Below are 121,453 nucleotides of genomic sequence, written 5' to 3' on the forward strand. Positions count from 1 at the left end.
CAAAGGTTTCACCGGTCTGCCCTATAACAGGGTTGAAATGTAGGGACAAGGACGGCGTTTGTTCTTTAATCTGCTCTCTCACACTGGGTTACTGCAGCTCTCCTGGGAATCACTTTCAGCCCAACACAGACTGACGGTGGGATCTAAAACACCACTCAGTCACAAAGCTGCAGACACAGGACAGGATACCAGCTTCCCATTTCAACAAGAAATGACAAGACTGTTTTGTTATGAATGGTTTTATTGAAAAAAAAAAACAAAAAAAACCCCACCTCCACATACAGAGTTAAAAAAGAATATGCTGGATTTTCAGGTTACAAACATACTTCCTGTAGTGACATACGACAATAGTTACTGACAGATTCTGGCAGTAGTACAAATGGAGTGGTCTGCCTTTGATGGTAGTTTATCCCTGCCACAGTTTCAAATGAAATTAACGCCACACAACGTTTAAAAAAAAAAGCAAAATTGGTAAAAAGCAAAAAAGCAAAACCCAAAACTTATAATAAAATGCTGCGAAAATATTGTGCAAGAGCCATGATTAAATGACACTGACGGAGATAATATGAAGTGCCCTGGGTTGTCATCGTTTTGTTAAATTGTGCGTTTCTCTGATGATTCTCTTCCGCCCTCTAGTGGTAGTAAATCTCTACTGAAGGAGCAGCAGTGAGCATGTCTGCAGACCCCGTTTACTTTACAAGTGCTCGGGGTGGTTCTGCAGACAGGTGATGAACTCTTTCACCTGTCTGCCCTCAAAGCAGATCTGGTAGACGGCTGCGAACAAAGGAAACCTGCAGAAGGAAGGAGACTCAAAGTTTATTGCATGTTGATGTGAGGACACTGCAAATGAACTGTTTGTAGGTCAAGGAACAGGAACAAAACAAGCTGCTGGCTATAAAAAAATAAATGATTTTAATATCCTTTATTGTCCGAGACAGGTTCAAGATAAAAATGAGCCCACAGCTGCTGGTCTAATCAGAGGTGTAATCAGGCGATATAAGTGAAAACACTTGTGTGTGTGTGTGTGTGTGTGTGTGTGTGTGTGCGCTTGTGTGGACTATGGCTGTTTATACTGCAGTTTGCAGGTAATTACAGATAGCAGGAATGCTGATAATTCTTATTAGTTTCATTTAGATTTCATGCTGCCGGTAATACCAAAACTTCAAGAACATAATTGTGATTTATAACTTCGATCCCAATCTTCGAAGAGCACAGCCAGAGTAAATATTCAGCCCGACTTGAACCATTAATGTAATGAAGGCGTACCCAGCAGACTGGAAACTGGTTCTGCTAATATAAAACAATAAAACAAAGACGTAACTGTACGTAAAAGGATTAGTGGACTTACTTGTTGACCATGTCCCTCTTTTTTAAGATCTTGTAGACCTCCGCGGAGGTCTGCGGACCCTGGAGCTTCTGGCCATTGAGCATTTCTGCCTCCAGCTCAGCGATAGACTGCATGAGCAAACATAAAAGCGTAGGCTGAGCAACCAAGTATGTTGACAAAAAGGACACACAGATAGAGATCTATTGTGTTGATGGCAGTAAGCTTTTCAGGGCTGTCCCGGATACCATTCTTTGGTCTCCAGAGAGTGAGCACTGCAAGCAGCAGACAAGCAAAACTGCTTCTAAGGGGCTTTGAAAGGGAGCTAAATCTAGCAGAAAAGTCACTAAGAAGGCGACAGTGAGATGAACTGAGCCGCGATGATCACTGCTGTGAGCGAGGGGGATATAAAGACTGCCCAGCAAATATTTGGTTAGAGCCCTTAAACTTCTTCCTTCACTGCGTCCATGACCCAAATCAAAGATAGCGTGTGCACGCTACCTCTGTGTACACTTCAATTATTCATAGAGTAAACCCAACGGGGGCCACTTTTCCTCAAGATAAAAATGCTGCAGCCCCATTTAAAGTCTGAAGGAAAACATGACTGACTGAAAGAGTTAAATGAAGTGCAGCTGGGTCCATAGACCTTTTGGACAATGATGCAATTTTTGTAGTCTTGCCTCTGTGCACCTCAACAGTGGATTTTGAATGAATCAGTCCAGACTTCCAGCTTTAATTCAAGAGGTTTAAGTTTTTTTTGCATTAAATGTTCAGAAAAAACAGCCATTAAAAGAAAACAAAACTTTGTTTTCCTTTTTAATACAGTCCCCGATTTTCACAGGCTCAGTCTCAATTGTAGAAACCAACATGGACCAACAAGGATTGTTTTTAATACTTGGAAATTCCTCTCGAGACGCTCTGCCAGAACTTTACTTCACCCACCTTCAGCTGCTGTTGTTTGTGGGTCTCTCTGCCCTCAGTTTTGTATTTAATAACTGAAAGGCTGCTTGGTTCAGTTGAGATTAGGTGACTGACTTGGTTATTGAAGATCTATTTATTTGCCTGTGAGACTCTTGGGTTTTAACTTGGGGTTGAACAGTTTTGCAGCATTTGGTTGTATCCTCGCAGGGAGTAGAGCCTCGTACACTTCACAATTAATCCTGCCGCTTCTATCAGTAGGCACATCATCAATAAACACCAGTGAACCAGTTCATGCCCTTACCACACCATGAGCACCACAATGTTTGATAGATGATGTAGTATTCTTCAGATCATGAGCTGCTTCTCTAATCATACACACCTTTCTCTTTTTATTGTTCTACTACAAGTTCATCATAGTTTCCAGAACTGCGCGGGCTATTCAAGATGTTTTCTGGCAAAGTCTAATCTGGGTTTATTGTTCTTTGTGCAAACCACCTGTAAATTCTCTGTATCTCGATTCATAAAGGCACGTTTTGCTTGTAAACTTTGACAATGATATAAGTACCTCCTCTATAGTGTTCTTGACTTAGTTAGATGCCATTAAGATGTTTTTCTCAACGATGGAAATAATTCTGTCATCATCCACTTCAGTTATCTTCTGTGAGCTTTGAGGGTTTTTGGTGTTGCTGAACCAGATTGTTGATTTGGACACTACGACAGTTTTTGCTGTCTCTCTGATTTTTTTTCCCAGGTTAGTGATGACCTCCCTCATTTACATTAGTATCTGTTTTAACATTATATCGAGAGTTTGAGTGAAATGCAAATGTGAACAACACTCACATGTCTCTGAAACTGCTCAACAGTCAACTGTTTAATTACTTTTGAGTCTCAGAAAATGCGGCACTATGTGTAAAAAGAAAAAAGCTGTAATTCCTGAACAGTTAAAGCTAAATGTTTATATAAAAAAAGACCTTTGAAACTGCACAGTAGTGCACTTCAATAACTTTGATTTTTTCCTCTTAATACTAATAGTAGATATTTGATTTACATTGTAATAATTAACATTTAGTTACCCTTTGGATTTGGATTTTTGTAACTTATATTCCTCTTATTTGAAAAACAATAATTGCGATGGACTGTCCTCTCTGACTCACCTTGGACGTTCTGACGAAGGCCTCTGCGACCTTCCGGTTTCGTCCTCCGTAGCAAGTGGTGATAAGGTCGGCCACGCCGCAGCTTTCCAGGAAGGTTGTAGAGCTCACTGAGCCTTTGCAGAAAATTTTGGCAAAGGCAACCATTTCCATCAGGCCAAGCCTGATTACCGCCGCTTTGGTGTTGTCGCCACAGTCGAGGCCATCACAGAATCCAGCGCCGACCGCCACAATATTCTAGTAATGCATGAGGGGAAGGGTGCAAACATTTTAAGGTTTTCCATTATACAAGGAGAATTTGACTATGGAAACATCTGTTTACCTTTAAGGCTCCACAGAGCTCCACTGTGTCACTCTCCCGCACGACAGCGATGCGAAAGTTGGGAGTCTGCATCAGTTCTTTGAAGATGTGGCCGTTTGCCTCATTTCTTGCTCCTGTAGTGAATGAAGTTTATTAAACATAGAGTGCTAAATTGCTCCAGCAACACTTAAAACAGGAAGTAACTGTGCACTAGCTTGTCTGACCACCACAAAACCTCCTCTGCAACTTATCTACACATGTGCTGTACAAAGTATCTAACCGATGGTGGTTTCACAGAACTTCTCATCCGCCACCTCGCTGGCGATGTTGGCTCCCATCAGGACGCTGACGTCAATCTGTAGTTTCTCTCGGATGATGTCTGAGATTAGCGTCAGTCCTTCCGGTCCCTCATCAATGCCCTGGATGACAATAATCAACAATTTAAAACATAACCTCTACCCTGAATGGGCTTTTGGCCTTGAGATGATGGTGACACATACAGGATGTGATTGTCTCTGTATTATATACAAAAAACTCATGATGCCATGACCGCAGAAAAATAAGAAGCTGTGGTTAGGATACTGTTTCCCCTTTTATGCTGGCAGAAAATGTGACATGAACAGTCACAGGGTCTTACTTTGATGAGTGATATCCCGATAGCTCCCTCTGCGATGTGAGGTTTCATCTGATCACAGAGTTTCCCAATGAATTGGTGCGGGATTACAAAGACGAGGATCTTTGCTCCTTTAACAGCTTCTGTGATGTCTGGAACAGCCACCTAGTGAGCCGACAACAGCATGTTAGTCCTCATACAGAACCAAATCATACAGTGCCAGTATGCAAGACACTTCATTTTGGATTTCCTCTAACCCACACAGGATCAAAAGTATACATACAGACTTAAATATATACATGTATTCACTTAAATCTTTTAATATGTGTTGCTGAGGGTTGTACAAATTCTTAACAAAGCCAAGGCCCAGTCATGATCACCAATGATCAATCATGACTAACAGACCCTGTATAAAATCCAAATAAATTCAAACTTTTCACCCAATTCTTTTTTTTAAGTGATTAAAGATGTATGCTGTACACTCAATCCACTCTGGAAAAACGGCAGGTCAGAGAAATCATTAAAAGCCCCAAATGACCATGATATTCATGCCCATGACGAGTGGATGTAAACTTCTGACCACAACCGTATATATCACTGTACACTGATATATATACTAGTTTAATGCTAATTTACGGCAGTATGTATCTGCGGTATATCGTTTTTCATTAACGTTGGTAAATATTTAATAAGCATGTAAGGAATAATGCAAAGATAATTATGACTAATGCAGCGTTCCACTTGGAACTTGATGTTGGAACTTGGGAATTATGTCTCTCCTGAGTTAGCACGTTCCAGAAAAACCAAAAAAAACAGGAAGAACAGGTTTGAAAAAAATTCTTATCAAGGTGGAGCTATTCAGACATCACTAGCAATTCAGCATAATTCTTATGTTTTTGCACTTAAAACACACAGCCATAAACAGAGCCTGAGAAGTGCTCTGAGTGAGTCAAAAAACACACAACAGTGACAGCACAGATTAAAAGTTTACAGTTTTACTACAGTTTAGGTTCAGTGCCAACATCTTGGATTAGTAACTTTGGGTATGTTGGTCTGCGCTGACTTCCCGAGTGGGAAGTTCGAGTAAGGTGGGTGTTCCATAGAATACATTTCTGACCTCCAACTTATTAAGGAGCGCACCGTAATCTGAACTATTTAAAGATGACACTGCATACCCACTGCAGCAGCTTAGTTATTTATAGATTCCATGATATTTTCTAATTTTTCATATTCTATGACAGTTTGAACTCAAGTTTAATGATCTATAATTAAGCATGTGGTAACTTTATACAACCAAAGACTGCAAATAATGTCTCAAAAGCCAGTTTGGTGGCATTATTCTCACATTTTAATGAAATATAATGCACTCATTTGTATTTTCTTAAATTAGTTTTCGAGTGTATAAATAGTCTGGCCCCAGGATGTCTTTCTAGTTGCATTCAATAACAAAACAGTAAGAGGAGGATTGTGAATCATAACTGTAAAATACCACACCACAGATCTAAATATGGACGGTCAGCAGCTATGAAACACACTCCTAATTGAAATCAATTTGATTACAGATATCAAATCTTTTAGAGTAAAGGTCAAAGGTTGGTTAATTGTATTAATTTATTAATGTATCTTTCTTACGCTATATTTTTTCAGTATGTGTATGTATTGTATCGCTGTGTATTACAGTGCATTGCAGTTTTATGCTGTTTGAGCATTGTGAATGTAAAAGACCAACAAGGGACAAGGGCAGGAAATTAGCAATGGTATTGGAACCATGTCAAACTGCATTGTTCCTTTTAAAAAAGTTAAATAATCTTATCGGTGCAATGTCGTGTGCTTCAAGATTGCGGTAATTAGCAAACCGGACTGCATAATCTACAGATGATGCTTCTGTAACTGTTGCACTTACCACATTCTTGGGCAGCTTGTGGCCTGGTAGATACTTGACATTTTCATGCTCGGTGTTGATGATCTCTGTCAATTTCTTCCCGTCAATCATTTCTTCATAGACCCACATGTTCACCATTGGGTCAAAGCGGTTGGAAGCTTTGACATTGTGCCCGATAATTTTGGCAATGGCAGAACCCCTGAGGGAGGGACAAAGATCAGGTTAGAGAGCCAGGACTGAGCCTAACCCAAAACCACAGGTTGAAGCTCTGGGAATTAAGTGAGTACACAAAGTACGGCATGTTCCTGAAAAGGCTAAAAAAGCATGCTTAGGCTTGGAATTGGACTTCTTCCAGGAACATGCCCTTAAGGGAGAACTCTTTGTAGTCCCAAGAGTTAGAACCACAAAAGGTACTCACAGGTACTCCGTACAGGTACTCTACAGGAGTGTATGGATTTTATTTTGCAAGACCCTTATTTTAGAAAGCAGGATGCTACTACACGAACAGCTCTTTAGAAGCAATCGAGGAAGGCTGTAAATAACAGCTCCAGATCTTCCTTTCTGATGTGCAGGACAGAGGTAAAGATAAGCCTATTAGATTATGAATACAGCGGGTTTGCAACCAGTAAACGACAAAATCAGCGATCAGTTTTCAGTTGGCTGAAAAAAGGGAACTCCTACTTCTAAAAGAGGCAAAAAGATACAGAAAAACGTTACCAGTTTCCAGATCCAACGATGCAAACTTTCTTTCCGGGCATTTTTAAAAGTAGAAACTCCGACAGTGAGCGCTTTGCAAATACAGCCTGTTGTCCTTTACTCCCCAGTCTTTAACTTCCTTATACGCCCTGAAAATGCTGCTACTCTCTTACCACGCCCTTACTGTCACGGCTACACCTCTTATTATGTGCAGTTCATAAGCAGCAAAGCCTTCTCCACGCATCTCCACCGTTTAGACATCTCCACTGTTTTTGAAAGCTTCATAGCCCATATTCAGGTTCGAGTTTAAAGGTGACTGCATGCAACAGCAACAAGTCCGCTATATTAAAGCGAACGTTTTAAAGGCCAGTTATTATTTAATATTATCGGGAAATATGGGATACCGCCAGTCACATTACTACCTCATGATAACAAAAGCGTATTTTAAAGGCGCTTCCGGTCATTGGGCTTTTCAAAATAAAGCTCTTGCTAACAAAGGATGCCGCTTAAAAAACAAAACCACTACACCCCTAATTAATTTAACACGTAAATTAGCTTATACATTATATTTAAAAACGAGGTATGAAAAACATTAAAAACAAAGCAGATTAATAACGCGTTTCTTTTTAAATAAATATGATTCAGCCCATCATTGAACACTCCTGGCTATCAAACATTTTTACATATTTGTAGTGATGGCCCGCTTGAAGCTGGCGCTCCGGAGCGTGTGTCGAAAAAAACAACACACTGGTTCAGAAGCACTGTGTCGAGGCTTGCTTCGTTTGGCAAAAGTCACGTGACCAGTGACGTCCGAAGCTTCATTACGTACGTAACTGCTTCGGTACCTGATTCAAACGGATATAAGGAAGTGAATCATCCACGGGATTCGTGGAGTGTGTTGAGGGTGACAGAGAGCGAAGAGGTGATCATTCCACTGACAGATATGGAGCCAGCGAGGAAGAGAGGACGTTCTGGCGTGTGGGAATATTTTGAGTTGATTTTGCTCAATTCATTTTATCTGCCGAAGTGAAAAACCTGAAATGTCCAAAATCATGTTTTCATAATGTAAATATCATGACAGCATATGACTTTAGGAACACTTCCATGTGAATTAAAGCTAATGAAGACTACAAAAATGTATTTGACACTATACGTACATTACATTGCTACAGTTTAGAAAATCATTTTGTTTATTGTTTTTAGGTGATAATCTGCAGGACCCAGGAATACCTGCATATCTACCAACTTGCAGTGTAGTTCCTGCACTCCACAGCCTCTTCTGTTCCATGCAAGTGGATTTTCTCCAGGGCAGGAGAAACTATTTCTAAGAAAAGAAACAGACTCAGCCAGCGCACAGTAACACTAATCCTCTTTTTAACTGTAAATAACAAAAGGGCTACCTGACATAGAGCATGTTTTTACTTTGCAAGTTCTTGATTAGGGGTGGGTTTTGATTATCGCCTTTCTGATTAAAATCCATGCTAAATGGAATAAAGTGATATTGATTCATTAAAATCCCGTGTCGATTTGTAAATTAACGTTATTATGCCTGAAACGCCAGCATCTCAGGTTAAACCTCACAACATGTCGTCAAACACCAAACAGCTAAAACAGTAACTGGGTTTACGGATTCTGCATACAAACGTGAACACAGAGCGCGGACCCGATGCGCCAGAATCCGATTTTGGTGCGTCGTCGGGTCCGCGCTGTGTTTGCCTCTTTTTTTTCGCTGGCTTCTGCAGCTGCAGGTTTCATAACTCTCTGTTTACATCTCTAATTAAGTCTCATATGTGTCAGCTTTCTTTTAATAGATACGAAATTATGGATATATACTGTTAAATGATCAGAATTGTAATATTTCTGACTGAGGCAAAACTTTCCAGATTCCAATCAAATTGAATCGGATCCTGTATCGAATCAAAATGATTCTACAAATCAGTGACGATGCAGCCGTACTCAGCTCCCTAAGCATTTTCCCTTTCCAGTTCACAATCAATCCCACCCCTAGGTCAAAAATATGTATAGGACAATTGGCCTCATCTAATATTTTGTATGAACCTGTCCAGCTGTGATTAAATGACAAGTAGATGGAGGCAGGACTTCACAGCAGGGGCATACTCCATAATGTGCTGTGCATTCTCATATGTATATTATATATATTGCTCACTTATTGTATTTACCAACATCAAGGAGTTATGAGCAAAGAAAGGCCACACCATAGTGCATGTTTAAATAGGGAAAGTTTATTGATCAAAATGTATTACGCAAATACGCATTACATTTTTTTCAGCCCCCCAATCGAGAAAACAAAACCAATTACATGTTCAAAGCAACGGAACGGTGGCCCAATATCGGAGAGAACGCCACTCTTGAGTGAGCAGTGATAATTGAGCAGTCCGTTTTATTTTGCAGATTCAAGCTGCTCTTCAAAATTTTCACCACCAGATGTCACCGGAGAGGACTGTGTTGAAAAGCTTCGAGTAATGAACCGTTTTTCAATACAAGCTTCAGTGCTTCGGAAAGCTTCATTTGGCCATCACTACATATTTGTCAAAATATTTATACACACAAAACGCATCTGTTTAATATCTTTAAAGTTGTACTTGTCTGCACATGTTCAGCGTATACAAAAAATATCAAATAATAAATTAGTGGGAACAAATATGGATAATATGTGGCCTATTTGTGTAATTATTTATTCACTTTATTTTTCACCTACAACAATGCAAAAATATATTATAAATGTTTTTAAGGTTATAATTCCTTCTTTCAGATAATACTTACCAGTCAGTATAAAAATAACAAAAAACTAATTTATTTGTTGTTCTTTCTTGTTACTTAATACACAAAATCTGATAATATTTTATAAAATTATTATGTAAAACATTTATTTCCGTTTTAGATTGCGGCTTTTTAATCCCCTCAATTTTTTTTTTACCATTTACGCCTCTTTTACGTTTTTTTGTTGTTATTGTTTGTTTTCTTTTTTGGTTGGATGGATTTTTTGTTTATCATAAATGATTATATTTTTATATATCTTATATATCTCAATGCGGAAACGCTCCTGTAAGGTGAGTCACATGACCGTGTCCCCAACCGAAGCCAGTAAATATCAGGCTAGCTAGCAGTCTGTTAGCTACTCCCAGTTCCAGTAGATCAGACCATGTTTTTTCAGCTGTCATCGGCCAGTTGTCAGTCCAGCGTGTGTAGCCTGTTCGGTGGTGCTTTTCGTTAAGCGATGACCTCCCAGTAAGAGAGACTCCGTCCTTTAAAAAAAATCAGCTCTGTAGACTTGGCTGGCTTTACAGGTTAGCTTAGCGCTAGCAAGCTGCGTCCAGAGGAGGTGTCGTTGCTAGTGACTATGCAAGGGGAAACCACGACGATCCGAATCACGGAAAACGAAGGCAAGCTGGATGTATATCCCCAGAACAGGACCCCGAGCTCGGGGAGAGCGAGTGCCAAAAGCTGGCAGTACAGGTTAGTTTGTTCCGCTAGCAGCTAATTTAGTGTTGTCAGGAGCACTTCGTTGACCCGGACAGCACAACAACCTACTCTTTTTCAGTAGTGTTTAAGTGTGTATTTGGTTCTCAGGTATACAAGCTGAGTCAGAGGAATGCTCTGTGATTGAATTGTGTATTTACCTTGCTGTGTTTATGGGCGTGTGCTCACTGCCTGTATCATTTTATGAGTGTCTCCTTTTGCCCCATAATACCAGCGATCACATGGAGAATATTGATGGCTACCTGATGAAATATACCAACCTGGTGACAGGCTGGCAGTACAGGTGAGTTCTGACCCAACTTCATGTGACATAAGTCATCTCAATGAGCATTAAAGACCTTACAGTTTTATAGGGACAAAGTACCTTTGTGTGTGTGTTTATGTGTTTCTAACTTACCAAACAAAAATGTAAGGTGTGACTGTGATAAAAAGTCATATCATGGACAGCAGACTAAGCCAGTGTTGTTTGATTTCAGGTTCTTTGTCTTGAACAACGAGGCGGGCCTGCTTGAGTATTTTGTCAATGAGCAGTCACGGCCACAGAAGCCCCGTGGCATGCTCCCTTTGGCGGGGGCCGTCATTTCCCCGAGTGATGAGGACTCGCATACCTTCACTGTCAATGCCATCAGTGGGGAGCAGTACAAGCTCAGGGGTGAGGATCTGGCAGCCATGAGTGCTCTAAGTTAATTTGGCTTTAGCTGGTGCTTCTGTGCTCCTTCCTGAGCTCTCCACCTTTTATTGATGCCTCCATTCTACTTTTTCTTTTCTTTGTTTTAAAGCTCAGCCTTGCTCTCATTAACTTCCATCTTGTTCCTGCTGTATTGATCTGGATGTTTTTCCATTATCTGCTGCCGGTGATGCAGAAGCACACAGGAATCAATGCTGAGTATGATTACTGTAGAGTTACTGTAACAAGGTTGTGTTCTTCTTCTCCTGTGTGTGTGTGTCTGTGTGTGTCTGTGTGTGTCTGTGTGTGTGTGTGTCAGCCTCTGATGCCAAAGAGAGGCAGCACTGGGTCAGCAGGCTACAGATCTGCACGCAGCACCACACAGAGGCCATGGGGAAGGTAAGACTGACAGTGCCGAGTGTGTTTATACCTGAAAAGAGGCACATGACCATAATTTGTACCATGGTTGGTTTACACTGGATCATTCTTCTGTCAAGAATATATAGTTTTAAAAATTTATCTTTAAAAGAAGAAGCATAATTAAGATAAAAACAAAAAAGTCAAAAATAAAAATCAGTTGAGGCAGGCTGCCTGTTACACTTTTGTTGGATATAATGACACAGTAGTTCAGTTCAATTCAATTTTGTTTGTGTAGCACCAAATAACCACAACAGTCACCTCAAGGCACTTTATATTGTAAGGTGAAGACTCCACGCTTTTCTTTCCAAGCTCCTTGGACTACGATGACCTGGAAGACTGAGAACCTTCACAGACGTAAAGACTCCACAATAATACAGAGAAAACCCCATATATCAGATGACTGCTTGTTAATAGAGGTATCCTATTAGCCAATCACATGACAGCTGCTCAATGCATTTAGACACATAGAGTATGGTCAGGATGGCCTGCTGAGGTTCAAACTGAGCATCAGCAAGAAGGTGATTTAAGTGATTTTGAATGTTGCTTGGTTTGTTGGTCTACTGATCTGCTGGGATTTTCCCATACAGCCAATTCCTGGGTTTACAGAGAATGATCAGAGAGGGAAAATATCCCGACTGCTTCAGGCTCATAGGAATACAATAGTAACTCAAAACAATCACTTGTTACAAGCAAGGTATGCAGAAGAGCATCTCACCAGCAGCAGAAGACCACATCTGGTTCTTGTCCTGTTGGCAACTGAGGTTGCGGTTCACGCATGTTTGCCAAAATTGAACAATAGAAGACTGGAAAAACATTGCCTGATCTGATGAGTCTCAATTTTTGCTGCAACATTTGGTTGCAGCAAAAATTATAACCACAGTGTACTCATCAACTCATGGCTGCTTTGAGAAGATTAACACACGATGTCACAAACTGATTTCTTGAACATAACAATGAGTTCATTGCACTCATTATGTCTGTGGAAATATTCTTATCCTTGAAAGGATGAGTTAAAATCTCCATCAGATTTATGGCTCAGGTAATGGCCGATCTGTGTGTTTCTTACTAAATCTAACCGATTCTAAATTAGAAGGGTCGTGATCGCTGCATGCAGTTTGTAGACGGGCACACCACCATTTTTCTGTAAGGAAACACGTGAAAGCAGAGAGAGAAGTGACAATGTTGTAAGCCCACAGAAGCACCACTAAAGCAACAAGGAAAGAGAAGGAAGTCTGACTGGCATGAAATCGTGCTAAAGTTTGCTTTGTAAGCTCTTATCAGATAATGCGTCTGCAGCTGTGTGAGCAGTTTGTGCAGATATTTGTGTCTGCGAGCAGTGATGACTGTGCAGAAAACACATTTTCATAAGCTCAAAACTCGGTGTGCTTACAAAATAAAAGCTAAAGGCGTATGGCTGCCTTGATGCATGAAGCTTTGTACTTTACCTTCATGTCCAGGATCTTTATCTAGATTTGCATATTAGCATATTTGCAGATTTTTTAAAAAAAAAAAGAAGTTTATAGTAAAAACCTGAAAAACTCATCCGATGTGAAATGTGCACTCCAGAGACAGCAGCTCAGTCAGTCCTGTCTGTCTTTAAAGGCTTGTAAACCATGAACAGCTATGTTTTACTTCAAAGTCCATCTTTGACATCATTGTCAAAGTCAAAATCATCATTTTTTTTCTGTGCTGATGAGCAGTGACACAATGCTCTTTCATTAGTCTTTTTTGGTTTTTGGAGCAGAAAACCCATGCTGCTGCACACCTTTAGGCTCTAAAGGCCCTTAAATGGCTGCTGATCTGTCAATAAATGTGCAGCAGTGAAACAGCCGGACAGTACTTTGGTATTAAAACTGTTAGGGTGTTGTAAAAACTTCCTCAGCAAAATCTATGACTCATGAGCGGATGTGACAGTTTCCTGTTTTCCTTTCACATGTGCCAAAGGAGGCAATCCAACAGAGTTAGAACAGTATCGGTGTTTATGTAAAGAAATATCAGCTTCCAGCCTGTTTGTAAGTGCAGCAAGCAGCAGTATTGATCTGGATATTGATCTCCAGATTGCTGTGCAGCCCGTGGCCCATTTTAATGGTCTGGAGGTGGCCAAGTTTAGGAAAAATGAGCAAAGATGTGCAAAAATATAAGAAAAATGTTTTTAAGTGCTATAAACCACAGAGCCTGGGAGCCGGAGCTGGCCTGGTAAAGACGGTGATCCAGGCCCAATGACAGCTTTGAAAAATTAGAAGTTTGGACTTTTAAGTTTTTAAGTTGGTCATAGGGGTCATATGATTGTCTGTTTTCTGTTTTCTTTGTATTATTTCTTTGTGTCTTTACCTTACAGTATGACGCACCTTTAGGCAATTGTTGATTTGACTATATAAATAAAACTGAACCAAAGGTTCGGGCCAGTTTTGGAGATTCAAAAAAAAAATGAAAAAAAAAACAAACCCAAAAACATAACAGGATTTTTTCCCTTTTACTAAAATAAAATAAAAAGTGTTTTATAAAATAATATACTTTCAGCATGTTTTGTGCTGTTAGTCCGGCATTTAAAAAAAACAACTTTTTGTTTGTTTACGTACGCTTACAAATTGAGGAAACAGTATGGAGTTCAGGGGCCATGAAAAAGCCTGATAAATATCAGTAGTTTACACTGCTTATAAAATGTTTTTGAAAGCTTTTATTTTGAAAAAACAATATGGTAGTGCAATACACCCCGTCTCATTTATAGCTAGAAACACTGCGCTGACCCATAAATGTAATGACTGTGCTGGTCTCCGTTCCTCAGAGTCAGCCTCCGTCAAAGTCCCGGAGTTACTCCACGGCGTCTCAGGGCAGCGGCAGCTCCCCGATGTCCATGCGCCGGCACAGCCAAAACCCCGCCTCTTTGTTTGGCTGGTCGCAGGTCAGAGGCTCGTCGGCCTACTCCAGTAAGAGGTCCCTGCTGCCCGACCACCTGATGGACGCAAGAGAGGTACACTTTGATCTGAAGAAGTCATAACTCACCGATTGGGGGGAACTTTTAGCCAAGACACAAACAGTGGGGGCTAAATCCCAAGGGACGCTAGTTGCGTGCTACATTTTATGATGATTAAAAAGACTGGATGAAGGCGCCGTGTTTGGACAAGATGAGCAGACAGAAAGCAGTGCTGGCACTCACTACAATGTTTCATTAAAGTTTAAACTCGAGGCCAAGTACAAGCAAAAAGTACAAGAAACATTTAGTTCCTACAAGGCACGCAGCGGTGAATGTGAAATATTTAAGAGGCGCTTTAGAGCAGGACTTTAGCTCACTGAGATTTGTTTAGTCATGAGCTTTAGTAGTCTCTCTCTGAGCCAGTTTAATGCTGCAGATTGTCCACAAGGGGGCACTCTCATGTTTATTTAACTTGAGTGGGATACAGCAGGTTTTTGTTCTAATCAGCAAGGTGTAAATATGTTTTTCCCTTGAATTAATCAGAATGTGATAGTTAAACAAAGGCACTGAGTCAAAATCAGCAGAGCTGCCTGCACAGGTAGTTAATCACGGTCCTGTGAGGCTTTGCCCTTATTAAAAATAACCACGACATCCTTGTATTTCCAGATGATGAGCCAAGCCCAGGGTCAGCACAAAGACCTGATGCAGGGCATTGAGGGCCTGCCTGTGACTCCTGGCCTTTCCCCCCTGGACCAGGACCTGCTGATGCTCAAGGCCACTTCCATGGCCACCATGAACTGCCTCAATGAGTGCCTGCACATCCTCCACCTGCAGCAGGTGGCCCGACAGAGAAGCTCCCTAGGAGGTACGTGGAGGGATGTGGTGGGTTGTTGTTGTTACCTTTTGTGTTTGTCACAAAAGGTAACAACACGTAAGTTGAACTGTATATGTTAAAGTACCTGGATTACGTTAAGGGTGTGCTAATTAATGATGGTACACTAAAAGCTCAAACTCAGTTTAGTTCATCTGGACCCAGGCTGGCAGTCAGAGAGCTTTTGGCCAGCACGAGTTTCTACAAACAGAATACTTACAAAGGTGGGACGGCTTGTAAAATGATCTGCAAACCTCATAAACCTGCATTTTATTCATAGAACATAGAAACATTTTCTTTCTCAGTTTGCACATTTGACATGGTTTCTATTGCTGTATTGTGTTCAGGCAGCATGGACACGCAACTTTATTTAGTTGAACTCATATAGCACTAAATTCCAACTTTGTCTCAAGGGGTTTTATTTTGTAGTGTAAAGACTCTACAATAGTACACAAACCCCCAACAATCATATGACCCCCTATAAGCAAGCCCTTGGTGACAATGGGAAGGAAACACACCTGTTCAACTTGAAGGAACCTCTGGCCACCTGTCAATTGTAGTTTTGACGTAATTTTGAGTCCCTCGTGGTGCTTTATGGTCAAAATCACCTGCTACTGTGGTACTGAGTCGTCCCAAACACTGTCCCTCTGCACCACCTCCATCTTATCCCTTTATTGACCAACCCTTTATATTTACCAGTAAAATTGACCATGGGTTCAATAAAGGGTTAAATAAATTCTATATAAACTCAAGTTAAATTTTAAGTTCAGTAAATACATGATGTTTGGGAAGTGGGTGTTAAATATTTATGTCTCTACTGGGCACGCAATCCTAAGAACAAATCATAGTCTTGCTCATGCAGTGTCTGCACCCAATCTAGGCGGTTAGTTTGGCCGGACACTGGAATTATTCTGCATTATTGATGGGGTCACCTGTCCCCGTTTGTACCACCTGTCTCGCTGGTAATTGGATCTCAGATGGTTAAATATCCATCCGCAGCACCTCGAGGACAGCTCTGTTTTTAAGCTTCACATTAAAAATCATACAGTAAGGTGAAGGAGAGGAGACTCGCTGATCTTTTGTTAAAATGCCGGAAAACTCGTCCCACTTTTTCCACAGCAGATCTCGTTACTCGATGTATATTTCATCAGGCCGGACTCGCCACAGCAGCCAATCAGATTAAGTCTTCTGACGCACAAGGTGAATTTGAATTAGATCTGTCCTCTGCTATACGTACTTTTAAAGGGGGCGGAGGGGGGGGATGCCATACTGAGAGGGTTTAGCCAATCGGGGTGGGGGATGCTTCCAGAGTATCCTGATACCTGTCTTCACGGAGGAGTTGGGTTACACTCTTTTGGTCGACGGCAGCTCTCTGAGGAGCAGAAGCTCTGCCCGGTCAGCTGCAAGGCGATTGCGGGGCGCCGTGCGGTAAATGGTGGGCCGAGCTTAGCGCTACCTGTGCATGTAGGGGGGCCTCGGTCGGGTGGGAGGGAGGGGTAGGACCATGAGTACCTCTGAACCTGCACCTGTGCACTCCCCGTCCACTGCAGGACCCACCATTGAGTGGCTGGAGCCCAAACTGCCCGACATCCTGAAGAATGGCAGCAGCTCTCTGGGCAGCTTCGCAACAGGTGAGGGCCCGCTGGAGGGGAACCGCTTGGAGCTCAGCAGCCCCGAGTCCTGCAATTTCTCCGGGGTAAGACTGGGAGAGGGGAGAGGTTATCTGTGTCATGCTTGTTGCAGTTTTCTGTTAATGCTCTGTGAGACTGCCTCGTTTTAAAATCAGTCATACAAAAAAACTTTAATTTCTTCCCTCCTCTCTCCTCACAGGAACAGGAAGACATAGATGCAGAGGATGAATTGGAGGACTCCTTTACGGACAAGGAGGAGGACCTGGGTGCCGTGGAGGAGGAACGGAGCGTCATCCTACACCTGCTGTCGCAGCTGAAGCTGGGGATGGACCTCACGCGGGTAGGTCAAGTTCCCATATCAGCAAAAACAATCCCTCTGAGACGCCAGCACGAACGGGTCTTTGATAAGGCTCGCTTGGCTGTAACAGAGGAGGATTTTCCCGGAGCGAGAGGAGTTTCTTGTATCAATAAACACAGAGTTCAAAGCACATTGCGTCACAGTGAGGCGTGAAATGCTGCCAAGATTCCCTTCTGATTGGTTTTGAATGCAATTTCACAGAATTCTGGTAAAGAATAAACCAAAATGAGGAGTTCACACCATGTTCATCTGCAGCTAAATAAACCATTTTTTAACAGTGTACTGATACACAGTTAAAAGTATGTGGTAAGATTGTTCCACACGTATTTCAGCCTTGACTCAGCAACTGTTACACAGAAACACTGCCTTTCACTTCTTAGGTTGTTTTTTTTTTTTTTTTCAAATAAATCCTCCTGTGCTTTTCATGCATCATTATAAAAAAAACAAACCCTGCAAACTTTTCTAATGTAACACAAAAAGATCAACATCATTTACTGCAGTCATTGTGTCCTGATCAGTCCTTATGGTCCAGTAACGGTCAAAGACGCTGATACTGGTGTACTGGTGCTTTGTAACTTAGCTGTTTAACAGAAAATAGAAAGAACTATGGCTTAACACTGACATGTTGGTTATTGCCTGCATCTGTTGTGAAAAAGTATCTGCCACCTTCCTGATTTTTCTTTTTTTGCATATTTGACAGACTTGCATGTTTTAAATCAGACAAATTTTAATATTAGACAAAGATAATCTGAGTAAATACAAAATGTAGCTTTTAAATTCTTTAAATCATTTATTAAGGAACAAAAAAGTAACACAGACCTACCTGGTCCTATGTGGAAAAAGTTATATCCCTATAGTTTGGTCATTTTGCAGATCTAGTGACAAAACATTTGTCCCAGTGAAAAAGCAACATCCAGATGAACAATATTCCTTCCTGGGATGAGAACTGACTTTGACTGACTTTGTTTCTCAGCTGTTTCTTTAGATCGTGGCCTGATGTGTTGCTTTTTGAGATCTTTTCGCAATATTTTTGTGATTTTTGTGATATTGTATCGATACAGGGACAACAAATATTTATCTTGTTAAATAAATTAAAATACTCTTGGAATACTAGGAACAAAAGGGATCATCTCATGCACCATCATCCAGACATAATGTTAGCTAAGCAAACTAACACATTATCCAACATTGGGCGCACTTAGCTTGACAATTCAGATCAAGCTAATGGCTGAAAAGGACAAACTCCTTACATCCACCAAAGAGAGAAAATAATAATCAGCGGCTGCCTGGTGATTAAGTTGAATTTTTCACATTGTGCAATTGACTGTAGCTTGTGGTGATAATCAGTTGCCCAGAGCTTGAGGGTGTTGCACAGTCATGACCACGTTTGATCACAAAGTGATTGCGCAGGTCGCCTGCACCTTTGCAGTGTGACTTGGACCGACTGCAATCCCTCTGAGAGATTTCAAAGGTCTTTAAATAACTGCTGTCTGATTTATAAATGCAGACAGATTGCCAACATTTCGCCATCAGTCTGAATGAGTCTCTGTCATTGAGCACAACTCGAAGGGACTCGACTCAGCTGGCCTGTAGAACAGGAAGGCTGATCAATGAAAATGTAATTGTTAAATGTGAATTTCTGTCTATGCAGACAGCAACAGATATTTGTCACAGTTAAATGCTTATTAAATATCAGCCTGTGATGAGGCTGATATCTAGTAGCACAGTGCTGTATTCGAATTAAAGCTGCCCATGAAAGTAATTGAAGCTGTTTAAAAACCACATTTTGAGGCAGGATAAGGAGTCATGGTTGAAGTAAGCTCCTCATTCTTGGTAATTAGTTGTCAAGGACACGTGCTTAAACACCCTGACCCGAGGCTTACGCTGACACTCTTATCTTTCAGTGTCAGTTTGTTCCCGTAGTTCGATATCCTGCTCTTGAGTTTCTGATTTATCTCATGGGTCCGCTGGCTTACCTCAGCTGGAACTCTAGTAAACACCCCATGATCCGCAGGGTCACGTCCTGTCTACGTCTTTTCACTTCCTCATTGCACTATATTTTTCTGCCTAACCTGAGCTAATTTAGAAGCATCCTCAGACTCAGTTTGTTAATGCAGTATGTTCCAGAAGATGTGATTTAAAATCTCTTCTCTTGTCCATTTTACTTGTAGGTGGTCCTCCCCACCTTCATTCTCGAGAAGCGCTCTCTGCTGGAGATGTACGCAGACTTCATGTCCCATCCGGATCTCTTTGTGACCATCACAGACGGCAGCAGTCCGGAGGACCGCATGGTCCGGTTTGTGGAGTACTACCTCACCTCCTTCCACGAGGGCCGCAAAGGCGCCATTGCCAAAAAACCCTACAACCCCATCATTGGCGAGACCTTCCACTGCTCCTGGAAGGTGCCCAAGAGACCAGACGCCTCCAAGGAGCCTTCACAGGGAAGCCCCGACCCCACTGCTTCCAGCCAGGACTCCTACCAAGTGCGCTTTGTGGCGGAGCAGGTTTCCCATCATCCCCCTGTGTCTGGTTTCTACGCCGAATGCCAGGAGAGGCGGATGTGTGTGAACACACATGTGTGGACCAAGAGCAAGTTCATGGGCATGTCCATTGGGGTATCGATGGTGGGGGAAGGTAAGGCAGCACAATTTTTAAAAAAAACTGTGTTCTGCGAGGTTGGCAGCAGGAGTGGAAACACGAGCTGTTTTTACACATAGAGCACATGTAGGAGGCCCGCTCACCAGCAGCGAGTGCAGCGGGGGGTTAGCTCCTCTACACTCTCATTCACACAGGCTTTGCTGAATAAAGAGAGAGTGTAGAGCATTTATTGTCTGATCTGACTTCTCCCCATTTTAATTCTCACCTGCACCTCGATTGGATGTCTAAAAAAGTTCAGGGGCGCGCTGCATTGGAAACATTAGATGTTTTCACACATGAACTCGAGATGGCGTCAGCAGAATCAGGTTGGCTTCTTATCTAAAGTTCTCACTTCTCACGTGTAGCAGAAAGCAAGAGATGGCCCGCCTCAGATGTGTTTTCACTGCTGGAAGTAATCTGTTTGGCTCAGGTGGAGCATGCTGAGTTCTGGCAAGTTACCTGCTCTCTTCTCACGTGCACAATATCATGATGTGTGCTGTGGAGCTGGCAAGTCGCTATCTCACCTCCTCCTCAGACCTCGAGGCCGCAGTGCCAAAAAAGCCTTTCCATACACAGCTGTAACTGACAATAGAAGTGAGGTGCCCCCAACTCCCTTACTCCTCAGTTTGGTTTTAGTTTTATCTTAAAGCCCTCTTATTACCAAAAGCAGCAGTGTAATTAATTTAGGACTAAATTCTGGTGTATCAGGTGTCATAGTTGGTGTACATTCTCATTTGACTATTAATGCATTTCTTAATAAAAGTATTTCTCTCTTGTCCTTGTTAATAAAAATGTAGGACAGGACATGTTTGTACTTTACTGTGTAGGGCCTCAACCACAGAAGCATCTCTGTCATTTCCTCTGTCACCCAGTACAGACAAATAAGGGAAGTGTCGTGGTTGTGCGTCGGTATTGTGCAGAGGCTGTGCACAGCTTTGCAGACTGTCGTCTACATGCCATTGCTGTTTACCGTCACCAGGTGGCAGCATCAAAATTAGGTGGTACAGCCGAGCTGTGAGATCCAGCTGCTCTTGATGTTGTTTATCAGTCAACCATCACCATTTGACCTAAACCTGCCGTCATCCTTGTTGGGCTGCAGGCTCCTTTTGACCATTTCTGCGGTAGGGCTGTTGCAATACTAACATTTCAGACTTGGTTGAGTATTTTCCTGGATATTTCTATCATTATTAATACCACAGGGTGGAAAAAGACAAAAGAAAGATTCGACTGTATTCTTATTTATTGTTGCTGGGTAATACATTACATAGTACACCCCTCATATCTCTTTGTTACAACTGGCAGAAACCTTGTAACTCTTGTTTCTGTATTTATTCTTCCAGGTTGTCTGTATTTGCTGGAGCACGATGAGGAGTACACCTTCACGCTGCCCTGCGCCTATGCTCGCTCCATCCTCACCGTTCCCTGGGTGGAACTTGGCGGCAAAGTCACCATCAACTGCGCCAAGTCGGGTTACTCGGCAGTCATTACTTTCCAGACTAAACCCTTTTATGGAGGCAAATTACACAAGTAAGTCTTAGTTTTTATATCCACAACAAGAAGTAAAAGAAATGTATTTAATGTGGTTGCAATGATTGTCATTATATCAATATATGTGGTTTGAATCGTATCAGATTATGAGCTTGTGTTCCTTTTTGCCCATTGGGATCCATTTTCAGAAAGTTATGTTGTTATGCTGATGATGCTCAATTTTATTTACCACCAAAGTGCAACAACTTCCAAGCAGTTACTGCTTCGTTTCTTGGAAAACAAAAAAGTTTAACTTCAAACTGAAAAGCAGAAAAACCCCCAGAGGTGACCTTATTTGGTCATTGAGACGATGCTTTCATTCATTCAATGAAATGTGCTCTCTAAATGAACCGAACTTGACTATGTGACCAGGTGAACTACTAGCAATACTATGACAGTATTCAATTTAATTCAGTTTTATTTATATAGCACCAAATCACAACAACAGTTACCTCAAGGAGCTTTATGTTGTAAGGTAAGGATCCTACGGTAATACAAAGAAAACAGATAATCCTATAACCCCATGACCAAGCGTTTTGGCAACAGTGGGAAGGAAAAACTCCCTTTTAACATTCAGAAACCTCCAGCAGAACCAGACTCTGGGAGGGTCGGCCATCTGATGCGACTAGTTGGGGATGTTGGCAGTAAGACGAGTTTTTGATTGCCAGTTCTGCAGCTCTTTAAAATAAGTGTCCAAGATGGGCGTTTATATCTAAACAAATCCTCAAAATTGCATGTTTGTATTAATTCGGTCCTCCTACCACACGTTTAGGGTAACAGCAGAGGTGAAGCACAACTCCACCAATGCAGTGGTGTGCCGCGTACAGGGCGAGTGGAACGGCGTCTTGGAGTTCAGCTTCACTAACGGAGAGACGAGGGTGGTCGACGTCACCAGGCTGCCTGTGACGAAGAAGCACGTGCGGCCAGTAGAGAAGCAAGGACCGACTGAATCCAGGTCAGATGAAATTGAAGTTGAAGGAGCGAACTTGCAGTGTATTTAATAGCGTTTGCTGAAACATTTCGATCCTTTGCAGGCGCCTGTGGCAGCACGTGACCGAGGCTTTACGGCAGAAAGACGTCGAGAAAGCCACTGAGCATAAGACGGTCCTCGAGGAGAGGCAGCGGACAGAAGAGAGGCACCGTGTCGAGACAGAAACCCCCTGGAGGACCCGATACTTTGACAGAGAGGTGAGCAGTGGTGATTTATTAGGTTTCTGCTGATACAGCAGCTGGTATTTACTGCATAGGAAGTCATATTGAATCATATAACTGCCACATTGAAGATCTTACAACTTATATACACAAAATATTTGAATTGCATGAGTTAAAAAAAAAAAAAAAAAAAAAAACTTCTCAGAGGAGTTTCCACACATTAGTTTGATGCCCATTGTTTGGCAAAAATGTTGAAATCAAATACTTTGCAGCCTCAACTTAACAGTCTGGTGTTTTGTCTAACTTTATCAGGGTAAACAATTATGCTATCTCACTGCAGACGCTTCATTATCACTGATACGTGATGCCACACTGACTCTCGTCTCTCCTCCTGCAGGGTGAAGGTTGGGTTTATCACAAGCCACTTTGGAAAAACTCTACATTCAAATCCTAGTTTCTTCAGCCCTCTCCTATCTTGGATGTTGATATTGTAGATTCAGGAGTGTGTGTGTGTGTGTGTGTGTGTGTGTGTGTGTGTGTGTGTGTGTGTGTGTGTGTGTGAGTGTGTGAGTGTGCCGGAGTGTGTCTGCGTGCACACACGCATGTGGCCGTTGGTTATGAAATGACAAGCATGACCTGCACTGACGTACAGACGAATGCGACGCTGAGGGGGGAGAAGGACCGAGACGGCATGACCGAAGGTGTTCTCGAATCTCTCACATGATGTTCAGGAAGAGTACAAGTTTTTGTACTGCAGATTAGGGTTTTTTTTTTTTAAATAATCTAATGTCAATGAAAACATATTCTTGTACAGGTAATGGTACTCTATTTACACAGCCTTAAGATGATCTGATGAATGATACTCTGTTTGGACTCGGATGATCCGCCTGGATATGGTTTCTTCTTCTTCTCCTCTTTTTAAACTGTGGTCTCACCTGAGGATAAAGGGACTTTTGGTGAATATCTTCTTTAAATAGGAAAGAAAATCCCCAAGTAACTGGAGAATACATCTCATAAAGCTGAATCTGTGTATTTGAGCTGATAAAACAGAAGTCATTCCCTCTGTCACTGGATGTATTTACTTACTCGTGGTGTTTTGATCTGAGCAGTACAGAAACATTTAGTGGATGCCTCCCAGAGTAATTATTAAACGGGGCAATTTCCCAGAGTATATACATAAAATAGCACATTGAGCAGTGCTTACAGAAATTTACGTACTTTAAAATGACAGATTTAAAGAAAAGTACTAAAAATTAAAAAATAACGGCATCTGAATACTGAACACTGAATTCACTCACTGTTTACTGTAGACTGCACTGCGTTTAATGTGTTTACTCTCATTTTATACATTTATTTATCTTGTCACTCTGAAGGAAAGGCCCCAGTCATATAGGCCTAGAGACAGGTTGGCAACCTGATGGCAACCACCAGTTGGTAGGTGGTGCTGGCAGTTGCAAAGAAGGTACACTAGAACTGCTTTAGTTTCTAACATGTTGCTTATAGTTTGCTTGGAAGACACCAACTTGTCTGCAAACACTTTGCAATGGCTCTCTGAGCAGTAGTGAAACTATGAAGAGTGCAAAACAAGCCTGTAATAGAGACCGCTCACCCTCAAGGTGGAAGTTGAGTCCTTTAAAACATGTTTTCAGTAATAAGGCGTACTTTTACTTTGAATTTGAACGGTGTCTATTTCCGGTTTGCATCACATTCTCAATTCGTAGTTTCACTCCTGCTCAGAGAGTAGTTGGGAGACTGTTTGGATAACACCCAACGTTTCTTTGCACCAACTACTCACGACCTTTCACCGAAGCAATAACAAAGAGGTTATTGGTGCAGCACCCTATATCGCTTTGCGATCAGTTTTACCTTGCAACTGCTGGGAACCACTCCCCAAGCAGTTTGGAAATATGCCCCCCTCCCCCAGTGACGAGAGGTTGCCTGGGGTTTCCAGGTGTGCGTAAGAAGCCTAAGATGTCCTTGGTGGCATCACTATGACTCTATTAGGGGTTTTTTTGGGGGGGGGGGTTTAAATCATAAAATTTAGTTCAAGCTCCCCTTTAAGCTGTAAGCAGATCTATCTTAGGGTTTGGTGATGGGTAAAATTCTCCAACAGTTCCAAATAGTTACCGTGTCCAGTAGTGGGTGCTGTGTTTGTGCAACATTTCCTCAGTAATGCATTGTGCCACGAGGTTTCCTTAACATCAACCGTACATTTCCAGAGGGGTGTACAACAAAGCAAGTTCAACAACCTAAAAACACGTTCACAGATCATCTGTTGTACTAATCAACTTTGTTAACCTTCGAACGTTATTGGATTTCATGACTTAAATAATCTGATATATTGGTTAGTTTTTCTTGAGATTTCCCTAATGTTTATGTATGATTGTTTATTAGCCGTTACTAAGGGCATTGCAGTTCAAAAATAATCTTGTTTTATTGTCACAAGTAATGGATTACTCTGTTACAGTCTGCTTGGATCAGTTGGTTATTGTTTGTGGCTTCCAATACGTTGCCAGCGGGAAGTTGCAGAGTGCCCTCTGGTGGACACACAACATCAACCCCTGGCAAGGCTGAAGGGTGTTTCTCTCATTTCTTTCTTCCCTACTTTATCACGTTTTCATTTTAACAGTTATTAATGGCAACAGATTAGCACATCGCTGACATTAGCTAATAGCTGAGATGAGCCAATAGCTAAGATTAGCGCTGCTCTGAAAATAACCTGCTCCACACCAGGTTGTTTGGCATAAGTTGCCATGGTGATTTATCCAGTTTGAACCCCCCCGCACACACACACCTTTGTGATGCTGAAGACTTTGACTTTAGGCTAAACTTAGCTTGTTATCCTTTCATCTTGCTTCATAGTACACCCCTCAGGTCTGTACAGCAGAAGGAGGCACCACCTTGTGGCACTATTCAGCAATTGCACTTTACAAGCTAAATAATTCTCAAGAAGACAGACCACTAAAAGAACAAAACTTGCACATTGACACTCCCCATTGTAAGTGCTTAGTAGTGCATTCGTGAGCAACTATGATGCAGAGTTTTAGGTAAGTAGGTCAGACCAAAAAACAGTGTTTTAAAAGAGCTAAATGAGCACGTAACCAGCCAACATGTACACTGAATTTAACGCCAAGTTTAGTCAGTGTACGCCCTTGTTGATGATCACTATAAATTCCTTTAGAAACACAAAAAGTTTCCTTTCAAAGCTTCAGCTCTCAATTTAATGCTGAATGCTAATATTGATGTGGGTTTTGTTTTTGTTTGTTTTTTTTGACAAGTTCACGTTGCTGGAACAGCATGTTGTAGACTGAAAATTAGCAAATTTTATTAAATAATTAAATGATTCAGTTGCAGGTGAATGCTTCTTAAAAGGACAAAAAAAATGCTATGCCACTCTTCATGTCTTTTGCCTTTTTTCTTTGTGGTTTTGCAGTGTTTGGAAAAGTCCTGCAGCATGATTGCAAACTCACTTAAATTTCCTAATGTCTGTTGTGAAAGCTTTTAACCAAATTTGCTTCCTTTTGTAATGTAAATAAATATTTTCTTTAAATGTGTGTCCATCCCCGAGCTTGCCCTTCTTATTTCTGGAGTCACTTTGAGTACTTCATGTTCAATCAGTGTTTGTTTTCCTCTTTGATTCCACTCTACCGTGCTGTGATGTATACATGATATCCTGTATGTATCGCCTCCCTGCTAAAGCAACACGTTCTGAGAGCAGAAAGCCACCCTGCCATTGATAAGCTACCCCCTTCAAATCTCGGTGCCTTATGTAAACTCTTCATGTGCGTGTGCCGTCCAGCAAGGAGCACGGCACTCATCACCTACTTATCTGACCAATGCAATGATGTATGTATTGTTAACGTGTGTTTGATTTCTTTTTCTTTTTTCTTTTTTTTTTTAAAATCAATGCTTGACGTCGAGACTTCGACTGAGCACTTTTACTAACGGTTTTGACATCCTCCTAGTTTTTGGATTCTGCTGGTTGTCTTGCAGGTCTCTGAAATGCACTGAAGGAAACCTGGTATGGGGAAAAATGGATGTGTGAGATAATCTAATAAATGGTGTATCACTTGTATGCTGTGTCTGGTTCCTCTACTCATCAGCATTATTATTTATGTGAAAAAGGCTGATTTTAAGACATATTGGAAGCTACACCTGCACAACTCCAGAGTAGTTTCCCTTTTAACAAATGACCAGTACTATGCTGTGAAATCAAGTCTAGGAACTCATCAGCTTAGCCTTTGGCTTGGAGTTTCAACTCTACTCAGGACATCAACTTAAAGGGAGCTCTATTACACTCATATCCAGCTCCATTGTTGGACTCTACTAGAGTGGCTTTGCATGATTAACTGTTCAAAATAATCCATATTTATCACATTCATGGCCTTTATGCAGCCCGTCAGTTGATCCTGCCTGAAACGAGCTGTTCTTTCTCCCTTTAAGCCAACTGTTTTGTGATTGGCTGCCCCTCATAAGCAGAAGGTTTGATAGCACATGGGTGGAGCTTCTGTACCCACAGCCAGAGCTGTGAGCCTGGTATGACCATATCTTCTGTCATTAATCATATATTTTCTAAATCTGTGCCATCACAGTAGTTAAAAAATCTGAGGTTTTGATTACACTGACACTGACCTCATTATTTGAAACTCTCGCTATGTTAAATATAACATCCACCATTATAACTGTACATATATGCACTCCTGTGAAAAGCTAACTCCACCCTCTCTGCTTCCATAGATGGTGAGTAGCTGAACAAACGCACTTGATTAACTGATTGTCAGCCAGCATGAGCACCTCTGTAAAAGCAGTCTTTCCAGTAGTGAACGTCCCAGTAAATTCACCCCAAAGTAAGACCATGTTCAGAGAAACTACAAAACTTCCAAGAGCTACAGCTGAGACTCTACAGGCCTCAGTTAGCGTGTTAAAGTTCAATGCAGCGCAATTAAAAAACGATTGATTAATTGAACAAGTATGGCTTATTTGGAAGAGTTGTCAGAAGACAGACTCTAAAAAGATAAATGTTATATTTTAGTTTGCTGATATTGCCCTGCTGCCCACGGGGTTCTAGGTCTTAACACTCGCTTGCTCAGACTTTGACTAAAGCCCATTTTGGCAGGATATTGTGTAGAATCTATGACGACGCTAGCCCTGAGTGAAAGAGAGACAGCTGACCTTGAACTCAGGCACAAGAAGTCAGGTATTTCAATAAAATACACAGTCCCCCACAAGGAAACCCACTGTGATGGAGCTCTGTGAAGAGCCGACACAGCTTCTTTACCCTGTGAGATTCAGCAAGGTGCAGCAGGATTTGCAGGTCTGTTTATTCAGATTATTCCATCATAATCATACCATTAATGCGCATTATTTGCAAATCAGTTTATTTTTTCTGTTTATTAATCATTAAAAACACGTTAATTTTAGCACATGTATGATCTGCATGACCTGCAGTGTCTTTGCTTCTTGCTGACGCAGTGTGTATCAAGTCATCAGGGTTCTTATCGAAGCATAAAGTTTTTTGTTTCTCAAATAGCAACTGTGTTGCACAAACGAGAGCCAGAGGATGGTGAAACACGCGAGTCATACATGAGGACGAGGCAACTATCTCAGCAGAAGAATGCCAAGGACACTTGAGAGATATGCCGGTAATAAAAGACTTTTACAAAAAGTTCACAGTGTGAAGTGTGTGGCAGACTAACAAAACAACTTCAGAGTTTAGTTGCACATTTTTTCCCACAGTTTGCAGTAAACAAATATTATTTAAGGGGATTCTGTTATTCTTCTTTTTAATCTCTGTTGTTTTGGTCTTGAATTAACTCGAGCCGCTTTGTGTGAAAACTTGGATTTTTGACTCACTCAGAAGTAACTCGAAGTTTTGAGTTGTGTAACTAAATTGATGATAACTCAAATTGTCAACTGTCAACCCTCTGAAAGTTTTTCGTATTTATTTATTTACTGTAAGTGCTGGAAACAAGCATTCATAGCTTTAGGTATGGTTCACAGTTTAAAATAATCCTCATTTATCTTATTCTGGGCCTTCATTCTCTATAACAAGCAGTTTAATCCTCTCCCTTCAAGCTCATCTTCTTCTGATTGGCTGCCCTTCCCAAGCTTTGTTGTTCCTGCTGGCATCTTTGGCACTGGTGCTCCCCGTCAGCAGACAACAGCAAAATCTTCATGATTCCTTCCACCTTGATGAGAATCCCAGTCCCAGACACACTGAAGCATCCCCACAGCATAATACTCCCACCACCATGCTTCACTCTGGGGACAATGTTCTTTGGGTTGTACACCTCTGCCTTCATTCTCCAAACACAAGCAGTGTCTCTGTGGCCTAACAGCTCTAGCTTTGTCTCATGTGCCGATGTGCTTCCAGTATGCATCATAATCGGGTTGTCCTTAGCATATTTCAGTCTGGCCTGAATGTGTTTCTTCTGCAGAAGTGGTGTTTTTCTCAGTCTGTGCAGGGTTCTAGTGATTTTCCTACAATTCCTGACTTGGACAAGTCATTCACAAGTGTCTTGGTAATTGTTCTGAGATCTTTAGACACATCTCTCACTAGTTTTCTTTCCAGTCTTTGAAATCTTTTGCTTCTTACCTCTGTTTGTTCTCAGTGGTTCTCAACGAGTTTCTTTATAACTATGTATATCCATCTCCTGCTTTGTGAAGATCAACAATTCCTGTTCTCAAGTCTAAACTGATTTCTTTTGTTTTTAACATGATGCTTTGAGCAGTCATAGCTTAAACCCTTGCTGAAGTTTTCATACTGTGAAGATAATCTTTACAAGCTTAGAGCATTACAAAGCACATCCTTGGACAGCAGTGGTGCAGATGTGTGTACGCGGGGGGTGGGTGGGTGTGTGTGTGTGTGTGGGTGGTTGGGATGGGGGGGTCTGATACAGTCTGATACAGCTACACAGTGTGAAGAAGGTCATCAGTCTGACCCTCCCTGTGGTGAGCAGCGAGCTTCCTTTACTCTCCTCTCCCTGCGTCTCACTCAGGGCCTCCGTCACGGCTGAAGAGCAGCTTCTATTGCTTCTATAACCACCAGGAAAAGTCTCAGCAGCTCCAACTTATCATTATTATCATTTTAATTCACGATGGCTCTCCATATATCTGGTCTAATAACGATGGTCATCTTTTATTTGTTGGTGCTGGGGATTGGGATCTGGGCTTTTTTGAAATCTAAGAAGATGGAGAAAAATTCAGCTGGTGGACAGGTGGAAGTTTCTTTTTTGGCTAATCGGAGGGTCACCTTGGCAGTGGGCGTCTTCACCATGACAGGTGAGTTCACGTAGAAGTGTGTGATCAGTAATTTGGTGCTAACTTCAAACACATTTTGCTTTGTTTTTTTTTAATGAAACAATATCTGTTTGCTTTTATAAAAGTAGTAACTTGTACCATGAATGTGAGACTTGTGTGTGCTCTGTCTTGTATGATCGGCTGCAGCTACTTGGGTTGGAGGTGCCTTTATCATTGGAGTTGCAGAGACTGTTTATGACCCCACAAAGGGGTTAATCTGGGCTCTCATTCCTCTACAAATATCAGTTTCATTCATCATCGGTAAGAACCTCTTACAGAGGAGTATTTACCTCCAAAAATATGCCTAAAATGGGCTATTTTCTTCAAAATAAGATCCACTCATACAGGATATGTCCTTATCTTCTATCATTACTTAAGATTTTTTTCTTAACTGTCCCCTTCTCTTAAAGGCAAATTTTGAATACCTTGACATTCCTCAGCGATCACTAAACTCTTAACCACAAGAATCGAACATAACCTGAAATCTAATTTCGGCACTGCTTTGATTGTTGTCTCTTTTGCTAAAGGTGGTCTGTTCTTCGCAAAGCCGATGCGGGATAAAAATTACATCACCATGATGGATCCCTTTCAGAGGAAGTATGGGACAACACTGACCGGGCTTCTCGCCATCATCCCTTTCATAAGTGAAGTCATGTGGGTTCCTGTCACGCTGATTTCCTTGGGTAATATAAACACACAAACACTTCCTTTCAGAAGTGTTGCCTAAAGGTGCTTTTTGTAGTTACCCTGCAGAATTTAGCCAAACATTTTCACAACCGGGGGCAGCATTTTACCAGTTACCTCTAAACTTCATATTTTAAATACGGTTATATCCTCATAAGGATTTGCCCACTTAAAGAGCGTATTCACCAGTAACACTGGCTCGCCTGCAACATCTAGTGGTCCAAACTGGTATTACACAAACTACAGCATTCAACTTTAGTTGCCGTCTCTTCAATACAACACACAGGTGTTCTGTTTTTTTTTTAACTCTTATTTTGTTATTTTTTGGAAGGTTTTAAAACTTCTAATTGCCTGTATTTGCCATGAGTATCTTTAAATATTTATAATGGTCAACATGATTTTCAGAGGTATCGATTATGTGTGTTTTTCTCCCAACAGGAGTCACACTTTCCGTCTTTTCCGATCTGCCCTTAAGTCTCTGCATCTGGATCTCTGCTGCGGTGGCCATCGTCTACACAGTTCTTGGAGGTCTCTATTCAGTTGCTTTTACTGATGTCATCCAGTTATCACTGGTGTTTTGTAGCTTGGTGAGTTTAATGTGACAACACATAAACAAGACTGCTTTTCCAACACGCCAGAGGTAAAAGTTATCTCTCGCAAGAAAGAGTGCACGTTACAGTTGAAGCAGATTCGTTTCTCAAAAGCTTTACTCTGTTTTTTTTTCCAGTGGTTGTGTGCTCCCTTCGTTCTGGCGAGTGATGTCTACACCGACCTCCGTCAAACGGCTTTCAACCACACATTTCAGGCGCCCTGGCTCGGCCGCCTTGAGCCTGATGACGTGTGGATATGGATCGATAATTTTCTCGCAATGGTGAGATGACATAACAGTAAAATGTTTCTAATGATTTAATAAGATCTGAAGTCCTTGAAACCTTATATTAAAACAAAAACATTGTATATAAAAGATTATATCAAATAAAGTGTAAAGTTGATATGTCGCTAATAAACAAATTGAACAAAAAGGCTGAAAAAATAAGAGGTACAATAAAAAAGAAACAGCGGGAGGAACATTAGGTTAACTGGCAAGAAGTAAGTAATGTGATTGGGTATAAAAAAGTCTCGTTAGGCAGAGTTTCTCAGAAGTAAAGATGGGCAGAGGTTCACCAATTTCCAAAAACCTGTCTACAGATTTCAGAACAATTTCAGAAAAATTTTACTCACGTAAAATTATGAAAACTTTAAATCTCTCCTCATTTACAGTGCATAATATCATCAAAGGAATCAGAAAATTTGGAGGAATCTCTGTGCGCAAGGACAAAGCTGAAAATCAATACTTGCCCTCAGGCATTTTGAGACATCTACATCATGAGTGTGATTTGCTTTTAAACTCTTGGCCCTGTATATGTTTTTATTTGTTAAAAACAAACTGTGAGCAATAAGTTCTTATGCTGGTAATTACTAAAACACAAGAAAATCTCTCGGTTTTAAAAAAAGTAGCTTAAAAAAATGAACATAGTAGATTGTGGGCTTGCTCTTTGTTTTCAGAGTGTTGGAAATTTGGCGTTTCAGGACTTCTATCAGAGGACACTCTCCTCCAGCTCCACGGCCACGGCCAGAATGATTTGTTTCATAGCGGCAGGTGTGGTCATTGTTCTGGGAATTCCACCTGTGCTGATCGGAGCTGTTGCAGCATCAACAGGTACACCTGACGTCTTCTTTCTTCCGGCTAAACCCTTTAGTTGTCCCCACAGCGGATCATCTGCCTCCATTTCACCCTTTTCCCTCTGCACATCATTTACTAAAAAAAATTCAAACACTACACATAAAACTTAACTAATATTCTTTTTACTCATCCAAATAGTTTTCATAGATTTTATTTTGAATTTATATTTTATCTGGCAAAAAGGGGCTTCCATACACGATGAGCCTTCAGCAGAATGATTCAGATGATCCAGAGATCAGAAAGGAGCAGGAGGACTCATATTTCAGTAACTTTAAACATTATAATGTTTCCTCTTATGCTTCAGACTGGAACCTGACCTCTTATGGCTCACCTTCACCCTATGAGCGAGGAGAGGCTGCCATGGCGTTGCCCATTATCCTTTTGCATCTTACCCCCACCGCTGTTTTTGTTGTCGCCATGGGAGCCATCGCCGGCGCTGCCATGTCATCCACTGACTCGTGCCTGCTGGCAGCAACCTCCATCTTCACCACCAACATCTACACCCTCGTTAGGCATCAGGTAGGAACAAAGTCGGTCAGAATGCGGAGTTCTTAAAAGTTTGTGTTGATATTTTGGGAAAAATGAGCTTTGGTGTTCTGTTTAGGTATCAGAGAAAGAGCTGCAGTGGGTGATCCGCCTCTCCATAGTGGTCGTAGGGACTGTAGGAACCTCACTCACCTACCTGGACAGCAGAACGTTGGCCTTCTGGATCCTCAGCTCTGACTTGACCTACACCGTCATGCTCCCCCAGCTGATCTGCATCCTCTTCGTCGGATCATCCAATGCCTACGGGGCTGTGGCAGGTTACGTTGTTGCCTTTGTGATGAGAGTGCTGTGTGGCGAGCCGGTGTTCAACCTTCCCGCCATCCTGCGTTTCCCTGGCTGCTCTCTGGAGGATGGTGTTTATGTGCAGCGCTGGCCTTTCAAGACCACTTGCATGCTGTCCTCTCTGGTCACCATCCTGGTATTTTCTTATGCGACATCGCTCTTGTTCAACAAGGGGATCCTCCCAGAGAGGTGGGACCTGTTCAGGGTGAAGACTCAAGAAGAAACAGCACCAGCAGATGGCGCCAGACTCGGTGAAAATGATAAACATGCATCTGAACCGATGTTGGACACAAGATGCTAAGTTTATCTTTTTTTCCTACATTTTCAAGTCTTCAGCACTTCTGCTATATTAAATGATGCACATTGGTAATGGCAATGTTGCCTGATTTCTGGATTACTTTTGTTGTTATGCAAAATAAAATGAACAAATGCCTTTTACTTCACAGCTAGTTAAACATTATGTTTACAATTACCTTGAGTCAGAAAACAATTAATCCCCACCAAGCTGCTTAGAGCACATTTTACATGTTTTTTTTTTAATCATTATTTAAGAGAAATATCTGCTCTGCTGTAACAGCAGCATATTTGTGTATATCACTATTTGTGTGGGTAACTCCGTATAACAACCACTGCTAATAATGAACTGATTGTTAGTTAAACTTGAGTAAATAGCTATTTTACTGTTGACATTTCAATAATAAATATGTCGTACTAATCAGTGGGCATGTTATACTTTAAATCTGTTTATGTCATTAAGTTGTGCAATATAAAATTCCATACTGTGAAAAAGTTTGCCCCCTCTCTGATTCCTCATTTTTTGCACATTTCTCACGCTTATGCTATAAATTTTAATATCAGAGAGGTTAACCAAGTAAATTCAAAGTGCACTTTTTAAATGATTGCATTTGTTAAGGGAAAAATACAATGACCCTGAGAGGTTAAACACACTGGAACTTAAAAAAAATGACAACAGTAAACCACAATAGAAGTAGAAAAAAACTCAGCAAAAGTCGAATAAAACACGAAGGAAGTAGAAAAATAGAAGAAAATATCACAAAACGTAATGGATGTGTTTTTGGGGACACAATAATGTGACGGACCAGCTACGGAAGTGACAGAAACCAAAAACAAGTGTAGGCTTACAGTGACACAGGCTTAGAAGAAGCAGAGGATTCATTGATGTTGTGAGGAATAAAAAGATGAACATAAAGTGTTTTAAACATATGATTAATATAATAGTGTCAGTACGTTTTCCATTAGCTGTTCATTGTTAGCTCGTCTGTCACGTTATTGTCTCCCCAAAAACACACCCATTGTGTTCTTGATTTTTTTAAAGTTTTTGCAGCATTTTTATATTATATATGCTTTTATTTTCTTATGTCGCAGTGTGTTTGACCTCTCAGAGCTACTGTAAAAAAAAAAAGAAAGAAACCTGACCCTATTTAAAAAAGTTGTCAGTCATCTTGCTGAGCTATTTTCAAAGCAAGAACTGAAAATGACAGAAACCTCCATTTAAAAAACCCCCAGACAAAGCTGAAAAACAGTGTAAACAATATCCATTTATTTAGATATTTAGGAAATATTCTGATATAGTGAAGCTTTATTATTTAATCTTTGCACAAAGAAGACATCATTCGACACAGACATGTTACATTTAAAGGGAGTGACAAACCCAGCGACCCTCAACAATAAATATGCCGATGCGTCTTTACACTCTAGGCTTGGCGTGATATGCATTTAGAAACATCAAATGAAGAATTTGCAGAGCTGCGTGGATTTAGACGACACAACGACAACCCCCTTTAAGAAATGCATCATTCCCTCTGCGTAACTTGAGTCTCTGCGTAACCAAAATGATTACATAATTTTTCACAAATCATGACACAGAAAAAAGAAAGACAAGCAGCCAACAATAAAACACTCACAGTGCACTGGTGTGAGTTATGGCACAAAGTTTTGTCTTCTGTGACCTGACAGCACACAGAGAGGTTTGAGTGTGGAGGCCACAGCAAGCAGCTGAGTGTCACGAACACGGCAGACAGAAAACAACCTGACGTTACTGCGGGACTGTTTCAGTGGATACTCCTGGAGGTATGAGGTTCTCAGTGGACTAAATAAACCGATGTATGCAGACGTCTCTGTTAAGGCATGAAATGAGAAACGAGGTAACGTCTATCTACTGCATCGTCACAGTTGCAATAAAGATAAGAGACATCCCGTCCCCACTGCTCTGAATAGAAGACATCACAGACACAAACAGAACAGCATGACGAACACCAGGACAAGTGTCTCTGTAAATATTATATGCCTTTTTCTTACATATATAACTGCTATGTAAAGATACAGTCTTTGGTCCCAAATAAAATATTGTGCACAACATACACTTTAGAGTTAGAGCTGAACTCAATGAGACAATGGTAGGACATTATGACTGCATGATGATGGCGATAGCACAACCGGTGTTGGTTTATTTATCTACCGGTGAAGCCGCAATCTACTGCCTTCTTCCTAAAACTAACAAACAGATAAAACACATTCAAATGTAGTGTCTCTACATTTAAAAGGGGAATTGGTTGGTTTTTTGCTGTGTTTCCACAGCCAGGCCCCAAAGATGAAGCCTGGGATGACAGAGGCTGTGGGAGGGAATTGGTTGGTTTTTTGCTGTGTTTCCACAGCCAGGCCCCAAAGATGAAGCCTGGGATGACAGAGGCTGTGGGAGGGTCTACCATACAAAGTTCCTGATTGGTCACCATGATTTTCTCTCCAGTTATGGTGCACACTGTGGTCCGTGCCATAGTCTCTCCTATTCCTGCAGCCGTTACAACCCTTGCAATCCCTCCCATCTCTGCAACCCTCACAATTCCTACAACCCCTAATATCCCTGCTACCAATTTCTGCAATCTGTTCCATTCCTCCAACTACTGCAACCCCAGTAATCTCTCACATCCATGTAACTCTGTCAATCTGTGCAACTGTGGATTTTTTCTCTCCTTTTAAACGTGAAAATACGAGGTGCATATACATGAACACAAAGGTCGCAACTACTTCATAAGCTGCTGTGAGACTGTGCTGTAATACAGGGAGCACGATTAGACGGCGCAACATCTTCTCACATGAAAAAGTCATGTGACCATGTTTACAGTTTAGCGTTAGCCTTTCAGATTGCATCCACGCTAAAACCACAAAAAGTCAAAATTGTGTTGAATTTGTTTCGGTTATCCTGTTGAGCGTCTCTGATTTATCCTAAACTTTTATTTTTTAGCAGAGTTGATGGAAAAGTTTTTATCCACATCAAGATGTTTACTTTACAAACATCATCACTTAACAAAGCACTGGACATGATGGAGTTTTAGCTGGAAACACGTGTATTCGACTTTATGAACATTTTGAAGTGCAAATGACAGAAAAAAACATCTCTTTCTAAAATATAAAATCTCATAGACTTCTGGATTACAACATGTCATACTCCACTTCTATGTGATTAAAATACATATGCTGTGTTATATATTTATTCCCTTTACTCCATTTCAAATAAAGGTGCTAAGATAAGTCACTCACTTTATCTTTAGAATGGCTCTTTATAACGTTTATACAAATCTGCACCACATCACATGTTATATCATCTCCTTTTTCAATATAGACATATTTTCTATTTTAAATAGTCATTACTGAGTTAAATAATCCTTTCTCTTATCTTAAATAGGTATTTGATATCGTTGCTGAAAAAACATTTCTGCTCTTGGTGAGGACCAGAGATGAGACCTTATGTCGATTGCTGCTGTAACATACATTCAGCCCTCAGTCTGAGGACAGAGAAGATAAGAGAGTGACTCTGATTTGTCATATTTCAGACAGAGGAAGGAGTTTTCTTCATTTAGGAGACGTAAAGTCAAAACAGTCCTGTCCTTTCAAACTGTTTAAGACTTTCAGTAAAACCAAAAACTTTACTTTTTGTGTTTTATAGAGCATCTGGATAGAAAAAACATCCATCCGTCACCTCTCTCACACGTGGGACTCATCCAGGTCCAGGTCGACGGGTGAGAGGGGGAGGGGAGAGCGGCGGGGCGACCGGCGGGGGGGAGGAGGGGACAGCAGCGGGGTGAGAAGCGGGTTCTCGGTGCCGTCGTCCTCGCTGAGGTGCAGCAGGGTGTCGCTGCGCGGCAGCAGGGCGGTTGTGTCCTCGTCCCCGGGGCTCTCTCTGATCCTAGAAGGCCCCGGGGGTGGTGGAGGAGGAGGAGCAGCAGCAAGATGAGTTGGTGGTAATGGAGGTGGCGGCGGTGGACCCGGAGCGGGTGCTGTGCTCAGCACTGGGAGTGGCGGTGGAAGAGGAGAGGAGGTGCGGGACAAAGGGAGAGGGGAGCAGGTTCTGGAGAGGGGGAGAGGGGAGCAGGTTCGGGATGGGGGTGTTGGAGTGGAAGGCCGGGAGATGGATGGGGGAGGGGAGAGGCTGCTGCGTAGCCCCCACTGCTCTCTCTTCTCCTTGCTGCTTAATGCTTGAGGGACCTGTGTGGGAATACACCTGTTCCTGTAGTTTAGCTTTTAAAGGGCTACTTCACACATAAATGACATAAAATTATATTTTTATCTCCTTAAAATTAGAGGAATAGCTGCAGATGGTCATCATTCTGGTTTGAAGGCCGTAAAGGCGTGCCACAGGGCTCAATACTAGGTCCACTCACTGGCCACTTTGTTAGGTACAGTTGTTCAACTACTTGCTAGCACAAATATCTAATCGATCAACCCTTTATATTTAGGCATGTACACATCGTGAAGACGACTTGCTGAAGTTGAAACTGAGCATCAGAATGAGGAAGAAAGGTGATTTAAATGACTTTGAATGTGGCATGTTGTTGCTGGTCTGAGCGTTTCAGAAACTGCTAAGATTTTTCGTAAACAACCATCTCTGGAGTTTTACAGGGGATGAGCTGAAAAACAGAAAATCATCTCAAACTGAGTTCTCTGTACTCAAACGGCCCCCATAGTCATCAGATCTCAATCCAGAGCACCACTGGGTTGAATCTATACCACAAAGAATTAAGTGGTTCTGAAGACAAAAGGCAGTCCGACCCAGTACTAGCAAAGTGTACCTAATCAAAAAGCTGGTGAATATAAATCAGTAGATACTGCTACAAAAAAAAATAGGATTTTTTTAGTGAACCAACTATGTAAGTACTTCAATTGTATTGTTTATACCACAACATGACATGGTATAAAACATGGCGATGGTAAGAAGAAGATGAAATAAATGTAGGTAACACTTAGTACTATAGTTTTATTTATTTTATTTAATGTCCACAGCATTCTGCATTTCCTCCTTCAGCTGGTCCTACCTGTGCATTTGTAGGTCTGTGCAGGTCAGCCAAGATCATGGCTGAAGAGGTGGGGGGTACTTCCAGGGTTGGGGACTTTGATGGGGCAGGACTCGTCCCTCTGCCTTCGCCCGGTGGGTCCACAGTGCTGGGAGTTGGAGGCTTGCTTGCCCCCGTGGATGCCTGCTGGCCTTGATTCTCTGTAAAGGTGACTGACCTCTTTTGGTCTCCATGCGCTGTGGGCAGACATGCATGCGCACGTGGTCAAAACAGAGACGATAGCGCCAGCTAGCGACTCGCTAACACATTAGCACCACCAAAGAGAGTGGAGGCAGGGAGGGGATGGGAGAGGGGGAGGCAGGGGATTGGGGGGGTAATGCAAGACAGACATGCAGAGCGTCCTATTGGGTGAGGTTGCAGATAAAAGGGACGAGCCGTTGCAGGGTGGAGAGGAAGGGTTACGAGTTGTGTCTCACCTTCACAGTCCAATAAAGTTTCTTTATTTCGAAACAAAAGCATGAGACAGAACAGAGTGAGAAGAGTCAGTCTGGTGGCAGGTGGTACAGCAAACAGCATTGGAACAAACACAGAGGTCGTGAATGGGGAGGACGGGTCAGTTCAAGTCAGCACACTGACAATAAATAAAGTACTGTTACAGGTATAAGTGTTTGTAAGTCTGGATTTGGATTGTGTGCTTGATCTGAAGTGCAGGGTGAGTTTTGCTGTTACTTTTAAAGATAGTCACGCATCCTGTTTCAGAGTTTTAAAACACATGATGCGCTTTCATCATCCCTCATCTAAGAAAAGACAGATGAAAGCATGTGTGCTGTTACCCAGTGGTTTGTTCTTGGGCTGGATGCTCCTGCGCGTTGTAGAAAGCCTCGCTCCAGATCGACCGCGTGGTTCGGTTTTTGGAATGGACAGCAGGGGGCGTCGCATCTACGGGAAATTTAAGAAAATCCACAAGATGGTTAGCCTGCCCACTGTATTGTAGCGCCTATGTGTGATGTCTTCCTCGTCTTTTTAGTAAATAAAATGCTTTTTAAAAACAGGTTTATGTAACACCTGTAACGGGACACAACCCAAGAATGACTGAATTATTTAAAATAAATACATTTCCACATCTATTTAAAAAATAATAATAATGATTTATAATAATAAACATGAACATAATACAGAAGAAAGTTCTATATATTATTAAAATGACCACAACAGTGATTGTAACAATATAACAAACTTATTAGACGTCTGAAAAATATAAATATATAAAATGAAAAATATATTAAAATAATATAAATCTATATTGCTTCAAAGACTTTGTCTTTTTTATCCCCACATTGTTTAAGCATTTTTAGGGTGGCTTATTTTGATAACTTGATTGATAATCAACCCCGACTGTTTGCGCAGACGCCACTCCTCCCTGAGCCTGGTTCTGCTAGAAGTTTCTTCTTGTTAAAACAGAGTTTTTCCTTCCCACAGTTGAGCTCTTGCTCACAGGGGCTCGTATGATTGTTGGAGTTTTGTGTGTTTATTTGTATTATTGTATTGGTCCTTACCTTACAATATAAAGCACCTTGAGGCAACTGTTTTTGGGATTTGGCGCTATATAAATAAAACTGAACTGAAGTGAATTTCTTTTATTTTATGTGTGTGTCTAAAAATACTTTTAAATTCTATTTTCTTGTAATGTATTTGCTTAAATGTGAATTAAGATAGCACATACTCAATGCCATCAAGTTACATGGACACATGGGACACATGAAAAAAGGTGATGTCCACACCTGTCTGAGTCCTCGCTTTCTTCCTAACGGGGGCTGGATCAGGAGGTTCTGACCTGGTTCGCTCTGCACACTGGCCACCCTGATGCAGTCAGTCATAAAGAGACACACACACACACACATTCACGTGCGCACATTCACGCAAAACACACAGAAATACGTCACCATAAAGGGACTGAAAAGCAAAGATTACCCAACCGTCGATAAACGCAACTTTGATCACAATAAGATGTCGCTGCTACTCTACCCATTCACTCACTACACAATACACACAGTGTGCTACAAGACACCCAATCACAGTACGGAAAAGAATAACAGTGCTGCCATGATTCAAACACTGAAAACACAACAGGGGAGTAGTAGGGCCTGGAGTGGCAATCCTGACAAAGCAACTTGTCTTGTTTTTTGTGCTACAAATGCCCCTGAAACACCTGAAATGTCCCCATCTAACCATGAAACAGTCATACGGCATATTTAAAGTTAGCTTCTAAACAAAAAACAACAACTAAAGTGTCCATTGTTTGTATTTTTTTGTGTTGCCACCCCAGTTCCCTCGTGCCCCTCCAGATTGGTATCCACAATAGGACGCCCAATTTGATCAGCGAAAAGCCTGATAGACACGTAAACAGTATGAAACACCATGGCACCGATGAGAGGCTGACTTTAGTGATGGCACATTAACTGTAAAGAACCACAGCTAACAGAGAAAGAACAGAGGCAGAGCTCCCTGGCCCCAGGGGCTCTGAGACCCTTTTTAACATTTTTTTTTTTGTAAAAGGGGGAGGGGGCCTGGTTAGGATAGCACAGCGGATGAGCTGAGAAGATGAGGGTCAGTGTGGAGCTCAAGGGGAAGTGAGGGGGGTTAAGGGGATAGAGACAAGGCACATTAGACCCACACAGAAAGAGATAGAGACGGGTAAGTGGGAGGTGGGGGGGCGGAGGTGTGACTGGCCGAGGCGATTTGATTCGATGCGGATGAGTGATCAACAGTGAGGCGGCCGATAGAGGTGGCCGTCCTGAGGTGATGCCCCTCCCAGTGGCAGACAGATGCAAGAATGCACCAACGGGACACAGACAGAGAGAGGGCCACTGTACCTAGAGAGGTTACCCTCCTGCAGAAGACCCTGGGACTCATCTAGCACATTGGGTTCACTGTAAAAAGGGGGGCGAAGCGGGAAAATGGGAGTTTAGGGAGTGTAGTGAGATCCATCACCACCCTGAGCCCCTTCCTTAGCAGGGTTTATATAAGCCAGGGTGTTTCCTCTAACCAAAAGTAACCAAAGGCAGAGCAGACTTTTGATTTTTAACATTCTTACCATGAAACAGAGTCTTAACACTGCTTAATAAAAAACATGATAAATCAACAGAGATATACATAGATAAATATGACTGTGGTTGTGGAATATGACTGGTTGATTTCTCGTCCATCGGTCGGCTCTACATGTTACATAATAAACAGGAAAGAGTTGAACATTTCATGAAAGCTGCTCTGAAAACAGAAATAATCTCATTAGTTTAACCAGCAGGATAGAAGCACAGTGGTTCTCAAATATAGCTGTGAAGTTTAGACACTTTAGCTTTTTGTAGTCAAGAGTCAACGTATTTGAGAGTGAAGCTATCAGCTGATTTTTTTTATTGGTTAGCAACCTGCATTCATAGATCGCAAGTGTAGAAACATATTAATAAAATCCTGGAACATGACATTACAAAGGAGATGTACGTCAGGCACTCAGGAGCCTTGATTGTGAAGCATAAACTCGCTGTAAGCCTCTGACGTCTATAACTGACGACATATGTTTCAGTTAGAAATTTGCACTGTAGCTACACTATGTGGTAAGCACAAGCCCCTCTAAAACTGCACCAAAACCTATGCAGGATTAGGACTTTTTCAGGGCCCCTGAAAAAAATTACTGGGGGGACAAATGTCAGAATTAATCTCCTGATTGACTGTTTTTGTAGAATTCTTTGATTGATCTAAGAAATCAAACTTCTGAGATTAATGTCAAAATTAATCTCATGACAAAGAGTTATATAAAAATGATTACTATCTTCTCAGAATACTGAAATTATTGTCAGGATTCAGACTTTTTCCACTCAGAGTTTTGAGATAAATGTCAGAATTAATCTCGTGACTAAGATTAATGTTCAAATTCTGACTTTTTTCTCTGAATTCTGAGAACAAAGTCAGAATTAATTTTTTTCTTCTCAGAATTCTGAGGGATAAAAAATCCAAAAGACACTCCCCATTTCTTATTAGTGGCCCTAATCCTCTTCTGCATTAACCTGATGTGTACCTCCCTAATGTAACTGCATGTGGCACCGATGTGGCCTGTAACTATTGTGATCAGCACAGCTGAATCCAGCTAATGTTTTGCCAAAGCTTTGTAATTAATAAATGAAAAAGGAACAATTCTTTTCTGAATATAAGGAATACTAATCATAGCATTAATATAAGGACTCACGAATGTCAGTTAACCCCTGGAGAGAGACTGGTGAAAACACTGGATGGTACAGGGGGGAATTTTGTGACCTAGTGACAGCCTGTAACCATTTGCTGGTCAAGGAAAACAGATAGTTCAGAACAACTGGTTTCCAGGTGACTGGTGCCTTAATGCAGGTTAAACAGAGCTGGTCACTGTAGGCCTTTTTACTCCTTTGTTTCCTGTTATAAAGCTGGCTGTTTGATCATGCAGGATCTGCAGTTAGCTCTATTTTTCAGCCCTTTTGTTTTCTCCCTTTCACTCGGTCTGACATCGCCTTTTAATGGCTAGTGAGATTATTTCTGCCTTCACACCATTTCATCTTTACTTTTCAAGTACAGGAAGAACAACTTGCATATTGCAGCTAACAACTAACTACTAAACCACCATTTTTTGTTTGTTTTTTAACCGATAAAGACTAAACAGATTGAATTAAAAAAAGATTTTCACTGAACTAGGTGTGACTGTTTTACATAAGTGCTTATCTGTGGCTCCCAGGTTCAGTGGGAAATGTTACCTGTGGCTGGGCAACATGGTGGTGCGGGGGGCCTCGGGCTGAGAGGCCGCCGAGCCAGTGGCGTGGCTGGAGAAACGGCGCTGTGACATCACCCTGGGCATGAAGGCTTCGTGCTCGCTCACCACGCTGGGAATGCTCATGGAGTCAACTGCAGCGAGAGGAACGTAGAGTGGTGAGTTCACTTTAAAGGAAGTGAACAGGAATGAGTGAGAATAGCTGGTGAAAACAAGGGAACAGTGTTTCTGACTCTCTTCATCGTCCTCGTCGGTACGGCTGAGCGTGTCCTGTGAGGGCTGCCGTGACGGTTGGCTGTCCTGCTCCCAAACTGTTCCAGTGCCTGTGTTGGATCGCGACATTGTGGCCAAACTGAGGCGGTAGGCTGACGTGGAGGTGCCCACCGTGCTGATGGATGTCTTGCCCTGATATGCTGTGGGGTGGGAAACGCCATACGTGACTGCAGAGTTGATAGCTTCTATTTGAAAACACTTACAGGACAAGTTCACCCTGTTTATCCGTCTATATTACTGATTCCTTTTACGTGGACATTTTTTTAAAAACATACTCATGTTCCATTAAGAAATTAAACATACAGACATACACAGCAATCATCTCCTGTCAGATTATATCAGGGTATTTGGACTGCAGTATGTTGTACGTCAGTATGTGTGTGACGAGAAGCCAAAAAACACTAGATGGATAAAATGGGATTTTTAGATGAACTGTTCCTTTAATTTTTTAGTATGTAGCTCCTGACCCGAGCCGCTGTGCACAGCCTCTTTGAGGATCTTGAGCTCATTGTTGAACTCTGCAAACAGTGAGCTCTTGCAGAGAGGTCGTGGGATGAAGCGCCGCTCCAGCTGATCAGCGATGTGGTGGCGCGCTGTGATCTCTTCCTGGGAATCGGCCGGCTGGGTCAGCAACTGGAAAAGTAAGATGGAGGAAAAGTGAGGAAGATGACAGCAAACTTTTCAGGAGTGCTGAAGGAGCAGGAGGCTCCTGAAGTCCCCTACCTTGCACTGTATAAAGGGTCTGAGCAGGACAAAAATAGGGATCCGGGTTCGGACGATAAAGTCGATGAAGTCCCAGAAGGCCAAGCCGCCCACCTTCCTCAGAGCCATCTCCTTCACCTGCAGGCTCAGCCGATACCACTGGTTCCCCAGCGAGCGCTCGAAGCAAACCAGCACCACCTTCAGAGCTGTGGAGGAAGGAGGATGAGAAGAGGAAGACAAAGCAAAGCTATAAAATGTTCTCCCCTCTTCTATTGTACCTAAATAAGCAGCCTGGCTCGTGGACTCTGCTAATCCCTCCCTACGCAGATCTTTCCCAGGGTCACCCGGCGTGGAGCAGTGAGCCGGAGAGGCGTCAAGCATAAAGTTCTTGGTGCGGGATGTGGAGATGATACGAGGGGGAAGCAGGATGTTGATGACTGTCTGTAGGAGCAGGAAGACCTCCGGCTGCTCCAGGTGGGGGCTGTCTGCATCGAGAAAACAAAACAAAAGCAGGAAATACAAAAAACCCTGAGCAAGATGCTGATTGGCGTTTTAAGTCTCCTCCTCCAATCGCACCAATAAATCACCTTTGCTCCCGGAGCCTACAGTTAACACGAAGGGAATGAGCAGGTTGAGCAGCATCCCCTCCCGCCTTTCCTGATTGGTGAAAGGTGAGATCACGTGACTGAGGGGGAAGTCTTCCTTCAAGGCCTGTGGAGAAGCGCGAGGGAATTAGCATTAGCACGCGGAGCAGCTGCTTTATGAGTGGGTGTTTGATAGGGTCATCTCGCCATACCTGAATCTGCAGAGCAACCAATCGGACCACGGCGGTGCTAAAGGGCAGAGGCGGAGACAGGTAAGGGCTGAGGTGGAGGAGTGGCAGCCCGTCCGCCACACTGGAGGGGCCGACCACACCCATCACCTGACAACAGACCAGACAAACCACCCCACCAAAAAACTTAAGAAAATGCTAAAAAAAAAAAGAAAAACAACTTTGCTTTTCAACATCTTTGCAGTCCCATACCAGGTTGACGCAGACGTTGATAAGCGAGCGCAGGTGAGGCAGGAACGAGATGATCGGCTGTCGCTGCAAGGTCAGGCAGATCCCCTCGATCAGGCTACTGGCCGCCTCCCACTCCACCTGTCTCCTGGAGAACAAACAAGTACACACCACCACCCCCCGAAACCACATACAAGCACATTGTCATGAGTTTAAAAAAAAAAAGAGCTCACAGGGAAAAACAATTCTGCCCCTGAAGGGAGTTTGTTTGTTTGTAACCAATCTAGTGTCGACAGTTTTCAAGATATCACCTTCAAAGTTGGTAAAATGGTAGATATGGTACAACCTATATTAACCCTCTCAGGCTCAAATTAAGTTTCTGTTGCTAATGCACAAAAGAATACCTGCAGTGGTACTTCTGAGTAAAAAAACTCATAAAATATGTATGTGGGGTAATCTGCAACGCCTGCCTTGAGAGGGTTAACAACTATTTTTTATGGCCCGTCTTCAAACTTCACATCAACATACTAAGCCTTGGGGGACATTAGCACCCAAGGTCAAAGTTGACCTTGAAAAGAAACTTCAAGAAACCACATCAAGGAACATTTCAGATGAAAGTGCATGGAGAGAGCTGCACAACACACTCAATATTTTTTCATTATGATGCCCTACGATGGATGAATACATGAATACATATTCAAATCTCAAACTTTTAGAGCTCATAGAAGTCAAAGATTGCATCAAAGACAACAAATGTCGCAAAGCTCACAAACATAGCCAACTAAACACTGCAGCAACAGATCCGCCTCAGAGCAGTGTTACCTCTCAGCTAGCTGCCTCCAGTCTACAGTCAGGGAAGCTTTTCTGTACTCTTTATTACCAACATTTATGCATTTATGTATATATGCAAATGGCCCTCTGTGATAGTTTTACTCCAACTTTCTACAGTTTTTTGCAGGATTGGACCACTGGAAAGGCGAGGATAATGAAAAGTTATGTGAAACGTGTGTTTGGTTTTTTTACTTTAGAGCAGTATTACCGCAATACTCAACATACTGCAAAACTTTAAAAACTACAATAGTATTGTATTGTGGGCTGTCTGGAGATTCCCACCTCTAGTAAATACCTGACCATATGAATAAGGACTTTCAGGAGACAAGTTCACTGAAGTCCCTGAAATATTTGGATGTGTGCGATCTGACGGCAGCAGATGTGAAGGCCTGATGTTTTGTCTATAGCTTCTCAAGTATGTATGAAATTTATTTTATGAAATTTCTTGAAAATAGAGATTATAACTGTGATTATTTGTATCATTACACTGGTAATTCTAATACCAGCAGGTTTCTTGGTCATTACTGCATCAGAATTGTGGAAAAATCTTAGCAAACAAAAGTTTAAATTAAAGCATTAAAAACTTTTTAAGATGCATCAAAATTTTAAAATATGCATATAAAGAAAAAAGATTTTTGCATTGCATCACATCTATAAGGGTGATGAAGAATTCGTTCTTCATTGTGAGCTAAATAAAGACTAAAAAGACAACATAACACCTATATGTTGCTTTCCATGGCCAAAGACTGGACACTCCAGGCATAGAGGAACGCTGCCACTGATCCAATGTTAGAACAAACATCGTCACACACTTTTATGCCATTACGCATTTAAACTCACAGACAGGAAAACACAGTCCACAGAAGCACTTACGGTACAGCACCCACGAAGGCAGCGCTACAGAGGACAGTGCCAAGAAGCCGTCTATTCACTGTACACACCACGGCAGCGGCACAGCACGATACACTCACAGGGAGACGGAGAAAGAAGAGGGATTGTGTTCAACAGACCTGCTGCATAAAGCCTGAGGGCGAGCGCACCTGAGCGTGGGCATCTTGTGGATCTTGTTGAACATGCGGTCCAGCCTCTTGAGGATGAGGATGAGGGCAGGCCGGACGGCCTCGGACGACCAGTCGGTGATGGGCAGCATCTCCATGATGTAACGCCGCAGCCCTCGGCTCTCCATGGTCAGGGTGTCGTAGGGCGCCAGCTTCAGCAGGGCGTGGGCGATCTCTGCCAGCCTGGGGGCAGTAACATTCATTCAGTTCAACTTACAAGTGCTTTTTAGGATACAGCTTTAATTAACTAAGGAATGTGAAGAAACAACTTTACTGACTTTATTCCCAAAATGTGTGTATTGTGTCAACGAGATATCAACCGAAGTTGAATTAGGGCCGATCTGCAATAGTGTATAACACTATGCATAAATGCATAGTACGTGTAAATATTAATTAATATCTTAAGAACAAACAATTGCCACAACAGCAAGAAGGAAAACAAGTTTGAAGTGCCTTAAGTTTCAAAATAAGAGCAAGTTAATTGTCCACTAGTCAATCGACTATAGATACCTACAGAAGAGGATTAGGGCCACTGGAAAAAACAGAAGTGGGCATATCTTTTTTTCTTCTTTTCAGGAATTCTGAGAAAAAACTCTGAGTTCTGAGATTAAAGTTAGAATTCTGAGAAAAAAAATCAGACTTTTTTCTCAGAATGCTGTATTTTTTTTTCCTCAGGATTCTGACTTTAACCTCAGAAATCTGACTTTTTTCTCAGAATTCTGACTTTAATCTCACTTTAATTCTGACTTTAACCTCGGAATTCTGACTTTAACCTCAGAATTCTGACTTTAACCTCAGAATTCTGATGTTAACGTCAGAATTCTGACTTTAATCTCACTTTAATTCTGACTTTAACCTCAGAATTCTGACTTTAATCTCACTTTAATTCTGACTTTAATCTCACTTTAATTCTGACTTTAACCTCGGAATTCTGACTTTAACCTCAGAATTCTGACTTTAATCTCACTTTAATTCTCACTTTAACCTCGGAATTCTGACTTTAACCTCTGAATTCTGACTTTTTTTCTCAGAATTCTGACTTTAATCTCACTTTAATTCTGACTTTAACCTCAGAATTCTGACTTTAATCTCACTTTAATTCTGACTTTTCTCAGAATTCTGACTTTTCTCAGAATTCTGACTTTTCTCAGAATTCTGACTTTAATCTCACTTTATTTCTGACTTTAACCTCAGAATTCTGACTTTAATCTCACTTTAATTCTGACTTTAACCTCAAAATTCTGACTTTAACCTCAGAATTCTGACTTTAACCTCAGAATTCTGACTTTTCTCAGAATTCTGACTTTTCTCAGAATTCTGACTTTTCTCAGAATTCTGACTTTAATCTCACTTTATTTCTGACTTTAACCTCAGAATTCTGACTTTAATCTCACTTTAATTCTGAAATTAACCTAAAAATTCTGACTTTAACCTCAGAATTGTGACTTTAATCTCACTTTAATTCTCACTTTAACCTCAGAAATCTGACTTTAACCTCACTTTAATTCTGACTTTAACCTCAGAAATCTGACTTTAATCTCACTTTAACTCTGACTTTAACCTCGGAATTCTGACTTTAACCTCTGAATTCTGACTTTTTTTCTCAGAATTCTGACTTTAACCTCGGAATTCTGACTTTAATCTCACTTTAATTCTGACTTTAACCTCAGAATTCTGACTTTAATCTCACTTTAATTCTGACTTTAACCTCAGAATTCTGACTTTAATCTCACTTTAATTCTGACTTTAACCTCAGAATTCTGACTTTAACCTCGGAATTCTGACTTTAACCTCGGAATTCTGACTTTAACCTCGGAATTCTGACTTTAACCTCACTTTAATTCTGACTTTAACCTCAGAAATCTGACTTTTTTCTCAGAATTCTGACTTTTCTCAGAATTCTGACTTTAACCTCGGAATTCTGACTTTAACCTCACTTTAATTCTGACTTTAACCTCAGAAATCTGACTTTTTTCTCAGAATTCTGACTTTTCTCAGAATTCTGACTTTAACCTCGGAATTCTGACTTTAACCTCACTTTAATTCTGACTTTTTTTCTCAGAATTCTGACTTTAACCTCGGAATTCTGACTTTAATCTCACTTTAATTCTGACCGTAACCTCGGAATTCTGATTTTAACCTCAGATTTCTGACTTTTCTCAGAATTGTGACTTTAATCTCACCTTAATTCTGACTTTAACCTCAGAAGTCTGACTTTAACCTAGGAATTCTGACTTTAACCTCAGAATTCTGACTTTAACCTCGGAATTCTGACTTTAACCTCGGAATTCTGACTTTAACCTCACTTTAATTCTGACTTTAACCTCAGAAATCTGACTTTTTTCTCAGAATTCTGACTTTAACCTCGGAAATCTGACTTTAATCTCACTTTAATTCTGACTTTAACCTCAGAAATCTGACTTTAACATCACTTTAATTCTGACTTTAACCTCAGAAATCTGACTTTAACCTCACTTTAATTCTGACTTTAACCTCAGAAATCTGACTTTAATATCACTTTAATTCTGACTTTAACCTCGGAATTCTGACTTTAACCTCTGAATTCTGAGGTTAAAGTCAGAATTCTGAGGTTAAAGTCAGAATTAAAGTGATATTAAAGTCAGAATTCTGAGGTTAAAGTCAGAATTCTGACTTTAATATCACTTTAATTCTGACATTAACCTCGGAATTCTGACTTTAACCTCAGAATTCTGACTTTTCTCAGAATTCTGACTTTTCTCAGAATTCTGACTTTTCTCAGAATTCTGACTTTAATCTCACTTTATTTCTGACTTTAACCTCAGAATTCTGACTTTAATCTCACTTTAATTCTGACTTTAACCTAAAAATTCTGACTTTAACCTCAGAATTGTGACTTTAATCTCACTTTAATTCTCACTTTAACCTCAGAAATCTGACTTTAACCTCACTTTAATTCTGACTTTAACCTCAGAAATCTGACTTTTTTCTCAGAATTCTGACTTTTCTCAGAATTCTGACTTTAACCTCGGAATTCTGACTTTAACCTCACTTTAATTCTGACTTTAACCTCGGAATTCTGACTTTAACCTCAGAATTCTGACTTTAACCTCGGAATTCTGACTTTAACCTCACTTTAATTCTGACTTTAACCTCGGAATTCTGACTTTAATCTCACTTTAATTCTGACTTTAACCTCGGAATTCTGACTTTAACCTCGGAATTCTGACTTTAACCTCAGAATTCTGACTTTTCTCAGAATTCTGACTTTTCTCAGAATTCTGACTTTTCTCAGAATTCTGACTTTAACCTCGGAATTCTGACTTTAACCTCACTTTAATTCTGACTTTAACCTCAGAAATCTGACTTTTTTCTCAGAATTCTGACTTTTCTCAGAATTCTGACTTTAACCTCGGAATTCTGACTTTAACCTCACTTTAATTCTGACTTTTTTTCTCAGAATTCTGACTTTAACCTCGGAATTCTGACTTTAATCTCACTTTAATTCTGACCGTAACCTCGGAATTCTGATTTTAACCTCAGATTTCTGACTTTTCTCAGAATTGTGACTTTAATCTCACTTTAATTCTGACTTTAACCTCAGAAGTCTGACTTTAACCTAGGAATTCTGACTTTAACCTCAGAATTCTGACTTTAACCTCGGAATTCTGACTTTAACCTCGGAATTCTGACTTTAACCTCACTTTAATTCTGACTTTAACCTCAGAAATCTGACTTTTTTTCTCAGAATTCTGACTTTAACCTCGGAAATCTGACTTTAATCTCACTTTAATTCTGACTTTAACCTCAGAAATCTGACTTTAACATCACTTTAATTCTGACTTTAACCTCAGAAATCTGACTTTAACCTCACTTTAATTCTGACTTTAACCTCAGAAATCTGACTTTAATATCACTTTAATTCTGACTTTAACCTCAGAAATCTGACTTTAATATCACTTTAATTCTGACTTTAACCTCGGAATTCTGACTTTAACCTCTGAATTCTGACTTTAACCTCTGAATTCTGAGGTTAAAGTCAGAATTCTGAGGTTAAAGTCAGAATTCTGAGGTTAAAGTCAGAATTAAAGTGATATTAAAGTCAGAATTCTGAGGTTAAAGTCAGAATTCTGACTTTAATATCACTTTAATTCTGACATTAACCTCGGAATTCTGACTTTAACCTCAGAAATCTGACTTTAACCTCACTTTAATTCTGACTTTAACCTCAGAAATCTGACTTTTTTCTCAGAATTCTGACTTTTCTCAGAATTCTGACTTTAATCTCACTTTAATTCTGACTTTAACCTCGGAATTCTGACTTTTTTTCTCAGAATTCTGACTTTAACCTCGGAATTCTGAGGTTAAAGTCAGAATTCTGAGGTTAAAGTCAGAATTAAAGTGATATTAAAGTCAGAATTCTGAGGTTAAAGTCAGAATTCTGACTTTAATATCACTTTAATTCTGACATTAACCTCGGAATTCTGACTTTAACCTCACTTTAATTCTGACTTTAACCTCAGAATTCTGACTTTAACCTCGGAATTCTGACTTTAACCTCGGAATTCTGACTTTAACCTCGGAATTCTGACTTTAACCTCGGAATTCTGACTTTAACCTCACTTTAATTCTGACTTTAACCTCAGAAATCTGACTTTTTTCTCAGAATTCTGACTTTTCTCAGAATTCTGACTTTAACCTCGGAATTCTGACTTTAACCTCACTTTAATTCTGACTTTAACCTCGGAATTCTGACTCTAACCTCAGAATTCTGACTTTAACCTCGGAATTCTGACTTTAACCTCACTTTAATTCTGACTTTAACCTCAGAAATCTGACTTTTTTCTCAGAATTCTGACTTTTCTCAGAATTCTGACTTTAACCTCGGAATTCTGACTTTAACCTCACTTTAATTCTGACTTTAACCTCGGAATTCTGACTTTAACCTCTGAATTCTGACTTTAACCTCTGAATTCTGAGGTTAAAGTCAGAATTCTGAGGTTAAAGTCAGAATTCTGAGGTTAAAGTCAGAATTAAAGTGATATTAAAGTCAGAATTCTGAGGTTAAAGTCAGAATTCTGACTTTTCTCAGAATTCTGACTTTTCTCAGAATTCTGACTTTAATCTCACTTTAATTCTGACTTTAACCTCGGAATTCTGACTTTTTTTCTCAGAATTCTGACTTTAACCTCGGAATTCTGAGGTTAAAGTCAGAATTCTGAGGTTAAAGTCAGAATTAAAGTGATATTAAAGTCAGAATTCTGAGGTTAAAGTCAGAATTCTGACTTTAGTATCACTTTAATTCTGACATTAACCTCGGAATTCTGACTTTAACCTCACTTTAATTCTGACTTTAACCTCAGAAATCTGACTTTAACCTCACTTTAATTCTGACTTTAACCTCAGAATTCTGACTTTAATCTCACTTTAATTCTGACTTTAACCTCGGAATTCTGACTTTAACCTCAGAATTCTGACTTTAACCTCAGAATTCTGACTTTAATCTCACTTTAATTCTGACTTTAACCTCAGAATTCTGACTTTAATCTCACTTTAATTCTGACTTTAACCTCAGAAATCTGACTTTAATCTCACTTTAATTCTGACTTGAACCTCAGAATTCTGACTTTAATCTCACTTTAATTCTGACTTTAACCTCAGAATTCTGACTTTAATCTCACTTTGGCAAGATGGCGCTGGAGTTACGGCAGCCTTTCCAAGTAGCTCTGCAACACCGCACCTTTTTTCTTAACTTTAACTTTTTTAGATTAGGTTTTTCAAAGTTTTTTTCACCTTCCTCTACTTATACCTCTTAGATATAGCGATACAAGATGGATAATGCACTTTTCAAAACTTCTGGAACCAGCTCCTTCATTTATTCGAGAGCGGAGCTGCTGGCACTAAAAACAAAGGGACAGACCGGCATGCGACACAACATCCCGGCCGAGCTAAAGAGGAGCTACAGAGGCTGCAAAGCTGGAGCGAGGAGAGCGGATCACCGGAGGCGATTCAAACCATCAATCCCGACAGTGATCATGGGCAACGTGAACTCGTTACAGAATAAGATTGACGAACTGTGCGCTCTGAACAACCACAGACTATACCGTGAGTGCAGCTTGTTTATCTTCACGGAGACGTGGCTAACCGAGCTAACGCCGCAGGCTAACGTAGACCTATGCGGTTTCACATCTGTGAGAGCCGATAGGGACACGCAGGCCAGCGGAAAAAGCAGAGGTGGGGGACTCATTGTCTACGTTAACAACAGATACTGTAACCCTGGACACGTCTCCGTTAAAGTTTCGGTATGCCGTCCGGACCTGGAGCTGCTAGCTGTTAGCTTGCGGCCATATTATCTACCTCGGGAGTTCAGTCATGTGATCTGTGTGTGTGTTTACATCCCTCCGAGGGCCGACGCAACAGCTGCCTGTGAGAAAATACACACAGTCACAGCAAGACTTCAGACACAAAACCCCGAGGCTTTCATTATTATATCTGGAGACTTTAACCATGCCACACTGGATTCTACTCTGGCTGCTTTTCACCAGTTTGTGAATTGTCCCACAAGGAGCAACAGGACAATTGACCTACTGTATGCTAATGTGAGAGATGCATACAGAGCCACCCCCCTCCCCCCACTAGGGAAGTCAGACCACAACCTGGTTTACCTACAGCCACAATACACACCCCTCGTCCAAAGGCAGCCTGTCACAACGCGCTCCATCCGGAGATGGACCCCAGAAAAGGAGGATGCTCTGAGAGACTGCTATGACACCACAGACTGGGATGTGCTCCTGAGCCCACATGGTGAGGACATAGAGGGGGCGACACACTGTCTTACAGACTACCTCAACTTTTGTGTGGACACAGTCACCCCTGCTAAGACGGTACGGTGTTATCCTAATAACAAACCGTGGGTAACACAGGAAGTCAAAGCTGTCCTCAACATGAAGAAGAAGGCTTTCAGGAGCAAAGTGAAGGAGGAGATGAAAGCAGCACAGCGGGAGGTGAAACGCTGCCTGAGGGAAGCAAAGGACACCTACAGGAGGAAGGTGGAGCAATATGAGGGAGGTCTGGAATGGTGTGAAAACCATCACAGGCCACAACACCAAGAAAAGCACAGTGGGGGGGACTGTGGAGAAGGCAAACGAACTCAACAACTTCTTCAACAGGTTTGACCAGCCCACAACCCCCCCACCCTCACCCTCACCTTCACTACAGAGTCCTCTCCCCACTCTCCTGCCTCCCTCGCTTCCCCCCCTTCCTGACACCATGACACCCCCCTCCTCCAATCCCTCTCTCAGCAGCAAGACATCTCCCCCCCTCCCCTCCTCCCAAACATCTCCCAGTGTCACAGTGGATCAGGTCAGGAGGCAACTGAGGAAGCTTCGCCCCAGAAAGGCAGCAGGCCCAGACAAGGTGTGTCCTAGGATGCTTAAGGCGTGTGCTGCTGAACTTGGGGAGCCGCTACAACGAGTCTTCAACCTCAGTCTGCGACTGGGGAGAGTGCCCGCCCTATGGAAGACATCCTGCATCGTCCCGGTCCCCAAAAAGAACCGGCCCAATGAGCTGAATGACTTCCGACCGGTGGCACTGACGTCACATCTTATGAAGACTCTAGAGCGGCTCTTCCTCAACCTCCTCCGACCACAGGTACAACATGCCCAGGACCCACTACAGTTTGCATACAAGGTGGGTGTCGGAGTGGAGGATGCCATCCTGTACCTCCTACACAGAGCCCACTCACACCTGGATGGGGGAAAAGGCACGGTCAGGATCCTGTTTCTTGACTTTTCCAGTGCCTTTAATACCATCCGGCCCTGTATGCTTCAGGAAAAACTGAACAGGATGGAGGTGGACCCCTGCCTGGTGGCTTGGATCTCCGACTACCTCACCGACAGACCACAGTACGTCAGGCTGAAGGACATCACGTCTGACACAGTGGTCAGCAGCACAGGAGCACCACAGGGAACTGTGCTGTCCCCTCTTCTCTTCACCCTGTACACCTCTGACTTCTGCTACAACTCTGAATTATGCCATATTCAGAAGTTTGCAGATGACACGGCCATCATGGGGTGTATCTGGGATGATCAAGAGTCACACAAACCACCTGCAACTCAACACCTCAAAGACTAAGGAACTGGTTGTGGACTTCGGGAGGTCCAGAGAAGGTCCACTGCCAGTTCAGATAGAGGGGGAGGAGGTGGAGGTGGTCAACAAGTACAAGTACCTCGGGCTGTGGGTGGACAATAAACTGGACTGGTCATGCAACACAGAGCACCTGTATAAAAAAGCCCAAAGCCGACTGTACTTCCTCAGGAGGATGAGGTCTTTTAACATCTGCAGGAAGCTCCTGAGGATGTTTTACCAGTCAGTGGTTGCTGGAGTACTTTTCTATGCTGTGGTGTGCTGGGGGAGCAGCACAGCAAAGAGGGACTCATCCAGGCTGGAGAAACTGATCAGGAGGGCTAGCTCTGTGGTCGGCATGAAGCTGGACACTCTGGTGACAGTGGCAGAGAAAAGGACATTAAAGAAACTGATGGACATTATGGACAATGCTGGGCATCCTCTGCACACGGCCATAAACAATCAGAAGAGTCTGTTCAGTGACAGGTTGCTTCTCCCCAAGACAAGAACTAACAGACTTAAAAACTCCTTTGTCCCACACGCCATCAAACTGTTTAACTCCTCTCTGGAGGGGAGAGGGAGGGGAAACAGGAGGACAAAGGAGGGGGGAACAACTAAGCTGTAGTGCCTCTGCACCTCACTGTACAATACCTTGTGCAATACTTTTTGTAAATAGTCAACAGTGCAATAGACTCAATACTTGAAATGTGCAATTCACTTGTATTTTTATTTTTTATTCCTATTTATTCTATTTATCCCCTTTGTATATTTTATTTATATTTGTCTCTGTATTTATATATATATGTGTGTGTGTGTGTGTGTGTGTATATATATATATATATATATATAACAGTTCTGTAACTGTAACTTTGGTCGTTGCTGTGCTTTTTTTGGAAGTCGAATTTCCCAGAGGAACCCACCCGAGGGATTAATAAAGTTCTATCTTATCTTATCTTATCTCTCTCTCTCTCTTTAACTCTGACTTTAACCTCGGAATTCTGACTTTAACCTCGGAATTCTGACTTTAACCTCACTTTAATTCTGACTTTAACCTCAGAAATCTGACTTTAACCTCACTTTAATTCTGACTTTAACCTCAGAAATCTGACTTTAATATCACTTTAATTCTGACTTTAACCTCGGAATTCTGACTTTAACCTCTGAATTCTGAGGTTAAAGTCAGAATTAAAGTGATATTAAAGTCAGAATTCTGAGGTTAAAGTCAGAATTCTGACTTTAATATCACTTTAATTCTCACATTAACCTCGGAATTCTGACTTTAACCTCACTTTAATTCTGACTTTAACCTCAGAAATCTGACTTTTCTCAGAATTCTGACTTTTCTCAGAATTCTGACTTTTCTCAGAATTCTGACTTTAATCTCACTTTAATTCTGACTTTAACCTCGGAATTCTGACTTTTTTTCTCAGAATTCTGACTTTAACCTCGGAATTCTGACTTTAACCTCACTTTAATTCTGACTTTAACCTCGGAATTCTGACTTTTTTTCTCAGAATTCTGACTTTAACCTCGGAATTCTGACTTTAACCTCAGAATTCTGACTTTAACCTCGGAATTCTGACTTTAACCTCGGAATTCTGACTTTAACCTCGGAATTCTGACTTTAACCTCACTTTAATTCTGACTTTAACCTCAGAAATCTGACTTTTTTCTCAGAATTCTGACTTTTCTCAGAATTCTGACTTTAATCTCACTATAATTCTGACTTTAACCTCGGAATTCTGACTTTTTTTCTCAGAATTCTGACTTTAACCTCGGAATTCTGACTTTAACCTCACTTTAATTCTGACTTTAACCTCGGAATTCTGACTTTAACCTCGGAATTCTGACTTTAACCTCACTTTAATTCTGACTTTAACCTCGGAATTCTGACTTTAACCTCGGAATTCTGACTTTAACCTCGGAATTCTGACTTTAACCTCGGAATTCTGACTTTAATCTCACTATAATTCTGACTTTAACCTCGGAATTCTGACTTTTTTTCTCAGAATTCTGACTTTAACCTCGGAATTCTGACTTTAACCTCACTTTAATTCTGACTTTAACCTCGGAATTCTGACTTTTTTTCTCGGAATTCTGACTTTAACCTCGGAATTCTGACTTTAACCTCGGAATTCTGACTTTAACCTCACTTTAATTCTGACTTTAACCTCGGAATTCTGACTTTAACCTCGGAATTCTGACTTTAACCTCAGAATTCTGACTTTAACCTCACTTTAATTCTGACTTTAACCTCAGAAATCTGACTTTAATCTCACTTTAATTCTGACTTTAACCTCGGAATTCTGACTTTAACCTCGGAATTCTGACTTTAACCTCGGAATTCTGACTTTAACCTCGGAATTCTGACTTTAACCTCACTTTAATTCTGACTTTAACCTCGGAATTCTGACTTTAACCTCAGAATTCTGACTTTAACCTCGGAATTCTGACTTTAACCTCACTTTAATTCTGACTTTAACCTCAGAAATCTGACTTTAACCTCAGAATTCTGACTTTAACCTCACTTTAATTCTGACTTTAACCTCGGAATTCTGACTTTAACCTCAGATTTCTGACTTTTCTCAGAATTGTGACTTTAATCTCACTTTAATTCTGACTTTAACCTCGGAATTCTGACTTTAACCTCGGAATTCTGACTTTAATCTCACTTTAATTCTGACTTTAACCTCGGAATTCTGACTTTAACCTCAGATTTCTGACTTTTCTCAGAATTCTGACTTTAATCTCACTTTAATTCTGACTTTAACCTCGGAATTCTGACTTTTTTTCTCAGAATTCTGACTTTAACCTCGGAATTCTGACTTTAACCTCACTTTAATTCTGACTTTAACCTCGGAATTCTGACTTTAACCTCAGAATTCTGACTTTAACCTCGGAATTCTGACTTTAACCTCACTTTAATTCTCACTTTAACCTCAGAAATCTGACTTTAACCTCAGAATTCTGACTTTAACCTCACTTTAATTCTGACTTTAACCTCACTTTAATTCTGACTTTAACCTCGGAATTCTGACTTTTTTTCTCAGAATTCTGACTTTAACCTCGGAATTCTGACTTTAACCTCACTTTAATTCTGACTTTAACCTCGGAATTCTGACTTTTTTTCTCAGAATTCTGACTTTAACCTCGGAATTCTGACTTTAACCTCGGAATTCTGACTTTAATATCACTTTAATTCTGACTTTAACCTCGGAATTCTGACTTTAACCTCAGATTTCTGACTTTTCTCAGAATTGTGACTTTAATCTCACTTTAATTCTGACTTTAACCTCGGAATTCTGACTTTTTTTCTCAGAATTCTGACTTTAACCTCGGAATTCTGACTTTAACCTCGGAATTCTGACTTTAATATCACTTTAATTCTGACTTTAACCTCGGAATTCTGACTTTAACCTCACTTTAATTCTGACTTTAACCTCAGAATTCTGACTTTAACCTCGGAATTGTGACTTTAATCTCACTTTAATTCTGACTTTAACCTCGGAATTCTGACTTTAACCTCGGAATTCTGACTTTAATCTCACTTTAATTCTGACTTTAACCTCGGAATTCTGACTTTAACCTCAGATTTCTGACTTTTCTCAGAATTCTGACTTTAATCTCACTTTAATTCTGACTTTAACCTCGGAATTCTGACTTTAACCTCGGAATTCTGACTTTAATCTCACTTTAATTCTGACTTTAACCTCGGAATTCTGACTTTAACCTCAGATTTCTGACTTTTCTCAGAATTCTGACTTTAATCTCACTTTAATTCTGACTTTAACCTCGGAATTCTGACTTTTTTTCTCAGAATTCTGACTTTAACCTCGGAATTCTGACTTTAACCTCACTTTAATTCTGACTTTAACCTCGGAATTCTGACTTTTTTTCTCGGAATTCTGACTTTAACCTCGGAATTCTGACTTTAACCTCGGAATTCTGACTTTAATCTCACTTTAATTCTGACTTTAACCTCAGAAGTCTGACTTTAACCTAGGAATTCTGACTTTAACCTCAGAATTCTGACTTTAACCTCGGAATTCTGACTTTAACCTCAGATTTCTGACTTTTCTCAGAATTCTGACTTTAATCTCACTTTAATTCTGACTTTAACTTCGGAATTCTGACTTTTTTTCTCAGAATTCTGACTTTAACCTCGGAATTCTGACTTTAACCTCACTTTAATTCTGACTTTAACCTAGGAATTCTGACTTTAACCTCAGAATTCTGACTTTAACCTCAGAATTGTGACTTTTTTCTCAGAATTCTGACTTTAACCTCGGAATTCTGACTTTAACCTCGGAATTCTGACTTTAATATCACTTTAATTCTGACTTTAACCTCGGAATTCTGACTTTAACCTCAGATTTCTGACTTTTCTCAGAATTCTGACTTTAATCTCACTTTAATTCTGACTTTAACCTCGGAATTCTGACTTTTTTTCTCAGAATTCTGACTTTAACCTCGGAATTCTGACTTTAACCTCACTTTAATTCTGACTTTAACCTCGGAATTCTGACTTTTTTTCTCAGAATTCTGACTTTAACCTCGGAATTCTGACTTTAATCTCACTTTAATTCTGACTTTAACCTCGGAATTCTGACTTTAACCTCAGATTTCTGACTTTTCTCAGAATTCTGACTTTAATCTCACTTTAATTCTGACTTTAACCCCGGAATTCTGACTTTAACCTCGGAATTGTGACTTTAATCTCACTTTAATTCTGACTTTAACCTCGGAATTCTGACTTTAACCTCAGATTTCTGACTTTTCTCAGAATTGTGACTTTAATCTCACTTTAATTCTGACTTTAACCTCGGAATTCTGACTTTTTTTCTCAGAATTCTGACTTTAACCTCGGAATTCTGACTTTAACCTCACTTTAATTCTGACTTTAACCTCGGAATTCTGACTTTAACCTCAGAATTCTGACTTTAACCTCGGAATTCTGACTTTAACCTCACTTTAATTCTGACTTTAACCTCGGAATTCTGACTTTTTTTCTCAGAATTCTGACTTTAACCTCGGAATTCTGACTTTAACCTCACTTTAATTCTGACTTTAACCTCGGAATTCTGACTTTAACCTCAGATTTCTGACTTTTCTCAGAATTGTGACTTTAATCTCACTTTAATTCTGACTTTAACCTCGGAATTCTGACTTTTTTTCTCAGAATTCTGACTTTAACCTCACTTTAATTCTGACTTTAACCTCGGAATTCTGACTTTAACCTCAGATTTCTGACTTTTCTCAGAATTCTGACTTTAATCTCACTTTAATTCTGACTTTAACCCCGGAATTCTGACTTTAACCTCGGAATTGTGACTTTAATCTCACTTTAATTCTGACTTTAACCTCGGAATTCTGACTTTAACCTCAGATTTCTGACTTTTCTCAGAATTGTGACTTTAATCTCACTTTAATTCTGACTTTAACCTCGGAATTCTGACTTTAACCTCGGAATTCTGACTTTAATCTCACTTTAATTCTGACTTTAACCTCGGAATTCTGACTTTAACCTCAGATTTCTGACTTTTCTCAGAATTCTGACTTTAATCTCACTTTAATTCTGACTTTAACCTCGGAATTCTGACTTTTTTTCTCAGAATTCTGACTTTAACCTCGGAATTCTGACTTTAACCTCACTTTAATTCTGACTTTAACCTCGGAATTCTGACTTTTTTTCTCGGAATTCTGACTTTAACCTCGGAATTCTGACTTTAACCTCGGAATTCTGACTTTAATCTCACTTTAATTCTGACTTTAACCTCAGAAGTCTGACTTTAACCTAGGAATTCTGACTTTAACCTCAGAATTCTGACTTTAACCTCGGAATTCTGACTTTAACCTCAGATTTCTGACTTTTCTCAGAATTCTGACTTTAATCTCACTTTAATTCTGACTTTAACTTCGGAATTCTGACTTTTTTTCTCAGAATTCTGACTTTAACCTCGGAATTCTGACTTTAACCTCACTTTAATTCTGACTTTAACCTCGGAATTCTGACTTTGACCTCGGAATTCTGACTTTAACCTCGGAATTCTGACTTTAACCTCGGAATTCTGACTTTTTTTCTCGGAATTCTGACTTTAACCTCGGAATTCTGACTTTAACCTCGGAATTCTGACTTTAATCTCACTTTAATTCTGACTTTAACCTCAGAAGTCTGACTTTAACCTAGGAATTCTGACTTTAACCTCAGAATTCTGACTTTAACCTCGGAATTCTGACTTTAACCTCAGATTTCTGACTTTTCTCAGAATTGTGACTTTAATCTCACTTTAATTCTGACTTTAACCTCGGAATTCTGACTTTAACCTCGGAATTCTGACTTTTCTCAGAATTGTGACTTTTTTCTCAGAATTGTGACTTTTTTCTCAGAATTCTGACTTTTCTCAGAATTCTGACTTTTCTCAGAATTCTGACTTTAATCTCACTTTAATTCTGACTTTAACCTCGGAATTCTGACTTTAACCTCAGATTTCTGACTTTTCTCAGAATTCTGACTTTAATCTCACTTTAATTCTGACTTTAACCCCGGAATTCTGACTTTAACCTCGGAATTGTGACTTTAATCTCACTTTAATTCTGACTTTAACCTCGGAATTCTGACTTTAACCTCAGATTTCTGACTTTTCTCAGAATTGTGACTTTAATCTCACTTTAATTCTGACTTTAACCTCGGAATTCTGACTTTAACCTCGGAATTCTGACTTTAATCTCACTTTAATTCTGACTTTAACCTCGGAATTCTGACTTTAACCTCAGATTTCTGACTTTTCTCAGAATTCTGACTTTAATCTCACTTTAATTCTGACTTTAACCTCGGAATTCTGACTTTTTTTCTCAGAATTCTGACTTTAACCTCGGAATTCTGACTTTAACCTCACTTTAATTCTGACTTTAACCTCGGAATTCTGACTTTTTTTCTCGGAATTCTGACTTTAACCTCGGAATTCTGACTTTAACCTCGGAATTCTGACTTTAATCTCACTTTAATTCTGACTTTAACCTCAGAAGTCTGACTTTAACCTAGGAATTCTGACTTTAACCTCAGAATTCTGACTTTAACCTCGGAATTCTGACTTTAACCTCAGATTTCTGACTTTTCTCAGAATTCTGACTTTAATCTCACTTTAATTCTGACTTTAACTTCGGAATTCTGACTTTTTTTCTCAGAATTCTGACTTTAACCTCGGAATTCTGACTTTAACCTCACTTTAATTCTGACTTTAACCTCGGAATTCTGACTTTGACCTCGGAATTCTGACTTTAACCTCGGAATTCTGACTTTAACCTCGGAATTCTGACTTTTTTTCTCGGAATTCTGACTTTAACCTCGGAATTCTGACTTTAACCTCGGAATTCTGACTTTAATCTCACTTTAATTCTGACTTTAACCTCAGAAGTCTGACTTTAACCTAGGAATTCTGACTTTAACCTCAGAATTCTGACTTTAACCTCGGAATTCTGACTTTAACCTCGGAATTCTGACTTTTCTCAGAATTCTGACTTTTCTCAGAATTCTGACTTTAATCTCACTTTAATTCTGACTTTAACCTCAGAATTCTGACTTTAATCTCACTTTAATTCTCACTTTAACCTCAGAAATCTGACTTTAATCTCACTTTAATTCTGACTTGAACCTCAGAATTCTGACTTTAATCTCACTTTAATTCTGACTTTAACCTCAGAATTCTGACTTTAATCTCACTTTAACTCTGACTTTAACCTCGGAATTCTGACTTTAACCTCACTTTAATTCTGACTTTAACATCACTTTAATTCTGACTTTAACCTCGGAATTCTGACTTTAACCTCTGAATTCTGAGGTTAAAGTCAGAATTCTGAGGTTAAAGTCAGAATTAAAGTGATATTAAAGTCAGAATTCTGAGGTTAAAGTCAGAATTCTGACTTTAATATCACTTTAATTCTGACTTTAACCTCGGAATTCTGACTTTAACCTCACTTTAATTCTGACTTTAACCTCAGAAATCTGACTTTAATCTCACTTTAATTCTGACTTTAACCTCAGATTTCTGACTTTTCTCAGAATTGTGACTTTAATCTCACTTTAATTCTGACTTTAACCTAGGAATTCTGACTTTAACCTCAGAATTCTGACTTTAACCTCAGAATTCTGACTTTTTTCTCAGAATTCTGACTTTTTTCTCAGAATTCTGACTTTTTTCTCAGAATTCTGACTTTTCTCAGAATTCTGACTTTAATCTCACTTTAATTCTGACTTTAACCTCGGAATTCTGACTTTAACCTCAGAATTCTGACTTTAACCTCAGAATTCTGACTTTAATCTCACTTTAATTCTGACTTTAACCTCAGAATTCTGACTTTAATCTCACTTTAATTCTCACTTTAACCTCAGAAATCTGACTTTAATCTCACTTTAATTCTGACTTTAACCTCGGAATTCTGACTTTAACCTCTGAATTCTGAGGTTAAAGTCAGAATTCTGAGGTTAAAGTCAGAATTAAAGTGATATTAAAGTCAGAATTCTGAGGTTAAAGTCAGAATTCTGACTTTAATATCACTTTAATTCTGACTTTAACCTCGGAATTCTGACTTTAACCTCGGAATTCTGACTTTAACCTCACTTTAATTCTGACTTTAACCTCACTTTAATTCTGACTTTAACCTCACTTTAATTCTGACTTTAACCTCACTTTAATTCTGACTTTAACCTCAGAAATCTGACTTTTTTCTCAGAATTCTGACTTTTCTCAGAATTCTGACTTTAATCTCACTTTAATTCTGACTTTAACCTCGGAATTCTGACTTTAATCTCACTTTAATTCTGACTTTAACCTCAGAATTCTGACTTTAATCTCACTTTAATTCTGACTTTAACCTCGGAATTCTGACTTTAATCTCACTTTAATTCTGACTTTAACCTCACTTTAATTCTGACTTTAACCTCACTTTAATTCTGATTTTAACCTCACTTTAATTCTGACATTGACCTCGGAATTCTGACTTTAATCTCACTTTAATTCTGACTTTAACCTCACTTTAATTCTGACTTTAACCTCACTTTAATTCTGATTTTAACCTCACTTTAATTCTGACATTGACCTCGGAATTCTGACTTTAACCTCAGAAATCTGACTTTTTTTCTCAGAATTCTGACTTTAACCTCAGAATTCTGACTTTAACCTCAGAATTCTGACTTTAACATCAGAATTCTGACTTTAACCTCAGAATTCTGACTTTTTTCCCTCAGAATTCTGACTTTTCTCAGAATTCTGACTTTAACCTTGGAATTCTGACTTTAACCTCAGAAATCTGACTTTTTTCTCAGAATTCTGACTTTTCTCAGAATTCTGACTTTTCTCAGAATTCTGACTTTTCTCAGAATTCTGACTTTAACCTCAGAAATCTGACTTTTCCCCCCTCAGAATTCTGACTTTTCTCAGAATTCTGACTTTTCTCAGAATTCTGACTTTAACCTCAGAAATCTGACTTTTCCCCCCTCAGAATTCTGGCTTTTCTCAGAATTCTGGCTTTTCTCAGAATTCTGGCTTTTCTCAGAATTCTGATTTTAACCTCAGAAATCTGACTTCAATCTCACTTTAATTCTGACTTTAATCTCACTTTAACTCTGACTTTAACCTCGGAATTCTGACTTTAACCTCAGAATTCTGAGTTTAATCTCACTTTAATTCTGACTTTAACCTCAGAATTCTGACTTTAATCTCACTTTAATTCTGACTTTAACCTCGGAATTCTGACTTTTACCTCAGAAATCTGACTTTTTCCCCTCAGAATTCTGACTTTTCTCAGAATTCTGCGTTTAATCTCACTTTAATTCTGACTTTAACCTCGGAATTCTGGCTTTAATCTCACTTTAATTCTGACTTTAACCTCAGAAATCTGACTTTAATCTCACTTTAATTCTGACTTTAACCTCAGAATTCTGACTTTAATCTCACTTTAATTCTGACTTTAACCTCGGAATTCTGACTTTAATCTCACTTTAATTCTGACTTTAACCTCAGAAATCTGACTTTTTTCCCTCAGAATTCTGACTTTTCTCAGAATTCTGACTTTAACCTCGGAATTCTGACTTTAACCTCAGAAATCTGACTTTAACCTCAGAAATCTGACTTTTTTCTCAGAATTCTGACTTTTCTCAGAATTCTGACTTTTCTCAGAATTCTGACTTTTCTCAGAATTCTGACTTTTCTCAGAATTCTGACTTTTCTCAGAATTCTGACTTTAACCTCAGAAATCTGACTTTTCCCCCCTCAGAATTCTGACTTTTCTCAGAATTCTGGCTTTTCTCAGAATTCTGACTTTAACCTCAGAAATCTGACTTTTCCCCCCTCAGAATTCTGGCTTTTCTCAGAATTCTGGCTTTTCTCAGAATTCTGGCTTTTCTCAGAATTCTGGCTTTTCTCAGAATTCTGATTTTAACCTCAGAAATCTGACTTCAATCTCACTTTAATTCTGACTTTAATCTCACTTTAACTCTGACTTTAACCTCGGAATTCTGACTTTAACCTCAGAATTCTGACTTTAATCTCACTTTAATTCTGACTTTAACCTCGGAATTCTGACTTTTACCTCAGAAATCTGACTTTTTCCCCTCAGAATTCTGACTTTTCTCAGAATTCTGCGTTTAATCTCACTTTAATTCTGACTTTAACCTCAGAATTCTGACTTTAATCTCACTTTAATTCTGACTTTAACCTCGGAATTCTGACTTTTACCTCAGAAATCTGACTTTTTCCCCTCAGAATTCTGACTTTTCTCAGAATTCTGCCTTTAACCTCAGAATTCTGACTTTTTCATCAGAATAATTTTTCCTCAGAATTCTTACTTTAATCTCAGAATAAGACTCATAAGAACTGCTAAAAGCATTTTGTAATTTAAACACAACAAAGTAAAGCCTGTGTGTTATCCATCAAGTGCTGGATGTGTGAAAGAATGTAGGTGGTGAGAATTAATGAGTCATAACTTTCTGACTAAATCTGCTGATGCCCAGCAAATACTTCAAGTTACAGTTAGTAATTTTTATGTTATTTCACCAAAAAGCATTCTGTACTCCTAAATATATCTAAAATAGTTTGTAATTACATCTTCCAGCGAGCTGAAGCAGTCTCATATCAATAATGTAATAAAAGCATGAAGCAACGAGACAATAATGTCACAGTCATCTGAATAAAATCTCATCTTCCTTCTCCTCACCTCAAGCTGAAACCCTAACCCCTAACCCTTAGGCTGAAAATCCCATGTTCCCTCTGACAAATAGTTTGATTACATTCTCACACTGAATGAGAGTTTATCTAATACATTTCAACCAACAGTGTTAGATACACGTCAAAGAAAGTTTCACTGATAGAGGATAACAGTTTAGCATATCCTTAACAAGTCACCTCAGTACTGCTGGTCAGAAGTGAGCTTCACTGACTCATCGACTCATTTTGGACTCCCTTCACAAAGTTTTACAGCCTCCTTCAGAGTAAATGAAGCTGGATGCTTCTCAGTCTGCATTGACAGCTGAGGTAAACAGTGGAGTGACAGGGAAAAATTCCAGGGTGGATTTGAATTTGATCCAAACATTAGTGGAAACAAAGATACTGAACTGTTTGTATTTCATCTCTCTTGGCTGACTGAAACATGTTTGTCCTATAGCAGCCACTGTAGTTAGGGTTATGCACTTGAATCTCAATGGGTAAGAAAACTAAATAATTTGACAAATTTACACACTGTAACTAAAATCAGCTGCTATTTCATCGCACACCTCATGTGGGACTTGATGTCCAGTAGCTCCAGAGCTGTGACCCGCGGCTCGCCTGCAACGTTCTGCAGGATTTTGAGCCGTGGCCCGCAGTGTTTGTAAAACTCGGTGCAGATGTTCAACAGGGACTCCCGTGGACGGCGGAACTCCTCCCTGGCAATGCGCTCGTCCAGCTCCTCCCTTGGCATGCCCTGGCCCTCCTCCAGCAGGTGAAGATTGTCCCTGACAATACAAAGATCTCCTCAGTCTTGGTTTTCAAACTCCAAAACTGCACTATAGTCATCTATTCTGAGACAGGTGAGAGTTAAAGTTCTGACCTGGTGTTGACCCCTCCGGACATGGCGTGGTTAGCCGTAGTGCCGCCCTTGTGGCCCTGATCACAGCGAGATATCTGGGGAGCCGTCATGGGCCTGTGGACGATCAGATGACAACAACTAAGAGGAGCTAAAAGCAAATCTAGACTCAGTTGTGTCTGCATTGGTAAGAGACAAACCTTGTGAGGGTTTCAGAGCTGTAGAGCAGGGCCTGCAGAGACGTAGCTAGGGCAGCGATGGCCGCAATCTCATCTCTGGCAGCCGAAGCAGACTCCATCGTAACTGTGTTGCTCTTCAGTTTCTGGAGGTAGCAGGGAACCAAGGCCTCCAGCACCATCAGCATCTGGAGACTGGAGAGGGAAGCATGGATAGTATGAGGACAGAAAGCAACTGACAGAGAAAGACGCCTCGATGTTTTTATTGATACCTCCTGAAGGATTCGGGGGCATATGCAACCACAGTGACGCACAGCTTGATGGCCTCGCTGATAGAAAAGGTCAGGTCCTCATTACCATAACAGAAATCTGTGACATATACAGAGTACAGTCAAACTAGTCCAACAGTAATGTTAGACTAACAGTTGAATTTATGAGGCTTCCTTTACAGACTTATTTGATATAAGAGGTTTAATGAATTTGGGCATCAGTCTGAGTTTCTGGACTTCTTTACCAAGTCTCTACTCTCCGACTAAATCCATATGTTGATACCTACGGCAGCTTTGTCTGGAGCCAGTAAAATTGACAGTTTACCCAGAGAGCGTAGAGGCTTCTCAGCTTTGACCAGCTCCAGAGCATCCAGGGCATCCTGGGTTTCACCTTCTAGAGAGACCAGCAGGTCGAACAGACACTGGGCCGAAACTCCTTTAGAAAGACCGGTACTGGTGCTGGTCTGAGATGGATAAGAAGAGAGAAATGCATCAAAGGAGACGAAGAACTTGCAGTGGTGCTGACCGACTGCAGATTCATTTGAATGAGTCCGAAAGTCTTACTGTGAACTCGAGCAGCGGAGCAACGCTGGCAAACAGCTGCAGGATAAAGGGTTTTCGATGGAGGATGTAAAACTGCCGGCAGCAAAACTCAATGCCCTGCCTCAGAAGAGGGTTGCTCTCGTAGTCTGCATAGACCTGTCACAGCAGAACAGGGAGAGGGGATGGGAAATGTAAATTACTGCGAAACTGGAATTCAGAGCCAACTGCTCTTCCTCCACTCACTGTCTAGGCTCAGTTAAGTGTGCACAGGTAAGCATACCTGCAGCATGGTTGGCAGCATCCACTGGTACCCGCTCAGGGAGAACAGATGGTTAAAGTGAACGGCGGTGTTGATGGCGGTCGCCGTGTACTGCCTCAGCAGGGAGCTGTCCTCGGGGTGCAGCAGAAGGGCCCCGTTGAAGACGTTAAGGAACAGCATCATCTCATCGCCCCACGGGTACTCACTGGGCATGCCCAGAAACATTTCCTCCAACAGTTTGATCCACAACACCTTGTGGAGAGTGTCCAAGCCAAACAGCTCTTTTCCTGGAAGGCGGAGCAAAGCAGGATTCATTATCCTAAAATAAACAGTAGGAGCTATACTCAAGTTTATTAAGCTGTTAGTCTTTTTCTCACCTTGAGGCTCATTAAAGAGGGAGAACTCTGCATCGATGGCGGTGCGGGGGAAGGAGGGCAGGCGAAGCAGGTCCTCCTGCAGCAGGGAGACGTGGGACTGCTTGTGCACAGCTGGCATGTGTTGTGTGAGGGAGATGAGGAAGAGGACTCGACCGACTTCTTCTAGTTTACGGGAAAACACCTGAAAACAAAAATTCAGACTATGATTTTCCTGTTGCAGGACGCTGTTTAGGGGCTGATTTAATTTTCACATTTCCAACCTTACCTGTTTCTGGATGAGCTCCTGTCCTTTCTCAGGCAACATGTGGACCAGGTTGAGCTGAGGAGAGACTGACCTTCGGAACGGGTAGATGTCTCTAACATATGTCTGAAGGATAGAGAGAAAAATAATTACACTAAATATCTCTATGTTTAAAATTAAATTCAATGCCAGAGGTACAGTGGAACAGATGTGACTCAAAAGCACTGGTCTGACCTTTCTAATCTGCACAGAGCAAGACCGACCAACACTAACATACATATGAACTATTATTGATGATTAATGAAAATAGGTCTTGACTTCAGATAATTTAGTGCTTTTAAATAGTTGTTGCTTTTTTCAGTGAACAAAAAACCCCCTCAAAATAAAGTTCCCACCTTTGAATAATGGATGAGGTTCCATCGTTTATCCATGAGGAAGTAGTGTGCCGATCTGGCCTCGGGAATGTTGAAAAATTCCAGACACTCCTGGTTGGAGAAAAAGGAGATGGCTGATTAGTTTACTCACGCTGAATTACAATTTTAAATTTTATGCATTTAGCACACGCTCGCCCAGCATGATTTGAATTTAATTACAGTGATAAGCCTCCTCGGTCTTGCCTCACTGTGTGTGTGATTGACTGAGATGAGAGTTTTTACCTTTAGCAGGGCTTCAAACTGAGTGTCTTCGTGGACTGGTAGCTGGGTTGGGATGTCACATTCATTCTGCCCGTGCACCACCAGCGTTTTGGTTCCTGCAGCAACAAAATGCATGAAAATATTTACATTTTGTGACATATTGTTGATTTCTGTTATTCCATCCATCCATTCACTTCCGCTTATCCTTTTCAGGGTCGCGGGGGGAGCTGGAGCCTATCCCAGCTATCATAGGGCGAGAGGCGGGGTATACCCTTGACAGGTCGCCAGTCTGTCGCAGGGCCAACACACAGGGACAGACAACCATTCGCACTCACATTCACTCGCACATTCACACCTAGTGGCAATTTGGATTATCCAATTAACCTATCCCCACAAGTTGCATGTCTTTGGACGGTGGGAGGAAGCCGGAGTACCCGGAGAGAACCCACGCAAACACGGGGAGAACATGCAAACTCCACACAGAAAGACCCCGGCCTGATGGTGGGATTGAACTCAGGACCTTCTTGCTGTGCGGCAACAGTGCTAACCACCGTGCCACCCCTTTTTTTTTTCACCCATTCACACACACATTCACACACACATTCACACACTGGTGATGGAAAGCTACATTGTAGCCACAACCACCCTGGGGCGCACTAACAGAGGCGAGGCTGCCAGACACTGGCGCCACCGGGCCCTCTGACCACCACCAGTAGGCAACGGGTGAAGTGTCTTGCCCAAGGACACAACGACCGAGACTGTCCAAGCCAGGGCTCGAACCGGCAACCTTCCGATTACAAGGCGAACTCCCAACTCTTGAGCCACAATCGCCCTCAATCGATTTCTGTTATTGAACATTAAAATTAAAACAACAACAAAAAGAGTGACCATAAGGGTCTTTTCTCTGTCAGTATGAGACTTGTTTGAATAAAGCTAGAGACCAGAAACAGAAGTTTGCTTTTTGTCTTAGGAAACAATGCTTTTTATACTTTTACCTTTTATCTTTGTTTTGATTTAGAAATGCTGTTGGTATATAGCTGTGGAAATGCTCAAGTTGATTACCTTATCTCAGTGAATGAACCACTTCAGACTAGAAGTGAGAAAAAAGGAATCTAATGATGGATATCAGGGTTCATAATGTCCCTTTTGTTAAAAAAAACATGGTTGTGATGTGTGTTTAGTAACCTGTTGTCTTGTAAAATGGTTGGGTGTGCTTGGGAAAAGAAAGACACATCCTGATATTACCGGGGTTAAACTACACCTTGCTACATTTGGCTGTTCCCTTATCAGTGGGGGCATCACCACAGCGGGTAACTCTCCATGTTTTGTTTTTGCAGATTTTTTGCCAAATACAACCTCAAAGTGAATTGGTGTCTCCGGCTGGTGCTGAACCTGCAGCCTCTCATTTGCCAAGAACCCACTTCACTATGTGGCCACCCCAGTAAAAATGCAACTTAATATTAAATAACACGGTGCTGATCAGACATTGTGGGTATCTCAGCTGGTCTATCGGTCCTACCTTGGTCTGTTTTGCCAGATCGGTGGACGGTCTAAACAAAGATCAAATACAGAGGTGGCACCTGTGCATCAAACACCCTCTGCACCACAAAGTCATCGTTTATAAAGTGCTCCACAAACTGGAGCGTCAGAGCTAACTGGTGGATTCTGGTGGAGAATGGTTTTACAATACAAGCATTACTTATGTCTGCAGTATTTAGCACTCACCTGGCATCGATGCTGTGACCAGCAGTTTGACCTCACACTGCTCTTTCTTCATGGTCTGCTTCAGGTCTTTAAAGAAGAGCCCCTCCACGTAGCCGACCACCTCCCAGAGGAAGGTCAGCGTGGCCGAGATGGCGTCCATGCCCCATTCACAGGGAGTCCGCACAAAATACATGATCAGGCCCACCTTAAAGGAGGAGAAATGATGATGAGGAGAATAAACAGAACTGATGACAAATATAAAGGTACAGGTGAAGGTAGCTGGTGACCCACCAGGTAGTTAAAAAGGATGTGAGAGGTCTGGGCTGGCAGATCTCCAATGTTGAGCAGGAGCTTCCTAAGCATGTACATCAGCTCGTCCTGGTGCAAAAACCAAACAAATGGACAAACAATAAAAAACTCATTGCGAGTCTTTTTCCCACATCTGTCCGCAGGTGTTTGCCTACCTGTCTGTTGCTAACTGTCAGCTTTTCCAGGAAGTGGCGGAGAACGAGAGCTGGATCTTCAATGAGGCAGTTCCAGAGGATTTGCTGGGCAACAGCACTCACTGAGGAAACATTTTTGCATAAATAACCAAAAAAAAAAATCACAAAAGTTTTGATGCAAATTCATTTTTTTGTGTAGTGACAGCTACCAGCCACGCCATCCTCTCTAACTTCGCCGTCTTCCATGAGGTGCACTATTGGTAGGACGGCAGCACAGATGCATGCTGGGAAGACAGCTTGAGGCGGCTGTAGCATGTGGTGAGTGGGTGTGTGTTCTGTTGTGTTTTCTTCATCTGGCAAAAAAAAAAGAATTTGTAAAGAGCAAGTTTTATATAAAAAGTTTAAATTCATTTGTTTCTGACATTTTTCTACCTTCAGCACTGGCCAGCGAGCGGACAGACCATACAGAGCCCCGGCGGAAAGAGTAGTTCCTGTGGGAGTTGCTGGAGGCGCAGGATGGGCTGACAGACAGACGTCGTGATGCCAGGTTCACCACTTCTTCTGCTGGCGGGATCAATGCCAAACATAACCAGTAGAGGTACAGGGGGAAAAACAACATGCTATCAGGGTAAAGAGCTATGCAGAGTCAAAACACTGTGTGCTAATGTGGCAACCTGCAGGGCTGAAATATGAATCCAGCAAGCAAGTGCCAAAGTCTGCAGTTCCTCTAATGAGCACATGAGGCTGAGTCCAAGTGTGAGTCAACCACTATAAGCACCCATGTTTAACATCTACACTTTACATACTTAAAGCATTAAAAAGCATGTTTACAGTATTGTGCAAAAAATGCTTTTGGGCTCTGAGAATAGTTTCACCCTTCGTAAAAACACAGTTTTGACTTTACGAATCATCTTTACGAATGTAGCTTAGTAACCAAGCGTGCTCATGTTAGCACTCCCCCTTTCATCTACCGTAAATATGGTCACTTCTGGCTTTCAAAACTATTACGGCTGTATAAAAGGTGGAAAACGTGGATGTGGCCATCATTACATTACCCACTGGTTTTGGAGCTTAAATGTTAGTGTGTTATAGCCATATTGTTTTTCTTGGAGTGCTAACTTATCAGCTGCATCCCTAAACTGTATGGGTGCACTATGTCAACTCAGTATTTCACTCATCAAAACTGAAGCACAAACCATCAGGATGGTCTGTAGAAAGCTGAAGTATTACTCAGATAATCCATTAAAAATGCTCTAAAAGGCACTGAAAGCACACAAATCATAAAGAGGTTTAGTCTAATGGCTTGAAGTAGTGGACGAGACCTAGCAGCTGCCATCTACCTATATTGGACACCTGTCAGTTAACCATAGACAGTACAAATCATCAACTCAGCTTCTGGGTCAGAACAATAACACCAGTGCAGAAGTGCCTTAAACCTGCATTCTGTCTGAAGGCCGCCAGTCAGTGATAGCGGTGACGTGGGTTTTGCAGACACATGATCTAGAGGTTGGTCTCCAACCAGAAAATGCTGGGAAAACAATTGCTTAACCTTGAGTCACACAGGCCTACTTACCAGAGAGCAACCCCACTGGCAACCACTGGTTGCTAGGAAAAAATACGCAGTTGCAAACCGAAATACAAAGACTTCCTTGTGATTAATATGGTCGCTAACATATTGCTGCAGAATAACAATCTTTTATAGACTGTGCTTTCTGAGCTGTAGTAAAACTGAAAAGTCCAATGAAACCTGGAATGGAGGCTGTTCGCCTTCAAAGCAAAAGTTGTGCCCTTTAAAACATGTTGGTTGTAGTACTGAGGTACAGCTTTTACTTTGAAGGCAAACTTTATTCATTCGTCATTCGTTGTACTACTGCTCAGCTAGTAGTTAACAAGTACTTGCAGAGAAACATCAAAAACTACAGGCAACTGTGGCAACCAAAGCATTCACAAGGAGGTTTTAGGTGCAGCACCTTCTTTGAATTCGATTTCACATTTCTTTGCATTTCTTGAGTAATGTGCACATGACGTCACATTGCCAACCAGTTTTTAAGATGGAGAAAAGGGATAATCAATCCAAAAGGCTAACACAGTTTTTGCACCAGTCTGCAGAAAGCTTTTTAATGCTGTTAACACAAGAGGGTCGACTCTGTTTTGAAATAACTCTCATTTGGCCACTGGAGGAACTTCTGTGCTCGCTGTTTTCCACCTCTTGAGGTTTTTCTTGTATAAAACACAAGTGCTCATACGCCTGGCGGCCCCACCTTCCTCCTCTTGCTCGGGTGGAGGGCTGCATGTGGGTTCGTAGCAGGCCTCCTGAGCCACAGGGATGGCTGTGATGATGCTGGCCTCGCGGCCCAGACGCCGCTTCTCCTCCTCCTGCTGCAGGTTCTTGAGGATGTGCTCGGCTCGCTGGTGGGAGCGCGACACCGCCCGCGCAGAGAAGGATTTCTAAAAAGGAGGGGGCGAGGATCAAATAGCACAGAGGTAGAGCAGCGGGTGTAGAAATTGTAGGAGGTTCAGAATCGGGGGCAGGGGGCGGGGGGAATGCACAAATTAGCACTTTAAATCTTTCAGGAATGTGTGTGCACAGCTACAATAGGCTTCTGAGGAGCAACTGGACAACACATTAATACAGTAACTCTCCTCCAGCACACCGATCTCATGCTCTAAAATGCCGTCCTGAGCATTATGAAGCACGCTGCAGTGTAGACGTATAGAATAGGAGCAATTTCAATCACGATAAACAATAAATGTGTTCAGACTGGAAGATGGAGAATTTACTGTATCTTGTGCACAGTAATTGCCTCACAGCATTCGCACAAACAAATCTAAAACAGCCATGATATGAAAAACAAACACAGCAAAGTCATTCTCATCCAATGACCATGCATCAACAGCACGACACACACAACATGTCTGTATGCCCGATGCATGCTGTTATTTTCTCCTTAACAATCAAAGCATGTGCCGGAAGACTCTTTTTAAATATGTGGATTGTGTGTGTCCCTGATCAAGATGCAACTATCCAAGATGACCCATGAAACCGCCCCCCAGCTTCTGGTCCGTGATGAAAAACCTAAAAGGTCGCTTCCCCTTCTGTCTTTAATGGTCTGAGGTAACAAGATGCATCAGCAGCACAAACACCCGGACAGAAATACCAACTTACTATGGCATGGACTGACTGAATTAATGTGGGGTACTAAAAACAAAGACAGTCGATTAAATTATAGAACATGTGCTCGCTCATTAAAATCTCATATTTCTATTCATGCTTTATGAAAAAAAATATTTAAAAAAGACAAGAAATTAAAAGGAGGCACCAAGAAATCTGTGTTCACACATTTTTCTTATATTTGCAGATTTCTTGGTGCAGTTTTCCACATTAAACTTGCAGCAATAACAAATGTAATATTCAAAGCAGTAAGAGTGTGCATATCGTCTTTTGTTTTTTGGTGGATTGTGGAGTTAAGTGGGATTAAAAAAATAGTTAAATTATAAACTGGCCTATTTTTACAGGGTTCACAAGCTTAGGAAAACTCTCTCACTGAACTCCAGTGGTGTTTAAAAAACCTTCTCTGTCACTTTAATTAAAAAGATAAACTCTAAAAGCTGTTTCTGATAGTAATACAAGTAGATTTGTGCCTTTTAGAATAGGGCTCAAACTTACAGACTGGTCTTCGTTGATTGGATCCTGGACGCTGCCAGTGTTCTGGGGCACCCAGGGAGGGTCAAATATGGGGACACAGGGCATGCCCAGTATTGGAGAAGGGAGAGTGAAGTTAATGCTGGGTGGAGGGATCTGAAAGAGAAGTACACCAAATTTAGTAAACACAGCGAATGCCCTTCTGCGCTCTCTCTTTTGGGGACGCTAAAAATGCAAACAATCTATTCCAATTTGTTCATGTAAATGGAGAGTCCTCGTCACATTAAGGTTAAGTATGGGGTTCCACAGGGTTCTGTGCTAGGACCACTTCTGTTTACAGTATACATGCTTCCCTTAGGGAGTATCATCAGAAGGCATAACATACATTTTCATTGCTATGCAGATGACACCAAACTTCCTATCAATGAATCCAGATAACACATCCATAGTTAGCTAAACTACGAGAATGTCTTAAAGACTTTTAATCCTCTGCTTCTAAAGTTAGCTAAAACGGAGGTTACTGTACTCAGCCCTGAAAATATTAGAAATGTGGTATCTAACCAAATGTTTACTCTGGATGGCTTTACCGTGGCTTTACCTTGGAGTTGTTTATATGGATATGTGGATATGTTCTTCAGTGCACATTTTAAATAAACACACATGACTGCTTTCTTATATTTGCACATCATCTTAACATCCTGTCTCACGGTGATGCTGAAAAACTTGGACTACTGTAATTCATTATAAACAGGATGTCCTAAAAACTCCCTGAAAAGTCTTCAGTATATCTAAAACATTGCAGCAACAGTACTGACAGGGACTAGAATGAGAGAGCACATTTCTCTTATATATACTATAATCTCTGTCTTTCTTTCACATCATGTCTTTTATCCTGTCTTTGTCCCCTCACCCCCAACCAGTCACAGAAGACGGTCCTCTCCCTGAGCCTGGCTCGGCTGGAGGTTTTTTCCTCTTTAAAGGGAGATCTTCTTGGACATTGGTTGATTGGGATATTACCTTAAAAATATAAAGGGTCTTGAGGTTTTAGTGATTTGGTGCTTTATAAATAAAACTGAACTCAACTGAACTACCTTAAAGATCTGCTGGGCTCCTTCCTCCATGCGAGGCCACACTTGGTAGCGAAAACGCCACAGAGTGTAAAACTTCAGGATGGAGTTAATGCGCTGGCAGGCCTCAGGGTGCTGGAACTCTGCCATCATCATTTCGGTCACTGCATCAGGGACCTTTACGGCGCACAGGAGAAACAAGGCAGCTGGAAGGGGGCAGATAAAAAGGGCAGGAAAGAAAAAGGTGAAACATGGTTGAGGGCAAAAAGCGTTCGTGAACCTTGAAGGGCACAGCGACCTAAGAGGGGACCACCACAGCTCAGTGATGAGCTCACCAGCAGCGGCTGCCATATGTTCATCCACACTGAGTAGGAGTTCCCAGGCTGCGGGCTGGATGTCTCCGTACATGTCGTCAGTCAAGATAGGAGCTGCTTTGATCAGCAGTGAAAGAGGAGCTGGTGACAAACTCATCACCTATGAGAAAACAAACATTTAAGATGAAAGTGCAAAGATGCAAAATGATCTATAATCTCTTTGCTAAGGTAGTAATAAGACACTTTATCTTTGACTTAACATCACCCACAGTGTATACAAACTGAAAAAGGTGCAAGCAGTCCTTTTCAGAGCTACAACACAATTAGAAAACTTTTATTTCCTTTTTTTGGACCCATTTTTTGCTTTCAGAACTGCATCAGTAGTTCATGCTGGAAGCATTTCTCACAGATTTTGACACATAACATCTGTTAAACCTCTGATAAACTGTTAAAACAACAGTTTAGCCATCATGCTGTTTTTGCCATGTTCTGATCCTACCATCTGAACGTTGCATGAAAAATCAAGACTCACTGGACCTGTCAACATTTTTTCCAGTCTTCTATTGCCCAAATCTTGGTAGCTTTTATGAATTATAGCCTCGGTTTTCCTGTTCTTATTTCACAGGAATGGCACCCGGTGTGGTCTTCTGCTGGTGCTTCTGTATAGCTCGCAGGCAATTTCTGTGCCACTTGTAGTATATTTTACAATTCTGCAAAATGTATTTTGGCAGCAGTTTCCGAAATACTCAGACCAACCACTGTGTCACATTCAAAGTCACTTAAATCACTTTTCACCTCAACTCTGATGCTTTGTTTTAACTTCAGTAGGTTGTCTTCACCACAACTACAGAACTAAATGATTTGAATTGCTGCCATATGATTGGCTGATGTGATATTTGCTTTAGAAAGCAGTTGCTTGAACAGATATTACACCTTTGTAAAATCATTAATAGAAATCTCTAGGCCAGACAGGCAGACGTTCCTCTAATGGCCAGACTCCCATGTTAAATAAACAACTTTGCATGATCAACCACACTTGCAGCCTGATCCAAAAATGATTGTCTGTATGAGTAGCTTCTTTCTGCACAACTGTTTTTTCTTTTTAAAATTCATTAATCTCAATGCTGGTTAAAGCTTAAAGCTGGGGTGCGGTCTCCTTTATTGACAGCACGGGCAGCTCTGATTCCAGTCTGAGAATGTGGTGCACATCAGGTAGGATGTAATAATTATAAAAATAACAAGAAAAACAGAAATTCACCTGATTGCGGATGTACTTGAGCATGCCTGTATCCTTCTTCCCTTCTGTGTTGGAGTCAGTGGGTCTTCTCTTCATGGACGGGGTCCTCAGACAAGACTTGTCTGAACACTGATGGGAAATAGTACTTTAGAAAGTGGCGAAGATTTAAAAAAACTAACAAAACACACATATTTAGGTTATTCATCCAGAAAAACAGCCTGTCAATTCCACCTCTTTGTTTTTCTTCACACGTCCTCCGATGTTACCAGAGGAGGCGCTGTCCTCCCTCAGGCTGTCCACCGTCTCCCCGTACACGAGCTTGATGGCACGGACCAGACGGGCGCAGGAGCGGCTGTGGTGTTGGTAGCAGCGTGGGTGGCAGAAGTCTATGTGGGTACAGATGAAACTCTGCTGGTTGCACAGCAGGATCATAATCTGTGCCGAGAGAGAGCAGAGAGGAGGTCAGTATGCGGGAAAGTACACACAGCTTTCCTCCCCGCATGTACCGACAGACTTACGTGAAGCCAGGACATGTTGCGGTGGTAGTTGTCCTCCGTTCCTTCTGAGCTCTGACCTTCTGGCTCGATGCTGGGTTCACTGGTGCTGAAGGGACTGCCTGCAATGTTAAACAAGAACAAACAACCCCATACAGGACGCTGATAATTGTCCACTTATTTCACGATGGAGAACAGTTTCTTTTCCCTGTGCAGAATACTTATAGTGTTCTTTTCACTCTCTAACAGGATCTGGCAAAAACAATACTGCAAAAGTAAACTAATGTTAACATACACTGTAAATAAGTCTTTAACTTAACACATTTTTCCCTATATATTTTACAGAATTTTCCTGTTATTTTAAAGTACATGAAATACCAATGATATGAGAAAAAATAGACTGTTAATTGGCAGGTCTGATGTAAAATAACATGAAAAACCTGTAACTGTGTTTTACAGTTTTTATTTTTTACAGTGTACTGTCATTTCCTTTGAATATTACACAATAATAAATGAAATTATGTTCTTTCCAGGAGTTTCAGTTACATCATACCGATGTCAGTAACTGTGTCCCTGCTCTGCGTTTGTGACAGCAGGCCTTCTTCGTTCTCAGACTCAGAGTCCTGCCGAGACAGCTTGGTGCTCTTCAGACTCCCCGCTCTGCGTATCGAAGACAGAGAGCCAACCTTCTTCACACGAAAACTGCGGGCTCCTTTGATCTGAAGCAGGCGCGAGCCTCCGATACGAATCTTCCGCACTGGTGCTGGAGAGCAGGGGAGTGGGGAGAGATTGTCTACAATCAACAATGAGCAGTGAGTAAATACGGAGCGGTAATCAGCTGCATTAACCAATCTGGATGACACCGAGTCTCACCCTGAGCCTCCTGGGTCTTCTTATCATCGCAGGTGGTGTCAGACTTCAGAGTGTGGCTGCTGCTGTTGAGGGAATCGTGCCCGTCTTCGTCGTCGAGGATGCCCGCAAAGCTGATCTTCCTCTCGTAGCGATGGCGGCCGAGCTCTGGGTCCAGACGCAGGCGGCAGCTGTCCAGATCCTGCAGACAAAATAAGTAGAAATCAAATTCTCATCGCTATTCACATCAGATTTACCTTTTTGGATTTTGATTTCACTACTGACCACAAGCGGTTCGGTGCGCGGTCGTGGTAAGCAGGGGAAGGTCTCTCGCAGGAAAGTGGTGATCTCCAACAACAGCTGGCAAGCGGCCATCTTCAGTGCGAAGGGGCAGCCACATTTTGTAGGATTCACCGTGTCTTTGGAGTCAGAACAGATAAGATAAAATATCTAAATGTGGCTAGAACATCTTTTTTGTTCTGACAACCTAAAAGTTGTAGAAACTAAATTTTAATTTAAGATTTTTTTTTCCAAAGTACACACAATAAAACGCACAATACTGTGATCTTATTACTTTCATGCAGCATGTTTTTAAGTGTGACATCAACAGCTTGGCAAGTGCAGACTTTTTATTTTCCAATTTGAGTGGACGTTCATGCGAAATCATCTTCTTCTGATTAATTCAACACCACACAAATGCACAATAAGGTGCACCTGATGATCTAAAGCTGCAAATGGACCATTATGAGGTAAATATTTTTAATGATGATACAAGTTATCATTAAAAAAACCTAATTTATTTAACATCCTATTGTCCAATCCCTTACATAGGGAAACGGATGAAAATGTAGAATTCAAGTCATGAGAAAACAAATGAATGAGAGTAATGGTTTGAGTTTTTATGTGCTTCTTATTTGGAGGACTGCATTGGTTTGCAGGCCTCAGCAATGTGATTTCTGCCATGCAGTAGCTGACACCACTCAGACAAGCTAAAACAGCAGCAAGGCCTTTTTGGGTCACCACGTCTCATGAGACGCTACATCTGTGTTATATCTGCACAGTACGATAGAGACGATCTGGCCGAGTGGAAACCTGTAAATAGAAGAAAAACAAGTAACAGACACTGTTTTGACTCACTGTCATCTAAATAGTCTTCTTCCTCGTCTTCTTTCCTCATCCTGCGTTTGGTCTCTTCATCGTAAATATAACCCAGGATGTTGGCGGGGCTCTCACTGTCCGAGTGGCAGAGTTCGCTGAGCCTCGTGCCAATCGCCTGAGCAGATTTAACACGTTTACAGTTAATGAAGCCTTTTTATAAACTGTAACCATAAACAATCTTCGACACATTTAACTCACGTCTCCCCACTGGCAGAAATGCTTGGCAGCGTTCCACTGGAGCTTCTGGTTTCTTTTATTGCCCACAATAGGCGATCGGCCCCTGGACAGCCCTCTCTTGGTGATGTTTACGTGGTGGCCCTTCATCCATTCGGGCCAGTTGCCACGATTACACCGGTGGACAAATCTGGCACATTCCAAGAAAAGGGAGGCCCTGGCCACAACTGGGGCTTCCTAGAAGAACAGAGAAATAAATAGGTGATAGCCTTTGAAAGCTAACAGCGACATCTTTACTCTTTCATTATTTTCTCCAAAGTGAAACGCACGAGGTCCAGAGCAGCGGCGAGGATGGAGGCATCTGGTATGGTTCCTGGCTCGCAGCAGTTCAGGAGAAACTGGAAGCGTTTCATACCCTGTCGGATGGCGCCAAGATTCACTACATTCTTGTTCTTCATGGCCTCCTGGCTGGCTGCGAGACGCTCCTGGAAACCGTGAGGTCCTGAAGGACACCGTGAGGACCACAAGGGAAGAGGTATAACAAAAGCCGTTTGAAGAAGAGTTCTCGTTATAGACTCGCTTGTTTGCACAATAAAGGTTAGACATAGAAATTGCATGAAGCAACATCACCATCCAGGACATTTAACAAATAGCACTGAGCTGACAGATGAAGCTGAGTGAGAGATGACACACAGCCATCGGCAGGGGTTACACCTGAATTTTCAATCGTATAAGAATAGTCACAAAAAACAAGATGAATTTAAGGGCCAAAGATATTTTCAGGCACTTTTCTCCAGCATCTTTCTAAAAGGACCTACAAATCTCATTGAAATGTCAGGCGTAACCACAGCCGCACAGAGGAAAGCTGTATGTGGCCCATTGTGTTTAATCACTAACACTCCAGCACTGGAAATACCACCAGACATCACCACAGAAGAGACGGAGAGAGCACTGACAGCGTCATGCTTGACGTAGCACAGAGACACGCTCCACAGCAGAAAGATGGTTTCATAGACATGAGTTGTTGTGAGACACTGCCCGTCCTCTTTTTTCACCTTTGGGTGAAAACGCAGAGGAGAGGAACCAATGCTGGACAGAACAGGACGTGCACAGTTGGAGAGAAGGGAATGTAGACCTATCGGGATAAATGAAATGCTTTAAATTTCTTATTATTATAGAGCTAAAACTGTCTTTGGAAGTAAGAAGTTTGGTTTCAGCACATATAAATGTCTGGCTTTAGGGTTTTTGTGGCAAATCACAGACACAACTTTTCACAGCTTTTGCTCAGACATTGTTTAGAAATCTACAGAAATACTCAATGTCATGAGTAGACATATATCCAAATGAATGTAATTATAATATTTATTTTAAGCTAGTTGCTAGCTATATTGTATTTTATTTTACTGAGATACCATTTTTTACAATGTGTTAGAGTATTGTGAAAAAAGTCTTGAGTCATCCCTCGTTTCTTTATGTCTTGCTAGGAAAATGGGAAATAAATGAAGTGATTTATTGGAACTTTTAAAGGAAGGACATTCAGAGCTCTTCTCTAGATGTTGGTCGGTCCGGGTTCTGGACCATGATCCAAGACGTTTCACTGTGTGTTTTTCTATTCAGGTATTAGTGTTGCTGCATTGGTAGCGTGCTTGGAATCATTGTCATGCTTAAAAATTGTCTTTTGTCAGGTTTTTAATGAATTTTTTCTTAGTTTTTAGTTATATATTTATCTGCTGTAGATTTTTCATCCATTTGTCCAGTTTCCTCAATTTTTTTAAGGACACACTGCACACCATGCTGAGATATGTAATGTTTTCAGCTAATAGCTCTTTGGGAATCACCTTGTTGGTACAAAAATACTATTTTAAGCCTGTCAAACTTTGCTCTGGCATTTTCAAAGATTCAACTTGTTTCCGTTTGTACATGGGACAAATTACATATTTTGGGACAGGCTGTTAGTAAAAAAGTGACTAAAGATACAATTTAAAATTGGTTCTTTGCTAAATTGTCTATTATATGTAGACACAACACTGGTTTATCCCTTGAGCTAGGTTTCTTTTTTATACTTGAATGATTCATCACATCTGTGTGGTCAGTGTTAAGTGTCTTAACAAACAAAAACATTCCTGTGAAAATGATCAGGTATAAGGACTGGACTGAACATGAGCGAAAAGCAGCCAATGTCCAAAGAAACAATTTGAAAAACCTTCAGAGACCCTGGAGACCTATTGCTTTAATAGTCTGGCTACTTGGAAGCAAAATATAAAAGAAATAAAGGATGACTCAAGACGTTTGCATAAAGCTACATATTAGTTGTGTTTAAGGTAATTTTTCCATGCTGTAAAGGAACAAAGAAATCTCTTAGCTGTTGGATAGTCTGATGTTTTTTGTTTATAGCAATTACAAAAATGACTTTCAAAGGGCTGTTCAAGCAATCAAAAAGTGTTAATTCACTAGCATGAAAAAGTAGAGGCAGCAAAGGCATCCTGAACTGTAGTCAGTAGTATAGGGGGAAATGAGGCCAGTGATTCATATCATGTAACTCTAGAGAACTTTTGGCTGATCTTTTTGGCATATGCCTTTGACTCATCAACAGTACAAAAGAGAGACACAAGTACCTTCAGGGTGTGAAAAGCAGAGCCGGTGTGAAAACTCTTTTAAGGGGGCGATCCTTACAGCTACAGAAAGATTAAGTGTCCTATAGAAGCAGCTGTCTGCCTCTGACCTCGGTAAACGTCGCCAAGTTTATCAGTGAGAAAATAGTGAGAAAATAAAACATCGAGTCCATTTCCCCTTCCCCTGTTGTTTTATATTAGCTTTAGTTTTGGGGAGGTTTTTTGGCAGGCCTTCCAGAAAATGATCACTTTGAATTGACACTGATGGGTTGAAAATTCACCCATCTGGATTAAAAGAGCGTAGCAGGCAGCTATCTGGCGAGGCTGACATGGAGAATGGTGGACGGCAGCACTGTCAAAAGACCACGACTTGCGAGGCCAAACAAAACACGACACCACCAGCGACAAACAGAGGCGAGGACAGAAGAAGAGAGGAACAGACAAAGAACGATGGGGGCATGGGGTGGGCGAGGGGGGCACCCCAGGGTGGGGGGGTCTACCATCTTTCTCTTCTGTGTGGTGAAGCTTGGATGGATTCCTCCTGCCAGACCTCCATTTACCGAGCCGCTTGAAGAAATTCTCCTCCTCGTCCCTGCCGTACTCCGGCCCTACAGCGCCACCTTCAGATAGCTTCACTGCACTAGTGAACTTCACCTAAACACACATAAACACATCCGCGCATATCAGCTGGCAACGTAGACCAAATCAAACCTCTGTTTGCTCAAAAGGACGGCTGATTAGAAAAGCTGCGACACACTATGGTGGCTTTCAGTGGCGGCGAGCTGACCTTTGAACTCTGACGTATGAAGGAGAGTCGATCCACCGAGCTGATATCCAGCAAGTCCTCGACGCCGTCAGTCAGTCCAGAGAGAGAGGAGCGCTTCAACCAGTTCCCTGAAAACACACAAATAAAAAAACACTGACATGAACATCATCATGTATGGTAATAAAGAGGTAAATCTATAAATCGGGTAACTACACTGGGATTATGTATGCATGCACACCAATGGGTAGAACAGGGAACGATGCAAGGGCATTCACTCAATGTTACTGCACAGACACACACATTCAGGGTGTATAAAGATTCACAGAGATTCACAAAGATTCACAGAGTCATTCAAAGAAGTTACAGAAGAAGGACACTGAAACTAAACTGACCTTCCTGCTTGCTTTTAGCTGTGTTTGCAAATGCACTTTTATGATATGTTCAAAGAAGGAGGTGCCATGTGAATATGGTATATAGACAATTTTCATAATAAATAGAAGGGAAGTATAATTACTACGCTACCCATAACTAAATGAAAACCTACAAACACTTATAAATAGCCAATACTGCACTAGGGAGGAAATTTGCAAATAAAAGCTTAAAACTAAACCAATTTTCTCTGCTAAGCTAAAGTTAGGGTCTGGTTGTGTTTTATATTTTTATTTAATCAGCCAATCACATTTCAGCAATTTAGTGGATTTACCATTTATGTAACTTCAAATGTGGCATGGTTGTTGGTGTCAGATGGGCTCTTCTGAGGTTTTCAGAAACAGCCAATCTGCTGGGATTTACAGAGAATGGTCTGGAATGGTCTCAGCAGTGCATTGGGTGAAATCGTCTTATTGATTCAGAGGTCAGAGGTGAATGTGACCAGACTGCTTCTAGCTGATAGGAAGGCAACAGCAACTTAACTGAAAAAACTTGTTACAACTACTGTATGCAGATGAGCATCTCAACTGTAGCAGAAGACCACACCTGGTGCCACTCCTGCCAGCTGAGAACAGGAAACTGAAGCTACCATTTACTGGCTCAACAAAATTGGACAATAGAAAATTGGAAAAATGATTCTTGGTCTGGTGAGTCACAATTTCTGCTGCAACATTTGGACAGCTGGGTCAGAATTTGGTGTAAACAGCATGAAATAATGCCTTGTATGAATGGTTCAGACTGATGACAGTGGTGTAAGCATCTGGGGGGAATTTTATTTGCACACCTTGGCCTCCTTTGTACCAACTGAGCAACATTTAAACACCAAAGTGTTAGGGTTAGTGTTGAACACAGTGTACCCATCTTCTGATGGCATCTTCTAGCAGGATAACACACCATGTCCGAAAGCTCAAATTATCTCAAACATCTCAAACTATAATGATGCGTTGATTTAACCTTTTTTTCATGCTCACATATTGTTATATAAGAATGAATTTCAAATATTACAGACCTCAAACAGTATGAAAAAAATTGTTATGCTCTGTCCTATCTCTGGTAGGTGTAGCTTGAGTTGTGTTGGTATATTGTTTTGGTTAATTTAAGCTAGAAACAGCCTGCTTGATCTTAAGTAGGGGAGACCAGTGAACATCTCATTTCTACCTGTGTAAATAAGTTTAATTGCACATTTAATATATATACATATTTTTATATATTTATATCTTAAGATAAGAAAAAGTGCAATTTCAATGTCTCAGTTTTTCTACGTGATAAACAAATACTGTTGTAGTAAATCAAAGAAAATTGACAGCATGACTTTGTGGGTTTAAATTGTAAGAAATAAAGTGTGTGTTAGGATGCCTGGGTCGTTGACCCAGGGTTTTTGAGTTTATTATATTATTTATACTTTCTAGTCTTTGGTTTCTTTGAGTTCTGTCTTATGGTTTATGTCTCTGTCTTCTTTAGTTGCTCTGTCTCCCCTATCACCTGTATCCCCTTGTCTAGTTCGCGTCTCTGTGTATCCTTAGTTCCTATATCCCCGTGTTCAGTCAGTGTTTGTGTCTGCCCTGGTCCCACGTCTCTGTTCCCTCTGTGGTGCCTGCATGTGAGTCTGTGTTATGTGTTTCCTGTTTTACTTTGAAGGTCTCTGTCTTATCTCAGTGTGTTCAGTTTACGCTTCCTTTTGTCTCGTCAGTTCTGATTTGCCCCAGCTGTGTTTCCCTCCTGTTATTCATTCCCTGATTGCTCCCTCTTTGTATTTAAGCCCTGTGTTTCTCTGTGTCCGTGTCGCGATCTACCGTTTATTTTGCTGTGTGTTTTGTCAATCTGCCGGTTTAAGTTTATTTAGATTTTTTCCAGTTATGTTATGTTTGAGTTCAGCATTAAAGCTATTTCAATTTACGTTTGTCTCTGGAGTCTGCACCTTGGGTCCTATCCCTGTCCGCACACAGCCCACACCTAACAGTGTGAAATTACAGCTCATTGTTCAGACTGTGCTGTAATTAAACAGAATTTCTTTTTTGTTTCATTGTTAAAAATATAAAAATAAAAAAAGAGATTTCTAAAGCAAATAGTAAAAAAAACCAGGAACTTTCCATCATTTATTTTTTTAATCTACAAGTTAGTTACTTTGGTATAGAATGAATGAAGTTATTATCAGTAAAAATAAAGCTGTAAAACTTATGACAATACAGTTAAAAGTCCAAAATCTACGCCATCCCTCACGTTTTCCAAAGCCGTCCAATGAGGCTGGATTAAAGTGTTTGCTGAGCTGATTCTGGCCCCTGGGCCTTATGTTGCAAAAATACAAACTTAGTCTATCATCACCCTACACATGATCCCTAGGTTTTAATTTTCTTCATTTAAGGGTGAAGCTTATTTGCTTCCCTAGAGCAACACGTGCTAAATAAGCATGTACTCTCTTCATTTAAATCAGTTTTTTTTCCCACAGGTCTGCAAACATGCTAGGGGGTTGGGATGATCAACACAACACAGACATGGTACGGATACAGTATGAAGATGGTTCCACATCGACATACGTAGGACAGAGAGAGTGAGCGGTAGGCGAACAGTCCTGCGGCATGCTATGGCACAAAAAGGAGCACAAAACAGACCAAAGAGATGAAGTGACTTGGCCTCGGGGCAGGCAGTGCCACAATGTTGAACACATAAAACACATTATGTTAGAGGGGATTTCAAAGTAAGAGCAAATGCAATGAGATATGGTTGTTGAAATGTATACCGCTGCTCAATAAAAGGATGATTTGTAAGTCTCCATAAGCACACATAGCCTTAGGCTGCCTAATCTTTTAGAGAAATCCTATTTTCGAGCTAGTGCATATTTTCTAGTGCATTCTCGTCACTTACTAGGAGGCAAAAGCTCACTGTAGTTTTAAGACTTTTATTTTGAACCTACCCAGGGACTTCCTTGGGTAAGAAGAGGCTGCTCTTACCGATAGGCAGCTTCAACTTCTTGCGAAGCGAAATGCGACGGGATCTGGATCGTGAGCGGCGGTCGGTGGTGGTGCCAGAGTGTGCGGTGGTGCACTCTGAGGTGTCTTGTTCCGACTGGCTGCTGGTGTCACTGGCGGCGCTCTGCGACTTGAACATCTTCCTCCAAAAATCCTTCCTGCCCAGCAGAGCACCCGGGATCTGTTCTTCACTAGAAGCAGAGAGAGGAGGAGAGGAAAGGTAAGCACAAGGATAAAACATTTCCCACAAAACACTTTTTACTTCTTTTTTATTTTACAGGATGTTTTGGTATAAACTGAATGTTTATCAGAGGGTTAAGAAGGAGCAACAGGAAGAGCTTTTTCTACTTTGAGCAGAGAAATGGCAGCTGAGCTCGACGGAGATGGTGCTTTATGGAGAGGTGAGGCGGACACTCACTGTTCGGGTGTCTGGGGGGGTCTACTGGAGATGTAGCTGCGACACTCGTCTGCAGTACTGGACACCTGACCCTTCTCCCCGGACACACCCGCCTCTGACCTGCGCGCACACACACACCCCAACACACAGACATAGCGCTCAGGCCACCTGATTCAAGGCTCCATTCTGACCTGTAATTTAGGCATCGCACTACTTTAATCTCCACTGAACTGATGTCTTTTACATATTTTATTTCATATGAACTGTTAAAAAATTAAAGGAACACATTTTATTCAGAGTATAGCATCCAGTCGGTCAAACTTGTAGGATCTGGTCAATTTAGTAGCACGGTGTCACTACTCATTTAGTGTCAAACTAAATGACCAGACCTGGAACCTATACATGTTGCACAGGTAGTCCAAATCCGTCAGGGGACCACATCAATATGTGCCATTGGCTGAAGGTTTGCTGTGTATCCAGCAGAGTTTAAGAGCATGGAGGAGATTCCAGCAGACAGGCAGTTACTCTAGGAGAGCTGAACAGGGCCATAGAAGGCCCTTAACTCAGTAACTGCTCCTGCCATAGCCCTTCAAAATGATCACCAGCAGGCCACTGATGTGAATGTTTCTGACCAAACAATCAGAAAAGACTTCATGAGGGTGGCCTGAAGGCCTAACATCCTCTACTGGCCCTATACTCATTGCCTGGCACAGTGGAGCCCGATTGGCATTTGCCATAGAATACTAGAATTGGCAGGTCCACCACTGTTGCCCTGTGATTTTCACAGATGAGATGATTGAACTCATGTGACAGATGTGAAAGGGTTGTTATGCTGCCTGTAACATCGTTCAGCATAACCAGTTTGTTTCTGGGTCAGTGATGGTCTGGGGAGGCATACCCATACACAGATCTCTCTAGGCCAGGGGTGTCAAACTCCAGGCCTCGAGGGCCGGTGTCTTGCAGGTTTTAGATATCACCCTTGGTCAACTAGTCAAATGATTAGTTCATTACCAGGCCTCTGGAGAACTTCAAGACATGTTGAGGAGGTAATTTAGCCATTTAAATCAGCTGTGTTGGATCAAAGACACATCTAAAACCTGCAGGACACCGGCCCTCGAGGCCTGGAGTTCGACACCCCTGCTCTAGGCAGTGACACCCTGACTGCCATTAGGTGTCAGGATGAAGTAAATGGACCAACTGTCAGATCCTACGGTGGTGCAGTAGGTTCTGAGTCCCTCCTAGTGCTCAACAATACCCGGCCTCATGTGGGAAGAGTATAAAGGCAGTTCCTGGAGAATGAAAGAATTGATACCATTTGTGTTTAGGCTATAAGGTTTCGGTAAAACAGATTAGCTTGCTGTATAATTTCTAGGTTTAATTTTCATTTACATCAAATGATGTAGCCTCCTTAAGTTTCTAACACATTACCCAACCAGTCCACATCAATATAAACATCCAGAATAATTTTTCCCTATTTAGATCTGATGAGTTTTCAAGGTGTTCCTTTAATTTTTTTAGCAGTGTATTTTACTTAAACTTCTTCCAACCAGTGCCTTCTAACCGTACCTTATATATAAAAGACAGACAAGCCTCAAAAATGCATTCTTTCTAATGGCCAGCAGGGGATCAAAAAGAAGTCAGATTGGACACAAGTCTATGAGAAAATAACCCTCCTCCTCTCTTGATCCAAGACCTCAGTAACTACCTTTCTGATGAGTTTATGATGAGGTCTCATTTACTAGCTTGAAGTTTATTGTGTACAGTGGGCCCTCACTATAACGTGGTTCACCTTTTGTGGCCTCGCTGTTTTGTGGATTTTTTTTTTTTAACAGCGCATTGTGTTCTGCGTCCTGATTGGCTGTAGACCAATCAGAGTACAGAATGCGTTCAGCTTATCAAATTTACACAAATCTTCGATTGTTAGCAGTGTGACTCTGAAGTGCTGTACTGTATGTTTGTACGTTTTCTCCCCAACAAACACAACAATGTCGATGAAACGTTTTGCACCTTCAAAGGCAACCGCGGGTGCCTTGGTTTCATTCCATAATACTGGACTTATTTTTCTACGAAGGTTTGAACTTCGAGAGTGTTTAAACAAGAGAGAAAAGTGTGAAAATGTTCGTGCCTGTCTGAGAAAAGCGTATAAAGTATGTAGTGAGGGGTTTTACAGCCTTGAAACATCTATAAGAATTGTAAAAAATAAAGTTGGCTATTTTGCGTATTTCACCTATCGCAGGTTATTTTTAGAATGTAACTCCCTCGATAAACGAGGGACCACTGTATCATTACGATGGTCATTTAATAAACGGGGTCACAATTAGAGTGAAATAGATGATACAAGAAGACACCATATGTGTCTGGGTTTGTAAACGAGATCCAGCCCTTGGTTTTGAGGTCCAGTTTAAAAAACAAACAAAAAACAAAGACGGCAACAGTGAAGCTTCAAAACAAAAATCAGTACGATTGTGGTGGCTGTATCCATCTTTTATATATAGTCCATGAGTCTAAGTAGAAACGGAGTGGTACAGATACAAAGAGTCAGCTGTCTCTGCAACTGTAAGTCTATGCTTTCTATATGGGCACCGCTTCACAGCCAGCAGTCATGTGACTTTGTAGCCTCAAACGTGGAAATAAAATAAGTCAGAGGTAGTTTATTCTCTTCAGTGCCATGGCATGCGGTGGTGGCTGTCAGATAAAGCAGCAAACACAGCTGAGCTGCCTCCTGGCAGGGCTACCCAGAGCGCTAACAGCCACATTATTTTGGAAATAAGAACATCAAATCAGTCACTCAAGCAAAAAAACAAACAGATGCAGACAGGACAAAAAACAAAAAAGTCAAGCAGTGATGAGAAGCAGAGCTCTGTTACCTTTACAAGGTGATGGGCTTTAAATTTGACAGTAATGACTGCAGCAAGACATTTATTTTTCACCGTGAAGTCACATTAAGACCGTTTCTAGCCATTGAGTGTACCTCCTGGGACCGGGCTGTTTGGTCTCCTCCTTCTCATCAGGTTTCTTGGTGGCGGTGACCTTCTCCGCGCTGTCCAGGAGCGCGCTCAGTGCCACCCTGCGGAACACGTTTCCGTGGGCCTCTTTAATGAACTGGACCAGCTGGCGGATGTCACAGTACAGACCCTGGGAAAGGACAGAGTGAGACAAACAAAGTGAGAGCAAAAGAATGTGTGAAAGAGAAAAGAGAGAATCAGCAGCCAGTGTGAACAGTATGTAATTTTGAGCAAATGTGCGGGAGCAGGCTTGTGTTTTTGTCAAGCCACCAGCTCCAGCTTGTGAGTGGGTGGCCTCTGATTTCGTGCCATAACAAAGCCTGCCTCGAAAAGTGTGTCATCCTCCGCCAACGTACACCACTCACGCCAGCCTAAAGGCTCTGCAAGCACCGCAGAGAGGCCGAGGTACTTCAATGCTTTCAGACGCATCCAAATACACTTATCAAGGGTGCATTGGATATTTGATAACAGATTCTGAGTATTGTGGTGATTTTTAGACCTTAATATGGATATAAAAGTGTGAAAGAAATATTGTTTTTAGTTGAATTCAGCACAAATTTAAGCAACTTACGTATATTCCTTAAGACACTTACTGTGGACCTGATTTTAACTAAGTTAAACACAATCTAAGCTGTCATAAATGTCACTTTATCTGCAATTTCACTTTTAAGACAACTGTATATTGTTTAATTAGACATTAGGTTTAAAAAGAATTGCACTCCATATGCAGTTTTACTAAAGAGCATCTGAAAATTACATGAATTATATGAAAAAAGTAGTTTATAGCTATAATTTGCACGCTAACATTACTTTAATTCAAAACATTTCAGCTCTAGCCTACAGATTAGTGTGCTGTGATCATGTTAGTCACTTCCTGCTTTATTATGTTCATCAGTTAGGAGACAAAAAGAGACAGAAGCTTTCTCTTTGCCACCCTTTCTGACTGCCGGCCCTAATCAACCCCAATTAGTTTCAGCTGTGATTTGTGGTCCAGTCATTTCCCTCTACATATATAGTCTCTTGCTCTTTCAGTTTGTCAGATTGTGCTTATCATCTTTTTTTGTATTTAGATTTTTGCTTTTTTGAACCATCATACTTGTGCTATCTGATTCTTTTCCGTATACGACTCAGTTTGAAGTGCCTGTGTAGCTGATGGATGCTAAACAAATCAGCTCATCTTGACTTGACCTTGGCCTGAAAGAAGATATATAGCTATTATGAAACACTCTTAAGGGGAACAGCAGATATCGTGTCAGACATAAAAAGGGGAAAAAACTGTCACACAGAAACTCTGTGTTTTTAAACTCTGCTGATGCATAAAACCTCTGTACAAAAGACAGAAAATGGTGCGGAAAAACTAAACTGCATGTTTAATATAGTCTGGTGCGAGCTCCCTTCAAAATTTTCTAAAAAAGAAAAGTAAAACATGTGCAAACATACATGGAAATACAAAACATAAGGCAAAAACTGAGTTTTTACAATTCTAATAAGCTTGAAAGTCAATATTTGGTGTGACCATCTTTATTCTCAGCACAGTCTGAACTCTCTTTCTTGTCATTTCTTTAAGTCGTCTTCAGGAATAGTTCTCCAGGCTTCTTGAAGGACTTTCAAAGCTCTTCTTTGGATATTTCTGCCTTTTGTTCTGTTCTCTGTCAAGGTAATCTGATCAAAATCTGGTGGTACTTTTCTGTGTTCATAATTCATCAATTTTGACAAGTTCTCCAACACCACTGACTGAAATGCAGCTCAAACCTTAACATAATCTCCATTTCTCATGAGGCTTCAGTGAACAGTAGCTGATTAGCTGAAGGTCCAGGTGCATCTCTCCGGCACTGTGTCAGGTGACCTTCAGATCCTGTTTAACTGCTGTAGATAGTTTTGTAGGCCTGATATTTCTTCTTTTGTCCTCCGTTTGTCCAGTTTCCTCAAATTTTGTAAGGAAACACTACACACCATCCTGAGAAGTTTTCAGCTGGTAGCTCTTTGTAAATCACTTTGTTGGTACACAAATACTGTTACAGGCATACAATAGTATTTTATGCCTGTTGAACTGTGATCTCTTTTGCATTTTTCATAGGTTCTACTAAAGCAATGGGAACAAATGATGCATTTTTGTGAGAGGGTGCTAGTAAAAAAGTGCCTACAGATATAATTTAATATTGGTTCTTTGCTAAGTTTTCTGTCAAGAACTGGACTGAAAATGAGTGAAAAAGACAACACGTTCTCATCCCAAAATGTAACATACGTCGCCATGTGACAAATCTTCAGTATGTTATGCGTTCGGAAACATGAGAACCGTTTGGAAGGAATCTACGCATGTACATTTATTTTACTTTCTCATCATTAATTGCTTTGGAAAAAACAATCTAATATGATTAAGATTGTGGTTAAAGTTAGGGATAAGGTTATGTTTATGGTTAGGATTAAGGTTAGGGTTAGAGCTGGAATACACAGCTGGAACATGTATTACTGCTGGGAGCGTCTATTGGATTTCATCCACAATCCGGCGCGTATCATAGGGACGCGGAAGGTTACCTCTTGCGTTCCTATGGGACGCCTCAGGATGTGACAAATCGTCAGTATGTTATGCGTTGGGAAGGAGAATGGTCTGGAAAAAGAAGCCAATGTCTAAAGAAAAAGTTGGAAAGACCTTTCTTGGAAGTAAAATATAAAGAAATGAGGGGTGGCTCTTGATTTTTGCACAGACCTACATCTACAATACATGTTCTAGCAGACCAGAGAGCAGCTTAGATAGCATGTCTGATACAACGAATGAGATCAAGCGTCTTTATCTATAATAAAGCATTAATTTAACTAATGAATCTAATGCGGAGCACCAAAACAGCTGGAAGGCAGGTAGACGATTTCACGCCCCACTCACCAGGTTCTCGGGGCTGTGCAGCTCATGTGTGGTTGAGGCGCAGCGGGTGATGAGGGACTTGAACATGCAGCCCACCACCACGGCCTCCATATTCTGGGCTACAGATTTGTTGTCTCCTGTGGCGAAGTTGTTTCCGAAGCCCGCCTTGTCTGGAAGCAGCAGGGAGGCAGGAGAGACCATGGATGACACAGCAGGTGGTTTAGTCATTGCTGACAGCACTGAGCATACAACAGTGAGCCCGTACAACAAGGAAGGAAGGAGAGGGGGCAAAGGAAAAGGGGGTTAATAAAGCATATGGGGGAGAAGCCAAACTGAAAAGGATTCTGAGTAGGAAGTAAGGAATACATGCAAGTGACTAAGGCCTGCTTTAAAAACATACAGTAGAGGGTTTAGTCTCTTGGTCCAGTTAGATTAATATATCAGCCAGATTAAACCAGAACTTTTAGAGTTGCAGGCGAGTTTGTCACTTTTCGGACAGAGTGAGGGGTGCAGCAATGAAAGCGGTGTCTAGGGAAGGGTCTGATCAGGTCAGTGTAGTCATCTTATTGCTTATATTATCAACTGTTATTGATTATTGATCATGTGTATCTACCGATGTTTCTTTTTTTCGCCCTCCTGGACCTCTCACCTGCACTGCCGTACTCTGCAAGAGAAAAGAGGCGGGGCACAAAGTTGATTGACATCAGGCCAGCACAGACATGTAAGGCGGTGTCAGAAAGGAAGTGGCACCCCACCTCCACGAGGAGGTGAACCCCCAAGATGCAAACACACACACTTAAAAAATAACACACACCCACACACACACTGAAAACTAAACAAGGTGCCCTGTTCACTTTCAAAATTAAAAAACACTCATCGGTTCAGTAACTTGCCAATTGTCTCTTGTAGAAAAATCTTCAAATTCCAGTGCAAAACTGAATTGGCATGTAGGATGTGTCCTAATGCTCATCGATAAAAGCCACTGATTGAGCAGGAATGTAATGGGCAAAGCTCTGGATTGGCAAGTGTACAGAATGGATGAGCGTGTAAGGAAGGTAGGATTCAGCTCATTGAAGTGGATGAAGAAAAAGGAGGAGGATGGAAGCAGGAGGAGGAGGAGGACAACGAAGGAAAGCGACACGGACGAGCGGAGACAAGTGGAAGGAGGAAGGGGGAAAACACATATATAAACAGAGATAGCGCTGAAATGCAAAGTCGAAGTGCGGGGTGAGACAGTGGTAGGACAATTCAGCTTTGTCGACCACACTAGAGCTTTAAGTATTTACCTCTTTATGTGATATTATTTCATTTATATTGGCCTGTACTGTAGCGTCCACACTAGACCTTTTAATGGGACAGATCTGAGTAAAATAAACCTGACAGACTTTGCTAGAGCATAAATATCTGCGCCATTAGGTTGAAACATTTACCGAACAGTTAACTTGGAAATCGATTAATCGTTTAAGCCTTTGATTTAAAAAATAAATAAACAAATTCGCTTGTGCATATACTGTTAAGATGAATATCTTGAGTCTTGAGTACTGTAATTCCCTCACACTGTAATTTTGCTGCAGGAATGACACATTTCCATATTAGCCTGTTGACAAGAGGCCAATGGGATTCTTCCATTAACTTTTTGAATTACTTTCGAAAAAAAGCTCTGTGGGAAATATAGGTGTATGATACTTAATGATTTCATTCAAAAGGATAAAGCTCCATAAAATTTTAGTGGTTTTTGATTTTGGTTTCACTGGTTTACAACTACAGTCATCTCAAAGCACATTTAGGGTAAAAATCATATTATATTAGAGAAAACCCAAATAATCAAACAGCCCTCTGTTTGCAGGACTTGGCAACAGCGGGAAGAAAGAAATCCCTTTTAACAGGAAAAGCCCTTCAACAGAATCAGGCTTAGGAAGGGGCTGAATGACTAATAAGGGAGTGAGGATTAATGCTAATGTTGCATGACTTTACAAAATCTCCCCTATATTCTTGTTTCTTTAGCTTGTTGGCAAATACCTAGCCTATGACACACTTATTTATAGTCCTGTGGAAAACTAACTATACCCTTACTGCTACCATAGGAATTAACAGGGTAACAGCCAGGTACTGCTAATCAGATGCACTTGAATAATTGATCATCAGCATCTCTATAAGAGGAGAAGTTGTCTCAGTTTGCTGCTCTGGAGCATCCAGGTGTGTTTTAACACAATGCCCCAATCTTCCCATGAAAGGTTGTCCAAGCAAAAACTGAAGAGCTACAACTCAGATTCTACAGGCCTCAGTTAGCATGTTAAATGTCAAAGTTCATGACAGTACAATTATAAAAAGACTGAATAAGTATGGCTTGTTTGTAAGGGCTGCCTTCTTCTCCCTAAAAAGAACATGGCAGCACAGTTTAGGTTTGCAGAGTTGCACTGGAAAAAACCACAACACTTCTGAAAAAATGTCCTTGGGACAGATGAGACCAAAGTGGAGATGTTTAACCATAATGCACAAAACCAAACACAGCATATCAGCACAAACACCTTATACTGTAGCACATTAATGGAGGGGTGATGTTTGGGCTTGTTTTACAGCCACGGGACCTGGACACATTGCACTTATTGAATTGTCCATGAACTCCTCTGTATACCAAAGTATTCTAGAGTAAAATGTGGGGCCATCTGTCTGAAAGTCTGGATTAAACTAGGTCATGCAATAGGACAATGATCCCAAGCACAGCAGCAACTCTACAACATGACATGTGGTGGGACCTGAAGTGAGGTGTGCACAAATAAATGCCTGCAAACCTCAATTAACTGAAGCTACGTTGAAAAGAAGAGTCGACCAAAATTCCTCCATAGTGATAAGAAAGACTGGTGGGGTCATCCTTAAAACAATTACTTTACATTATTGTGTGTTTATTCTACAATTTATTTTAACAAGCTACTGAATGTTGGGGTGTTTTTAGTTTTCCAAAAATAATGACATACTGTAATTTGTCTTGTGTTCATCTCAGATTGTATTTACCTAATTAGAAGAACTGCTAAAGATCAGACCATTACTACTTATGTAAAGCTTCTATGTTAACCATAAACAGGTATCTTTCAGGCAGATGACGAAACCATAAGTGTAAAATGCTAACTCATTGTGTGGTGGTAAGACTCATTCCTGCAGCACTCTATTTCGATAACTTTAAGCTTATGTTCAGTTAAAATTCTTAATTTATCCAATACTTTGGTTTAATTTGGTAGTAATCACCACCCAGGATGCTAACATGCTCACACATAAGCTGCTAGCATGCTGATGTTTAGAAGGGTAATGTTAGCATGTTCAGTATCTTCCTGCTAGCATGCAAGAAATATTGTTAATTAGCACATAGCTGATGGAAATGTTGATTAGTTGCTAGCAAATTAGCATGCGGACAATGAACTCAGCGGTGAACATGCTAACAAACTTCCTAAACAGTAGCATGCTACTGTTTAGGAAGTGCAAATGATATATTTTTCTGTTATTGTGAGCATGTTACCATTCAGACTTGTATTTAATTCAAAGCACTGATGTAGCTGTAAACTTGTCAACATTTGTATTTCCCTACATTTTGTGGACTTAACGATTAATCGATTAATTTAAAAAAAATAATGCTCAAATTAATTAACAATATTTTTACCCCTACCACACGATTTTTCAGCAACAATCCAATATACGCAATCAAAGCCAGTGTTGTTCATCCTGTTTCTGCATTTATTACCAGCATTTATGATATTTTTCTTTGTGACTGTCTCGTATCTGCATCCCTCTCGCGCACACACACAAACACACACCACAGCACACGCAGCACTTACTGTCAGTGATGGGCTCCATGCAGAAGCCCAGCAGTGCATGCAGGAAGTCGACTATGTTATTGAGGGAGTCTCTGTTGACATACTCGCGCATAGTCAGGCGAAACTGAAGCTTGTCCAGCTTATACAGGTTGGTGAGGCAGTTCTGGGCCTGAAAGAAAGATTTTTAAAAATTAACTTCAAGAGCAAAGTTTCTGGCTGCTGGACTTTTTTTTTTTTTTTTTAAATAAGTCAGCTAGCAATAAAGTGGCTTTCCTTTAAATTTAATTTACCATTGAAATTTTTATTTCCATCTTCAGTAGTTTATGCAGTTCTGAGAAAATGTATCTCCCCCCCTTCCGAGTAAGTACAAAATGCAATTTTTAAATTATGATTTAGTTCATTTAAAGGAAAAGTTCTTTAAACCTGCCTGGCCCTGTGTGAAAAACTAACTGAACAGCCTGTTTAAGCTCATGCCAAAGCATCTCATTCAAATTAAAGTCCAGACTTTCACTATGTCTCTCCAACACTTTCATTTTGTTTTTGTTTTTTTGGTTGTTTCTAACCATCCAGAGGTGGTGTGTTTTGGATCATTGTTAGTTTGATCCCAGATATGCGGGACTCAAACCTTCCACAAAGTTCAGTTTTTGTGTAAATGTAAATGTGACAAATATGCAAACAAACAAACAAAAAACAAACAAAAATACTTTTAAACAGCACTTTTTGTCTCCACTGTATGAGTGGAGGTGGGTTCCAAAGTGGCTTGCAGATCCTAAACCAAGTTAAAATACCACCCTCTCTGAATTGATTTTTAGATCACTATCAGCTGAGTCATCTGTAGATGTGCACTGGCAGTGAGATTAGTTGAAGAGCCAGTATTTGCAGCTAGGGTTTTGTGGCCTGCCTGAACTAATGCTATGTTTGTTTTTAATGAAAAAACCAATTGATTAGAATTAAAAAGAAATTGCGGCTGTCTCTCACTGAAGTTAGAAACTCAGCCCAGTGCTCCAGCCAATGAGTTTCATTTTTATTAAACTTTTATTACACCGAAGGAGCAATTCAGTAAATAATTAATAGGTAATGAATCGATGTCACCATCTGAAACTGTGTTTATTTGCACACATTCAAAGAATTAGAGAATAGAGAGTAACCTGCATCCTCAGGCGATCTCCTGATAGTCCTCGATGGCCCTCACCACAGCCGTAAGCACAGCCCAGAGACTTGACTATCTTTATGAGCATTGTCAAAGCCAGGCGGTGGGGGCTGAGGCCACCAGCTTCTTCCTGTTCCCAGTGAAGAGAAGCAAGAAAACACACAAGTTGAGACATTCAGGCATCCTACACCTTTACAATCTCACTCTAAACAAACCTGTTCAAACACACCTTTTTATCGTCATCCTTATTATTTTTCACATCGTCCTTGCTCCCCTGCCCGCTCCCTCCACCACTTCCCCCTCCCCCTCCTCCTCCTCCTCCACCACCCCCTCCTCCACCTCCTCCAGCCCCTGCAATCGGCCCGCCTCCCTGGGCGACTCCTTCGAGGCCCTGAGCTGCCGCATCTTTGACACGAGCCTCTTGGTTCTCCTTGTTATCTGGCTTGGACAACTTGCCCATCCCGGGCACCACGCCCAGCTGCAGCAGGCAGTCGATGATGTTGAGAGCCACGTCGCAGATCCTGGAACTGATATCGTGGCTGAGAATGGAGTAAAGAGCTCTCAGGATAGCCTAAATTGGAAGAAGGAAGGCAAAGAAAGGGTGACAAAATCAGAGAATTATTTAGTTTGACCAAGAAGGTCCCAATAACATAAGAGAAATAATTAAGGAAACTGTAAAGTGTCTGTGATGTTATGACTTAAAAAGGAAAGCATCAGAATCGAGTCTGCTTGGAGTCCCACTGGTGACATAATTGCTTATTAGAGCAGCCAAATAGGGCCATAACTTCTAATAGCTGTATTTGCCCCCAGGGTCCAATTAAATCACTCACTGTGAGGTCCAACATGCCGTTTTTCAGCACAAAGTTATTGGTGCCCTCGATGTTCTCGCCTTCCTCCAGACAGGAGTAGTTGATACAGGAGTCAGTGAGGCTGCGCGGCAGGTTTGCGCATGCCAGCGGCTCCACTGGGATTTCAGGTACAGCCACGGGGTTGCAGAGTTTCTTCATGTGCTCAGTGAAGAAGTCGGCGTAGCCCACGTTAAAGGACGCAACTGTTGTGTTGAACGCCGCCATGGTGATGGTGGAGATCTGAGATCGAACTTTAGACAACAGAAAATCATTTTTTATTGAGTACACGGTCCTGGTTAATAGTTTTTCTAACTCACAGATCCTCGAGATCGCCCTCTTGTTCCACTTAGGTAGCTCCATAGTGCTTTAGCTCAACTGTTTTGTGGATCTGATGAATGGCTGTGGTTTTTCCAGTGATGTACAGATGGGTAGATAGAGACCTTTCTTGTATTATTAGTTCGATGTTTATCTAACTATGTTATGTTCCAGGTACAAAGGTCTGGACTTTGACTGGGTCATTGCAGAACTTTGGTTGTTTTCTTTTTCAGTCATCGCTGCTTTGTTTGAGATCATTCTCCTGTTGCATGACCCAGTTGGAACCAATAACAGCAGTCAGACAGATAATTTGGTAGACCATGAAGACTCATTGACTGGAAGCTGACCAGGTCCATAAAACAAGCCCAAATCATGACCCCACCACCACTGTGCTGCCAGTTTGTATGAGGTGGTTGTCTTGATGTGTTGAGTTCCATTTTCTCCAACTGTGGTGCTTCATACTACAAATAAACAACTCCACTTTGGTCTCGTCTGTCCAAACCACATTGTTACAGAAGTCTTGTGGTTGGTTCAGATGCAACTTTGCAAACCTAAACTGTGCTGCCGTGTTTTTTGTTTGTTTGTATGTTTTTTAACAGAGAAGAGGCTTTCTCCTGGAAACCTCTCCAAACAAGCCACACTTATCAGTCTTTTTGGAACTGTACTGTCATAAATGTTAAGATTTAACATGTTAACTGATGTCGCTCTTGGGTATTTGCTCGAACGTCTGCTCCTATAAAGTTTGCATTGCTGCATTCTGTGATCACAAACCTGAATGTTCCAGAGCAGCAAAAGGATAATGGATGTACTTAGTTTTCCACATACCTTTGCATTTTGCTCATAAAGTTATTCTTTTGGGTTTAGCTTTAATAGCTTCACATAAGGCACAACAGCCAGAAGGTTGTACAGAGATGTACTTGAGAAGAAATGTGTGTGAAACCTGTTTTTTTTTTTCTTTTTTTCACTTGGCACCATTTCACTTGCTGCATTCAAATTGTAAGAGATCAACACACACACAAAAAAAAAAAACCCTGGCACGCTCAGTTTGAGACTTTAATGATTAATTTAAGTGTTATTGTGTCTGATGTCACAGCACTCTGGCAAGGTCTTGGAACCTTTTACACAGAAGCAATAGAAAGCATCCAAACTGTGAAGATCATTAACTGGGATCGGATGTGAACAGTTGAAAACTGGGAGGCTCGGGTGGGTGATTACACCCACCGGGTCAATGATACTGATTAGGTGAGGTGTCTCCTCAGCGCTCCGAGGACACTTAAAGACAATAACCATCCCAGACACAGCTTGTTCTCCCTGCTGCCATCTGGCAAGCGATTCAAAAGCAACAATGGAACAATGGTTAATGTTGAAGCCCATGTGTCAACGAAAAGAAACCATTTCATTCTCGTATTTGAGTTCAGTCACTTATTTATTCTTCTCATATTTACGGTTGAATCTCTACAGTCCTGCATGTGATATGTACTGAATACAAAAGTGTCCTTTCTGCAAATTTGACCCTTTTGACAGCTTCCTCACAAAATGAGCCTGATACTTTGGTACTTTTCATCCCGGCAGCACCTCATGTCAAATTCAGCTCCTTTCTCGCTAAACCCAAACAGAAAGCGTGTGGCAGAGTGTGAATCAGTTTAAAAGCCGGTGCTCTTATTTTGTGTGTAGTTTGTGTGTAAATTAGCATTGTCACAACAATATTGCTGTTATATAATCCTGCCCTATTTCTGCTTTGCTCAGCGAGCCTCAAAGGGAGCCGGCAGCATCTGTCCTCCCTTTATTGTAGCTGATGGACACTAATGTGATCAGCAGTGGATAATTTGTTTATTTCGCTTTACTTTCAAATAACGTGGATGTTTGTGGTTCCTCTTGCACTCTGCCAGCATCTCTAAGAACTCATTTTGATTTGACGTATGCCGGCTTTAATTTGTCTCATTTAAAACATCTGTGATCTATCTTTTATTGTTTTTTAACCATCTACCAACAAAAGAGAGAGTTTAAACTGTGTGAGTGACATCATCTATGTTCTGTTGATTTGTTAAGCCTAGGAAAGACAAATCAATACACTGGTCTACTCATTTTGCTCATTCCTAGCACCATATTTGAGACTCTAACAGAGCAGCTTTGCATGATTCATGCTTCAAAATAATCCGTCTTCACCTCAGGCTGGGCTTTGGTGCAGTCCCTCCTCTTTTAAGCCAACTTTCTTCTGATTGGCTGCTCTGAGATGACCATATTATGCATATTCTCTCTCAATGATGTCATGCAGATCCAAGAGTATTAAAAAACTGTCTAAAAACAAGGATTTAGAGCAGCTTTTAGCTCTTTTTTTTTTTTCTTTTTTTTTTTTTGGAAACTGTGGCCTTCATTTCCGGTGTATATATGACAGGAAACCAGGAAAGTCATAATAGGTCCCCTTTAAGACTCCTTCAGGTTTTTTAACATCTAGAAATTTAACTTTTGGGCTTGCTTTAAATACCTGCTCAGGCCCATATTTAAACCATCTTCTTACCCTCCTTGACGGTGTTGTCACTGTGGCTGTTAGAGTGGTCGGGCATGTCTCTGAGCAGCGAGTGGTGGGAATGAGAGTGTTTGGCACTCAGGCTGTCTGCATCTGCAGCTGTGTCTGTGCTGCCCCGCCGTGTGAATTTGCCTGGAAAGAGATGCAACAAATGGACACGTTTTAGGTCGAAAGCACACAACCAAATAACACAACTAAACGTGGACATCAGATGGAGCTGAAAAGAAAAGCTTAACTTTAAGCTCAGCAAACATCAAAGCCCACAGAGACAGAGTGCATTTACGTCCTGCCTACCCCAGAGAGTCTGTCTCTGCGGCTTTGGTGTTTGTTGAGCTGAAAGTTAAACTTTTTTTTTTTACCCAGCTGTATCTGATGTCCATGGTTTCCATCCATCCTCCACAGTCACTAGATCTTGATCCAGTAGAGCCCCTCTGGCATGTCCAGCCTAGAAATCAGCAGCAATTGTGTGATGCTATCATGTCAATGTGGACTTAAAGTCTCTAATGAATATTTCCAGCACCTTGTTTAGTCTGTACCATGAAAACTTAAAGCAACCTCTTTTGCAAGGTAAACAGTGTCCAATGAGTGTATTTCAATGTATAAATATTTGAGACATAAAGTGCTAAAATAATTATCAATGGCCAGCTACGGGCATTTTCATAATTTCTTTTATTTTTTAAGAGTTTCTGCTCTAATTAGCAAACTATAGGAGCAACAATTTGACCCTCCAGCAGTCATGGGTTTCAAATTATGACATGTTGTAAGAAGTATCTCATACTTATACACTATGACACAGACTTGAATCTTTCTAGCAGCAGCTCAGGTTAAGTGGGTTCATAACAGCATGGTAAAAGAGGACAGTAGGTTTTTTTTCTTAATGGAAATAAGCCTTTAAAAAGTCACTAACTCTTGAAAATAATAAAAATAATAACTGCTTTTGTGCCTTGAGCGAATGTTAATCTCCACTATTCAGTGAGAGCTCATAAGGAATACCAGTGTCAATGAAGTGACCTAATTCACCAGCTGACAGCCAGATCCAGACTAAATCCTCTGACTCATGAAAGCTCGGTGGAGTGGAAGCAAGACTTCAAACTGGTGGCATCCAATCTCATTACCCATGATGGTGGCCTGCCAGCCTCCACGTTCCAGGGCCCGCCTGTCGTCACCCAGGCCAGAGAAGCTTCCGAAGGAGAAGGTGCTGCGGGTGGGAGAGACGTCCAGGTGGTCATCGTGCAGCAGGAAGGGAACCCCCATCCGACGCTGGCGCTTCTTCCCCGTGTGATGGAAGGGGATGGAGCCCTTTCTCTCGCGGTCCTCGCGGCGGTTCTTAAACTGAAGTGGAACAACAGGTCCTCTCAATCACATGAATCTGTATTTATTGTTTTAGCTTAAAACATAAAGGCCAGTCTCTGACCTTCTTGAAGATGTTCATGCCCAGGTCGGAAGACAAGTCAGGGACAGCCTGCCGACGAAGGTTAGTCAGGGAAACCCTTGCAAAGGTCTCTGTGCTCAGAGATTTCCCCTCTTCATTGCATTTTAAGCTCATATCCTGCGAAAAATAAGAGAAGGCAAAGGTCACGAACCAGCAGGAGCAACACGGACATCCTAAAGATGGCTTAGAGGCGACTATTAAAGCTGTTTCGATGAGTGACCTGAGTCTTGTGGGTGTTGACCAGTGAGGGTGTCGCAGCCACCATGGAGCTGCTGCGTGGCCGTGGCAGAGGTGCAACCAAGGGCTCTGGGGGACGTTCAGGCCTCTCCTCCAGGATCTGCCTGAGGCGCTGCAGGTAGTACATCAAGGCCCAGTGCACGCCCTCCTCCGTCCAGTGCGGCTGCAGCAGACAGCGCAGCACAGCCACATCAAAATAAGTGGCGTAACGTGCCCGCTGGGCCAACGATGCTGGCAGGCCGGCAGGAGCTGATGTTCTGAAAGAAGAGAGAGGAAATAAAGGAAGTTTCACAGGTTCAACCTTTAAGATGGTGAAGTTTAATTTTAAAAGACAGTACAGAAATTAATCACGCACAGATTAAATCAATCTATGAAAGGAGTTCACCTAGTACGTGAAGGTATGCAGAATAAATCGGGCCCTTGCGGGGAGTTCAACAAGCAAGAGGGCACAACCAACTGTGATTGTGAAAGCTAGAAGCTAAATGAAGATATGTGTGCATCAAAGAGTTAAGCCTGTATTCGCCGTTTGTTTCAGAGCATTTTAACATTCGGGCACAACATATCCACACTTCCGCATAACTGGATGGGTGCTACATTGTCAGATAGATTTTGTGGGACTAAGAAAGAGTTGCCTTTATTACATCCGCTGTAACTGCTCTGCTCTGTGAAACCTGCAACTCTGACATAGCTAGAGAGATGTAACAGGTGACATGTAACCTGATTGCTCAATTTTTATAAAGTAAGAACAGCTTCTGCTATATCTGTGGTCTAATTTACCTAATAGCTGATGGCTTTTAGACCACAGTTAGTTTTAAGAAAAAGTTTAGCTCCTTAAACAAAAGTTACCGGGTGTAACTGGGTAGCAAGCTGTTCTGTTTCTATCTGCAGCCGTTTATGTCTGACAGTATTCCTCTGTTTTGGGATCTCTGTGTCCAAAAAGCCAGAGGTGAGGATAGTAGCAACAAGACCCACATAGAGAGCATATGCCAGTGACAATCAACATTCCCTCTAATTTTTCATGTGTCTGAGTGACACACAAACTCCCTGAGCAGCCACTTGGACCACAATGAGCAACATTAGATGTGTGTACTTTGGTCACGCCAGCATCGAATCGAGTTATGCAAACAACAAAGTTTTTTGCAGCTGTTTACTTAAAAATGCAGCCAAGGCGGTTTTTTAAATAAACATTTCAAACTATTTACAGAACAATCAGCTGTTCTGCATCAAATTTGATGCCACACAAATTGTTTGTGCCACTCCAAAAAATTATTTCTGTCCACTATGAGATAAAGAAGAACAACAGCCTGATACCTGCAGGCCTGACAACAGGAGATGTATCACTCCTGTATCACCTGTAACATTCAGTAGTCGCCTCATTGTTCTGACAACACAACAAAACTATTGACTACACTACACACTAACGACACAAGATTTGCGCTAAACGTCGCAAATCTCTCACATCTCAAAACACCGCCGTCACTCCTAAAACTTCCCCCTTTCTAAACAACTAAATGCCATGTTGCCTTTTCATTTTTTGATTGGTCAACATGGTATATTTTTCCACCAACAGGAAAGGCTGGGAAATTTTTTGATTTTGTTTTTGCTCACATACGGAGAGCGCTTTCGAGCGTTCTCCTTATAAAACGCCATTTTTACCAAACATTACATATATGTTTGGTAAATATATATATATATTTTTTTATCATAACTCTGGTTTTACGTGGCCTATCAACACAATTTAAAAACTGGTATAAAGTCAACACTTTTCCCGTCAATTCTTCCGTCAGTCCTGCTCACATCTCCAATGGTTGTACACGTTGTCATTAACGTGGCTTCACTCCACATCAGCCACGCTGCTTCGCTAGCTAAAACACCGGTGTCGGCACATAAGGACGCTGTCGTAGCCTGTCAACGACGTTGATTAGCTGCGTATATACGAATGTGAATCGCATCATTGGCTGGACTATGGGATACGGTGGCATCGTTCTAATCCCATACTGGAGCAGCCAGTCACTTACTGACTAACACTGCAAAACAGAATTGTTAAAGTATTGATTTTAATTTCAATTCAGGTTAGATTTTTTTCCTGTGCGCAGAGACCGTGCTAGCAGTGCGCAATTGCGCACGCCCGCAGTTTAGAGCAGGGCTCTAGAGTGCGACCAATTTGGTCGCAAATGCGACCAAATTTTTCAGTGGTGCGACTAAAAAAAATATTTGGTTGCACCTGTGCGACCAACTGTTCGGGTAGCAAAAAGAAAAAAAAAAAAATCTGCAACCTTCCCTGTGGTCAACAACAGACACACATTTTGCCCCTATCGTGGACTAAACCAATCAGAGATAGTCAGGGGTGGGACCTCTCTGATTGGCCGTGGTCCAGTTGAAAGTGCAGGTGGAAGTGGGAGGTGAGTAGCTTGAATAAAGCGATATCAATTCATTATATCCTGAATCGACTTTTAAATATAACTGTGTTTTGCCAGAAACGCCAGATTCTCAGATTAAAGCTCACAAAACCATTTCAACAACAACCAAACAGCAAATGAGAGCAGGTACACGGATTCCACACAAAGACGTAAACACAGAACGGACCGACGCATCAGAATCAACTTTGTCTTTCTCGGCTTTCTCACCCGACGGCCCGTAGACGGACACGCTGTCGGAGCTTAGCGGTTCTGATGCGTCCGGTCCGCGCTGTGTTTACGTCTTTTTGCGCTGATTCTGAGCTGCAGGTTTTGTCTCTCTCCAACCAAAATTCACCGAGCCAGCAGCAAAAGAAGCAGCAAACTGCGCTTCACATTTGACCAATGTCGTCATGAATTTTGCTGTTTTGCTTCCACGACTATTAAAATCACACTCCATGCACAGCTAGCTCTCTCTCTATCTCTGTACTTCAAGAACAGTTTCCCGTCTCCAATCTCTGTTTTCTGTATTATTCATTCGCTTATTACCCACCAGTCTACCGTTGTTTACAGCGCTGTGGCTGCTGTCTTTTTCTTTTTTTCACTTAAATGACCTCGGACAAGAAAGCCTGTTTTTTCTGTTATTCAATACTGAAGAAATGTAAACTTTATATGCAGAACATTATAGAATATTTTTAAGGTTATCTGCTATAAAAAGCCAGACCAGGAAAATCTCCTTCATGTTTTTCTGTGTTTTATTCTCAGTTACTTTCACACAAAGGCATCTGGTATGGGCTCAAAATGTGGTCATAAATATTTTGTACTTGTAAAAAAGATTTGTGTGTGCATAAAAAAGATTTGTATGTGTAAAAAGAATTTGTGTGTGCGTAAAAAAGATTTGTATGTGTAAAAAAGATTTGTGTGTGCGTAAAAAAAGATTTGTGTGTGGACTTAGAAAAAAACCCCCTGCAAGTTACAAGTACGGATTTTTGACCCTATTTTTCTTCCCTTCATCTGATTGGTCAATGTCATGTCAATCACAAATGTAACAATCCAATCAGAGAACAGATGGGTTTGGCTGTCGAGGGGCGCTTTTTTTGAACTGCAGGTCTTTGAAGGGAATAAATGCCCTTTTACATGCCAACCCAGCGTTTTCCTTCATCACCACGAAGGAAAACAGTCTGTGGTCGTCCGAGTTTGGTGATTTTTGTGTCACAGGTCTACGTGTTTAATACAGGGACTTCCACAGCCTTTTCAACAGCGCTGCGGACCGCGGGGTGGGGGCGGGCAGTGTTTTGGAAATGACAGTCTTCATTACAAAGCTTTCTTCGTTATGAATTAGCATACATGTTTTTATTGAACATTTGAAGAACTAGCAAAAAAAAAAAAAAACTCTTGTAGAGGACATAAAGTCAGAGATAGAAAAGACAAGGAGAAGGTGCATCTAGTACAGGTAGAGCTGCTGCAAAAACCCACAGAGCCCAGCAGCCAGCGTAACAAATTCTGGATCCTTTGCTTTTAGTTAGCATTAGCAGCGTATCCTGCATCTGATGTGAAAGGACTTTTATGCTGCGCACTGTGACTCACAGCAATGGTCCTGGGTCAGCCCTGACTTTGTGTTAAACTAATCCTAAAGTAATAATGTTATTTCTAACCACTGATATACCACAACTTTATCCTTTCAACAGCTACTGAAAGTTAGGGGACCTAGCTGCTATCGGATATTTATATAGCGATCCTCCAGCTTCAAACGGTATCACCCTTCAAGGACCTGCAGTTCAAAACAGCGCCCCTCCGACAGCCAAACCCATCTGTTCTCTGATTGGATTGTTACATTTGTGATTGACATGACATTCACCAATCAGATGAAGGGAAGAAAAATAGGGTCAAAAATCAGTACTTGTAACTTGCAGGGGTTTTTTTTCTAAGTCCACACACAAATCTTTTTTACACATACAAATCTTTTTTACACATACAAATCTTTTTTACGCACACACAAATTCTTTTTACACATACAAATCTTTTTTACGCACACACAAATTCTTTTTACACATACAAATCTTTTTTACGCACACACAAATCTTTTTTATACATACAAATCTTTTTTACGCACACACAAATCTTTTTTACGTACACACAAATCTTTTTACACATACAAATCTTTTTTACGCACACAAATCTTTTTTACGCACACACAAATCTTTTTTACGTACACACAAATCTTTTTTACGTACACACAAATCTTTTTTACGTACACGCAAATCTTTTTACACATACAAATCTTTTTTACGCACACAAATCTTTTTTACGCACACACAAATCTTTTTTACGTACACACAAATCTTTTTTACGTACACGCAAATCTTTTTACACATACAAATCTTTTTTACGCACACAAATCTTTTTTACGCACACACAAATCTTTTTTACGTACACACAAATCTTTTTTACGTACACGCAAATCTTTTTTACACATACAAATCTTTTTTACGCACACACAAATCTTTTTTACACATACAAATCTTTTTTACAAGTACAAAATATTTATAACCACATTTTGAGCCCATACATCTGCTGTGATGTTCACAATTCTGATGAAGTCAGTACTGATAAATGATCAGAATTATAATATTTCTGAATGTCTGAGGCTAAGTTGAATTGAATCGGGACTTTGAAAACCGGAATCAAATGGATTATAGAAATCAGTGATGATACCCAGCCCTAGTGAGCAGCCTAGGCACGACAGACGTGGATGTAGCTGTAATAGGAAAAGAACTATTGCTAACTTTTCTGTTAAGTTAAGGCCTGATCCTTCTGAAATTCATTCATTCATTCATGCCAGTGCTCTGACACAGTGTCATCAATCTTTGAATGCTGAAAAAGCACAGTGTATCCAGAAAAACACATTATATTATATAAATTATTATAAAATTTGTGTACACCTAACTTTTGTGCCGGTACGCCTAACTTTTTAAAGTTAGGCGTACCGGTACGCCCATGGCAAAAAGTTAGTCTAGAGCCCTGGTTTAGAGGGAACATTGGTGACAATATATGGTATATGACATTGATAGAGGTAAAAAAAAAAGAAGAAGAAGATGAAAAAGCATGTAAAGGAGGAGCAAGGCGTGGGGTTTGGTTGCAAAGCAGCTTGCAGAGGCAGCAGCAAAAAGTAAGCAGTCTGTAGCAGCTTAAATTGTGCAGCCTACATGAGATTTGCTGATTCGATACTTTGAAGGGTGTCAGTGGAGTCATAAAAGGATAAAATCAGATGATCTGTCAGGACTTTCAGCTCAATCGATATGTTGTTTCATGGACAACTGAACCAGCATGTTGGAGAAATGCATGATAAAGTTCCAGTTGTACTGGCTGACAAACCAACCAGTAGCAGACTGCTGAGGTTGTAGTTGAAGACCAGTTCATCACTTTCATGATGAACTGGTCTCTAAACACTGTGCAGCTGCTCTCAAAGCTGCAGTGAAACTGTAAACAGTGGGACACAAACTGGACACAGTAGACTGTTGCTAGCTGCAGTCCTGAGGCACAACATTTTCACATAAATGATGCTTCTGCATCAGATCTACAGCATAACCTACGCCATAACCAGAACCCAATTTTAACCGTATGTTGCAACCTTTTACATAAGCTGACCTGCACCGCCTGAGAAATGTACGCTGGGTTGACACATACCATAATGACTTGAATGGCTGGAAGGTTACAGTGTTGAAACAAACAGAGTTTCCAGTTACTGTGTGATGTAGATTTTCCCATAAAAGCCTAAATCAAGCTTTACTCTGAAGGCGAACCTTCTCTATTTCCGGTGGACTACACCTCAGCTAGTAGTCGATGAGAAAAACTGACCTCTGAACGTGAGGTCAAGGTCACTGGAATTTGAAGTCATTGAGATTTTTAGTAGATGCACCTATGGCATTAATTTGACAAAAATGTGATTTCCTTCTTGAATTATCACATTCACATCACATTACTTCAGCTTAAACTTGTTCTCAACGCAGACAAAACAAAGCTCATGTTGTTTTCTAAATCAAGAAAATGGGCCCAAACAATCCCATCAGTAACCACTCTTGAAGGTAATAAAATAGAGTTGGTTCACACCCATAAATATCTGGGAATCTTAATTGATGACTCGCTCACCTTCAAACCACATGTAGAGAATCATGTGAAAAATCTGAAGTTAAAACTGAGATTTTATTTTCAAAATAAGTTGTGTTTCTCTTTTAGTACAAAGAAGCGGCTTGTTGCTGCGACATTTTTGCCTGTGCTGGATTATGGAGATATTGTATATATGAATGCTTCTGCTCAATGTCTTTGAATGGTTGATACTGTGTATCATGCTTCTCTGAGGTTCATCACTAACCGCAAATTTCAGACTCACCCTGTAAGTTATACTCTCAGGTAGGATGGCCTGCTTTGGCAAGTCGGAGGAACTTTTATCTATATAGTTTTATATATAAAGCAATACTTGGGTTGCTACCTTCTTATATATGTTCCCTGCTTACAATGAAACATGCTGGTCAGTATTCTCTTCGTCTGCATGGTTACTTGTTGCTTTCTGTTCCATTTGCCTGAACTGAATTTGGTAAAAGAGCTTTTGTCCACTTAGCATCCTCGGCTTGGAACAAACTGCAGAACGAATGGAAAATGACTGAATTCATTTTATTAAGTGCTTTTAAATCTAAACTACGAATCCTTAAGGCCAAGTCCATAACATACAACTGTTTCAATTAGATTAATTGTCATTTCAACTGATTTTTTTATTTTTATTTGAATTTAATTTAATTTTTTCATTTATTTTTGCATGTGTGTTGTTGCTGCCTGTGTTTAATTGAGTAATTTCTGTAACTGTGGGACACTTGCTGCTGCCTATCTTGGCCAGGTCTCCCTTGAAAAAGAGGTTTTTAATCTCAACGGGATCTTCTTGTTCTCAGAAAAACATAAAGGTCACTGAAAGTAGCTGAAATTTAAGCTTGATTTTTAGTGCCTGAAGGTATCAATTTCAAGATTCTACATTGCCTCCTTCTCGAGTCACTGCATTCACAAACTTGGGTGTCCACTCTGCCCAGCTGCCTTGCAGGCTGATGACAACATAAGAAAAACTATAGGAAATCATGGCGCATTACTAGCGACCAAAGCAATCACTAGGAGGATTATGGTGCAGGAGCTTCTTTGCAGCAGTTTCACCCAGCAGGAGCAAAAAACCCCTCCAAGAACAACCACCACTGACTTTGGTTGTATCACATCCAATATGGGGGACAACTCCTAGGCAATGTGTGCAAGACATCAGGTGAGAAATCTCAACACAAGTGGATAAAAGTAGCAGATATGGAATAGAACACGGACTGTAGAATGAACAGACACATGCAGTTAAAGTCACCTTTTCACATATGTGCTCATACACATCTCAGCATTTAAGTATTAGTTATTATTCATCTCTGGCTCTCTTCCACAGCATGTCGCGTCACCCCCAACCGGAAGATGGCCGCGCCCTCCTGAGCCTGGTTCTGCTGGAGGTTTCTTCCTGTTAAAAGGGAGTTTTTCCTTCCTACTGTTGCCAAAGTGCTTGCTCATAGGGTCATATGACTGTTGGGGTTTTCTCTGCTTTTACCTTACAATAAAAAGCGCATTGAGGCAACTGTTGCTCTATATCAGGGGTCCCCAATCCCAGTCCACGAGGGCCGGTGTCCCTGCAGGTTTTAGATGTGTCCCTGATCCATCACAGCTGATTTAAATGGCTAAATGACCTCCTCAACATGTCTTAAAGTTCTCCAGAGGCCTGGTAATGAACTAATCATGTGATTCAGGTGTGTTGACCCAGGGTGAGATGTAAAACCTGCAGGGACACTGGCCCTTGTGGACTGGGATTGGGGACCCCTGCTCTATATGAATAAAACTGAACTGAATTAAAAGGCACTTTACAGTAAACTATCCCTAAGTAGCTAAACTGAATATCATGATAGCAATGCCAAAAGCCGTAACTACATATATAATTACACTACATCACAACCTTTTGTGTTATATTAGACTGTGATCAACTCCTGCCACATTGCTTCATTAACAATGCATCAAAGGAGGATGATAAACAAGGACAGAGCCCCCCTTCAGCATCATTGGAAGAGGAGCAGAGAGGGAGGGAGGGAGGGAGGGAGCTCCAGCCTACGTGAGTCCACTATAAATAAGCAGGAATGAAGGTCAGCAGTTGGCGAGCTGCAAAGGAGTTACCACAAACTGTGAAGAAACATATTGATACTGTAGGAGAGGCAGACGTAGCGGGCCATTTAATCCCAGCCGCTGTAATAAATGGAGCAGGAAGTGCTGGTCGATATGTACATGAATCACTTTGAGAGCGGGCGGCGAAGGCAGGCTGTATCATGTTTCACCGTCTAGCCGACACACTCACACATACACACTCACTCTCCCTACTGCTATTGTGTCAGGTTGCCACAGAGACCGCTTGACGACAGCCACCCCGGTCCTCCGACTCCATGCGGTAGGAGAGGATGCAGCAGCCAGCGGTTGCCATGGAAACTGCATCAGCAGTGCTGCGCGGATTGCGGTGGTTGAGTAAGCTGCATTACTCGCAGCACCCGGTGCCGGAAATTATTTTATCAGTGCGGTGCAGCGCAGAGGTGCACGAACAGCCTGGTGACTGGCAGATGTAAATGTAAACCGTCCCTCAGAGACCTGGAGTCTGGTGGGGTAGGTGGGGGAGGCGGGGGGTATTTTTGATCAGGAGAGCGTCAAAACTCTCCCTTGCTGCATGTCTGATTTACATTCAGCTCACTGTCCTCCTCAATCCCGCAGTCAGCCTGAAAATCCCACTGCACGCATGAAGAAAGCAATTAATTTGTCTTTGTTAAGCAGGGAAAGAGGAGGGATAGATCCTCCATCTCCTGCATTACCATGTAACCACTGCTCAAACCCTGTGGTGCAAGGATGTGTGAGGATATAATTGGCTCGGGGGTGTTTTTAGGAGGCGAGGGGGTTGGTTTCCGGGCTTGTTTTGATTTTCAGTCAGCTGCTGGCTGTCAGAAGGATTGCGAAAAAGCGTCGGAGTGACATGCTTGGTTGTCAGAATGAGCTAAGATGAGCAGCGGAGGGCTTAGGATGGAAATAAACCTGCCAGTGAGGAACTTCTTTGCTGGTCAGATTTGGTGTAATTGTAAACTTTTTATTTTTTATTTTTTGCCCTGCCTTTGCCAAAGAGAGCTTGAGAGAGACTGAGCCTTGGCCTGGAAGTGGGCACACCAAATCAAGCCAGGCCAGGGACTATGCCAGCATTAGACATGTAGCACATTACTTCAGCGTAATTACCCTGGATATGTGGGCAAAATGTCACATGGGTTTGCTGATGCACAACAGGAAAAGAGCTGTGGTTGTGTGCGTGAGGGACGAGACAGTACTGCTTGAAGCAACATATTACACAGGGGGGAAGTGGATCTATTCATGTACCCTAGCTCATCGCAAGCTAGCAGAGCGAGGCGTGTGGTGCAGTGGGTTTGACAGACGCTGCTGCGGGGCTCGGTGTTTAGCCATCAACAAGACGATGGCACCAGCTCCGTGTCAGTGCAGGTCATGTCTGCACTGCTTCAACCCTCAACTGGCTAAAGCGTGGAAAAATTAGTCATTTCCGAGAGGTTTTATGAAAGCAGCGCCTCCAATATTGATCGTTTATAAATCAAAAATAATGCTTGTGTGATTTCCTCTGTGGGTCTCTATTAATACAATTATCCATTTGTTTGGTAAGTTAAAATTGATGCTTCAACACGTTTCACTGCTTCTTGAGGGGAAACTGAATAACACATGCTCACTTTTTCTTGGAAGGGCCTTTGACCGCTGGGGGTTGCTGTTGGGAAGGGCCACCTTTCTCCACTGAGTTACCACGACGACAACTCTGCTCCCCGACTGACGGGGAGGAGGAATCTGATTGGGTGGCTTCGCAAACCACCTGGAAGCCCTGTGGGTAGGAAGAGAGATAGAGATGGATATCAGGAAGACAGACAGGCAGACAGTTCCTGATAATTAAAGGCTCTGAGGTTGGAGTGTGGTTTCTGTCATGACCCCGGCTCACCGTGCTAATGAATATTAACAGCCAGCCCCAGGGGGAACATTGGAAAAGGGGAGGGGAAGAAGCCTCAGACTCTTGCCCGAGCACATTCAATCAACATGGGAAGCAGAATCTGACAAGATATGGGCTGAAAACGTTAGCTCACCGTGGGACCCGGGTTGCCTGATCCACAGGGGCTGCACTGGTTGTTGACTGGGGAGTTCCTCTTTGCTGTTTAGACAGGCATAACAGTATACATGTGTTAATTCTGAGCAAATAAAAATAGATTATCTCTTAACACACTAATTCCCAACCAGGGGTACAAGTACCCCAGAGGGTTCTTCTGCAGTAGGCAGCAGACACCTGGAATGATTCGTTTCACTATTTATAGAACTGAGTGTCCTATGACTAAATATGTTAGCTAACGTTATGGATTGTGGTTCTTTCACACCAAAAATAGGAGGGTCTGGTTGGCTGGTGATTGCATTGAAGGTTTTTGCTGTTCGATTGCAATTATTGCCGCCTAATTTATAAATGCAGAAGGATTGCAAACACAATATAATCAATCTAAGTCAGTCTGCGCCAATAACCGTAACTCGTCTGTGACACACTATTTGTTTTTTGTAAAGATTTTTTGGGGCGGCATTGTTACATTACTTTGATAGTAGAGCAGTAAATCTGTGAGGTTCCTCATGGAATTTGTTAGTGTGAATTTCTTTGTATGTAGATTGCAAAGGATTTGCAATTTTTACAGATTTATCACAGTTAATCACAAACAAAATGCATGTAACTACCAAGCTTAACCCCGTCAATCACAAACTGACAGCAGATTGACTCCATCTTATTGTGATTGAAATGCTGGATAACTAGTCAAAACTGTTAGCTAACTTGGTGTATTAGCAGTTGAAATAGCAAAAAGGTACGAATGACCAAATTGCCAAAGCTGTTAGCTAACTGTTTAGATTAACAGTTGAAATATAAAAGTATATATAACTAAAGAGATGAAATTGTTAGGTGACTGTGCAAATAACACTGTTAGCCTAATGTAACAGATAAAAAGCTGTATTACAGCAGCTAGCTAAAGCTATGAAATGAACACCAGTGATTTAGCTGCTATGTTGCCGGAAGAAAACTGTTAGCTAACTTTGTGTATTAACAGTTTTAAATAGCAAAAAACAAACATTTAAATAGTTTAAATTAATTCTTTTTCTTTCTTTCTTTCTTCAATTAAGAATTAACTGTGTGTGCAACAGTTTATTTATTTATTTAATTTATTTATGTATTTATTTGTTTTCTTCACTGAGTGTGTTTTTTGTTGTTTTGGGTTATTATGTTATGGTTTTCTTAATTGTTTAAAATAATAAAAAACTTTAATTAGAAAAAAATTGTTTAAATTAGCCAACTACAAAAATATAACACCAGCAAACATAATTCTATATATTAAATTGCTGTTAAATAGAGTATTAGCTTAGGGCAGTAGATAAAAGGTTGAAATTATAAGCTTATTTATGGTTAACTAACTATAATTGGGACACGGTAAACTAAAAGTATCCCAGATTTAGGTTAAAATTAGTTCAGCTGAACATCTTAAACATGAAAGATGTTAAGGAGGAATATCTGACACAGATGCATGGGTTATATATAAGGAATACGATTAAGAACCACTTTATATACTCTATATATTATATATATAGCCCTTAAAGATAGCGGCGATTTCTCAAAGATAGTAGGAATTTCTTTAAAAAGTGGGAATTTCTTCACCTGTAACAATGTTTCTGACAGGTTTGATGAGGGCAGTAAAAGCAGGGATGTCAGGCAGGCGGTGCTCCCACATTGGCTGCCATATTACCAGACCACTAGCCAGTCTGAAGGTCAAGTCTGACTCCTGGAAAAAGGCAACATATTTACACATTTCTTTCCTCAAAACAGCCTGTAAACACCAGAAACAATTATTCTGTCTTGGTTAAATGTTTTGTGTTGTTAAGATTCTTAAACCTCCGTTACAACATGCTAACAAGACAAGACAGTAATTCCCTGCACAGCTGGGAAACAGTGCACTCCCAGGAGTAATATAAGCTGACCCTTTCACCTGTGTGCACACACAGATCAATAGGCACAGGGTGATGCTGACTGCAAGTACTAAATTAAGCAACACAGGGGTTGCTGAAATTAATCACAAAATTCTCAAAATTATAAATAGTCTAACGCCACAGATTAACACAATGCCTGTGCCATCCTGGCTCTCTGTTACAAAAATCAATTTCAATTCCGTACACATTTGCATCCGCAGTTACAGACCTTTATCCGATGAACAAGCGGTGCAAACAGGAACACAAACAGCTCTACTGTTGCCATGCTCTTTTGGAATAGTTTGGTGCGAGTATGCTCATCCTCCTCCAGCAGGGAGCCGCTGTGCTGTTGTCCTAACCCGCCCAGGCCCGAGCTGGAGCAGGAGCTAGGAGCTCCCGGGGAGGAACCCTGGTTCCCCACAGGCTGGAGGAAGGCGCTACTGCTGCTGCCCCTGGACCAGCCGTGGCTCAGGCTGGGCTCATGGTTGCACTCCTGTGGGGCCTCCAGCAGCATCCAGTGCAGCGTGTGGAGCAGCTTGGTCTCCGCCACACCCAACTTGTCCTGGTGACCTGTGATGTAACCGAAAGACAAATACTAAACACACAGACACTTTTTTATCTGCTTAAACATGGCTGGCCTGCCAAAAGTCACCTGCAAGTGGACTCCAGAGAGAAACCAGAAAGCTTCCACTACCAAAAAATCTTGCATGCCTACAAACTGGTCATATTTGATGGTGACCTGTAATTTCCTGCTTCTAAATTTAAACTGAGGTTATTGTCCTCAACCCTAATAATCTAAGAAATATGATATCTAACCAGATGCTTACTCCAGATGGCACTACTTAGGCCTCCAATAACACAGCGAGGAATCTTTGAGTCCTTTTTGACCAGGATACGTCCTTAACTTCACATATTAAACAAATATGTTGGACTGCTTTCTTCTATTTGTGCAATTTCTCTACAATTAGAAATGCCCTTTCTCAGAGTGATGCTAAAAAACTAGTTCATGCATTTCATTACTTCTAGACTGGAATACAGTAATTCCTTATTATCAAGCTGTCCTAAAAACTCTCTGAAAAGCCTTCAGTTGATCCAAAATACTGCAGCGAGAGCATTGACAGGGACTTAGCCAGTGCTTTGGTCAAAGGTGGAGTGACAGGAGAACCAATCTAGCATGTTCTTGCATGAAACCTGAGCTCCCAAAGGAGAAACCCTCAAGGACAACAAGCCGCACAACAGGAGGGATCTGACCTGGATTGAATGAAGGACCCTCTTACTGTGTGGCAACAGTGATTTTCACTTGAAGGCGTATAACAGCTTAGTTCAAAGCCTGCCACCTCCTACTTAAAGAAAGTGTCAAATCCTGCTCAATAATAATGCAAACAGTGGCTCATTCATGTTTCATGTCTGACACATGGAAGTCACATGGAAGGATTTGATGCTTTTCTCTCCTGTTGTGTGCAGGCCATTTTAATCTCATAAATATTAATTCTATCATTTGCCTTTCTGTCCTTTTAAGCGATGATCTCTGAAAGAAGCTAAAAGGAGAATCAGATTTGTGTTTTGGCGATTGGGTATGACCTGGATGAAGCTGTCAGCTCGATTGGACTAAAGCGTCCTCACCAAGCTTGTTCCTGTTAGACAGCAGGATGGAGGTGCAGTGGAGTACGTGAGGCAGCGCCGCCTGGACCAGCTCCCAGCGGGAGATGCTCTGGATGGCCTCTGACAGGGCCGGCGACAGCCCGTGGAGCTTGTTCTCCACCAGCACTCGCTCAAAGGACTGGGGACGCAGCCAAAGGAGAGAGAAAAAAGAGGAGAAGAGAGACATCAGGCGGGCAACTTAAGCCTCTTTCTTTGACTATCTAAATGTCCCACATGGCCCCGAGCGAGCAAAAGCCTGTGGGAGAGACAGTGGAAGCTCTGTTTGGATCCAAAGGGATCTGGAGAAGCGTCATTATGGATATGAGTCTAGCTCGAGGGTAATGGGAGGAAGCACGGGGGCAAAACTAATTTGCTAAATGCAAAATCAAGAGCTCACTTGATTTGCAGGTGCATTAAGGTAAAAACAGATTACTGGGAAGGGAAGCGATTATTTCCCCTCATCGTGCACATGGTATTATGAAATGACTTACCACACAGGATGCCTCATACTGTTTTCCCAACTTTGGCCGCAGAAAAGCACTGAAAGACATCAACAGAGTGCTTGTGAGAGATTAAAAAAAGGACAAATGTAGGTTATAGGCTAGTAAATCACCCCATTTTGTCTATGTGGCCCACTTTTTTTTACAGGTGTGACATCATACAATCTGTACCCACAGCCCCATCTTCCTCCATTTAACACAAATCAGTGAGCAGACACTCACTGGCGGGGTTTCTCAATCACTTCATCAAATAATGTTGACGTGTGACGCGGTGACAAACCCCCGTCAGCCCTGCCTCGTTTTCACCAACGGCAAACACCTGTTATCAATGTCACCAACCTGGTCTGCCTCCACAGGAAGGTCTGGATCGGGAACGGTATTCCCTTCCCGCACTCCGGTTCGTTTTCATCCAGGCTTTTCCTCTTCACCATTTTGGCCGGACCCTGCGTGGCCGCCTGCCTGTGTGCGATCACCGGGACGCGCGGCTGCTGGCTCTGCCCAGGTGACCAGCGAGCTTTTCCCTCCCTCTTCACGACATGATTGGGTTAGTCCTGCGTAAAATGGCTGCAAGTGTCGATCGGTCGGTCGGCGGCAAAGGAGAGATAGAGAGAGAGAGAGAGGAGGAGGAGGAGGAGGAGAGAGGAAGAAGGAGCGCTCCGAAATCAGCACCTCCCTCCCTGGACAGCGACAGCTGATCGGAGAGCTAATTTATCAGCAGCAGCAGCAGCAGCGGGGCTTTAAAGACGCAGTGTGCAGCTGGGCCAGATGTTCTCCCCCTCTGCCTTTTCCTCCTCCTCTGATTCCCCGCAATCAACACATGGAGCGACTGAAACCGCTGCATCCGCGTGGTGCATCCACCCCTTTAAATATCAACAGGTTGTTTAATAATAGCCCAAGCTGTGAGTCATAAAAACACAGCAAAATCAAATCAGGTGTCACTTCCCGAAACATTCGCACTGTTTAAAGAGGCCATGCCGCGCAATAATATCCTCATAAGGCCATGGAACAGGGATCTAACATGTTGACGAAATCCAGAACAATGCACCGTGTTTTAACATGGCAGTGCTGTTTGAATGCGGTGTTTCCTTGTAAAAGAAGAAAAAGAACGACCAGAACTGTTCTCAGCAGATGGACAGTCACAGCATCTGAACAGTGCCTCACGCTGCAAACACTAAAACCATAAACATTAAAACCCAGCAGGGTTTACAAACTTTACAAAAGACAGAAAAGGATCAATTAAAGGAACAATAACCATGTAGGGAAGAAAAACTTTAGGTTACTTGCGTAACCTCAGTTCTCAGAGTAGCGTAAGTGAGACCTCTTACTATGGGATGACCCTCCCTGCACATTCCTCAGAAGCATTTATCTAATTGGCCAAGGTGACCACCAGCCAATCCTGTTAGGTTGGTGGTCAGGAACAGCCATCCACGTTTAAATAAATTGCGCTATTTAATAGCAGTTATTCAAGATAAGCACCTCTTCTCGCTTAGCAACAGCAAGAAGGGCTGTCTGGGTCATGCTACTCTGAAAACTGGAGTTTAGTCACCATCTAGGTATTGAAGTTTATAATTTGCAGGAGAAAGACACTGATTTGGTCCTGGTTTTGTTCAAGGGGTTTAACAAATATATATATATTTTTAACTGTTCAGGAATCACAGCCATTTTTATATTAAGTCCTCAGGTGACTGACTTGGCCACTAAAAAAATCTCTATCTTTGCAGAAACTCTTGGGTTACTCAAACAGGATGCTTTGGGTCAATCAGTTGTGCAGCATTCGGCTAATCTGAGCAGAGGATAGCCCCACACACTTCATAATTCATCCTGCTCCTTCTGTCAGCAGAGACATCACCAGTAAACACCAGTGATCTACAGTAGTTCTACTGGCAGTCATACATACCCATAACCAGTGTTGGTCAAGTTACTTACTGATTACTTCCCCCCAAAAATAATCGTGTTACTTTAATGATTAATTATTTTCAAAAGTAATTAATTACTTAGTTACTTAATTACTTTTTAAAAACATGATTTACAACCTGAACAGGTGATAAAGCAAAAGATCTTTCAGCTCAATTCTACTTTCTCTGCATACATACATACAAAATGTAATCAAATGGAAAAGTCTCTTTAAAACTCGTTTTACTAGTTTTAATCTTTTAACTTTATGCATCAAGCAAAAATTAAATTATATGCAACATTCTCTGACTGGAAGAAATTTGTTTAACATTTAAACCTATTTTCTGCACATTCCAGCACATAAAATAAAATATTTTTTGTGTTTACACTCAGTCTTTCAAATAAATGCAAGTGAAACACAGCAGAAAAATAAAATAAAATTAAAGACTCAGCGATCCTGTTGCTCTACTTTCACCTGTATAGCAGGCGGAGGTTTGCCCTGGTGCAGGTGTGCCGCGGCGGTCAGTGGAAGAATCCGCGAGTGTCTCTGTGAATTTCCCATTATGTCGTAGTGCACTCAGTGCTTGCTCAGAAGTTAAGGGTTTTTTTCGCTGTAAAAAGAAGTTTTCTTCCCACGCAGTGAACAGCGGACACTAATGTTTTTGTCACTTTTTATGGAATCAAACTCAAAGTAAGGTCAGTACTTCCACGCTTTAAGTAAGAAGCTATGAAATTGGACT

General features: G+C 41.3%; 4 protein-coding genes across 6 annotated transcripts; 2 read left to right on the forward strand and 2 right to left on the reverse strand.

Annotated features, from left to right (window-relative positions):
- Positions 1–223: 223 nt before the first annotated feature.
- On the reverse strand, positions 224–7,342 carry LOC308393649 (glycerol-3-phosphate dehydrogenase 1-like protein). The gene is made up of 8 exons (XM_080877602.1): positions 6,910–7,342; positions 6,214–6,391; positions 4,335–4,475; positions 3,978–4,116; positions 3,719–3,831; positions 3,400–3,633; positions 1,349–1,455; positions 224–791 (listed from the first exon to the last, which is right to left on the reverse strand). The coding sequence occupies exons 1-8, from the start codon at positions 6,948–6,950 to the stop codon at positions 695–697; spliced, it is 1,050 nt and encodes a 349-aa protein (XP_080733728.1). The 5' UTR covers positions 6,951–7,342; the 3' UTR covers positions 224–694.
- Positions 7,343–9,971: 2,629 nt separating this feature from the next.
- On the forward strand, positions 9,972–26,641 carry LOC308393223 (oxysterol-binding protein-related protein 11-like). Its single transcript, XM_080876826.1, has 13 exons — positions 9,972–10,365; positions 10,604–10,672; positions 10,866–11,041; positions 11,376–11,455; positions 14,262–14,447; positions 15,057–15,255; positions 16,812–16,957; positions 17,092–17,232; positions 19,422–19,884; positions 21,228–21,414; positions 22,187–22,369; positions 22,449–22,602; positions 22,964–26,641. Exons 1-13 carry the CDS (start codon positions 10,250–10,252, stop codon positions 23,018–23,020), a joined length of 2,157 nt encoding a protein of 718 aa, XP_080732952.1. The 5' UTR covers positions 9,972–10,249; the 3' UTR covers positions 23,021–26,641.
- A 3,022-nt stretch (positions 26,642–29,663) lies between these two features.
- Positions 29,664–33,401, forward strand: LOC308393445 (high-affinity choline transporter 1-like; the record flags this gene model as incomplete). Its single annotated transcript, XM_080877216.1, has 8 exons — positions 29,664–29,847; positions 30,013–30,126; positions 30,393–30,548; positions 30,988–31,136; positions 31,277–31,420; positions 32,095–32,248; positions 32,577–32,791; positions 32,877–33,401. The coding sequence occupies 8 exons, from the start codon at positions 29,664–29,666 to the stop codon at positions 33,399–33,401; spliced, it is 1,641 nt and encodes a 546-aa protein (XP_080733342.1).
- A 1,310-nt stretch (positions 33,402–34,711) lies between these two features.
- Positions 34,712–119,488, reverse strand: unc80 (unc-80 homolog (C. elegans)). Of its 3 annotated transcripts, XM_080878191.1 has the most exons (67): positions 119,160–119,488; positions 118,812–118,860; positions 118,303–118,459; positions 116,909–117,249; positions 116,372–116,495; positions 114,777–114,841; positions 114,375–114,520; positions 104,139–104,412; positions 103,901–104,035; positions 103,602–103,818; positions 102,478–102,618; positions 99,627–99,895; positions 99,026–99,367; positions 98,795–98,926; positions 97,668–97,815; positions 94,454–94,504; positions 93,862–94,079; positions 90,947–91,110; positions 87,997–88,095; positions 87,561–87,769; positions 87,147–87,191; positions 84,205–84,311; positions 83,918–84,071; positions 81,135–81,307; positions 80,830–81,042; positions 80,611–80,746; positions 79,759–79,892; positions 79,498–79,675; positions 79,178–79,387; positions 78,649–78,746; positions 78,362–78,565; positions 78,152–78,259; positions 76,915–77,053; positions 76,604–76,785; positions 75,537–75,668; positions 74,131–74,317; positions 72,302–72,433; positions 72,079–72,222; positions 71,891–71,991; positions 71,718–71,804; positions 71,448–71,631; positions 69,744–69,838; positions 69,483–69,572; positions 69,112–69,213; positions 68,847–69,027; positions 68,491–68,756; positions 68,232–68,366; positions 67,993–68,131; positions 67,671–67,767; positions 67,423–67,593; positions 67,247–67,339; positions 66,933–67,151; positions 47,045–47,245; positions 45,198–45,321; positions 44,970–45,095; positions 44,761–44,884; positions 44,452–44,658; positions 44,195–44,379; positions 43,939–44,104; positions 43,432–43,611; positions 43,185–43,332; positions 41,283–41,339; positions 40,191–40,269; positions 39,243–39,348; positions 38,886–38,906; positions 38,431–38,645; positions 34,712–37,603 (listed from the first exon to the last, which is right to left on the reverse strand). In XM_080878191.1, the coding sequence occupies exons 1-67, from the start codon at positions 119,249–119,251 to the stop codon at positions 37,103–37,105; spliced, it is 10,449 nt and encodes a 3,482-aa protein (XP_080734317.1). In that variant the 5' UTR covers positions 119,252–119,488; the 3' UTR covers positions 34,712–37,102. The 3 variants fall into 3 exon arrangements, with proteins under 3 accessions (XP_080734317.1, XP_080734319.1, XP_080734318.1); XM_080878193.1 differs by lacking the exon at positions 87,147–87,191 and having other exon boundaries at positions 47,015–47,245; positions 93,862–94,010; XM_080878192.1 differs by lacking the exon at positions 87,147–87,191 and having other exon boundaries at positions 47,015–47,245; positions 79,178–79,417; positions 93,862–94,010.
- Between the last annotated feature and the right edge of the window lie 1,965 nt (positions 119,489–121,453).

The sequence above is a fragment of the Rhamphochromis sp. 'chilingali' genome, assembly GCF_963969265.1.
Source record: "Rhamphochromis sp. 'chilingali' genome assembly, chromosome: 3".
In the NCBI taxonomy this organism is placed as follows: Eukaryota; Metazoa; Chordata; class Actinopteri; order Cichliformes; family Cichlidae; genus Rhamphochromis; species Rhamphochromis sp. 'chilingali'.

Coding starts and splice junctions, on each gene's coding strand:
- LOC308393223 (XM_080876826.1), top strand. CDS start 10,250: ATGCAAGGGGAAACCACGACGATCCGAATCACGGAAAACGAAGGCAAG. Junction 10,366..10,603: donor GCCAAAAGCTGGCAGTACAG/GTTAGTTTGTTC, acceptor CCATAATACCAG/CGATCACATGGAGAATATTG. Junction 11,042..11,375: donor GGAGCAGTACAAGCTCAGGG/GTGAGGATCTGG, acceptor TGTGTGTGTCAG/CCTCTGATGCCAAAGAGAGG.
- LOC308393649 (XM_080877602.1), bottom strand. CDS start 6,950: ATGCCCGGAAAGAAAGTTTGCATCGTTGGATCTGGAAACTG. Junction 4,476..6,213: donor ACAAGCTGCCCAAGAATGTG/GTAAGTGCAACA, acceptor TCGGCTCACTAG/GTGGCTGTTCCAGACATCAC. Junction 3,634..3,718: donor AGCTCTGTGGAGCCTTAAAG/GTAAACAGATGT, acceptor ATGCATTACTAG/AATATTGTGGCGGTCGGCGC.
- unc80 (XM_080878191.1), bottom strand. CDS start 119,251: ATGGTGAAGAGGAAAAGCCTGGATGAAAACGAACCGGAGTGCGGGAAG. Junction 99,896..102,477: donor TGACAACACCGTCAAGGAGG/GTAAGAAGATGG, acceptor TGTTGTCTAAAG/TTCGATCTCAGATCTCCACC. Junction 47,246..66,932: donor GACATCAAGTCCCACATGAG/GTGTGCGATGAA, acceptor TACTGCCCCCAG/GCTGGCAGAGATCGCCCACG.